The sequence below is a fragment of the Megascapheus bottae genome, chromosome 18 (genome assembly GCF_031878675.1).
Source record: "Megascapheus bottae isolate mThoBot1 chromosome 18, mThoBot2.hap1, whole genome shotgun sequence".
NCBI lineage: Eukaryota > Metazoa > Chordata > Mammalia > Rodentia > Geomyidae > Megascapheus > Megascapheus bottae.
In genome coordinates, this window is record NC_143526.1 from 26,379,945 (window position 1) to 26,482,132 (window position 102,188).

At 51.5% G+C, this 102,188-nt stretch overlaps 5 protein-coding genes and 1 long non-coding RNA gene across 10 annotated transcripts; 5 read left to right on the top strand and 1 right to left on the bottom strand.

The window, feature by feature from the left end:
• The first annotated feature begins 459 nt into the window (after window positions 1-459).
• On the top strand, window positions 460-18,098 carry Adissp (adipose secreted signaling protein). 2 transcript variants are annotated; one of them, XM_090352054.1, is made up of 6 exons: window positions 460-556; window positions 7,845-7,961; window positions 10,347-10,489; window positions 16,052-16,190; window positions 17,099-17,221; window positions 17,435-18,098. In XM_090352054.1, exons 2-6 carry the CDS (start codon window positions 7,943-7,945, stop codon window positions 17,533-17,535), a joined length of 525 nt encoding a protein of 174 aa, XP_090208180.1. In that variant the 5' UTR covers window positions 460-556; window positions 7,845-7,942; the 3' UTR covers window positions 17,536-18,098. The 2 variants fall into 2 exon arrangements, with proteins under 2 accessions (XP_090208180.1, XP_090208179.1); XM_090352053.1 differs by lacking the exons at window positions 460-556; window positions 7,845-7,961 and adding an exon at window positions 10,135-10,242.
• A 358-nt stretch (window positions 18,099-18,456) lies between these two features.
• Hspa12b (heat shock protein family A (Hsp70) member 12B) lies at window positions 18,457-37,182 on the bottom strand. Of its 2 annotated transcripts, XM_090352056.1 has the most exons (14): window positions 37,022-37,182; window positions 35,140-35,285; window positions 31,673-31,732; window positions 29,839-29,936; window positions 28,571-28,695; window positions 25,283-25,469; window positions 24,854-24,958; window positions 24,474-24,590; window positions 22,612-22,786; window positions 21,689-21,775; window positions 21,142-21,246; window positions 20,783-21,041; window positions 20,256-20,359; window positions 18,457-19,837 (listed from the first exon to the last, which is right to left on the bottom strand). In XM_090352056.1, exons 3-14 carry the CDS (start codon window positions 31,713-31,715, stop codon window positions 19,182-19,184), a joined length of 2,061 nt encoding a protein of 686 aa, XP_090208182.1. In that variant the 5' UTR covers window positions 31,716-31,732; window positions 35,140-35,285; window positions 37,022-37,182; the 3' UTR covers window positions 18,457-19,181. The 2 variants fall into 2 exon arrangements, with proteins under 2 accessions (XP_090208182.1, XP_090208181.1); XM_090352055.1 differs by lacking the exon at window positions 35,140-35,285 and having other exon boundaries at window positions 37,022-37,181.
• A 247-nt stretch (window positions 37,183-37,429) lies between these two features.
• Siglec1 (sialic acid binding Ig like lectin 1) lies at window positions 37,430-77,630 on the top strand. Its single transcript, XM_090352057.1, has 23 exons — window positions 37,430-37,568; window positions 54,996-55,104; window positions 60,885-60,959; window positions 61,287-61,646; window positions 61,866-62,162; window positions 62,649-62,915; window positions 63,241-63,495; window positions 64,575-64,874; window positions 65,437-65,694; window positions 66,528-66,863; window positions 67,441-67,695; window positions 67,934-68,236; window positions 69,775-70,035; window positions 70,124-70,435; window positions 71,746-71,994; window positions 72,265-72,534; window positions 72,618-72,869; window positions 73,053-73,355; window positions 73,906-74,169; window positions 74,930-75,232; window positions 75,411-75,513; window positions 75,992-76,064; window positions 77,215-77,630. The coding sequence occupies exons 3-23, from the start codon at window positions 60,911-60,913 to the stop codon at window positions 77,320-77,322; spliced, it is 5,178 nt and encodes a 1,725-aa protein (XP_090208183.1). The 5' UTR covers window positions 37,430-37,568; window positions 54,996-55,104; window positions 60,885-60,910; the 3' UTR covers window positions 77,323-77,630.
• A 2,940-nt stretch (window positions 77,631-80,570) lies between these two features.
• Adam33 (ADAM metallopeptidase domain 33) lies at window positions 80,571-91,616 on the top strand. Its single transcript, XM_090352697.1, has 20 exons — window positions 80,571-80,667; window positions 82,425-82,504; window positions 85,010-85,086; window positions 86,099-86,174; window positions 86,357-86,433; window positions 86,510-86,690; window positions 86,928-86,996; window positions 87,076-87,147; window positions 87,279-87,445; window positions 87,532-87,616; window positions 87,693-87,835; window positions 88,322-88,502; window positions 88,660-88,749; window positions 88,947-89,142; window positions 89,272-89,380; window positions 89,475-89,673; window positions 89,765-89,842; window positions 89,927-90,035; window positions 90,111-90,258; window positions 91,517-91,616. The coding sequence occupies exons 1-20, from the start codon at window positions 80,571-80,573 to the stop codon at window positions 91,614-91,616; spliced, it is 2,334 nt and encodes a 777-aa protein (XP_090208823.1).
• A 427-nt stretch (window positions 91,617-92,043) lies between these two features.
• On the top strand, window positions 92,044-95,367 carry LOC150050257 (uncharacterized). Of its 2 annotated transcripts, none has more exons than XR_016538719.1 (3): window positions 92,044-92,121; window positions 92,386-92,703; window positions 95,286-95,367. It is a non-coding gene; the product is annotated as an uncharacterized LOC150050257 (long non-coding RNA). The 2 variants fall into 2 exon arrangements; XR_016538720.1 differs by having other exon boundaries at window positions 92,389-92,703.
• A 1,031-nt stretch (window positions 95,368-96,398) lies between these two features.
• On the top strand, window positions 96,399-100,165 carry Gfra4 (GDNF family receptor alpha 4). 2 transcript variants are annotated; one of them, XM_090352796.1, is made up of 6 exons: window positions 96,399-96,444; window positions 98,102-98,513; window positions 98,653-98,760; window positions 98,850-98,995; window positions 99,826-99,917; window positions 100,085-100,165. In XM_090352796.1, exons 1-6 carry the CDS (start codon window positions 96,399-96,401, stop codon window positions 100,163-100,165), a joined length of 885 nt encoding a protein of 294 aa, XP_090208922.1. The 2 variants fall into 2 exon arrangements, with proteins under 2 accessions (XP_090208922.1, XP_090208923.1); XM_090352797.1 differs by having other exon boundaries at window positions 98,102-98,447; window positions 98,660-98,760; window positions 98,861-98,995.
• The last annotated feature ends 2,023 nt before the right edge of the window (window positions 100,166-102,188 follow it).

The window sequence follows — 102,188 nt, forward strand, 5'->3', positions numbered from 1 at the left end:
GGACTAACGTGAGCCCCCGCCTCAGGGCCAGGCCCAGGGGAGACCCCTGTCCAAGTCGAGACCCAAGCAGAAGGTGCAGACTCCATCATCAGGAGGCGGGATAGAGCGGGGCCTACACGAGCAGCAACTCCTTCCTGGGGTCTGCTCGGTGGGATTCCGGCTCCGGGGTACAGAGGGCCGCCTGGCAGACTTCATCGCGAGAACACGCGAGGCCCAGGGCAGCCATGGACTCTCCGGGCGCAGCCTCGGCGTTCCCCGCTCATGACGTAGTCAGCACTTCGCTCATTGGTCACTCTCTGGAGCCAGCTCATTGGTCTGAAGAGGCTCTCGCCCCACCCCCAGATCGACCAATGAGTAGAGGCGGGGGCGTGCCGGGAGGCGGGCGGCCGCGGCGCGGGGCTCCCTTCCTCGTGCTCGGCGTTAGCCCGGGGTGCCGCCGCCGCCGCCGCCGCCGCTGCCGCCTCCGCCGCCACCGCCGCCACCACCGCCGCCGCCGCCACCACCACCGCCGCAGTTTCCTTTCTTGCCTGGCTCGGCCTCGGGGTACGCCCGCAAGGTGAGGCTGCCCCTCCTTTCATCGCCTCCCAGCCCGGTCCTGCTCGCCGCGATTCCGCTCCCCGCCTTCCCGGTCCTAAGCAGTCGGTGTCTGGGACTCCACCTTGTGATGAAAGGGCTGGGGCAGGGGGCGACGCTGTCAGGGCCGGGCCTCGAGGATTCCCCGTCCCCGAGGGTGGCGCTGTGTCAGGTTTGGGGGGGGGAACACGGGTGACCGTTAGCTGTCCCGGAAGGGGTGACTTCCTTGGGGCGCTGGTGGCAGGGACACCAGTGCCCCCAGGGAGGGCGGGGGCGTAACGGGGGTGGGCGTCGCCTCCCCCTGGGTCCCGCGATTGCCACCTCTTCTCCGTGTGACCTTGGGGGAGTCGCCTCTCCGAGCCTGGGAGTGGGGGCTGCCTCGGCACCCCTCAGGGAGGAGGGCGGTGATGTCTGCGAGTGCGGGCCCGGGAGACTCCTGCGTCGTCAGCCAGGATGAGGTCGGGAGCTCGGGGGATTATCTCGGGAGCGGCGCAGCCACCTCTGGGAGGGTACGTCGGGGGCACGTCCAGCTGCATTTGTCCTGGGAGAAAACAAGAAAGAGGTGGGAACGAAGCTGCCACACCCACGGGGATGGCGGCAGGAAAGGTTACAGTTTCTGTACAGGGCCCCCCCCCCCACCTCTGGTGCCTCTGGGGATTTGGTCGACGACCCCCTCCCTCCCAGAGTCTCCGATCTGATTAAAAGATGTGGACTAGTATTTCTGTTGGCGAGGCCCTGTTGGGTTGCAAAGGGCGACACCGTTTGCATTTCCTCTTGCACCTTCGCAGAGGGAAGAGGAATAGAGCATTATGACTCTGCTGTAGGTTGCTGTGGAAAGTCAAGGGCAGCTGTCACCCCCAGAATCCAGACTGGCCTTTGCTTCTTGGGAACCCCCAAGTCACCAGCCCAGCCGAGCCCAGGACCAGGTCTGGGTAGGGGAGGCTAGAGAAGTTCAAGCATTCTAAGGCTGAGGGCAGGGACAAGTGGAAAAGAGGATGCTGGGAAGAAGAGGGCAGCACTTGTAAGACAGAAGGGATGATGGAACCCCTTCCCCACTCCCAACCTCTCCTCTCCTGCTTGTGAGAGAGAAGATACCTATACCCATCCTTGCACCCTTGGTCTGCTAGAGGGTAAGAAAAAATAAAGTTGGGTCAAGGCTGAGTTGATAGGACCTCTCGCCTTGCTATGTCTTGGTTGTGTGGTCTACTACTATGTCATGTTCTGCGAGGCCACCAGTGCATGTGACCCTATCCTGAGGCCTCAGTGGGTGATCTTTTGACAGAACTTAAGCTTTAATGGGGGGGGGGGAGGAGGGAGGCTGGATAGTGCAGTGTGGACTTGAGTTCTCAAGCCAGATCTAGGATGGCCAGAAGCCTTAGGAAGAGTTGAAGGTGCTTTTTCCGGCCTCACTGAGACAAAGCCCTCTGCCAGGCTGAGAGTGAGGATTGACAAATGATTGAGAAATGTGGCCCTAAGAGGATGGGGACTTGACCCTAACCTGACCCTGTGATACCTTGGGACTTGGGGACTGCCTCTGGGGCACAGAGGTGGATGTGCATTGTAGGGCAAGAGGGCAGCAGGTTTAAGAACTCCTTTTGCCATACATAGGCTGTAGCTGACCCTTTCTCAGATTGGAGCTTGGGCCCTAGCATGGGGAAGCGTGAGTAGCAACCAGAACTCTGGTGTATCAACCCTGGGTTTCCTGGGTTTAATCTAGCTGTTTGCCCACTTGCCACTTCCTGGGTAGGGCAGTCTCAAAGCAGTCTTCCTCTGCCAAAGAGGTAGCTCTCTATCCCTCAGAGGGGAGGTGCCCACATTTTCCTGAGAGCAACTGAGAGTCTTAGAGACCCCTAGATTATTTATTGTTCTAGCTTTTTAGCCCTCCCATCCCAAGACTGTCCAAGTACTCATCCCTGGGAGGTTGGCAGCTATCTCGGGGAGGCATGACTTGTTTCGCTAGGGTAGAGGGGCTAAGATTATATTCTCTACATCTCTTGAGCCCTCCCTGGAGACCTGGCTGTCCTGGGAGTGGAAGAAGGCTGTAAGGGGGAGGGAGGCCCCTTTAACCTTTTTTTTTTTTTTGAGAAGCTTAAGTCCCAGGGGTCCACCATGGTCACTCTTGGCTCCTTGAGGACTGACGTGAAGTGCCTGTCCTCCATCGCTTCTCTCTCAGTACATTGCTGTTGTTTTAGAAACCAAGCCCTGTGGGATTTGCTTTTGCAGAGTTCTGAAGTGGGAGCACAGTGGCACAGCTGCACCAAACTCTGGGATAGGGCCGGAAGTTTAGCCTAATGGTAGAGTGCTAGAGGGCATGCACGAAGCCCTGGCTTTGATTCCTCAGTACCATATACATAGAAAAAAAAGCCAGAAATGGTGCTGTGGCTCAAATGGTAGAGCTCTGGCCTTCAAAAAGCTCAGGGATAGTGCTCAGGCTCTGAGCTCAAGACCAGGACTTGCAAAAACAAACAAAAAAACCCACTTTCATAATAAGCCGTAGCTTATCCCTGTATGTCACAGAAGTGAAATGACTTGCCCATGCCTCTGGGGGCTTGTGTGGCTGTTGGGCCACAGTGAGGACTTGGCTGGCACAGGAGGCTGCCTGGAGGCAGAGCCAGGCCAGAGGTTACAAGGTGGACGAGCAGTACTCTATGGACATGGCTACAGCCAAGAAGCCCGTTGTCCTCATTTCCTGCTTCTAATGAGGAATTTGTGTACTAAGAATCTAGCTCCCGGGGGACACCGACTGGTAGATTCTCTATTGCAAAAGAGACTTGGTTTTCCCTGTCTCCTTTGGGCTCCTGCAGTCACTTGCCTCCCACTCCAGCCATGTTCTCACAGAGGATTTCAGGTACTTCCTGGGTGATTGCTCTGTCCAAGTTCTAGGCACAGTGGGAGTCATGGGTTCTGTCCTCATCTTCAGCAGCCTGACCATCTCAAGGTTGCCCTGAGCAGGGAACCAGATGACTGTGGCAAGATCAAAAGAGGGCACAGGAGGAGTGCCCTCCAGGGCAAGCATTAGCTAAGAGATTGGGGGAGAGGGCTCATTCCTAAAGGTCATACCACATCTGCCTAGAGGACCCAGCGAGGTTCATACTTGGGCATTACTTTTTTTTTTTTTTTGCCAGTCCTGTTGCTTGAACTCAGGGCCTGGGCACTGTCCCTAAGCTTCTTTTGCGCAAGGCATTCTACCACTTGAGTCACAGCACCACTTCAGACTTTTTCCTCCTGATGTGGTACTAAGGAATCAAACCCAGAGCTTCATGCATGCTAGGCAAGCACTCTACCACTAGGTCACATTCCCAAGCCCCATCTTGGCTATCTAAGGGTGGTCGTTCATTCATTCAACAGGAATAAACTGAATACAGCTGCTTTGTCAAGTGCTGTGTTGGGTTCTGGGGACACAAGGTTTGGCAAAACCACAGTCACTCCACTTTTAAGGTGAGGAAGACTGAATGAAGAGCCCAGAAGTGAGCATAGAGATTCTGTAAAGAATTCTGGGCCTAAGACTTGGGGCGGGTTGAGGGAGTGCTTCTTCCAAAGGAAATGCTGAGGCCAAACCCTTGCTTTTGTCAGGTGGCCTGGGCAAAGGCAGGCAGGGACCAGGCAGTGGGATTGGGAAAGATAGAAAGGAACTCTGCAGTAGTGACCGGAGTGTTTTGTGGAAAGGCCTCCCAGAAGCTTTTGCTCATCACCCAGGCCTCCAAGAAGAGTCCTAGGGGGATTGTTGCTGCCCCACATATGAAGAAATATGGCTGAGTCGGATCTTCAGGGGTGGATGAAGATATGGCTCTTCTATTCACCCATTTGCCTAAGCTGGGTGGCTGGAGTAGCTGGAGTAGTTAGGGCAGAGTCTTTTCCAAGGTCAGGCTCCCTGGTGGTAGACTGACCCCAAGAAGCTGTGGACAGAAGTGAGTAGGGTATAGTTTGCCTTTCTGTATCCCAAGGCCTCTGAAGATGGTGCTGGGTCAGGGCAGTTCTCTCGCGGACAACTCCTGCTTTCTAGAGGCAAACCAGGCCTCCCTGTGCATCTCTCTAGGCCCAGGAGCCTTCTTGGATGAAAATTGTGAGCTCACTCCTTGGGAGGCAGGGCTTGGACATGGGTGACTTGTCTGGTAGTGGGAGTAGAAGTAAGGTCATTGCTATTCCCAGGGCTTCAAAGCACCCAGGGGACCTTGAGGTCATGTCTTGGACAGGCCCAGCCCCTGACAATAAGGCTACTCTGTGGCTTCTCGTTATTATCAGAATTAGCCAAGGTCACTCATGAGCCTCTCATCTCTAAATACATTCAGTGTATTTCTCTAAAAACAAAACAAAAAAATCCAACAGATACATTTCTGTACAGTACATTTATACTTAACACAATCAGCTCATTTCTTACCGTCCAGGGCATTTGCTTTCCCTAATTATCCCTAAATGTCTCTTTGAATGGAAATTTAGAAACTCACTCCCCTGTTTCCTTCCTTTTTTCCTTTTCCCTTTTTTTTTTTTTACGAGTCCTTGGGCTTGAACTCTGGGTCTGAATACTGTCCTTGAGTTTTTGTACTCAAGGCCGTGCTCTACCACTTGAGCCACTGGCTTTTTGTGGTTAATTGGAGCTAACAGTCTCATGGACTTTTCTACCAGACTGGTTTCGAATTGTGATCCTCAGATGTTAGCCTATAGGCGTGAGCCACCACTGCCCCGTTCATTTCCTTCTTGTAGATGATGTTGTGAGGGGGGGAAACAAAACAAGTCAGTTGCCCTATGAAGTTTCTGCCTTTTTAGTCCTCAAACATATATTAGTGTAGAACATAGGTTTTTAGATTTTTTTTTTCTGTAAAGGGCGAGATGGTAAATATTTTAGACTTTGCAAGCCATATGGTCTTTGTCACACTAGTTAGAGTAGTTTTGTTTTAGTGCAAAAACTGTCATAGACAACATGTAAATGAACAAGAGTGGTAGTAGTCCAGTAAAACTTAGTTTGCAAAAGACACACAGTAGTAAGTGGCTCAACAGGCTGCAGTTTGCCAATTCTCTATCTAGAACAGTCTTCCCTTCTTCTTCTTTTTTTTTTTTTGCTTGAAGTTTGAAGAAAGAGGTCAGTCATCCTGTGACATACACTGCCTTCTGGGTTGTCTCATTGCTCACTCAGGCACTTAATTTGTTCCACTATCCTCTGTGTTTTCAGTAATGAGACTTTGGGGCTAGAGGCTCAATTAGATCCAGGTTAAGTGTCTTTGGCAAGAATCCCTTGTCAGTGATGCTAGGACTTTTGTCCGCCTCACTCCAAGAGGCATCAGTGTGTCAGACTGTCCTGTGGTGAGTGAGGAGAGATAGATCTGTGTGTCTATCTTGATGATGTTACATTTTCCTCACTACAAACTTGAATTGTGCCTCTGTAAGAACCCAGATCTACTGGGCATCAGTGGCTTACACCTGTACTCTTAACTACTAAAGAAGCTAAGACCTGAAGGGTTGGGATTTAAAGCTAGCCTGGGCAGAAATGCCTCCCAGACTTCATTTCCAATTAACCAGCAAAATGCTGGACTCAGTGGTATGGCTCAAGTAATAGAGAACCAAGAAAATTGAATGAGAGCATGAGGCTCTGCGATCAAGCTCCAGTACACACACACACACACACACACACACACACACACACACACACACACACACACACACACACACCCATGTCTCATTTGTTGGTGGCATCTGTGCATCTACTTCTGGTCCATCTCTCTCTCATGGTCCAGCATCCACTGGCTGTCATTGCCTTTGGCATTTGTTTCTCTCCCTCCCTCTTTCCCTTTCTTCCTCCCCTCCTTCCCTCGCTCCTTCCTTCCCTCCCTCTCTCCTTCCTTGTTTCCTTCCTTCCTTCCTTCCTCCCTCCCTCCCTCCCTTCCTTCCTTCCTCAGGGCCTAAACGCTATCCCTGAACTTTTTTTTTTTTTTTTTTTTGCCAGTCCTGGGCTTAAGCTCAGTGCCTGAGCACTGTCCTTGGATTTTTCTCAAAGCTAGAGCTCTACCACTTGAGCCTTCGCACCACTTCCAGCTTTTTCTAAGTATGTGGTACCAAGGAATCGAACCCGGGTCTTTGTGCATGCTAGGCAAGCACTCTACCACTCGGCCAAACTCCTGGCCCCTATCCCTGAACTTCTTTTGCTCAAGGGTAGTGCTCTACCACTTGAGCCACCGCATCATTTCCAGCTTTTTTTCTGAGTAGTTTATTGGAAATAAGAGTTCCACAGTCTTTTCTGCCAGGGCTGGCTTCAAACCTCCATCCCCAGATCCTAGCCTCCTGAGATGCTAGTATTACAAGCTTGAGACACCAGTGACTGGCTTGGCATTTGTTTCTTTTCTGGGTGCGGAATGACTTGGCATTTGGCCATTCCTTTGTTATTTATCAACAACAAATTGCCTGTGGAGAAGAGCTTTCTATCACTACCAGAACAGTTTGCATGCAAGAAAGACAGAGAGGCAGGCTGAAGTACTTTTCTTTAATCTTCCATTCTCAGAGCAAAGAGTGAAGACACTGCTACTGGCTTGGCTTTGTTTGTTTTGCTTTCTTCATTTTGTAATCTCTGTGAATGCTCTGGTTTTCTGTATTCCATCTGTTTTCATCAGTTGTGCTCATTACTCTTTTTGATGTTTGAATCAGCCCCGCTCAGCCCACTAGAGGCTTCCTGGGGTGCTTTATGTGTACTCCTGCCTTGAGACAGCTAATCTGAGAGGCCACCCTGGGATTCAGGCCAGGTCTGAATGACAGGTTCAGATTAGGGGCACCTCCCACCAGCCTCTGTTCTGTATATAGCCCTGGCGGAACCCTGGGGTCTGTTCATTTTATGCCATTTCCTGTTTTGTCCACCTTCAGACATAGTGTTGACTGACCTGTGCCCAGATGAACTGGGGTGTGACCTGAATAATATGGTCCTTGGGCCTGCCCTTTGTGGTCAACAGTGTTATAGATGGCCTCTGAAAAATAACCAGTAAAGCCCTCCTTTCCAGAAGGCCCTTCTTGCTGGCCTCAGGTAGTCTGGGCAATGAGTCCTGTGCTGGCACATTGACCTCTGGAACTTCAGCATATGTGGGTAGGGCTCTGGGTAGGTGAGATGTCAGGCAGGGGTGAGAGTTCTGAGTATGTGAGTGTGGAACAGGAGTTGGGCTTCTGCCTCATGCCAGAGGATTTGGGCCTAGGTGGGCTGCTGGGAGCAGCAGAGGTCTTTCCTAAAGGGAGCCTTCTGCTCTCACCAGCCATGGGCTCCTGTGTGGTCCTGACCTTTGTTCTTCCATCCTCAGGCTCCTACTGGTGTCTCTGGAGCATGGGAGGCTGCTAAGCTTGAGTGGCGGTGTCCAGCAGGAGCTGTGTGTCTTGGGTGGTGGCAGGGAGGACGTCCATGGCTGCAGCCAACAAGGGTGAGTGCTTTCCTGGCCCCCAAGAGCTTCCAGCTAGGTCCCCTTCAGCCTTAAGTGTGGGAGACTCAATGTCATCCAGAATATGCTAGTGTAGCCAGACACTAGTGGCTCACATTTGTAATCTTAGCTACTCAGGAGGCTGAAATATGAGGATTGTGGTTCCAAACCAGTGCAGGAAAAAAAGTCCCCATGAGACTTTTTTTTTTTTTCCAGTCTTGGGGCTTGAACTCAGGCCCTGGGCACTGACCTTGAACTTTCTCAAGGCTAGCACTCTACCACTTGAGCCACAACACCACTTCCAGCTTTTTCTGTGTATGTGATGTGGAGGAATTGAATGCTAAGCAAGCATCTACCACTCTCCTGTTCCCCTCCCCCGCTTACATGAAACTCTTATCTCCACTTAACCACTCAAAAACAAAGTGGAGCTGTGGCTTGAAGCAGTAGAATGCTAGCTTTGGGTAAAAGGAGCTCAGGGACAGTTCCCAGGCCCTGAGTTCAAGCTCTATGACCAACAACGAAGAAGACTATGCTAGTGTTTATTCCAGGTTCCAGGTGCTGTCAGGGACCCCTGCTGTCTCCTTGCCTTGCTCTTCTGAGGAGTATGCTTTCTGTGCTGATTTTTATTCCACTGTTATGGGATGGGGGACATTCAGGTTGTGATGAGCCCCAAGTCTGGGGAGATGGATAGGGCCACAGCAAGCTCTGAAAGGGATCTCATGTCTATTCAGAATCTAGAGGACTTCTGCTTAATATTCAGGAGCTCAGGCCAAGGGTGTCCCATCCAGAAGTCTGTAGTTGAGGCTCTTAGGAGGCCTAAGGGATAATAGGCAGGGGAGGAGAGGGGGACAGCAGAGGAGAGGGACACTAGCAAGGGAAGACCTTTTTTCTGACAAGGGCCATTTGATATTTATAACATTGTTTGCAGGCCATACAAAAATTTTAATACAGGCAGACATGAAGCTCTCCAAAAGTATATGTGTCTGGACTGTCATGTACCAGATGTATAGCCCACGGGCTGGATGTACCCATCCCTGGCTAACAGATCAAAAAGGGCCAGGATTGGGATAGGAGTTTGGCCTAGTGGTAGAGTGCTTGCCTAGCATGCACGAAGACCTGGGTTCGATTCCTCGGCACCACATACATAGAAAAAAGCTGGAAGTGGTGCTGAGGCTCAAGCGATAGAGTGCTAGCCTTGAGAAAGTCCAAGGACAGTGCTTAGGCCCTGAACCCAAGCCCAGGACTGGCAAAAAAAAAAGAAAAAAAGGGCTGGAATCATGCCCTAGCCTCTGGTGTGAGTGTCCATGCAGACGAGGCCCTCTGCCTGGCTCCTTATCACTCATCCTGTCTAAACTCCTGCCCCTACTGGCCAGCTCAGGGACATCCAAGGGATTTGACAGGGGCTAACAGGAGAGAAAATGGTATGTGGTGCTAGGAAGCTCTCTAGCTTTCTTCTCCTCCTCCTCCCCCCCTTCCTTTCCTTCCTCCCTCTTCCTCCTACTCCTCCTCTTTCTTTCTTTCTTTTTTTTTGTTGTTGTTGTTGGTGGTCATGGGTCTTGAATTCAGGGTCTGCGCTGTCCCTGAGTATGTGTGTTCAAGGCTAGCACTCTACCACTTTGAGCCACAGCTACACTTCTGGACTTCAGGTTTTTAGGTGCTTAACCAAAGAGTCTTACAGACTTTCTTTCCTGGGCTGGCTTCCAATTGCCATCCTCAGATCTCAGCCTCTTAAATAGCTAGGATTACAGGAGTGAGTCATCAATACCAGGTTTAGCTTCTTCTTTCTTACCTGCTAGTGAGCAGCTACAGCCTAGCATAATGTGGGTTTTTACTTCTTTCATTTTTCCCACTCTAAGCAAGTCCCCTAGAGTGCATTCCCATTCCTGCAGTTCCCTCCCATTTTTCCACCCATATTGGTTGGGGTCATCAGGCGGCCCCAGGAGGGGCCTGAGGCTTTGAGTGACCTGGAAGAGAATGTTGTCAGGCAGGGGGAGCTTGGCTCTGTGTAGGAAAGCACAGGGCAGGACATGCAGAGGCCCAGCCCTGTACTGGCTGGCAGAAGGGGAAGATCTAGAGGACTGTGTCTTCCTATCTCTGTTGCCAGCTTCCTCCCCTCCAAGTGAGGAATCTTATCATCCAGTCCTGAGTCCCCCACCCCCACCATTTCTATGCTAAAAGGAGAATTCTGTGGGAGAACTGGGCCTAAGGGCAGAATGAAGGTCTTCAAGTCTTATGTTTACTACTGTCCATCCCAGCCAGAAAGGAGTCTGCCAGTGGATGCTGGGTAATATCAAGGACAGATAGGGACAAGGAGGGATAACCAACGGTCATGGTTTCCTGGGAAAGAGAAAGCTAGTGATCCTTGGATTCCTCTCCCACTCTTCCTAGGCAACAAGCCCAGAGTCCGGAGTATCCGCTTTGCGGCAAGCCATGATGCAGAAGGCTCCCAGGGCCATGTCCACTTTGATGAGAAGCTACATGACTCAGTGGTCATGGTCACTCAGGAGAGTGAAAGCAGCTTTCTGGTCAAGGTAGGTACATCTCTCCTCCATCATAGCTCCCTTCATCCCCTCTCCTCTCTGCTTCTGCCTGGCTTCCTGGGCCCATTTCCTCCTCCCTGCAACGTATCTTTGCCTTGGTTTCTCCCTCTGTAAGATGGAAGGTAGAGGAATTGATGAGAGAAACACATTTATTTACCTATGTATTTTTGTTTATTTATTTTGGTGGTATCAAGGTTTGAAGTCAGGGCCTCTTTCTTTTCTTCATCTTTTTTTTTTTTTTGGGTGGTTCGTGGGGCTTGAACTCCGAGTCTGGGTGCTGTTCCTGAGCTCTTCAGCTCAAGGCTACTGCCCTACCCCTGGAGCCTCAGTCCCATTTCCGGTTTTCTAGTGATTAATTAGAGATAAGAGTCTCACCATATTTATTCCCCAGGCTGGCTTTGAGCCTGGATCCTCAGATCTCAGCCTCCTGAGTTGCTAGAATTACAGACGGTGAGTCACTGCTCCCAGCTCAGGGGCTCTTTCTCCCTAGGCAGGTGCTCTACCACTGAGCCTTGTTTTGAGTGGTTTATTTATGTTGGTGGTACTGGGGTTGAAACAAGGGGTCTTTTTTTTTTTTTTAACCCCAGTCCTGGGACTTGAACTCAGGACCTGGGTGCTATCCCTGAGCTTTTTCACTCAAGGCTAGCACTGTACCTCTTTGAGCCACTTCTAGTGTTCTAGTGGTTAATTGGAGAATCTTATGAACTTTCCTTCCTGGGCTGGCTATGAACTATAATCCTCAGATCTCAGCCTCCTGAGTAGCTTAGGATTACAGGTATGAGCCATAGGTGCCTGGCTGACAGTCTTAGTCTCCCTAGGCAAGTGTTCTACCACTTGAGCCATGGATCCTTCCCTTATGGTCTTTCTTTTCTTTTCTCTTTCTTTCTTTCTCTTTCTTTCTTTCTTTCTTTCTTTGTCTCTTTCTTTCTTTCCTTCCTTCCTTTCTTTCTTTCCTTCCTTCCTTTCTTTCTTTCCTTCCTTCCTTTCTTTCTTTCTTTCCTTCCTTCCTTCCTTTCTTTCCTTCCTTCCTTCCTTCCTTCCTTTCTTTCTTTCTTTCTTTCTTTCTTTCTTTCTTTCTTTCTTTCTTTCTTTCTTTCTTTTCTCTTTCCTTTCTTTCTTTTCTCTTTCCTTTCTTTCTTTCTTTCTTTCTTTCTTTCTTTCTTTCTTTCTTTCTTTCTTTCTTTCTTTCCTTCCTTCCTTCCTTCTCCGGGTAATGTGTAAAGGGGTTACAGTTACATTGGCCAGCTAGTAAGTGCATTACTTCTCACACATTGATACCTACCCCTTCTCATGTTTTTGTCCCCATTTCCTTCTGCCCACCCCCTCCCAATCATCTTGTTTTCCCCCCTTCCATTTCCTATTTCAAATAAACAAATAAACTTATATACAATATTCCAGGTAACAAAGTCAGATACAGTAACAATATAAGATTAACCAAAGGGCAATAAAAAAGAAGATAGAAATAATTTTTTTTTTAAGATGGGGTCTTGCATTTCTGCTTGGGCAAGCCTCTTACCTTTACCCTCTAGAATAATTGAGAGTATAGACATATGCCACAACCAGTGTTTTGTTTTTGTTGTTTATTTTTGTTTTGTTTATTCTTTGGCTATTTTGGGGCTATACTTAGGACCTTGTACTTGTTAGGCAGGTGTTCTGCTGAGCCATACCACCAGCCCTTTTAATTGTAGAGGTTATTTTTGAGATAGGGTCTTGCTTTTTACCTGGTCATCTGCCTTAGGCTGTGATTTGCCTATTTTAGGCTTCCCATTGCAGTTAGGATAACACTGAATGTGTCACCAGATCCCGTGGAAATGTAATCTTGTGAGCTTTCCTGCCCAGGCTGGCCTCCAGCGATGATCCTCACAATCTCAGCCTCCCAGGTAGCTAAGATTGCCAGTGAGAGCCATGGACACTCAACTACCCATTGAGACAGTTTTGCTGAATTTTTATATGAGCTAGCCTTGAACTTTGATTCTCATATCTGGTGCCTGAGCAGCTTGTGTACACCCTTGCCTGGCCCAGATAAGAGCGTATGGAATGTCAGATGAATTAAGGTGAGCAGAACTGTTGCTGTTATTGTCCTCATCCATACAATAGCTAGTGTGGCAGCTGTGGTGCTGTAGGCCCAGGTTTAGATCTAAGCCTGGGATGTGGCTCTGTGAGCTCAGCAGTTTGCCTTGTTTTGTCTTTCCTCTAATAAATAGTTCATACCTCAGTTGTTGTGGAATGGAAGGGTGTTTGTAATGTAAGTGTGAAACTATGATGATAAAGAGTGAGTTTTATTAACACTGATTTTTGTACTTTTTTTTTTTTTTTTGTGGGTCATGGGACTTGAACTCTAGGCCTGGGCATTGTCCCTGAGCTCTTTAGCTCAAGGCTACCACTCCACCCCTGAAGCCATAGCCCCATTTCCCGTTTTCTAGTGATTAATTAGAGATAAGAATCTTTCCATCTTTTATGCCCAGGCTGGCTTTGAACCAAGATCTTCGGACCTCAGCCTTTTGAGTAGCTAGGATTACAGGTGTGAGCCACCACACCCAGCTTACTTCATATTTCAAATGCCATGTTTAACAAACAAGTATTCAAGAAAGGAATCCCTATGTACAATCACTGGCACATAAATTTTAGAACATAATTAAAATAGTCACTCTTTTTTTTTTTCCTGAGGTAGAACCCAGGGCCTTTTGTATGCCACACCTGTGGTGTACCTCGGGGCTGTGTGCCAAGCCTCACACAGTTCCCTATTTCGTGAAGCACCCCCTTCTTATAGCCACACCTTACCCCTGACAGGGCTCTTCCAGTGAACACTGTGGTGCCCATAATCATACTTGGAAGAAGCAGAAAGAACTCAGGAGAGGCCAATAGCCAGACATCCAGGTCCAGCAGAAGTGTCCTGTGCAGGTGGGGCTCAGGTCTGACCTAGGGTAACTACTCTCAGGAGTTGCTGGTTGCCTTGCTCAGAGAGGGGCCTGGGTTTCTCTTCAACTCTAAAATTGTTATTCTTTCCCTTGTAGCTGACAGTTTTCTCCAGAGAAATAGATAACATGAACTATAATTTTAAGAAAAGCAGCACTGTCACTTCATTGCAAAATGTGTGTATACTAGAGAAAATTTGGAAGATAGGAAAAAAAAAAGTAGAGAGTCTAAGGATATAGGTCAGCAGTAGATTGTCTGCCTAGAATGTGCAAAGCCCTGGTTTGATTCTCAGCACTCTCCAAAAAAATTAAACTTGAAAAAAAATTAAAATTAGTCAGATCGGGCCGGTGGCTCACACCTGTAATCCTAACTACTCAGGAGGCTGAGATCTGAGGATCAAGATTCAAAGCCAGCCCAGGCACAAAAGTACCTGAGACTCTTTTTTTTTTAAAAATTTTAAATCGATATTTATTTATTTATTTATTTATTTTTTTGCCAGTCCTGGGCTTGAGCTCAGGGCCTGAGCACTGTCCTTGGACTTTCTCAAGGCTAGAGCTCTACCACTTGAGCCTCAGCACCACTTCCGACTTTTTTTTTCTGTGTATGTGGTACCGAGGAATCGAACCCGGGTCTTCATGCATGCTAGGCAAGCACTTTAACCACTAGGACAAACTCCCGGCCCCGTACCTGAGACTCTTATCTCCAATTAACCTCTAGAAAACAGAAAGTGGAGCTTGGCTCAAAGGTAGGGCAGTAGCCTTGATCTGAAGAGCTCAGGGACAGTGCCTGAACCAAGTCCAAGTCCCATGACCCACAAAATAAAATAAAATAAAATTTTCCAGTCATGCTGTCTAGAAATATTCAATCATGGTTATTATTTTGATGTGTGTCATTCCGGCCTTTTTTTTTTAAGCTTCATTTCTGAAAACAAACATCTGGTATCACCATGGACATGCTAATTTTTTTTGCTGGCATCTGTCTGTGAACTGTTTCTTGTCTCTGTCAGGAAATAATTTTTTCTTTTTTAACATTAATATATACTTTATTTCATCCAAATATCAGCATTTTTCCCATATATTTTTTATTGTAATTAATAGAAGGGATACATTATATTCACCAGATAGGAGATGCATTACTTCACCTTCTATTACAAACATTGACACCCTTTCTCATGTCTTGGTCCCCATTTCCCTCCCCCCACCCCCACCCCTCATTTTGTTTTCCCCCCTTCCCTATCCGATTTCAAATAACCAAATACACATATATACAATATATCAGATAACAAGGTGAAATACTGTAACAATATGAGATAACCAAGGGATAGCAGAAGAGATGAGAGCTAACATAGTACATTAAGGACAACAATCACTCATTATAAGAAATAATTTTCTATAAGATTTTATACCTGTTTGGTCTTCCAGACTGTGTCTTACATTGATTTGGCTGCTTCCTGTTCCTGGGTATTACGGTGGTTTGTTTCTAGGGCACTACTGAGTATTGTTTTGCACACCTCTAAGTATCTCCCCTGGAAGATTCTACAAATGGTGCAGCTGGGTCACAAGTTATAACAAACAGATAATAGCCAGAAAGCTTTCTTGAGCAGTGTACCCTCCAATGGCAGATTGTGATAGGGGTTGCATGGAGGGAAGTTTATCATGTGGTAGTAACATCAGCCTGGCCCCATCAAAAGACTCAATTCCTAACCTGTTTCCTGGGCTCCTGTAACTATATTTGCCCAGCCGGTCCTTCTAGATTGACACCCCCACCAGCCACCCTACTCAGGAGCCACTTCAGCCTGTGATCCTTCACACTCCTGGAGTTTCTAAGGATGGCATCTGTCCCAGAGGGACATTGGTTGCCAAGCACTGTGTGTGGACAACAAACAATTTGGTCAATGAGCAGAGACTGCTGGGCACACTTGAGAGCAGGTGGGCATCCGTGATCATTCGAGAGCCTTAGCTCTGTGATTGATGCCAAGTCTATGTGCCAGCTGTGGCCTAGTGAGCTCCTCCCTTCCTCCTTTTCTTTTTTGTTGGTAGTTTATGGAGGACTGAATTCAGCTTCTCACACATGCTAACTAAGCACACCACTACTGCGCCATATCACGAGACTCTGGTTATTATCTAATTCCATCCCACCCCTCATGCCATGTTGCCTAGTGTCTCCATATGAGTACCTGGAAGACCAGCAATCCTGACTTTATGCTACTGGCTCTGAGCAGGTGCTGGGAGTAATGAGAGTAGGTGGGTGGTAATCTATGTTGTGGAGCTTTGTCACTGCCCTTTGGGGCAGTGGTTGGTGTCTTGCTGTGTTCCAAAATGCAGGTCAAAGATGGCCAAGAGATCCAGGGAAGACTTCTCCCTGGTCACACAATGTGGTTTCCATGTTTGTTGTCTATGGGGACTATAGGCCCCTGACACACATGCTTCAGATTGTGCTGGCGGTCCTTGGGAGATTCTGTCAGAGTACCTGGAGCCATCAAGTTAGAGTTGTAGACAGATGGAGTAATGGAGGAGTAATGGGTTCCCTGGGAAGCAGATGCAGGGCCAGAAGCATCATAGGTAGACAGCCTGGATGGGCTCTGGAAGAAGCAGGAAGTGAAGGTGCCTCTCCCTTCCCTCCCTTCTCCTGCTGCAGGTGGGCTTCCTGAAGATCCTGCACAGGTATGAGATTACCTTCACTCTGCCCCCCGTGCGCAGGCTGAGCAAAGACATCCACGAGGCACCTGTCCCCAGCCTGCACCTCAGGCTCCTCAGTGTCATGCCCATTCCTGAAGGTATGTCACCTGAGCTGCCGAAGGCCTGCCCTCATCCAGTGATCCTGACTGTGTGTGAGGGGGATTGAGAATGTGGCAAGGGGTGGTTAGGCCATTCACTAAGTCAGGAACATGGTACCACTGTGAGCTTGCAGTATGGCAGCTATGCAGAGCTGCGTCTGCCCATTGGTTGATGGTTTCCTCAGTGGGGAGGCCACCAAGGGCCTGGCTGGCCCTCTCTCCACCCCTGGAGAGCAAGGTTGGAGCTGCAGGAACTCAAGGTGGCTGACCTTTAGTGCCCATCAGTTCCAGACCTAAGGTCTTGGGCTGTTTCTACCCAGCTGGCTTCAGGAATGATTCATCCCTACTCTAGCCTAAGAGGCTGGACTATCAATTTTGTGGGGTGCTGCCTGTGCCCCAGCTTCAGTTCCATGCTCTCCTCTTCAGGACTTTGCACTTCAGTGGACTGAGCAAAATCCCCCAAGCTTTTGCTTTGCTTCTTGCCACCTGACCCACTCAAAGCTTTTCCTGCCTGTCCCCATTGTTTTCTTTCTTTCTTTTTTTTTTTTTCTATCCGTCCAAGACTGGGAGTTGAACTCGCCATCTGTCACTTGCTTTCGTACATGGCTGGTGCTCTACCACCTGAGCAATGTCCCCCCCTTCAATTCTTTATCATCCCTCCCCCCTTTATGTGAAACAAACCTCTTTGAAGCCTGAGCTGGAGCCTGCCTCTCCCTTATACCCCTGCTAGGCTTCAACGCCATACCATGAAGATGGAAAGTTTCCCAAGTCCAGGTGCCACCTTGTGCAGTTGGGTCTCTGGAAGGGCCATCCTTGCCCCTTTCTGGCGGGTGGGGACCTGTGACTGCAGGAGACAATTTGGGGAAAGTGTGGGAGGTACCCATCTGCCCATGCTTGTGTCCCTGCAGGCTACAGTGTCAAGTGTGAGTACTCAGCACACAAGGAGGGCGTCCTGAAAGAGGAGATGCTATTGGCCTGTGAGGGAGGCGCCGGTACCTGCGTGCGTGTGGTGGTGCAGGCCCGGGTCATGGGTGAGTGAGGAGGCTGGGATCTGGTAAGAGGGATATGGCGTAAGATTGGACTAGAGGGTTCTTTGCTGGTTTAGAGCTCCAGCCTCTTTAGTGGGAGCCGCCCCACAACTCCCAGCTGATGGGGGGGCGCAGGGAAGGATCTCCTTGCAGTGGACCATGGGAGCCTGTCCAGGGTGTGGACAACACTTCAACCTGTGTCCTGATTATTTGCAGACCGGCACCATGGCACACCGATGCTGCTGGATGGTGTCAAGTGTGTGGGTGCCGAACTGGAGTATGACTCAGAGCACAGCGACTGGCATGGCTTCGACTGAGGCCAGCCTGCCTTGGGGCCCCTCAGCCTTAAATCCTGCCTCGTCTCCCGACATGCTGCGTGATGATGTGGCTTCCTCACCCCTCCCCAGGGTCAGCATGGGAATGGCATGTCCACCGCCTAGGCTGGACCTAGCGCCTCTCACCTCTGCCTTCATTCTGCCACCACCCTGCCTTTCCTATGTCCTCCTCTCCCACTTCCTCCTCTTCATGTGCCTCAGTCTCCTGCTGGAAGAAATGGGTTGAGCTCCCTAGGTGGCTATCCGAGGAGAGGACAGGAGGGCCTGGTGTGGATCTGCCCACTCTCTACCCCAAGCTTTAGGGGCTTCAGCCTGGGTCTGGGAGATGACAGAGTGGCTCTGTGATGTCGACCCCCCCATTGCTGCTGCTGCTGCTGCCGCTACTACTACTGTCTCACCTCAACCACCTTTCCCACCCTCCTTTCTGACTGCTGCCCACAAGATTAGGAGGGAGGCCCGGTTCCCAGTCCCTACCCCTCAGGTCTGTGTTACTTGGTTTTTAAATGACTGGTTGGAACAGAACCTTAAATAAAACTTCCAGTGGATACAGAGTTTTTTGTTCTCTGGGGTACCAAGACTGTCCAGCCCCTCATAGATAGGCCAAGGAAGCCCTTGGGGTAAACTCATTCTTTCAGGAGGCAGGGATGCTGGCATGGCGAGCCTCAGCGGGAAGTGTACAGGTGGTGGTATTTTTAGGCTTGAGCCCAGGTGCCCTGTGAGTTTGGATGGGGAATGGCCTCCAGCACTGGCCACAGCGAGGGTCCTAAGGCTCTGTGGCGTACTTGCAAGAGGAAGCAGCACCCCCTTCTGGCCAGTTCCTCCCCTATGTGCAGGTGAAACTCCTGTATCTTCATACAGGCCTTCCACACTACTCCCATTATTGGGGTCTCCGCTCACAGGGCACCAGCAGGCTTCCCCGGGAACTTAAGGCTTTATTGTCACTTCAGAGTGGACTCTCAGGCAGGTGGAGCTGTTGCATGTCTTCATTGGTGGGAAGTGACCCATCTCACACTTGGGGAAAGTGAAGCCCATGGTGAGCAGGGACTTTTCTCTAATGGCACACCAATGAGTGACAGGCTGGGCCCAGCCCCCATTGCTCCCTCTGTTCTTACTATTCTCTCCCCAACCACACACATATCCCCTCAAAACTCACATCCCCTCACCATAACAACATACAATATCTCCCATGAGTAACTACCGCCCTTCTACAACAGGTAGTGAGCACCACATCCGGGACGGTGTGATTATACTTGTGTCCTCTGTCCACTGCCATTTTCCTGTGGTATGGCATTGCTCTGCCCAGCCCCCTATGGCAGGAGCCCATCCATTAGTGAAGACCCGCCCCTCGGGCCCAGGCCCTGCACAGTCTCCTTCCCACACGAGACATCGAGGCCATCTCCTGGACTTGTGCATTCTGTCTTCAGGGTCACACGCCTCCAGGCAACCCCTTCAGTCTCAGGCAGGGGAGCAAGGCCCAATCCCGCGGCGAGTCCCCGCCCCCCATGACCTCACCTCTCCCGGCTGGAGGGCGGGGCCAGGGGCGCTGACCTCGGAAGCCGCGCGTAGCTACTCGGGGACGGGGGAGGGCCGGGCAGGGCCGAGGGGGCTGGCGCTGCGCCGGGGAGGCCTCAGTTGGAAAGAAAGTCGATGGCGGCCCGCACGGAGCGATTGGTGCTGACGTCGACGGCGGTGACCTTAATCTCGGTGTCGCCGAACTGCATGGCGGCGCGGATCTCGCGGCGGCCGGGGGGTGCGCCGGCGCCATCGGAGCCGCCGTCGGCGGGCTCGAGCTCCAGGCTGAGGGCGCCGCACTTGCGCACGCCGGGGTCGGTGATGAAGCGCGCGTCCTCGGCGGCGCAGCAGTACAGGTTGATGAGCACGCGCCGCTGGCCGGGCCGCGCGGGGCAGTAGCTGCGCCGCACCTCCTCGCCCAGCGCCACCGACTGCTCGGCGGTCACGAAGCGCTCGAAGACGTCGGTGCACCAGCGGCGGCCGTCCCGCACCAGCAGTTTGTCGGGCGGGTGGCGCCCGGCCACGAAGCGGTTGAGCACGCCCACGCCGTAGGTGAGCGGCGAGCGGCGCACCCGCACCACGCCCGGGGCCTGGCCGAAGAGCACGGCGCCCTTGAGGATGGTGAGGCCCACGTCGTGCGGAACCACCACGCGCAGGCCGTGGGCGCCCAGCGCCGCCTGCACGGCGTGCTGCAGCACCGCCGACTCCGCGAAGCCGCCCACCAGGAACAGCAGCTTCACGCCCTGCACCTCGGGCCGCGCCAGCAGAGCCTCTGCGGGGCAGTGGGGAGTGGGGAGGAAAGTCACTGAGGCCACCGCTTCCGCGGCGATGTCCCCTCCCCCGCCACTAAACACCTCTCGGTGCTGATGCCACCCTGTCTGCTCAGGAGGCTGAGATCTGAGAATCGTGGTTCAAAGCCAGCCCAGGCAGAAAACTCCATGAGACTCTTTCTCCAATTGACCCCAAGAAAAGGAAAGGAAGGAAGAGGGAGCAGAGAGGGTGGGAAAAGAAAGGAAAAACTGGAGGCCGTGGCTCAAAGAGGCCGTATGATTACCACTGCAATACATACTCCAGCCTGCACAGGTGACCGTGGGTCTCATCCGTACAGGGAGGTGTGGTAATTTCCGGGTACTAATGAGGCTTCTTCCCAAATCCAGAGTTAAATGAACAGACAGGGCCCAGACGCTCACCTATATGCTGGATGATCCCGTTGACCGTGGGCTGAAAGAGCTCGTTCATGGCCTCACACGACATCCGGAGCATCCCTTGAGAGGACCACTTTACGAAGTTCACACTGTAGGTGGCAAGAAGTGGGCACAGGCCCATGGGTCAGAGCCCAGCTGCTTCTGGCAGTCCTCATTCCCTAGCCCTGTCTCCAGGTGGGGTGCCCGGGCACTGACTGCGGATTGTGTGTGAATGGGTGGACACTGGTATCTTATCCTCAACCCCCGGATATGTATGACCTTGCTGTGTGCCGCAGTGGCTGGCGGGGCAGGGTGAAAACACACACTTGTACCTCCCCTTGCCAAGTTCGGGCAGCACGGCCCCTGCCCTAGATGCAGTACCTGCAGCTCTGAGTACTCCCATCTCTGTCTGGGGTGCTTATGTGGAACCCATCAGGAGGGCAGTCCCCCCATCCGCCGGCGCTCAAGACTCTCGCAGGGACAGTTCCTAGCGGCAGATCCTGCGTGAGCCCCCCTCCTCCCTCCCCGCCCACCTGCTCCTGCGCAGGGCCGTCTCCACGTTGTGTCCTCGTTGCTTGCGGTAGAAGTCAATGAAGGAGAAGGGCAGCGAGATGTTGAGTGCCCCCGCGCGGTGCGGGGCCGCCGTGCGTTTGCGGGCCTCGAAGGCGATGGTCAGATCCACCCAAGCCGCGGGCCGTTGCCTTTTGAAGGTGGCGATGAAGTCCTCGCCAAAGATGCGGCACAGTAGCTGCTCGAAGGCCAAGTCCACTCCCACCGCGCCGTAGGGGCCGCCTGCGGTGGGGCAGGGGACGGGCGGGTGTCAGCGCCCAGGCGGCCGCCAGGGGCCGCTGGCGGGGCCGGCACGCGCTGGGTGGGCAGCGAGGGCCCTCACCGGACGCCTTGTAGAGCTCCTTGAGAGTGCCGTGGGGCTGCTCCAGCTGGTGCACGGTCAGGTCCACGGTGCCACCTCCGCAGTCCGCCACCATGTAGCGGTCTCCTGCAGCCGAGGGCGGGAAAACACTGTCTCTTCACTCAGGGACTCCTCTAACCTCCACCCCTGCCCCAGGTCCCAGGCCCAGCCTGTGTGTGTGTGTGTGTGTGTGTGTGTGTGTGTGTGTGTGTGTGTGTGTGTGTGTGTGTGTGTGTGTGTGTGTGTGTTCAGGTGATTGGCCCAGCCTGTGTGTGTGTGTGTGTGTGTGTGTGTGTGTGTTCAGGTGATTGGCCCAGCCTCTGTGTGTGTGTGTGTGTGTGTGTGTGTGTTCAGGCTCAAGGTGTGGGAGAGGATTAGAAATGGTTCATCCACGGGTGTCTGTGGAGAATCTCCTGAAGGAGTGGGCTTGGGGGTGCGGTTATGCGCAGGGTGGGACGCGGGGCGGCTGTGTGGGGACTGCACGGGAGGCTGAGGAAGAAGGAACAGTCGTGGTGGCGGTGCTGCTCACCTGCTTGCAGCTCTGCCCACAGCTCTCCTACCCCCGACTCCACCAGGAATGTGCGGCTGTGCCGGGACCTCCGCAGCTGCTCACGGGCTGGGTTTAGAGGATGGCAGAGAAGTGAGATTAGAAGGAGCCACCACCTTCAACCCCATCTTCCTTGCCAAGCTCCCCTCCCAGCCACCCCAGCACCTGGAGCAGAGAGTGCACAAACTCCTATGTGCCTCTTTTATGAGAGGCAATGCTGAGTCCAAACCCCCAGCCCTGTATCCAATAGCTGGGGGAGGTTTTGTTGTTGTTGTTGTTTTGACCCAGGACCTTCCCTTAAACCAAGAGGAATCAGACCACAAACAGACCTTGGACTCTGAGGTGCTAGATTGGGGGACACTGGGTATCTGAGGGGAATGTGTGACTTGGGATCTCTCCTCCCTCTCCCTCTCCCTCTTCCTCTCCCCCTCCCCTCCCCCCTCTCTCTGGAAGATGATCAAGAATGAGCAGACTTTGGTGGTCTCAGTGCTTGGTCCCGGCCTCAGGAGCTTTGGAGCTGCTGAGGAATAGGGCTGGGGCTCTTAGAACACGACAGTGGATGCAGTGTCTCCAAAGGAGGACAGCGGCGAGGGCTGGCTTTCTACTTCATCAGTGCCCACAGGGAAAATTAAGCCTCTCCCATCTGCAAACTCAATGCAGGCTGAGTCCTATCTTTCTCAGACCTTGTTCCCTTGGGCAACATGACCTGTGGGCTCCGAGGGTGGTGCTCTGTCTCCCCCTCAGACTGAACTCCAGGATGTTTCTGTCCCTTCAGATTGGGTCTCTTGCAGGTTAACAGCTTTCTTTCTTTTATTCAAAGTATCTTTGATTTTCATGTGTCTTGGCCCTTCCGAAGGCACATGTCTCCAGGCCCAGTGCTAGGCAGTATCCCTGGAGGGGCTCACCCTGCCGGAAGCTGGAGTCTATGGATCGGCGCTCTCCCAGGCGCCCACTGCCAGGGTTCCGGCTGCTCAGGTCCATGAGCTGGTGCAGACGCAGCTTCCGGCAGTATACAGAGGCAGCCTCTGGCTCCAGGGCGATGAGTAGTTGTTCAGCATTCTCTCGAGACACCAGGCCAGCCTGGGGATGGGGTGTATGTATGGCGGGGGGGGGGGGGGAAGAGGTGGTGGACAGGATGGGGCAACATGATGGACTAACAGCTAAGAAAGTATCTGGGGTTCCCACCTCCTCCTTTTGTGTCATATCCCACCCATGCCAGGCTGCGAGGCCCCGTCATGCTGCATGTTTAGAGCTTCCTAACAGCTACTATGTGACCAGGCTGGGAAAGGTCATGGCCGTGGCAAAAGGGTTGCCCAGCAGGAAGGAAAGGGGTAGCTGCAGCCAGGTGCCCCTTCCCAGGCTGTAGGGCTGGTCAGCCAAGCACCTGTTGGGATGTTAGCCAGGGCTCTGGCACAGTGTGGAGGATGCAGTGGACAGAGGAGATTGCGGGGCCCCACCGCTCACCAGGCTGGAGTCAGACACTGGCCAGAGGCCACCCCACTCCCAGAAGAACTTTGTTCCCAGAGAATCTGCTATAGTAGGAAGGTAACAATGAAACTGCAGGCACTGAGGCCAGTGGGAGAGGGGGAGACACTTGGGTTCTATTGTTCCCTACACAAGAGCAAAGGATCCCTTTGGGAAGTTCTTTAGGGTTTATAGGGTTCTCTAGACTCTGAGCAGATGGGTTAGCCCTTCCTGAGCTGGCAGGAGGGAAGAAACAGGGTATGTAAGCAGGCAGGGGATGCTAGAGTGGGGATGTTTATTGAGGTTGAGGATAGCCTGGCTTCCATCCTGGTACCTGCAGATATACTCACTGTGCCCCCTGCCACTCCTCCCAGAGACAGACCAGATATCTGAATGACACCTGGCCACAGGTATGGATGTATTGGGGGCCTTGGTATCACTAAGGGGATCCACAGGCAACTTGAAGCTTTCATTTGGATGTTCTAAAATCCCAAGGGCAAGGCCAAGCCTGTGAAACTAACTCCTCTGGAGTAACTCTGTCTCCAGTGGGGCTGGTAGTGTCTGAGCCTCCGCCCCCAACCTTTCCCCAGTCCTTTGGGTATTTCAGTGACAGGAGGACCAGCACACACTGGCCACAATCACCTCCTTTCAGTTTCACAGTCCCTTTCCTCTGTTCAGGAACCTACAGTGACTGGGGCAGGGGTAGGAGTGTTCCTTAAAATCTGATGCCAGCTGAAGTGGGCATTCTTGATATCCTACCTGCTGCCAGGAGTGCTGGCTACTCATAGTACACAGCTGCTTTTGCACAACTCAAGGCCGAATAGGAATCACTTTGATTGATCAGGTGTCCCTCTCGGTCCCCCAGCAATCAATCAGTGACTGATGGGGACACTTGCTTCACTGTAGCCAATTCTTCCTCCAGAGCTCCTGTGGGCCCAGGCTCAGGGTGGACCCCAATAAAACCAATCCTCGCTCAGCATACTCATTTCCTGCTTCCTACCTCTCCCCCCCTCCCGCAGCTAACAGATGCCACACACATACACACCATGCCCCGCCCCCATCATAGGCTCTGCTTCTAGAAAACCTGACTTAAGACTTTGTCTCCACTGGGTTGGGCCTCTTGTCCATTTGCCTGTTTCTGAGGGCCTGTAGCTTTTCTTGGTGACAACAGCCTTCCCACATTCCTAAAAAGCCTGGCGGTCTTTGCTCAATGACTTGGTGGTCCCAAAGATGGCAGGAAACTGAGGTGTGGGCCCTCCAGAGCTTTCTCAGACAGTGTCCCCAGCCCCAGGCCCATCCTCACCAGGTAAGCGGCCTCCCGCATGAACTGCTTTGCTGGCTGTTTCCAGATGGCTGGCACCGTCAATACCCAGCGCACAGCGTCCTTCTCCGGCAGAGACGGGCACTGCTCTCTTAGCTCCTGGAGCAGGAGAGGCCAGTGAGGGGACAGTGGGCTAGGGGCATCTTCAGCCCTTTCTGGGAGTTGGAGGAGCTAATCAAACCCCAGGAAGGATTTTCTAGCTGAGTTGGAAGAGTGCCCCCTCCCCACTGGTTCTGGTACAGGTTCTACAGACAGGAAGACAGGAGATTGGGGAAGATGACTAGTGACCACCCGACCTATGGACAGGAGACAGGAAGGAACAGGAAGGTTTGGAGTCCCTGCCCTGTGGCAGAGCAGCACACCTGCAGGGCATGCTCCTTGAAGAAGCGGAGGGCATGGGCGAACACCTCCAGGGCCGGCATCTTCTTCCCATTTACCGCCTCTAGCTGGGTCTTCAGGGTGAGATCCTGGCAAGGATACTGGTCATTACGCAGGAAGGGGCTCAAAGCTTGGCGCCATTTCCTGGAGTTTCCCAACCTCTTTCACCCTAGCCCTACAGGTAGCTCGGCTCCTGGCTCTTCTCAGTCCTGCCCCTCTTGTAATCTATGCTCACCTGAGCCCTGCCCACCTAAGCCCCGCCCACACCACGGAAGCCATGCCCATCTCCAGGTTCCTTCCGCCCCTCTTTAGCTGGCCCACTTACCCATCCTGTGTCTCACCCTCCACTAACCCTGCCCCTTCCCGGCCCTGTCCTGCCTTCCTGGCAGAAGCCTGGCTCTATGGTGACTCACAGTGGCGCTATGGATCTTCATCTTGAACTTTTCAAAGTAGAGCCAGTCCCGTGCCTCCTCGGGGTCTAGGTCGTGGTAGTAATCCCGGGCAGTGTAGCCAAAACTGTGAAAGGTGCCCTCCGGGGTCAGCAGTAGACAAGTAGGAGTCTTCTGGTGGGCCACGCCAGGGTCCCCGCCCTCCCATTTCCTGCCAAGGCACAGGGAGGTCAGTGGTGTCTGTGGCTGCCTCTACCTTCCCTTAGTTGGGGATGCGGGGCCAGTGTGATCCTGGGGCAGGACACAACTCTGAGCCTCAGTCCTTCCATCTACAGAATGAGAATAATAATAGTGCCTCTCAGGGTTGTGATGAAGAGCAAATGACACCCAACTAAATCTCCACAAACACTCCTGTGGATCCTCCCCCACCCCAACTGATCCCTGGCCTTTCTCTTAACCCAACCAGGTACCTCATTTTACCTCTGTACTCTTACAAACGGCAGCCAACCCATCATCCACTGGCCTGGATCTGTCCTTGTCCTCTTCAAGGCTATCTTCCAAGGCCAGGCTCCTTCAAAGTCTGTCTGTCTGTCTGTCTGTCTCTCCCTCTTCTCTGGACCAACCTCCCTTTCCTTTCCTTCTTCCTTTCCCTTCCCTCTCTCCCTCTCTCCTCCCTTCCTTCTCCCTCCTTCGCTCCTTCCCTTCCTCCCTCCTTCCCCTTCCCCTCCCCCCCTTCCCCTCCTTCTTCCCCTTCTCCTTCCCTTCCTTTCTTTTCCATTAAAGGCTGACACTCTACCACTTCCAGCTTTTTGTTGGAGATAGAGTCTCTCAGATTTGTCTCCCTGGGCTGGATTTGAACCCAGATCTTCAGATCTCAGCTTCTTGAGTAGCTAGGATTACAAGTATGAGCAATGGGCACCTAGCTCATGATCACTTCTATCTGATCCAGATCAGCAGCTATATTCCAGAAGACTGTACCTCAGCAGGTCTCCCAACCTGAATGATATAAACTTCTCTCTGCAGGCATTAGGGTAAAGCTCCCATGATCTAGTCCTGGCTGTTAATTAGAAAGAGTGAAGGACAGACGCCTATGGATCAGATCTATAATCCTAGATACTCTGTAGGGTAAATCTGGAGGACTGTGGTTTGAGGCCAGCCTGAATAGAAAAGTTTACTAAACTCTATCTCCAAAATATCCAACAAAAGTGGGGATGAAGCATGGCTCAAGTGGTAAATGCTAGAAAGTGAGCTGAGTAAACATGAGGTCCTGAATTAGAGGTGGGGAGGGAACATGCAGACAGACAGGGATGTGCATGCTGTACACATACATACCTCCTACCTCTGGCTATGTAATATAATGACCTGAACCACTTGCAAACTCTACCAGCAGAAAGGCCATCACCAAATGTGGTCCCTCAACTTTACCGCTCCAAAACTATGAACCAAAGTACCCTCCTCCTCCTCCTCCTCCTCCTCCTCCTCCTCCTCCTTCTTCTTCTTCTTCTTCTTTCCGGTCCTGGGGCTTGAACTCAGGGCCTGGGCACTGTCCTTGGGCTTTCTCAAGGCTAGCACTCTACCACTTGAGCCACAGCACCACTTCTGGCTTTTTCTATGTATGTGGTACTGAGTAATCAAACCCAGGTCTTTGTGCATGATGCTAGGCATGCACTCTAACACTACTCAAAACTCCCAGCCCCTTATTTATTTATTTGTTTATTGTCAATCCTGGGACATGAACTCAAGGCCTCGGCAGTTTGTCCTTGGGCTTTCTCAAGGCTAGCGCCCTGTCACTTGAGCCACAGCACTACTTCCAGCCTTTTCTGTGTATGTGGGACCAAGGAATCAAACCCAGGGCTTCGTGCATGCTAGGCGAGCACTCTACCACTAGGCCACACTCCCAGGATTTAAACACATCTTTTATATCTAGAGATGTGTGACTTGTTCATCCCTGAACCTCTGTCATTTTATTTTTCATTTTGCCTGTGTGGGAACTAAGAATCAGCCTCTGGAAAGGTAACCTTCTGAGATCTGAGCACAAGTTTTCAAAGGACACTCATTGCAGCAATGTGTATGAATATGTGAAAAATGGGAGAGGAAAAATCCCAAAAAACTATCATTAGAAGGATGAGCAATGACACGGGGGTGTCCAGTGGAACAGGACACAGCTGTCTAAAGGAAGTAGAACTCTGTATGAACTGATAGGGAACATGGACGAACCAGTGCTATTAGTGTTGCAAACTTAAAAGGAGGTGGGTTGTATGACAGCCTTTCTCTCTGTCCCTGCCCCACCCCCACCTCAGGCTCTCAGGTACTGGAATTACAGGCGTGCACTGCACAGACTTCCTACCTCTTTATTTTATTTATTTATTTATTTATTTATTTATTTTTTGCCAGTCCTGGGCTTGAGCTCAGGGCCTGAGCACTGTCCTTGGACTTTCTCAAGGCTAGAGCTCTACCACTTGAGCCTCAGCACCACTTCCGGCTTTTTTTCTATGTATGTGGTACCGAGGAGTTGAACCCGGGTCTTCATGCATGCTGGGCAAGCACTTTAACCACTAGGCCAAACTCCCGGCCTACCTTTATTTTTTTTTAAATGTGTGTGTGCATGCGTGTTTGCATGTAACCCAGAAAAACATGTGTATTTTGTTGCAAATTCAAATTTTAAAATATTTAAATGTAAACAATTTCAAATTTGAAATAAAAACTAAATCCCTAGCTTGGGGTTGTAGCTCAATAGTAGAGCATTTACCTAACATACTACCAGGCCCAAAGTTTGATCCCCTAAACTGTAATAAATAAATAAAAACATAAATTGAAATAAAAAATAAAATCTGAGCAGGTGCCTGTGGCTCACACCTATAATCCTAGCTACTCAGGAGGCTGAGATCTGAGGATCACAGGTTTAAGGCCGCTCTGGCAAGAAAGTCTGTGAGACTCTTATCTCTAACCACCAGAAAACCAGAAGCTATTCTATGGCTTAAGTGGTAGGGCATTAGCCTTGAGCTGAAAAAGTTCAGGACAGTGCTCAGGCCCAGAGTTCAAGCCCTACCACAAACACACACACACACACACACACACACACACACACACACAAATCTTATTTTCTGCAGGGTGTAGGAGAGCTCCCACTGAGCACTGAAACCTGTCCCCCAACCTCTGTCCCAATGGTGAACCAGATGAGAAATGGAGGGGGTTCAGAGAAGACCCCCCCTCCCCATCTCAGTGAGTATATGGCTAGGGCCAAGCCATCTCAGAGTTTGAGGACAACCCTCCCCCCATTTCCCATCTTCTTCCAGCCCAGCAGAACTTTACCTCATCATATGGATGGCCTCAGGGTCACTGGCAAAGCTGAAGGCATAACCACTGGACGTGGTGCCGAAGTCAATTGCCACCACCACAGAGAAGGGGACCTGTTGGGGGGCTCGAGTCTCCGGCTTCTGCAAGTTCAAGACCTAGAGTTTAGCAAGCAGCCAGCAGGGACCAGCCAACTGCCAACAGGGAACATTTCCAGGTCCTGAGAAGTCCCTCCCTAGCTCACTTTCTCTGCTCCCTTCCTAGATTCCCCTCTGTTCCCAGCTCCAGGCTGAGTTCTGGATGTCAGCGGCTCTGAAAATCCAAGGTCCTAAGGTAGTGGGCCTTGCACATTTGCACTCAAGTATCTGTTTTGCTGCTTCCAATTCTCACCCACCTTGTGCCTGGTTTTTCTCGTCCTACCCCCATCTCACCCCATCTTCACAGCCTGCCACCACTAGGCCCAGCTGGGAGCAATTTCATTTCTCTGGGCAGCTTTATAGCACATGGACCTGTGTGTATTTCATCTTCTTTCTTTGGGTGGCTACAGTGACACAAACCAGACTCTTGTCTGGTTTTATAACAGAGAGAAAGCCTCTGCACATGCAGAGTGGACCCTGGTTTTTCTCAGTCTCTCTGAGAACAATGGAGTTCCCAAGCTGGATTGCCAGGGAAAGACTCTCTAGGGCATTTTGGGGTTACCCAGGAATATGGGGGGATGGGGGGCATGTACTGGAAACTTCAAGTGAGCAGTTTCCAAACTTTTTTTTTGTTGTTGTTGATTGGAGGGTTTGAACTCAGGGCCTGTGTGTTATCCTGAGTTCTTTTTCTCAAGGCAAGCACTCTACCACTTTGAGTCATAGTACCAGTTGGCGGCTAACTGGAGATAAGAGTCTCACAGTTTTTCTTGTCTTTCTTGCCCAGACTGGCTTTGAACCTTGATCCTTAGATCTCAGCCTCCTGATTAGCTAGGATAACAGGTGTGAGCTACCAATGCCTAGCCACATACATCTTCTGCCCAGATATGGCTTGGTTTAAGGTGGGGCTGTGGTTGGCAGGTGGGGTTAGTAGCCCTGGCCCCAGTGTTCTAAGGACCTAGAAAAACCACATACCTGCTCTCCACCAGCCCCAATGGATCCAACATGACATCCTACAGTCTAGTGCCACGGTCAGCATTTGACTCAAGTCTCCTTCTTTTTCGCTCCTACCCTGCTATTTCCTGCCATGGCTCAGCCAGGCACAACCCTCCTTCATGCTACCTAGGCCCTTCCACTGTTCTCTGGGCTTACCGGAGACTGGGAGGGTGTAAGGGGGGCAATGCCACAGCTCTCCTGGGTCCTTGGGGAGCCGGGTGGACTGGGCGCTGGGGACCGTTCTGGGCTGGAGCCTGTGGAGAAAAAAGGGCAAATTACCCTGGAACCATCAGCAGCTGGGTCTGGTAGCGGGAGCTGCTCTGTCAGCCCTTGCTGGTCAGAGCAAGGGTCCCCTCCCGTGGTAGGAGTTAGTTTGAGGCAAACTCTCCCTGGAAAGTGACCTACATATCGCCTTGGCTAAGTGTCACCCCCAGAATCCCTTAGATACAGAAGAGAAGACTTGTGCGTATGTGGGTGGGGGGGAGGAGGTAACTGAGCCCAGAGATGGGTCCTGAGGCGCCACAGCCAGGAAAGAAGGGAGCTTCAGACACATAATGGCTGGGAGACAGGGCAGCCAGCCCAGAGGTGGGGCTGTGCCGCTCAGCTAAAGTTCGGCCACATGGTTCTAATCAAGACTTGAGGCAACTCCCCTTTCCCCCTTTCCCTCCCCTCTCCTAGCCACAGACAGACCCAGCTGGCCGCCTGGGGACACAGGGGAGGGAGGACAGCACCTCCCCCAATCCAGCCTGCTCCTAAGGACATATGCAAAACTAGGAAGTCTGGTTACCTGTCTCCTCCCCACCTCTCCGCAAAGAACCACACACATATACAGACCCAAGCTAGCACTGGGGAGGACAAATGGCCTCACTGAGACCTTCTTGCAGGCCCAGGATTTGGCTTGCCCTGAGGGTGAGAGACAGCACAGAAGCCATCAGGTGGCAGCTCCAGGTCCAGCTTAAAGGATGAGGCAACTCACAGGATGGAGGTTGCTGGACTAGCTAGACACCCAAGGTGATCTTTGCTGAGGGTCATCAGAGTAAGGGGTGCGGGGTTCACTTGAGACCCAAGAAGGAGGACAGTAATTGGGCTGAACAGTGGCGAGGGACCAGGCATGAAGACCCCTGGATAAACTGGCACACCCGAAGAGGCTGCACACTGGGCTAGGGCAGAGGGCCCTGCTCTTCACCCGCAGTCTGGCCAAGGGGCTCTAAACAGGGCATGCTCACTGGCCCCGGGCAAATACATAAGGGGCTGGGGAGGAGGAGGTCCTGGGAAGAGACTGTAGTCTGGAGGGGCAGGGACGTGAGAGTCACATTCTGCGGGCCCTCTTTCCAGCACAACTCGGTCCTGCCACCAGCTCTAGCTTGAGAGGCCAAGTTGCTGTGGCTATAGCCTGGGAAGGGAGGCAGGAAGGAAGGGCCCAGCCCGCCAGGTCTTTGTGAATGGACTTCCTGAGGAGTGTTCTCCTGCCTGCCCTGCCTCCCACCCCCGCAGAGCCAGAGCTCACTCTGGGACTGGGCCAAGTGCACAGAGCCCAGGGCTTACATGCCCACCAGCATATGCTTCCCTCAGGGTCCTAGGCACACAACTGCACAAAATATAGGCACAGGCATACAATCATATGCACACAGAGCCTCCCTGAGTGTGCAGGCATACACACACTGAACATTCCTGGGAACAAATCTGCTCAAAGCACATGAAGTCCCCCATATGTGCATAGAGCGTTTCTGTGAACAGGTTTACCCTAGGTACAAATACATTCAGATTCATCTTTACATACACAGACCTATGAACAGAATCTTCCCTGATTCGAACAAACACATCACACACACACACACACACACACACACACACACACACACACCACACACACATTCACAGTGTAGCTTTCAGAAGCCCTTGCTGGAGAGGTCCGTGTGGGCAGCAGCCAGTGAATATTTGTGCCCGGTGAGGGAGGTGTGGCCAGGATAGAGGGGTGAGGGGGTCTTACCGATGTACAGCCCCTGCAGGCCCATCTCTGGGACAGCCAGCATCCTTGCAGGCTCTGGAGCTGTCAACAGGAACACACAAACAGAATGAGGCTGAATTTTTCCTCTGCTCTTTATGTTTATTGATGCTACTTGTTTACTTTCGCCTGGAGTCCTTTGAAGCTAACCCAGACATCATGATGTTTCATCTATCAACTCCTCAGTATATCTCTCTAGCAGACAAAGATATTAGGGAAACCCCACACCACAACCCCATCATCATATCTAATCAAACTTCCAGCAAGTCCTTCATTCCCTTTTGAAGCTTAGATTCACTGACCCAGCTAGCTCAAAAACTGACTTCGCTATGTAGGAAATTGAAATCTTCTTCAATGTTTTCTGTTACCCTGTTGGTGTCCCTATTGGGACACCACTGAGGGGGGGGGGAAGGAGAGGGAAGAAGGAAGGGAGGGAGGGAGGGAGGGAAGGAGGAGAGACTGTCCCTGCTTGAGGGAACAAAGTCACACCCAGATAATCATGCAAGTGATTTTGAGATCAGAACTAACACGTGGGGCTGTGGCAGCAGTGTGGGATAGAGAGGGCCTGGGCTGAGCTATTATGCAGGCAGAACCCTGTAGACCCCTTTTCACATTTGATTTTATATGAAGAACAAGAGCATTTGGGGGGCCAGTATTAGGGTTTGAACTCAGCTTCACATTTGCTAGATAAGTTCTCTACCACTTGAACCATGCTCTTAGAATGCAACTGCAAGTCTTGATGGATTTGAAATGGCAGAGCAGGGGTAGAGCATGACCACCAGGCTTGGGCCGCATGTGAGGACAGAGTGCTGGGAGGCAATATGGAAGTAGAAGTCCAGAGGGGCTGGTGCAGCTCTCTAGGCTCCAGGTTGGTGACAGCTGAATACCTTGAGACAGAAGTGAAGACATTTTGGAGCAAGTAGCTCAAATCAACACAGTCGATTAGATTGGTCATGGGGGAGTAGGAAGAGAATGTCATGGTGGCATTGTCTGGCTCCACTGGGGAATGGATGGAACTGAAGAACGCTGGAGAAGGGACAGACTACTAGTGGGAAGGAACATAGTTTGGGGTGCAGTTTAAAACTAAGAGAACAGGGGCCGGGAGTTTGGCCTAGTGGTAGAGTGCTTGCCTAGCATGCACAAAGACCCAGGTTCAATTCCTCGGTACCACATACATAGAAAAAAAGCCAGAAATGGTGCTGAGGCTCAAGTGGTAGAGCTCTAACCTTGAGAAAGTCCAGGGACAGCTGAGCACAAGCTCACGACTAGCAAAAAACAAACAAACAAACAAAAAACAAACCCCAAAAAAAGGAAAACAAAAAAACCTAAGAGAACATAGATGGGTGCTGGTGGCTCATACCGATCACCCTAGCTACTCAGAGGGCTGAGATCTGACACTCAAAGTTCAAAACTAGACTAAACACGAAAGTCTGTGACACTCCTATCTCTAATTAACTACCAAAAAGCCAGATGTGGAGCTGTGGCTCAAGTGGTAGAGCACCAGCCTTGAAGGGAAAAGCTAAAGGACAATACCCAGGCCCAGAGTCCAAGCCCTAGCATACACACACACACACACACACACACACACACACACACACACCCGGAGAACATATATATTGGTCAGTCAGATGATATGTGATCTGGAAGTCAGGAAGAAATCTGAGTTGGAGATGTGTATTTGAGAGTCATTGGCACAGCCAGGTTGGCAGTGTACACGTAGAGGTGAAGGAGATGAGAGAGGAGAAGCCACACTAGAAGACTAAATAGGGGAAGGTTATGCGGCTTCATAAAGAGCACTATGAGAGAACGAGGTAAAACTAGATGCATTTAATGGGTCTTTGGATGGGACTACAAACACCTGTCTTCGTGGCTCAGGCAGGCAAGCTTGGTGAGATGTGAGTGAGAGGTGAATGGAGAAACTTGTCTGAGGTGAGGAGAGTGGCTTGAGGGAGGCAGGACATTTATTTTGTTTTATATGATAGGAGGAGCTCAAGCTTGTGTGTATCAAGTTCTAGGCACTGGGCTCTCTGGGTAGACTTTGCCAAATCTTTGCTGGCTTTGTTTCTCAGACTGTAACCTCAGGCCTGGCAGCATAGGCATCACCCAGTATCACCCAGAAGCTGGTTAAAAATGTATAGCCTCAGGACCTGTCTCTGACCTGCTGAATCGCAGCTTCTATTTTATGGGCATCCCCAGGTAATTCAGATGCATGTTTTAAAGTTTGAACAGGGGCTGTGCAAGAGTCTCTGAGGCCTATCAGTCTACAGACAACTGCTACTACTGTCCTTATCTACAGGCCTCGTTGCTCCTCTAAACAAAAGTAGGGGCTGTCCAGGGCCCACTCCCTTTCTGTGGCCTGGTCAGGAAGTTTTGCTAATAGAACACAAGCAGACAGAGAGCTGGACACTGGCGCACCCACACACACACATGTACACACCCTTGCTCATACACAGTTTGAATAAACCCAAGCCCATCATGGACACACCCAGACTCCCACATATTTTTGTGTGTTGCAGGGTACTCCTGTTTGACCAGCACCGTGAAGGTTTCCAGACACAGGCAGGCTTGCTGCCTCCAAGTACTCAGTTGGCTAGCTAGGAATCCGAATCAGAGGCAGGATGGGGCCTGGCTGTGGGTGTCCATAAAGCAACAAGATGATGCCAAGCAAAGAGGAAGCCAACAGAAGGGGTCAGTGGGGCCTTTGGGAGGCAGGAACAGGAGTCCAGCTCAGGGTGACAGAGTGGAATGCTGGCATTAGATTCTGCAAACTCCTCAGAGCTGACACTGCATCCCTTTTCCCAGTTCTTCATTCATTGACATCCCAGTGGTAGTTTGAAATCAGCCACGGTTGGGAGAATTTACACCACTGAAATCAGCAAACTGTCCATATCAGGTTTCTTTTTCTCTCTTAAGAAAGTTGATTGTAAACTATTTTCCCTCTCAGAGAGCTGTGACTGGATCAAAGCCACAAGAGCAGGGCTAACAACTCTATTTGTACATTTCAATTCTTCAGCAACCCTATATTAGGCATTTCTTCATACCATGTTCTCTGTGTTGAATGAAAGAATGAATGGATTTTCCGGATCAAAGCTATCACACCTAGATTTTCCAGGAAAAGACTAAGCTGTCACTCTAAGCTGGATTCTGCATTCCAGCTATGTGCCTATAATCTCTCCAATTCTGCAGCTTGTCAAGTTATCTAAGTGTGTGCTACACAAAATATCCCTATATTGAGGTCTTAAGCTGAGGGCCTATTATGGCACCTGGCATGTGTATGCCATGTCACCTCTCTGTGCCTCAATGCTCCCCCCCCCTCCTTTGAAGGTCATGGGACTTGAACTCTGGGCCTGGGCGCTGTCCCTGAGCTCTTCAGCTCAAGGCGACCACTCTACCCCTGGAGCTTCAGCCCCACTTCCCATTTTCTAGTGGTTAATTGGAGATAAGAGTCTCACGTTCTTTAGTGCTGGGCTGGCTTTGAACCTTGATCTTCAGATCTCAGCCTCCTGAATAGGTAGGATCATAGGTGTGAGCTACTACACCTGGCATCAGTGTTCTTTTCTATAAAATGGCTGACACTGGAGACTTATGAGGATCAAGTCTGGAAGGTATTGATAAAGAAAGCAAGTTGGACATGTGTAAACAGGTTTTCCTTTCACTGTATAGACTCTGCATTTTCACTTGTCTTACTGAGCATTTCACCTTATTTATCCTGAATTCACTGGAAAAGAAGTAGGAACTGAATCAATTTATGTTAAAGTTAAAGTTTCCTTTGATTACCTGAGAAACAGAAGTAGAAGATGGAAACTACACAAGAAGTCACACCATCCTGTATGTCTTTATACCCTATTCATGCATACCCCCCAAAAACAATTAAGGAGACTGGGATCAAGGGGCTCAGGATAAGTTAGGCCCCGAAAGCTAGATGTGGGCAGAATCTACAGCTAGAGCATGTGAGAAGGCAGACCTCTACTTCAGGGATTCACTAATTTCAGCCTGGTAATGCCTGTGAATTTGAGAGTAACTGGGTGGGGCACTTTGATTTACACAGAAAATAACTCCACTTTCTGTCTGCAAGAGCATGCCAAATTCTGGCCCCAGCATGACCCTTACTTAACCTACCCAGAGACAGCCCACACATGGACAGATTCCTAATTATTGGCCTCATGTCGACCTCTAGTCTTCATATTCCCCTTGACCCCTGACCCTGACTTGTCCAGTAGGTGTGACCCACATCTAAGACTTCCCTGAGTGTGCCCTTCCTCATAATATCTAGGTCTTTCTGTCCAAGGGAGAGGATTCTCTGAGATCTCTTCCTGGGCTGGTATAGGATGGGCCCTGGCAGGTGTGGGCTACTGCTGAATTTCAGGACTCCACAGATGAAGGTGTGGTCTAAGAGCAGACTCTGAGCTTCTGGGTTCCCCTTCTCCCTGTCCATGCTTCTTGGATTGTCAATGAGCTACATGAGGCCACAGGCGTTACTTCCAAGCCACAGAAGGGGCCAACCAACCAGGGCCCAAGGGCCAGATCAGAAATGGCACCTCCAAGGCTGCCCCTCCCTATTTCTGGAGAGGAGCCCTTGGGGAAAAGGTGGAGTGGAGTGGGGGAGGGCTCCTCCCTCCCATACTGGGGCAGAGGTGACAGAACTAGCTTCCCACAGCCCCTCCTTGTTCTCAACTTTGCTTTCCATATATCCTGACCCATCCCCTTGGCTCCTCATCACGGGAGCAGCCTGTTCACAAACAACCTTTGTGTCACAGCATCCTGAAGCCCTCCATCTCTGCCTAGCAGTGCTCAGTCACCTTGCTCATTGACCTGGCTCCTGGGTCCATCAGTTCACTGGAATCTGGTTAAAAGTCCCCTCCTGTCCACCCCCCACTTTCCAAGCTGTGCCAAGCTTTTGGGGGAATCTAGGTCCCCGGTGGAGGCGCCCACACTTTTATCACCCATCCACCACTCTCCAGCATCCTCAGATGCCCGGACCCTGACAGGCACCTCCCAAAATACACATGCATTTGACCACCAGTGTCCACTTGGGCTAAGCGGTAGCCTAACCACGACTAGCTCCCCAGGCAGGCCCCAGCCCCCAGGGGCTCTCCTGCCAGCCCTCCACCCGTTCTGGGTACAGGAATCCCCCCTGCTCCCCGACCCCCCCCCCCATGCAAGCAGAGTCTCAAAGCCCATCCCTGACCTGCAACCCCCGCTGAGTGACAGTGGCCTGCCAACAGTTCTGCCTGGAGACAGGAGCGTTTTCGTGGGGTCTCAACAACACCCCCCCCCCGCCCAGCCCCTCTCTTGGGGTTTGGGGAGCCCGGCAGCCTGCACCCCAGCACTCACCTCCGCCCTTCCGACGGCTCCTCGGGCTCCAACAACACACCGGGGATCCCGACCCACGACGCCTGTGGCAGCGCTGGCTCGACGTGCGCTCTGGCCCGCGGCCTCCAGCAGCTCTGGCCCTGCGCCGCCCACCGCGCCCGCTCCCCTTCCCTCCCCTCCCCTCCCCTCCCCCTCCCTCCCCCCTCCCGCCGGATGGCCTCGCTCCGGGCCCAGATGTGCGAGGTCGGGGCGGGGCCTGCCTGCGCCGGCCTCCGACGAGGGGGCCCCCCGCGACCCGCGCCCCTCCCCGCGCGCCCCTAGCGCCTCGCTGCCGCCGCGGCGCCTCCGCCTCCCCGGGTCTGCGGGCCGCCCAGGGGGTGGGAGAGGCCGAGGGGGGGACGAGGGGAGAGAGGAGGAGGAGGAATTCCAGACCCTCGCCGGCCTCCCGCGGCGCCCCCACCCGCCCCCCAGAAGCCCACCTTGGGGTTCAGCGTTGGCCCAACCATCGGCTGCTTCCAGGGCCTGGCTGGGAACCTCAGGGACCTTCAGAGCTCACCCTGCCACAGCGGTAAGAAGCACGCAGCCTCCCAAATGGGACCAACAGCCTTCTTCTTGCTCCATGGGAGTAAAAGCTTTCTTGTTCCAACCCCGGTTCTCTTGGGGGCGTTCGGAGGTGCCCTCCAAATAAGGGGCTGGCGGGGTGAAGACGTGAGTCCACTGACAGCCTGCCTCGCCCCTCACCTAGGCCCTTGTGGCCCACTTTGTCCTCCCTCTGACTGCTCCCCCAGCCTCAGGCACTAGGCCTCATCACGTTTTCTGCCAACTTTTGCATCGGCCATGTTCCCTCCTTGGACTGTTTTCCCTCTTCCTCTCTGTCCTTGCTGTCCTTACTTTCAGGGTCACTCTCCCCTTTATTGCGCCAGCCCTGTTGCTTGAACTCAGGGCCTGGGGATTGTCCCTGAGGTTTTTTGTTTTTTTTTTTTTTTTGCTCAAGGCTACTGCTCTGCCACAGCTCTACTTCTGACTTTTTCTTTTTCTTTTTCTTTTCCAGTCCTGGGCTTGAACTCAGGGCCTGAGCACTGTCCTTGGATTTTTCTCAAGGCTAGAACTCTACCACTTGAGCCTCAGCACCATTTCTGGCTTTTTCTAAGTATGTGGCACCAAGGAATTGAACCCAGGTCTTCATGCATGCTAGACAAGCACTCTACCACTAGGCCAAACTCCCGGTCTCACTTCTGACTTTTTCTGTAGTTAATTGGAGATCGGAGTCTCATGGACTTTTTTTGCCCAGGCTGGCTTCAAACTTTGATCCTCAGATCTCAGCTTCCTGAGTATCTAGAATTACAGGTGTGTGCCACCAGTGCCTGGCCCAGGGGGCCTTCTTAATGAAATCAGGGAAGAGAGCTTTGCACCTATAATTCTGAACATTAATACCTGGCCAGGAAGTCAGCCAGGTGCTCACTCAGCCCTCTCCACTTTCCTCCTCTGACTGTGTATTTGTCTGTGTATTATTCATGAGTGTTAGTGTGTGTGTGTGTGTGTGTGTGTGTGTGTGTGTGTGTGTGTGTGTTTGTCTGTTCTTGTCTGCAAGTCTGTCAGGAGTCCTTGGTCAGGGGCTGACAAGCCTGAAGCTCATTTCAGACTGGACCCAGCCAGGGAGGACTACAGTGTGAATACATGGGCAGGGGGAAAGGGTCTGGCTTTATGCATATACCTGTCTCTTGTTTCACCTCTTTCCCTTCCACTTCTGTCCATCCATTTGTCTCTATCCCTGCCCCCAGACCTTGGCTCATCCCTGCAGGCCACAGCAACAGGCACCAAGCAAGAATGAAGACTTGAGGCGATCCCTGCTTTGAGGTGGGAGTCACAAGCTCCACCCTTGGGTAACTTCCAGTCTAACACTAAGAAAGACAGCAAATGATTTCAGTGAATTCTTGATATGTGATCGAGTTTCAATTTACTTGGACCCCATTGGCCTGGGCAGGAGTCTTGCAAAGCCCCCACCCTGCATTGCAGTATGCCCTAGTCTTTGTCTCTTGGTCCTCTAGCCCATCAACTGACCTCATGGGCTTCCTGCACCTCCCTGGGTGGGGGAAACATAAAGCAGGATTGACTTCTAAATGTGTCCTCTCCAAGAACAACCTCTTTCCAGGCCAGACCTCCCTTCTCCAGGCCTCTGCCCCAGCCTTCCCCTCTCAAGGGATGCCTTTGTTTCTAACTTGCTTTTATAATCCATCTTCATCATGCAACAGGAGAGACTGTTAAAAGTGCTGGCCTGAGCTGGTGCCAGTGTTTCATGCTTATAACTCCAATACTACTTCGGAGTCTGTCATCTGAAAATCATGGTTTAAAGTCACCTGGGGCAGGAATCCCATGAGATTCTTACCTTCAATTAACTACCAAAAAGTTAAAAGTAGAGCTGTGGTTCAAGTGGTTGACTGTCAACCTTGAGGCAAAAAGCTAGGGCAGCATCCTGAATTCCCACACAAAACTTAATCTGGCTCATTACTTCACTATTCCAATGTGCTTCATGGCTCCTAGGACTCACGGGAGAAAATACAAATGATCCAAAGCCCGAGATTGCCCTTGGCTCAACTCCCCTTCCCAGCCCCAACAGGCAGCAACCCCTCTCCTGCCCCTGGGCTCAGCCTCCCTCCTCCAGGCCTTCAGAAGAAGCTGGCCAGTAGCACCCTATTGTGGGTGTCTGCTCAGAGAGCCCCTATCTGGGGCACCCCCAGATGAAACTGCAAGGAGACTTGTTTGTGTCTTCTTGGACAGGTTCTCCCTTCCCAGGACCCATGACTTGGCAAAGCAGTGGAGGGTAAGATGAGTATTTAGGACATGCCATCCATGCCCCCCAACACAGCGAAGCCTATTGGTACTCAGGCCTTGTGCAGAGAACTTTGGATGACCCCCCTACCCCCCACCCCAGGACTCAAGCTTGGCTGCTTGCTCAGTACACCCTCCCATACAAACAGGAATATTTGGAAGGGTGGACAAGGGTAGACCCTGCCAAATGATTCTCCTGGTGTGCAAGTGTCTAGCTAGGGACCTTATTCTACTGCCTCAGTCACCCCCACATAGAAAGAAAAAACTCCTATGGAGGAGGAAGCTGGGGCCCACAGAGGATGGGGCTCTTCCCAATCCAGACCCCACGGGCTGCCTCCTGGCCTGTGCTCTGCCCCAGCCACAGGATGGAGGCTGGTGACGGCATGGTACTTCCAAACTCCTAGCTCAAGCACCATGTTTCCTAGATGGCACATAGCCTGCTGCATGGGCCCGGGAGTGGGCTGTGGGCAGCTTGTGAGACAGAGACCTCAAATGTTCCTCTACCAGATTCCTGAGGTGTGAGCTTCCTTCCAGGAATTACTCTGCCTGCCCCCACCCAGATAGATTTCCTCTCCGTAGCCCACAGCCTCAAGCCTCAGGCTGCATGGTTTTCCTCATTGGAAATGGGGGTCCTGGAAGAGCTAGCCCCTCTCCACTGCCTCAGGAGCATGATGGCTCAAGCTCGAGGCTAGCCATGGTGGATCCTATTGGCACTGCTCAATCTAAGCTAGTACCCCCTGCTTCATAAGAAGAAAAACAGGTTCTGGGCACTGGTGGTTCACACCTGTAATCCTAGCAACTCAGGAGGCTGAGACCTGAGGATCGTGGTTGGAAGCCAGCCCAGGCAAAATAGTCTGTGAGACTCTTATTTCTAATGAACCATCAGAACACCAGAAGTGGCTCAAAGTGATAGAGTGCTAGCTCTCAGCAGATGAGCTCAGGAATAATGCTTAGGCCCTGAGTTCAAGCCCCCCAACTTACAGGGAGAGAGAGAGAAAGAGAGAGAGAGAGAGAGAGAGAGAGAGAGAGAGAGAGAGAGAGAGAGAGAGAGAGAGAGAGAGAGAGAGAGAAAGAATGAAAAACAGGGAATGAGGGGAGAGCTGGGTTCTGTGACTCATATCTGTCATCCTAGCTACTCAGGATGTAGCTATCAGGTGAGTCCAGGCTAGCTTTTTTCTTTTGTCACTTGAATTCAGCTTTTTCACTCAAGGCTATGGCTCTACATCTTTGAGCCACAGTTCTACTTCCAGTTTTTGAGTGGTTAATTGGAGCTAAGAGTCTCCTGCCTGGGTGGGTTTTGAACCCTGATCTGCAGACTCAGCCTCCTGAGTTTCTAGGGTCACAGGCATGAGCCACTAGTGTCTGGCTACGTTCACTTTCTTTTTTTTTTTATTGTAATTAGTAAAAGGGTTACATGATATTTGCCAGATAGAAGGTGCATTAATTCACATACATTGATACCCTTTCACATGTCTTGGTACCCATTTCCCTCCCCCCCCACACACCCCTACATTCACTTTCTTAATGGCAGAAATCCTAGTGACTCAGAAGGCTGAGATCTGAGGACTAAGGTTTGGTGTTAACCCAGGCAGACAAAATCTATGGGGCTATTATCTCTAATTAACCAGCCCAAAGGTGGAAGGAGAGCTGTGACTCAAGTGGTAGAGCAACTAACCTTGAGCAAGACAAAACAAAAAACCTCAGTCAAGAGCACAAGGCTCTGAGTTCAAGCCCCAGTACTGGCATAGAAACAAATAAACATATCTCAAATGGCAAATACCTGTAATCCTAATACTTGGGAGACGGAGCCAGGAAGATCAAGATTTTAAGGCCATCTTGTGGCACGTAGTGAGACATCTCTCTCTCTCTTAAAAATAAAATAGAAAGGTAATGTATCCCTCAACCAACCTTCTTTGCTGTGACCATTAACTCTGGCTAATGAGGTATAGCAGAAGATGCTAGCTAGCCCTTTATTCCTCATCCTGCTGCCTGGAGTGTCCCCGGAATGGCTGGGCATGCCCTTGCAATCACAGGTTCATTGACTTGCAAGGAGGCTGAGCCCAGGGGCAGCATCTGCATGCCAGTCCCAAGCTGGAGATCTCCAGATTTTAAATCTAAGAGAAAGAAACTATTTCTGTTTGGGACTCTATATTTTCATCTGTGTTACAGCAGAACGTAATCCTATCTGACTCCATTCCACAGGGAAATGTTGAGTAGGCATTTAGTCTGTGGATCTGGAACTCTCAGTGGTTTGGGGCTGTGGGTAGAAATTTGGCAGTCTTTCTCAGGGAGGTGGAAATTGAAGGCAGGACGACAAATGATCTCACCAAGGCAGAGCGAGAAGGGAAGCGGTCTGCCCAGGGGGGCAGTTGCCACCTCTGCTCAATGCTTTGCCTTTTCTTGCCCACAAAAGAGGATTCTGGCTTTGCCTCAGTTTCACGCCCCCCCCCCCCAACATTGCCTTTCCAGACCACTTCTTAGTATTTATCAAGCAGAATGAGATGGAGAAGGACAGGGGAGGAAGAACTCAGGGCTTGAACTCAGGGCCTGGGTGTTGTTCCTGAGCTTTTTTTCTCTACCACTTGAGACACCGTCTTACTTATGGCTTTTTGGTGGTAAGTTGAAAATAAGAGTCTTAAGTACTTTCTTGCCTGCGCTGGCTTTGAAGCCAGATCCTCAGATCTCAGCCTCCTGACAGGTTAGGATTACAGGCCTGAGACACTGACACTCAGCTGTGGGAACTTGTATTTGAGTTTTTTCTCTTGTTTCCTCCCCCCACCCCCCAGACACTAATGCCTGGGTTCTGTCCCGGAGCCTCTCTCTACTCAAGGTTAGCACTCTGTCACTTGAACCACAGCGCTACTTCCCACTTTTTCTGTTTATGTGGTACTGAGGAATTAAACCCAGGGCTTCACGGGCATTCTACCACTAAGGCACATTCCCAGCCCCACTTTCAGCATTTTTTTTTTTTTAATTTTAGTGGAGATGAGTCTTACAGACTTTCCTGCCTGTGCTGGCTTTGAACTGTGATCCTCAGATCTCAGCCTCTTGAGTAGCTAGGATTATAGGTATAGACCACTGGCACCCAGCCTCTCTTGCTTTCTTAGTTGCTTGCCTGTGTGTGTGTGTGTGTGTGTGTGTGTGTGTGTGTGTGTGTTATCTTCTAGGTTGACCCAAGCTTCCAGTCCTCTTGCCTTTGCTTTTCTAAATGCTATGATTATAGTTCATCACAATGCCTGGTCTGAAAGAGTTTTTAAAGAAAAAAATTATAGCCGGGCACTAGTGTCTCTTGGCTGTAATCCTAGCTACTACTCAGGAGGCTGAGATCTGGGGATCACAGTTCAAAGCTAGCCTGGGCACAAAAGTCTGTGAGACTCTTTACCTCCAGTTATTTACCAGAAAACCAGAAGTGGCATTGTGGCTCAAAGTGATAGCACACTAGCCTTGAGCTGAAGAGTTCAGGGGCAGCGCCCAGACCCTGAGTTCAAGTCTCATGACTGACAAAAAAAGGAAAATAAAAAAAGAAAGAATTATACTGGGATCCAGTGGCTCACACCTGTAATCCTAGCTACTCAAAAAGTTGAGACCTGGGCCAAGAGTGTGGCCTAGTGGTAGAGTGCTTGCCTAGCATGCATGAAGACCGAGGTTCGATTCCTTGGTAACACATACATAGAAAAGGCCAGAAATGGTGCTGTGGCTTAAGTGGTAGAGCTCTAGCCTTGAGAAAGCCCAAGGACAGTGCTCAGGCCCTGAGTTCAAGCCCCAGGACTGGGGGAAAAACGTATTTAAAAAAGAAGTTGAGGGCGGGGAGTTTGGCCTAGTGGTTAAAGTGCTTGCCTAGCATGCATGAAGACCCGGGTTCGATTCCTTGGTACCACATACAGAGAAAAAAGCCAGAAGTGTTGCTGAGGCTCAAGTGGTAGAGTTCTAGCCTTGAGAAAGTCCAAGGACAGTGCTCAGGCCCTGAGCTCAAGCCCAGGACTGGCAAAAAAAAAAAAGAAAAAAAAAAGAAGTTGAGATCTGGAGGATCATGGCTTAAAGCTAGCTTGAGCAGAAAACGTCTGTGAGATTCCATTTCCAAAATAACAAGCAAAAAACTGGACTGGAGGTGTGACTTAAGTGGCAGAACTTCAGCATGAGCAGACAAGCAGAGTGAGAGCCTTGAGGCATTGAGTTTGAGCCCCATTTTTGGTACCAGAATAGGGGAAAGGGAGGGAAGAGGGGGTGAGGAGAGGGAGGGAGGGAGGAAGAAAATTGCAAGATGGAGTGTTCCTAAGTGGGTTGGAAAAAAAGAAGGAAAATATGAGTAACCTTTTAGTGGCCTTCAGGAAAATCCAGCAATTGAGGTGGCACATGCATGTAGCCCTGCCAAATGTGCTTGAAATCTTATTTGAAAAAATAACCAAAATGTGGGATGCTGATGGCTCAAGCCTGTAATTTTAGCTACCCAGGAGGCTAATAATAAGAGGAACAGTGCAAGGAGGGAAAGATGGGAGCTCAACACTCTCTCACCGAGAAGTTTGTAAACCTAAACTTTTCATTAGGAGGGAAAATTGCAATTGGCACTGGAAGAGGTATATTCCTTGAATGCTGTTATTGGGACTTGAACTCGGGGTCTCTCACTTAGCTTTATCCCTCAAGAGAATTGCCAATCCTGGGGCTTAAACTCAGTGCCTGAGTGTTGTATCTGAGCTTTTTTTGCTCAAGGCTGGTACTCTACCACTTGAGCCACAACTGTACTTCCAGGGTGTGTGGTTAATTGGGAATAAGAGGCTCATGGACTTTCAAGGTTCACAGTCAATGTGAACAGGATCAGTACTCGCTACAATTAATACACTAATAGTAATACATTAACCAACGTCTATAGTTTACAATGTTCTGTCTCCCAAACTGGCTGGGACTACAAATGTATGCCCCTGAGCCTGCCCAATGGTCACATTTGTGATGTAATTTCTACAGATTTGACAGGTTCATACTGTCATATATCCAGTATTACTGAGATCCTCCTACGTACAGCCTCCTGCAGACCACATATATGCAACACCACTCCAGATTATTTGTTGAGGTGGGAGTCTTGCTAACTTTTTAAGTGGCTGGTTGGCTGGTCTTGAACCATGATGCTCTCCTATACTCCCAAGTAGATGAGATTACAGGCATAAACCACCAAATCTGGCCTAACAACGACCATCTTTCCCATGCATGTCTGCTGTATGTATACATTTTGTGTGATGGTGTGATTCTCTGTTCCTATCTTTTGCTTTTTTTTGTGTGTGTGCCAATCCTGGAGCTTGAACTCAGGGTCTGGGCACTGTCCTTGAGCTTCTTTTTGCTCAAGGCTAGCATTCTGTCACTTGAGCCACACTGCCTGGTTTTTTCTACTTATATCATACTGAGGAATCCAGTCCAGGCCTTCATGCATACTAGGTAAGCACCCCAACACTAAGCCACATTCCTAGCCTGCTTTGCCCATTTTTAATGTAGTTGTTTGATTTCTTTCTGTTGAGTGTTAAGAGTTTTTTGTATATTTTCTCCTTCTCCTCCTCCTCTTCCTCCTCTTCCTCCTCCTCCTTCTCCTCCTCCTCCTCCTTCTTCATCTTCTTCTTTTGTGTATGTTTCTGGGTTTAAACTCTGGGCTTTGGTGTTGTCCTTGTGCTTTTGTTGCTCAAGGCTAGTGGTCTTCCACTTGAGCCACAGCTCCACTTCTGGCTTTGTTGGTAGCTAATTGGAGATAAGGGTCTCCACAGGCTTTTCTACCGCTGGCTTTGAACCTCCATCCTCAGACCTCAGTCTCCCGAGTAGCTAGGATTACAGGTGTGAGCTAATACCAGTGTTTTGCATATATATCCTCCAAGATGGCAGTTTCCTTTTCCTCCCATATTATTTCCTCCCTGATTTTTATTTATGTTTCTTCCTTTTATTCATTCTATACTATATTCTTTACATTTGTCTTTTTTCTTTGTAGTCATTCAACATCTCCTGGATCTATTTGCCTAATTCCAGGTATGAGCAGATACAAAAGGGTGTCTTGTAGCCTCCATTCCTGCAGGGGGAGAGGGGTTGTTGTTTGTGGAAATTGGCTATGGCTGGATGGGGTGGCGGCTTCAGGCTGCTAGAAGGGCATCTGGGAAGTGAAATTTTGTTTTCCAGCCTCCATAGTAAAGAAAGACAAAGTAGCAGGGGTGTGTGGGGGGGGATTGGGGCCTGACTGGCAAACTCTCCACATAGACCCAGGGGCTGGGCCCACAGGATGGGTGGGGGCTGATGATATGATGTGGAACATGTAGGCAAACATACTTCAACCAGTTCTAAATGGAATAAAATGAAAAGCCAAACTTCCCTCCCCCTGTTCTTCTCATAACGCTTTCCACTTTTAGACATCATCTTTCTAAATAATGTTCTTCTCCACAGATTTCATCGAAAATCTGTTTGTGGACTTAGTCACTCAAGAGGCTGTCCACAGATACCTCATCACAAAAGCATGGAATGTATTCATGTATTTTATTAAGAGAGGGGGAGTCTCTGTATGTTGCCCAGGTTGGCCTTGAATCCTTGAACTCAAGTGACTCTAGCCTCAGTGTCCCAAGTAATTGGGACTACAGGTGTGAGCTACTATGCCCCGCTGAGCAAGAGATTTAAGTCAGCTCCTCCAGGTCAACTTCATTGGTTTTATTGTTAAATTAATATCACAGTCTTATGTTGTTATTTATAGTTCTAAGAAATCTATATTTACATTTTAGTTCCTTACCCATCAAGATAGATGTTTTCAGCTCCCACAGCATTATCAGAAAAATGAATCTCTCTGTCCCTGCCACCTCGTTCTTCTTTCCACCTCCTTCTACTTTCTCTTGATTGCTCTTGACATTTCCATTGCCAAAGTTGACAGAGTTTGCATTTTGTGCTGGAATTATAATGAAAGCTTCTATGCTTTCTCTTCAGGTTGATTCTGACAATGAAAAATCAACCAATGCTACAATTATATAAACCCTACTTGCTAGAAAGCTGGGTAACAAGTTGGCTCCTCAGAGGAAGAGACAAGCACCCCTCATTCCTTTCAGGAGAGAACTGGCCTGTCCAAAATCAAGGCCAAATGGATTGTCTTGTCTTAGTCTCCACTGACTGTTCAAAACAATCCTGTGTTGCTTCATATTTGGTTCCTGGCATGGAGTGTGTTGTTTCTGGTTTTCTAATTGCCTTGCTTATATTTTTTCTGAGAGAAGAAACAGATGTCAACTCATTTTGTCACCAGAAAGCTCACTTGCTGTATTCACAGTACCTATCTCCCGTCTGGCTCACTGTGAGAGAACTGAGACATGTTGAGGTTTAGCCAGTATTCCTTCCTCCCTTTTCCTTTCTCCACCCGCCTGTGCTGGGGTTGTGCCCAGGGCCTGCACATGCCAGGTGTGCACTCTGCCACTGAGCCATACCTGCAGCCCTTCCCCCTTCTTTATTTCTTATTTATTTATTTGTCAGTCATGGGGCTTGAACTCTGGGTCTGGGTGCTGTCATTAAGCTCTTCAGCTCAAAGCTAGCACTCTACCACTTTGAGCCACAGTGCCACTTCCTGTTTTCTGGTGGTTAATTGGAGATAAGAGTCTCAGAGACTTTCACACCCCAGCTGGCTTTGAACCTCCATCATTAGATCTCAGCCTCCTGAGTAGCTAGAATTACAGGCATGACCACCAATGCCTGGCTATTTTTTTTATGTTTAACTGATATTACTAAGGTGATATGCAGAGGGGTTACCGTTTAATAACTCAGGTAATGAGTGCATTTCTTTTTAGACAATGTCACCCCTTCCTCCTACACTCTTTCCCAGTTTGATCTCCTTCTCCCCTTTTTTGATGAATGCATCTCTAAGTACAATTATGTGATTTTAAGCCTTATTTACAATATTTTCTTCGAGATACTTGTAAGCAGTATCATTGGCCTTGATGATAATCTAGGGGCTGGACAGACAACTGAGATAAAGAAAACTATAGTCTAGGGGATTTGATTGGTGGCACATATATGTAGTCCAGCCCTGGGGCTTGAACTCAGGGCCTGAGTATTATCCCTGAGCTTCTTTGGCTCAAGGCTGATGCTGTACCAAAGCTCCAGCTCCACTTCTGTCTGGTGTGTGTGTGTGTGTGTGTGTGTGTGTGTGTGTGTGTATGTGTGTGTGTGTGTGTGTGTGTGTGTGTGCTTTTTAGTTTAGTAGAGATAAGAGTTTCACAGACTTTCCTGCCTCGGCTGGCCTTGAACTTTGATCGTCAGAGCTTAGCCTCCTGAGCAGGATTAAAGGCATGTGCTGCTAGTGCCCCGCTTGGTCAGTGATATTAAGAAAGAAGCATTCATCCTTTAGCTTTAAGTAATGCTTGATCCAGGAACTCAATGACGTTATTAAGAATCCGGGATGACTATGTATCTTTCCTCTGCCCTCAGTGTTGTCCTCATTCCTTGGTTTCTCCGAGTCAGAGGCAGGCGCCTCGCCTGTGGTGGTTGGGAGAGAGATCAAGTTCACCAATCAACTCAAGAGCCCAGAAATTCAAATGAAGGCTTTTTCTAAAGAAACAAAAGAAGAATGACTGAATTTTGTTAACCCGAACCCCAGATATTCATACTCTTTCCTACTAACTTGCATTTAACGTTAGCAACTCTTTTAAATTTCCAGGAATCATTTCTTTTCATAGCTTGTCGTTTTCTGAATGTAATAGCCTTAGAGCGTTTCCTTTTTCTAAGTTGTCTTCTGTTCCTTGAGTGATATTTCCTCTGGGATCAGTTTGTTCACCTCTCAGTTTCAGCACATTTTACAGGATTGAGTTGTGCAGAGCCCAGCTCAGGAAACAGGCAGCCTGCGTCCGCATTCCAGTGCTCCGACCCCTGACTAGCTATGCAAACCTCACCCAGCTACTTTGCTTCCCTGTGACTCAAGCTTCCTGTGAGTGCAGATAACAAGAGACTGCAACCAGCCCAGAGGACTGCAGGGTAAAATACCTCAGCCACTGCCAGGCCCACTCTATAGCCCAGTGTGGAGGATAAAATCCAGGCCTCATATATGCTAAACAAACACTGCCCTACATATACTCCCAATTCTTCTGCCTTTTGTTTTGTTTGTTTCTTCCTTTGGTAGTACTGGGATTTGAATCAGGGCCTCACACTTGCTAAAGCAGGTGCTCAATAGCCTTTTTTTGCTTTGGTTGTTTTGAGACAGGATCTCTTTTTTTGGAGGGGGGAGCTGGGTGTGTGCCTGAACCTCCATTCTCTTATTTTAGGTGAGCGTCACCACACCCAGCTTCTCCCATTGAGATAATGTCTTGCAAACATGTTTACTCTGGCTTCTCTGGAACTATGATCCTTTTGGTCAAAAGCCTTTCATGTTTCAGGGGTGACATGAGCATGCTGCCGTGCCCAGCTATTGGCTAAGAAGGAGTCTCTTGAACTTTTTACTCAGGCTGACCTTGAATCTTGAACTTCCTAATCTCTGCCTCCTGAGTAGCTAGAACTACCAGCCTGGCTTTTCTTTCTTTAAATACTGGGTCTTGAACTAAGAGCTTTGTACTTGCTAGACAGGTGTTCTACTACTCAAGCCATACTTCTGGTCCTAAGTACAGCTTCAGCCCCCCCGGGCTTACTTATTGAAATGGGGATCTCATTAGCTTTTTTTTTTTTTTTCTTTGTCAATTATAGGGCTTGAACGTGGGTCCTGGGAGCTATTTCTGAGCTCTTTTTGCTCAAGGCTAGGGATCTACCACTTTGAGCTCCACTTCTGGTTTTCTGGTGGTTAATTGAGATACTAATCCTTCTAATTTCTGTCTCCTAACTAGTTGGGATTTGTAGGTATGAGCCACCACTCCTGAATCTATCCTCCCTCCTCTCCTCTCCTCTTAGAACCGGGCCTTGAACTCAGGTCCTTAGGCTTGCTAGGCAACTAAGACCTCAGCCTTTTATTGTGTCAGTTATTTTTCAGGTAATGTTTCAAAATATTGCCCAGGGCTTGCCTCAGTCTGGGATCCTCCTACTTATACCTCCCCTGTAGTTGGGCTAACACCCAGTTTTGGGTAGCAGTGGAGAAGATCTAGCTTTTTTACTAAGGCAATTCTCCAATATTAATCCTCCTGATCTCTGCCTTTCAAGTAGTTCATACATTTTTTTTATTTTTTAATATTTTTTATTGTAATTAATAAAAGGGTTACATATTTGCCAGATAGAAGGTGCATTAATTCACATACATTGATACCCTTTCACATGTCTTGGTACCCATTACCCTCCCCCCACCCCCCCCCATAGTTCATACATTTTTAACCTCTCTCTCTCTCTCTCTCTCTCTCTCTCTCTCTCTCTCTCTCTCTCTCTCTCATACTGGGGTTTGAACTCAGAGCCTCATGCTTGCTAGGAAGGTACTTTACTGCTAAACCACACATCCAGACCATGGCGGGGGGTGCACGCACACACACGCGCACACACATGCTGGTTATTTGTGAAATAGAATCTTGATTTCTGCTCAAGCATGCATCTAGACATCGCTTCACCTACTTTAGCCTTCCTGCAGCTGGGCTGGCAGGCACGTACTACCATGCCTGGTTCCTTGAGGACTTTTCTGCTAGGGCTGATTTAGAACCCAGATCCTCTCAATCTCAGTCTCCCAAGTGGCCAGAATGACACATGTGAGTCTCACCATCTGGTCAATTCTCTTTTTTGTTCATTTTTATCCACTGCCTTCATCTCCTTGGGTGTGTTGGCTGTCCATGGAGACTCCACTCTTGCCTCCCAGATCAGGAGCTGCTTTGTCCTAAGTGGGCTTTGGCTCTGGTTTCCTAGGACCCCACTGTCCCTCATGGTAAGTCACCTTCCTTGTCTTCTAAAAGTAAATAAAAAGTCCTAGCAAGCTGGCCATCAGTGGCTCACTCATCTTAGCTATCTAGGAGGCTGAAATGTGAGGGTCCAGGTCCAAAGCCAATCTGGACAGGAAAGTTGGTGAGACTTTTTTTTGTGCTAGTCCCAAGGCTTGAACTTGAGGTCTGGGTGCTGCCTTTGAGCTTTTATTTTGCTTAAGGCTAGCATTCTGCCACTTGAGCTACAGCTCCACTTCCAACCTTTTGTGGTAGTTAATTGGAGCTAAGAATCTCATGAGCTTTCCTGACTGAGCTGACTTCAAATTGTGATCCTCAGATCTCAGCCTTCTAAGTAGCAGCTAAGATTCTGGGCATGAGCCACCAGCATCCAGTTGGGCAAGACTCTTGTCTCCAACTAACCACCCCAAACCATGAGTAGTACAAAGAAGCCTAGGAACAGAGCCCAGGCTCTGAGTTCAAGACCTAATACCAGCATATACACAGACACATAGACCCAAATATCTCTCTCTCTCTCTCTCTCTCTCTCTCTCTCTCTCTCTCTCTCTCTCTCTCTCTCTCTCTCTCTCTCTCTCTCTCCTCCCTCTACACTTGGGCAGCCAATGCTTATCATCCTAAACCACTGCATTCCCTTCCCCTCTATTATGGATTTTCTTATCTTTTTCTGTGTGGTGGTCTCATCAGTGTTGGAAGATTCAGGGCCAGTATCTTGAACTGGAAGTGGGGATGGGGATTGCTTTGTCTGCTTTCTGTGTTGCTGGAGATGGAACCCAGGCCTCTTCAGCTTTCCTTCAGCCCCCTTTACTGGAAGAATTATGATAGACCCATCAGTTACAGAGTTCCTTCTGCATTCTGGGCCCTCAGAAGCTCCTAACTGTGGCGTCCCTCCACCCTTCTCTGTCCCCAGGTATGGTCTTGGACATTTATCTCCTTTGGATCATTGTGGGTGATCCAAGATGCAAAGACCTATCCTGAAAGCTGAAGCAGCAGAGGTTTCTGGTGCCCTCTAGCGGGTACAGAAGGCTCTGCAGAGATATTGGCAAGGAAGTGGGCAGGGTCCTGGGGACAGAGTCTGGAATCCAGGCAGGGTCAAGGAATGAAGAACTTAGGATTTTGGTTGCTTCATACAAGTGCAAAAGAGTCCTTTCCCCCATCCCTCAGTAATAAACTCCAATTATTTATCCAGGTCCTTACAATAATAAAGAGTTAGGACTTTGTGACTAAGTTCTGACTAGTAGAATATAGCAAAACGTAATGTGTAATTTAAGGAAATTAAAGTGGGGAACATAAGCTACATTTTCCCTTCTGCCATTCGTGTGTGTGTGTGTGTGTGTGTGTGTGTGTGTGTGTGTGTGTAATTTGTTGTTAGCCATGGAGCATGACCTCAGGGCCTTGGTGCTGTCCCTGAACTTTTCTGCTTCAGGTTAGCACTCTACTACTTTGAGCCACAGTTCCTTGAGTATGTTAGCTGTCTATGGAGACTCCACTCTTGCCTCCCAGATCAGGAGCTGCTTTGTCTTAAGTGGGCTGTGGCTCTGGTTTCCTAGGACCCCACTGTCCCTCATGGTAAGTCACCTTCCTTGTCTTCTTTTTTTTTTTTTTTGCCAGTCCTGGGCTTGAGCTCAGGGCCTGAGCACTGTCCTTGGACTTTCTCAAGGCTAGAGCTCTACCACTTGAGCCTCAGCACCACTTCTGGCTTTTTTCTATGTATGTGGTACCAAGGAATCAAACCCGGGTCTTCGTGCATGCTAGGCAAGCACTTTAACCATTAGGCCAAACTCCCAGCCCACCTTCCTTGTCTTCTAAAAGTAAATAAAAAGTCCTAGCAAGCTGGCCATCAGTGGCTCACTCATCTTAGCTGAAATGTGAGGGTCCAGGTCCAAAGCCAATCTGGACAGGAAAGTTCCAGTGGTTAATTGAAAGTAAGATTCTCACCGACTTTACTACCCATCCTGGCTTTGAACCATGCCAGGTTTGAGACAACTGCCCCTGGCTCCATTCTGTTTACTGAAATGCAGATATAATAGCTAGAGCTCCATTTTGGACTATGAGTGGAAGTAGTCTATTGAAGTTGGTTAAACAAAAAAAAATGTAAAAGTGGTCTAGTTTACCAAGGATCATAATATTACTGTATCAGTATTGGATGCCAGCCAGATGTGGTGGCATACATCTATAACCCAATGCTAAGGAGGTGGAGGCAGAATGGTCAAGAGTTCGAGGCAAGCTAGACACTAGTAGCTCATGCCTATACTCCTAGCTACTCAGGAGATGGAAATCTGAGGTTTCAGTTCAAAGCTAGCCCAGGCAGCAAGGCTCATGAGACTTCTGTTTTCGATTAACTAGCAAAACACTAAAAGTAGAGCTGTGGCTCAAATGATAGAGTACCATTCTTGAGTGGAAACAGCTAAGCAAGAATACAAGGTCCCTTGGGCCGGGAGTTTGGCCTAGTGGTAGAGTGCTTTGCCTAGCATGCACGAAGGCCTGGGTTCGATTCCTCGGTTCCACATACATAGAAAAAAAAAAGCTGGAACTGGTGCTGAGGTGCAAGTGGTAGAGTTCTGGCCTTGAGAAAGTCCAAGGACAGTGTTCAGGCCCTGAGCTCAAGCCCAGAACTGGCAAAAAAAAAAAAAAAAAAAAAAAAAAAAGAATACAAGGTCCCTAGTTCAAGCCCCAGTACTGGCACACATACAAAAGGAGTTTGAGGCCAGCTTGGGCTATAAGGTAAAGCCCTATTTTAGCCCCACCTGCTCTTGGAAAAAAAAGTGGGTGCCAATACTGATTTTAGAAAAAGGAGGCACATTTCTTTTTAGTGATACCACTGTCATTTAGGGTTGGATATTTGTAGCAAATTGGTTTTTTTCCATATATTTTTATTGTAATTAATAGAAGTGTTATATTATATTCACCAGATAGAGGGTGCATTACTTCACATACATTGATACCGTTTCTCATGTCTTTGTCCCCTCCCCCTACCCCTAAATGTTCTTTTTTTTTTTTTTTTCCCCAGTCCTGGAGCTTGAACTTAGGGCCTGGGCATTGTCCTTGGGCTTTTTCCTCAAGGCTAGTACTCTGCCACTTGAGCCACAGCACCATTTCTGGCTTTTTCTATATGTGGGACTGAGGAATTGAACCCTGGTATTTGTGCATGCTAGACAAGCACTCTACCACTAGGCCAAATTCACGGCCCTGCACATCGTTTTATTTATTTATTTATTTAGCGCCAGTCCTGGGACTTGAACTCAGGGCCTCATGCTCTTGCATAACTTTTTCTGCTCAAGGCCTGTAATCCTACTTACTCAAGAGGCTGAGATATAAAGATCAAGGTTCAAAGTCAGCCAAAAAGCAAAAGAAAAGTCAGCAGGAAGGTCTGTGAAACTCTTATCTCCCATTAACCAGCCAAAATCTGGCTAATGGAAGTGGAATTGTAGTTCAAGTGGTAGAGCTCCAGCCTTAAGAAAAAAGTGCTAAGAGACAATGTGAGGCCCTGAGTTCAACTCCCAGTACTAGCACAAAAACAAAACAAAAAAAGATTTTGTTCATGTCATGTCTCCTCTCATTATTGGCTAGCATATGTCATATGACCCTGACCAGTCAGGTAGAATTAGTACTAGCTACCTGGTGGCAGTTCATACCAGTTAGGTATTGGTAGCTTGTGCTTCTAATACTAGCTACTCAGGAAGCTAACATCTGGAGGATTGCCGATGGAGGTTAGCCCAGGCTTTAGCCTCCCAAGTGCTGGGATTACAGTCGTGAATCACAATGCCTGGCTGAGTCTTTGTCCTTTACTGCTTCAAGGGAGGGGCTGAGGATGGAGTATAGTAAGGAAGCAAGAAGAATCAACCTGAGGACTGTCCAGCTTATTGGGGCCTCTATGTCCCCCACAAAGGGACTGGTTCTTGGGAGCTTCTTAGTGTCCACTCAGCCGGGAGACATGGAATGGCCTGCAAAGGGCCTGGAGGAAACATGGTGTATTTTAGGCACCCTGTTTTCTCGTCATCTCTCTTGCAGAGCTGGCTACCTCAGTGTCCCCGGCCTCCCTACAGAGGCTAAGCTCCAAGAGAGGGGAGTGATCGAGGCTGGAAAGGGGGATACTTTCACCCCACTTTCCCATTTTCTTAGGAGGAAGCTCTGGTGAGGCCCACGTCCCACTTCTGCTTGCTGAAATCCCTATGCCTGGGGACTAAGTCCAGCCCCCTTCCCTCCCTGATTGGGATGTTCCTATCTTGGTATTGTGCAAGGCCCCCAGCTGCCTCTCTGATCACACTCTGCACAGGGGCAGTAGGGCCAAGGCTTTGGAAAAGAGGAAGCGGCTCCTGGACAGGATCCTCCTCTCTCAGGGCTGCAGAACCAAAACCAGGAGCCAGCTGCTTGAAGAGCTAAGACCTTCCTTCCGGTTCACCTCTGGCTGTTTGGCCCACCCGGCGACCACTTCCTTCTGTGGAACAGGTACTCCCATGACTGGCTAGGAGGGGTCGCCAGTGGGGGATGGGAGCACCGGGGTGAGGCTGGGGCTTGCTGGTGGGTGTCAAGCTGTGAGTGCCAGACCCCAAACCAACTCAAGCCTAAGCCACAGATCAGAGCTGTATGTGCAACCCAAACTGCTTTACCAACCTAGATCCTCCTCACCCAGCAACCCGGCCCCAGGCTCAGCCATCAAAATGCTATCCCAGCCCAGCCATTACAGCCTAGCCCCTCACCCACCTCTATCACACAAACCCCTATCAATCCAAACCCCTCATCCAATCCCAGCTGATCCTTCACCTGACTGTCATAGCGCCAGCCTCTCTAGAGAACGACAGGAATGGAGACCAACTTAGACAAGGTCGGGAAGGCTGAGTCTCAATAATGAAAAGAAAAGGGCTAGGGGCTTGACTTCATGGTAGAGCAAGTGGTGTATCCAGTATGCTTGAGACTCTCGGTTCAATAACAAAGCAAACAAAAATCAGACAACCCAAGCGCTGGTGGCCCAGGCCTGTCATCCTAGCTATTCAGGAGAATGAGATCTGAGAATCACTGTTCAAAGCCAGCTTGGAGAGATTTTTATCTGAGGATCAGGGTTCAAAGCCAACTGTGAGATTCTTATCTCCAAGTAAAAAAAAAAAAGCTGCATGTGGAACTGTGGCTCAAGTAGGAGAGTGCTAGCCTTGAATGAAAAAACTCAGTGCCCAGGCTCTGAGTTCAAGTCCTAGGACTGGCACATATAACCCTGCCCACCCCCCAAACAAACAAACAGACAAAACCAGACAAATGGATGTCTCATTTTGACCCTAACCCTGTCAACCTCATTCCAACCCACCCTATCCTAAGTATCACCTGTACCCAGGCCTGGCAGTCACCCAAGCCCAGCCACCCTTCATTCAAGGCAACCCTGATCCCAGCCTGAGTTCTATTCCAAATGCAACCTCCCATTCTCGGTGGGCCTGGGCCAGCCCTAATATTTCCCTACTCGAATAAATCCACTGGGCTTCATTCCTCATTCAGCTGTGAAGCAGGGCTCAAGTTGTGACTGTCCCAGCTGAGAGCATTTAGAGCCAGGTGAGGAGTGAAGTGTAAAGATTTCTACTGCTCTGGTAGAACCCGGGACCTTTCCTGATCAATCCCATAGCTTGCAAAATGAGCACAGAGGGGTGTTGGGGGTTTTCCTCTAGAAGATTGTGGGAGCTTCCCATCTGTACCCTGACTTCCTATCTTGGGCCAGAGCCCTCCAGCTGGCCCCATCACCCTTGTCCTTTGTTCTCCAGCCTGATAGGGAAGTTGGGGAGAAGCCCTGCTGTTGGGAAACAGAAACTGAATCCTGAACCCCCTGGGGAAGCTGATCTGCCTTCCCTTCCCCCGGGACTTGGCCTCTGGGATCAAAGGTCAGGGCTTTGGGGGGCCAACATGCTCTCCTGTATGTGCTGTGTATGATGTTCTCACACACCGCAAACCTCAGCACCCACTATGACCTGACCCGTCCTGACTCAGCACATGCCACCAATTCCAGGAGTGGGGATTTAAAGCTCTGTCTCCAGAATCCTTAGAACTTGGAGTCACAAGAATGAAAGAAATGTTCAGAACTCCTGGCTGGAAGGCCATGCTGTCCCAAAGAGTCATTGTCCAAGGGTAGGACTGTTTTAGGTTCTCAGTGGTATATGTCCTTCAGAATCCACAAGGCTCCCTGTTCCTAGGACTGGACTCAACCCTCTTCCACCAGGGGGCGCTGGATGCTAGGCCCACCCCAACCACTCTAAGCCCACAGGCCCCCTGCCCCTCTGCATCAGGCTTTCACACAGGGACAAGACATCCTTTCCTGAGGCCTTGCTCCTTCTTTTCTTTCTTTCTTTTAAAAAATTTCTTCTCAGTTCTGTAGGCTGAGCCTGTCCTTTGAGATGGAGCCAGGAGAGCCAATGTGCTGGGCTGCAGTGGTACCCTCCCTTGTAATGTTAGCACTGGGCTTGGCAGACGTGACATCTCTAGACAGAGGTTTTAGAAAGGTTCTCCCACACATGCTTCACTGGGGGTTCCAGTGTCCAAATCCTTTATGTCCTCTCATGAGGTTCAGCATTGCCCTGTCCATCTCCCAAATAAGATATTTCTAGAGGCAGAGAAGCTAGCCCTGAAACTGCCTGAGCCAGGCTTAAGCAGCCAACGGCCTGGCATGGAGGTTGGGGGTGCTGAAGCAGCCCTTGGGGAGGTCTGGGTCCCCTGGGGATGCAGGACTTCCTGTCCTGAATAGACACTTTGCTGGGACCCCTTCAAGGATGTTCCCTCTGCCTTCTGTCCTGAGACAGAGCATTCGGGCATCCTGAGGGCCACTCAGACCCTGTCCAGGGCCGAGTCTCAGCTTAGTCCTCCCAGGTGTGCCCGTTAGTAGCCAGCGCAATGACAGCACATCCAGGCACATCCCAGCCCCCGCAGCGGATGGGCTGCGGGGTGAAGGGATGTCATGAGTTTCCTGTTCCAGCTTCTAGCCTCTCCCAGCCCTCCTGCCACTGCGCCACGTCAGCAGCCCCAGGAGAGGATTGCAAAGTTGGCAACCTGTGTGTGTGTGTGTGTGTGTGTGTGTGTGTGTGTGTGTGTGTGTTAATATGAAATTTGCTGTTTTAATTGAACACTTCAGTGGCATTATTAAGTGCTTTCATAATATTGTAGAGCCATCACCAACTATCTATTTCAGGATAGTTTTTGTTTGTATGGTGCTTGGAACTAAAGCCAGGGCCTTGTACAGGCCAGGCCAGTACTGCATCACTCAAGCCATGCCCCAGTTTGTCCAGAGTATGTTCATCATCGACAATAGAGAATCTGTACCCATTCAGGATAAGCTTTCCCTTCCTCCTCCCCACCTCTCTGGTAATCTCTGTTCTGGGTCTGTCTCTAGGCATTTGTGTATTCCTGATATTTTTGAGTAAGTGAAACTACGCCATATTTGCTCTTTTATGTCTGGGTGATTTCGTATAGCATAATGTTTTCCATGCTTACCTGTGTTAGAACGAGCATCAGAATTTTATTATTATTTTTCCACATGTGAATTCTATTCTACATCATAGCCACAGACCACATTGTGTTTAGCCATTCTTCCATCGATGGACATTTAAGCTGCTTTCCATCTTTTGGGGGTCCCTGTCTTCAACACTTTCCCCACCCCGTGTGTGTGTGTGTGTGTGTGTGTGTGTGTGTGTGTGTGTGTGTGTGTGTGTGTGTGCATATGTGTATGAGTAAATTTGTGGGATCACATTCTGATTCTATATTGAGTTTTTGAACAAGTTCAAACTGATTTTCGCAGTAGTGGCTCTGTTTCACCCATGTATATTTTGGACCCATTTCTGGTATCCTGTTAACTGCAGAGTCACCCTGTGGCACAGGGCCTGCCTTCTTGAGGGCTGTAGACAGTAGGCACTTAATTCATGGCTCCAATTTCCTGAGCACTCCTCAGAGAAGGGGAGGGGAAAGGAGAGAAGGGGAGAGGAGAAGAGAGGCCCATCAAAGAAAGGAGTGCTACTCTCATCTACCCACCCAGCAAGGTGATATGGGTCTGGTGACTGAAGCCACATGTCTGAGGTCTCACTGCCCTTTGCACTAGTCCTTACCCTCCCATGACATCTACTGAACCTGCACGTACAATGGCGAGAATACGCCAAACCTCCTAAAATAGGCTTGTTTATCAATTTGGCTTAAAACTAGATAGCTAGCTAGATAGATAGATAGATAGACAGACAGATAGAGATATATATTATTTTCTTTCTTTCTTTTTTTTTTTTTTGGTACTGGGGATCACACCCAGGACGTTGCCCTTGCTAGGCAAGCGCTTTGCCACTGAGCTATATCCTAGCCCTATATTTTGTTTTAAAGAAAAGACACTGGAATTTTCAAAAGTTCTGTATGGGGAGGAAATTTTTTCAAGCCCTTCTTGAGACTTCATCTAACTCAAATTACTTTCAATTGGGATTTACTATTTAATTCATGGCACCTGCTGGCCATGAGCGGCAACTTGATATCTACACTGTGGGTTTCTTCCCTCTAGGCTGCTGGCTTGACTTTGAAATGATTTAAATGCCCCTTTCTCCCCCACCCCACCCCGACCTGCTTTTGAAATAAGCTTGTTCGAGATCTTTTGCGTGAGCCCGTTTTTCACCCATATGGACCAAAACGCTTTCTGCTCCTTCATGTTTGTGGGATGTGTGTTGTGCCACTTCCTTGCCCCTTCTCTAATCCCCTGAGGGACCATATCTCACCGTGGCCCACTGGGTACCTGGGCAAATCAGCACTGTGATAGGCCACATCTCTTGAGCCCTGGTCCTCTGAAGTGGCTGTTCATTGTGCCAAGGAGAAAGCAGACGGAGAGAGACTACAGGGACTCCTCTGGGAGAGTTTCGGCCATGCATGCTGCACTTTGAAGGGGAAACAAGGGCTTAGCCAGCCAAGTTTGCTGTGGAGACGGCTGGCAACGAGAGACCCCAAGAACAGACAGGACTGCCCCCGAGTGGTGGCTCAGTCAGGAATGGGGGCCTTTCATGTTCCTTTTTTGAGGGGATAATTTTAAATTGCTATTATAAAGGAATAGAGAAGTTACAGTTACATAAATCAGGTAAAGAGTGCATTTCCTTTTGGACAATGTCCCCCTTCCCGCGCGCGTGTGTGTGTGTGTGTGTGTGTGTGTGTGTGTGTGTGTGTGTGAGTCCTGGGGCTTGAACTCAGGGCCTGGGCACTGTTCCTGAGCCTTCTTATGCTCAAGGCTTGAGCCACAGCACCCCTTCTGGGTTTTTCTGAGTAGTGTATTGGAGATAAGAATCTCACAGATTTTCCTGACCCAGCTGGCTTTGAACCATGATCCTCAGATCTTAGCCTTCCGAGTAGCTAGGATTACAGGTGTGAGCCATTAGTGCCCAGCTTCTCCCAGGTTTTTCCTCCCATCCCCACTCACAAGAGGTACAGTTCATTTTCAATCTAGTGCTTAGTGCGTACCACTGCTACGTTTGTTCACTCTTTGTCCCTCTATTTCTGTGTCTCCTCTTACACTCCCTAAGACATATAGATGAAAAAACAGAACAAAAAGAAAAGGAAACAAAAACAGAAAAAGAGGAAAAAACCCTCTACTTTCCATTTCCTGGAGTTCATTTCAATAAAGGTTATGTTGTCTGATCCGATGCACACAGGCATTGTGACTTTCTGTTTCTCTCCTGGGCCTTTGACATTTCATAGGCAAAAGGGAGCCACCAAAGGGTTTTGATGTCAGAAGGAGAACTCTTTAAGTCAGCATTTTGTTCAGTTCACTTCAGTCCTGCTTTGGCTTCTAGCTGGTAAGACTGGAGGTAGGAAGATAATGTCAAATAAGATGTTATCCTGTTTACTGGGTGACCTGGACTAACCCACTGGGCCTCTCTGGGCACAGATATCATTGGTTTGGGTGGTACGGAGGGGGCCAGGGTGGAGGGCAGAAGAGACACAGCTGTTCCCAGCCCTTGGGGCTGTGCCCTGAGTGATGGGAAAGCAGAACTTGGGGTGGGGCCAAGGCACACTCTAGCCACCGCAGCAGTGAGGATATTTCTAGGCAGGGCCTGAGCCAGAACTCTAGCTGGTGGCTGCCTAGAACTGTGTGGGAGCTCTATCCTCTCACAGGGTCAGCCAGCATAGTGGTTGGGAGACCCAGGGCTGAGCTTTGAGAGGCGGTGTTGCTGAGAGAGGCTTTGCCCTGAGGTGTCCTGGGGAGTCTGCTGGGTGCTCAGGAGCCCTGTGTGCTACCTTCTTAGGCATCAGAACCAGCCAAGAGCCTGCTATGCGCTTCCTGATTTGCCTGTTCCTCCTGGCCACCATCTTCCCTCCAGGTGAGCTGGGGGCCGAGTGCGCCCCTCCCCAGCCTCAGAGGCCCTGTCCTGCAGGCTGGACTAGAGACCTAGATCAGCTTTGGCTGCTAAACTCAAGGGCGCAGGGAAGCGTTGGCAGGGACCTGAGTAGGGGGCTAAGATCTCCATGTCAACTTGCCAAACCTCTGAGCAATTCCCAGGCAAGGGCCCCCTCCTTTTCTTACAGGCACCATGAGCGGGCCCATGCTAGAGGCTCACTGGAGAGATGAGTTTGGGGGTTCACATGGGAGTACCTTTATCAGGGTTGTATCATCTTCTCAGCTCTCCCTCTTCCCACCCTCTACTCAGGCCAGACGTCCTGGGGTGTCTCCAGTCCCAGACAGCTGCCAGGAGTGAAAGGTTCCTGTCTGCTCATCCCCTGCATTTTCACCTTCCCATCCGATGTGGAGGTGCCCGAGGGGATCACAGCCATTTGGTACTTTGACTATACGGAAAAGCGGCAGGTGGTGAGCCACTCAGCGAACCCGGGGCTGGTGGAAGCCCGCTTCCGTGGCCGAGCCCGGCTGCTCGGGAACCCGAAGAACAAAGTATGCAACCTGTTGTTGACTGACCTGCAGCCAGAGGACTCCGGCACCTACAGCTTCCGCTTTGAGATCTCTGAGACCAACCGCTGGTTAGATACCAAAGGCACCTTAGTCACAGTGACCGGTGAGGAATGGGGACCCCACACCCCTGACACTAGCCCTGGCTCCTAGCTGCAGCTCCCGGCCTTGTGTCATCCCCGTTTCACCCTTCCCATCACCCAAGTGGGACTGGCGGTGAAACACAGAAAGACCCTGCGGATGACTCACGCCTCCAGCTGGGTTCTAGCACCAGAGATGCCAGGTGTAAAGTGCCATGCTGATTCATTCCTGTCTTTGTCCTCAGAGGAGCCCAGCATGCCGACCATTGCGTCCCCAGTGGAGCTGCATGAGGGCATGCACGTGATCTTCAACTGCTCCACACCCTACGTGTGCCCGCACGAGCACAACAGCCTGCTATGGCAGGGCCAGGACCCCAGTCGCTCTGCCACCTCCAACCACCAGGAGCTCGAGCCCACTGGTGTTAGCCAGGTGGAGACCCTCTACATGGCCTTGTCCTGGCAGGACCATGGCCGGAGCCTGAGCTGCAAACTCACTCTTGCCAATCGCATGAGTCAAAGCGAGGTTCACCTTCGTGTACAGTGTGAGTGGAAGGGGACACACCTCATTTCTGAGGGGCTGGCCTAGGATTTGAAGGGCCAAGCTAGACAGAAGAAAAGGGGAGATAGAGGGCCCCAGAAGAGAAGCTGCCACGTAGCTTTAGGGGTCAGGAGTTATACAGTGGCTAACTCTTCTGAGGGCCTAGTCTGTGGCTCTTCCCTTACTAACAGCCACCAGAGGCCACGAAAGCAAGCAGTGTGGTGCTTATGGTCTTACCTGTGCAACTCACCTCTGAGTAGACTAGACTGAATGGACGGGGTCATAAAGTAGAAAGTGAGAGAAGGCAGTGTAAGCTGGACACTAGGCCAAGCATCGCCGTGACAGAGCAGTGGAGGAGGAGGGTATCGTGGGAGAGAAGGATCCTGGGAATCGGTGCTTTCTCTGAGCGGCCTCCTTAGAGCAGAGTTTTGGAAAAGAAGCATGCCAGCCCTTCTTGGCACCTCACTTGGCATGCTTTGGTGCCTTGCAGATGCCCCCAAGGGTGTGGAGCTTCTTCTGAGCCCCTCGGGGCGGAACATCCTTCCAGGTGATCTGGTCACATTCACCTGCCAAGTCAACAGCAGCTACCCCGCTGTCAGTGTCGTGCAGTGGTTCAAGGACGGGGAGCTGCTTAAAGCTGATGGCCGTGTGCTGCAGCTGCCCCAGGCAGCCTGGAGTGATTCTGGGACCTACACCTGCCAAGCAGGGAACAGAGTGGGCTCTTTGATCTCATCCCCCGTCAGCCTCCACGTTTTCAGTGAGTCCAGGGTGAAGCTGGATCTAGACCAAGGGTGAGGTAGGGTCTGGATGTCTGGGGCTCAGGGAGCTGGGCCAGGGAAGTCAGAGGCTGCTGTAGTCCAGCGTCCCTGGGATGTGCAACCGATGACAGTTTATCCTGCAGAGGAGCTATCAGAAGGAACTGGTAACTGGGACAGAGACTCCAGGAGTTCTGGGGTCTTGGGGACTGTGTGTGGAGGGGGGTGCAGTGGGGTCTGCAGAGATTGGTTGACAGCCACCTGGGACTCTGAGGAGCTGGTGTCGGAGCTCAGCTGGGAGCCAGTGTACTCTGTGCTGCTTTTCAGTGGCTGAGGTCAAGGTCAGTCCTGAGGGTCCCATCCTGGAGAACCAGACGGTGACGCTGGCCTGCAACACGCCCAAAGAGGCTCCCAGTGAGCTTCACTACAACTGGTACAAGAACAATATCCTGCTGGATGGCGTCCACGGCCCCTTCCTGCAGCTGCCTAAGGTCACCGGCCCTGACACAGGCTTCTACTTCTGTGAGGTGCAGAACACCCAGGGCAGCGAGCGTTCCGGCCCTGTCAGTGTGGTAGTCCAGTGTAAGTGGCCAGTCTCCAGTGCCCCTGTCACCTAGCAGAGCCAGGGGACAAGATCCCATAGGAAGTCCAGGGTCCCTGGCATGCAAGCTTCAAGGCCACTCAGCCCAGATGAGGATTTTTGTAGCCACGTGGCCTGAATTCATATCCCAGGTCTGTACACCTGAGCAAGGCTTTGACATCCCTGGACTCATTTTCTTCCTACTTAAAAAAAATAGTTTGGCCTAGTGGTAGAATGCTTGCCTAGCATGCACACAGACCTGGGTTCAATTCCTCAGTATTACATACATAGAAAAAGCCGCAAGTGGTGCTGTGGCTCAAGTGGAAGAGCTCTAGCTTTGAGAAAAACAGTGCTCAGGCCCTGTGTTCAAGGCCCAGGACTGGCAAAAAAAATAGTTTATGCCCATAGATCATATTTGTGATCCCAGTTATTCAGGAGATTTGAGAATCACAGTTCAAAGCCAACACAGATAGGAAAGTCCATTAGATTCTCACCTCCAATTAACCAGTGAAAAGCCAGAAGTGGGGGCTGTGGCTCAAATGTTCGAGTGCCAATCTTGAGCAAAAGAGCTAAGGGTCAGCACCCAGTCCCTGAGTTCGTGCCTCAATAATGGCACAAAAAATAGTTTATTTGAAAATAGCTTTGAACTTGTGAAAAGTTGCAAGTATAGTACAAACAATTATGTGCTTTCTTATGATACAGGAGTTTGAGCTCAGGGTCTTGTGCTTGCTAGGTTTGCTGGCTCAGCTGTTGTTTTTACTATTTGAGCCAGGCCTCTCTCAGGAGGGGCAGTCAGTCTCATGGTCCCTCCAATTCTTGCTTATGGTGCTGTCTGCTGCCCAGTTCCTACCAGATCTCTAATCTTAAAATGGACCCTGACCCTGACCCTGGCTGGCTGATCACGAGGACTGGTGGGGCCAGCAGAGTGACTTGCCCAGTCTAGGGGCTACTGTGTTATTTGGCTAGCATTCAGGAGTTGCTGGGATTGTTCACTGTCCCAGGGCATTATGGGTCCTAGGCTCTAATGGGAGTGCAAGAAGGCTCTATTGGAGAGTCACAGGTCCCCTTCTGGTCCCCACAGACCCACCTGGCACCCCAGATATCACTGCCTTTCTGGAGACAAAGGCTGGGCTGATGGGGATCCTTCATTGCTCAGTGGTCAGTGAGCCTGTGGCCACACTAGTGCTGTCACTCGGAGACCACATCCTGGCCTCCAGCTCTGGGAAGAATGATTACAGCTCACGCTTCAGCGTCTCCTCGGCTCCCAACTCCCTGCACCTAGAGATCCGAGACCTGCAGCCAGCGGACAGTGGGCAGTACAAGTGCTCAGCCAACAACTCCCTTGGAAATGCCACCTCCTCCTTGGATTTCTTTGCCAATGGTAACATGGGCACAGGCTGCAGGGGGTGAGTGGAGGGAGGCCTAGATAGAGGCCTTCTCTACAGGAATCTAGAGGATTCAGCTAAGAGGCTGAAGTAGTTGCTAGGTCCCCATCCAAGCTCCTCAGAGGCTCCTAGCAAGCAAGGCAAAAATGGAAATACTCTTTTTTGTACACACTGACATTAAACTTACAAGGTCCTTTATAAACAATGTTTATTTCACATTTATTGAGCTTTTGGTGCAGGCTCCCTGCTAGGAGTTAGATGTGGGAAACCAAACAGAGAAGCAAAATCCAGAATCTCTGCTGTCAGAATAAACTTTACACCTAGCTAGTGAGTAGATCAAGCCAGGCTGGGGATACAAGGCCCAGCATCCTTCTGAACTGCATTATAGTACATCTGAGTTGGCATTCTGGGTCATGTCCCCTGATCTAGCACAATGCCCATGTCTTACCAGTTAGGCGTGGAGAAGAGAAGCCTAGAGGGGCTTCTTATAACAGGTAGCATGAGGAAAGGGAGCCTCACAGCCTCACCCCTGCCTCCTCCTTTTTCCCGGTCTCCCAGCGGCCCGCCTCCTCATCACCCCGGCATCCCAGGTGGTAGAAGGGCAAGCAGTGACTCTGACCTGCAAGAGTGGCCTGAACCCAACGCCCAGCACTCGCTTCTCCTGGTACCTGCATGGAAACTTGCTTTCGGAGGGCAGCAGCAGCAGTCTCCTGATCCCCGAGGCCTCCATCATCGACGCAGGCTCCTACCACTGCAGGGCCCAAGATGGCAGCAGGACCAGCGAACCCTCCCAGCCTGTGGTTCTCACTGTGCTCTGTGAGCAGCCATGGCCTGCTGTGGGGAGGGTCAGCCCCCTGGGACCACCAGCCCTCCCCCCACCTCCCAACCCTGTCCTGGCCTGGGCTCCGTGTCAGGAAGGTGGTCAGAGGCCCAGTCGCTGTACACTTCAAGTGGGAGATGACTCGAAGGTCTCTTCTATAGCCTCACAGCTTCCCTCCCGTCACAGCCCCGTTGTCCCTAGCTTCGACCTCCTTACGTTCCCATACCCAAAATGTCCTTTTGGCTGGTCCAGGGTGCAATACGATAGCAAGTGTGCCTATGCGCTTTGGCGGAGCCCTCCTGGGCTCCAACATGCTAGGGCAGAAAGAAGCCCCCAGCATGGGGACAGCCAGCCCTTTGGCAAGAGTGGGCGCTTCGATGTGGGGCCATATTGAAACCCAGATCTCCCCTGGAGGGTGAGCAGGCAGTATCCTGGGACCACAGTGAGGGCAGCTCCTTGAGTTTCGTGGTGTCTGAGTGAGATTATGTAGGTAGTTGTTGGCTGTTAATTAGATCATCGATTTCAGGAAAGCTCTGGAAAGAGGCCATTGTATACATCATGTAGCCTCGCAGGAACAGGGCTGCGCAGGCATAGGCAAGATTTAGGCAGGGTGGCCATACACCCCCTTCCACCCTTTGTCCCAGCTAGTAAACAACTTTTATTCTGGGAGGACTCAGTTTAACATCAGGATGCAGCTTAGTACAAGGAGCTACCCTCACGATCTTGCTCAGTGCCCAACCTGCACAGCTGTTTGTGGCTAATCTGGGGACGTGCCTCAGTGTGCCCTGGCAGAGCCCAGGATAAATATTCCTGCTCCTCCTCTTCACAGATGCCCCCTGCCAGCCCATTTTCACTGCTCAACTGGATCTGGATGCCTCTGGAATTGATGTTGGCCGGCCGGGCCTTCTCTTGTGCCACGTGAAGAGCGATCCCCCAGCCCAGCTACAGCTACTGCACAAGGGCCATGTCGTGGCCACTTCTCAGTCATTGAGCAGCAGCTGTGGCCCACATGGAGACTGCTCCCAGCGCGTGAAGGTCACCAAAGCCCCCAACTTGCTGCGCATGGAGATTCACAACCCAGTGCTGGAGGATGAGGGCGAGTACCTGTGCGAGGCCAGCAACGTTCTAGGCAAAACCTCCATCTCGGCCACATTTAATGCTCAAGGTAAGGGCTTGGAGGGGAGGAGGCAGGAGAGCAGAGGCGGGTGGATGGAGGCAGAGGTCAGAGCTCCAGACCAGGCTTGTTAACCCCCATCCACACACCACCCCTCCCCCACATACTCCAAGAGATGTTGACCAGGCCAAAACCATCTGTGTCAAAAGTAGGAGGAGGCGGAACTGGCCTGAATGACAGGAGATGGGTCCTGGGAGTCTTTTTACCCCTCACCCCCCACTGAGGCATCTCAAAGCTCCAATCAAGGGTGAGAGGAGTGGCTGAAGTGGTAGAGCACCAACTGTCCAATCATTCCAGATGGTTTTCCATCCTGAACAGGCATAGGTAGCAAGACTGAGGCACTGTGGGACAGCTTTCTCCCTTTTTGGTGACCCTCCACCTGCCCCTGATCCCCCAGTGCCCATCTTTTATAGGCTATGCTGTGAGCTTGTTCGTTTCCTGAAGGCACCCCAGGAGGGGTTCTTCCCAAGCTCTTGGCTGGAGGCTGGGGGCCCTGACCCCTGGGGAGGGCAGGGATGGTCAAAGCCAGGCCTGTGTCTGTGTGGTGAACGTGCTGCCTGCTCTCTAGCTACTCGTCTGCTCATCACACCGTCAGCCACACTCCAGGAGGGTGTAGAGGCCAACCTGACCTGCAGTGTGAACTGGGCAACCCCTCACAGCCTTGCCAACTTCTCCTGGTTCCGGAATGGGGTGCTGTGGGCCCAGGGACCTCTGGAGACCATGAGGCTGAGGCCTGTGGCCAGGACTGATGCTGCCAGCTATGTCTGTTGCCTCCTCGAGAATGATGCCCAGCTCTCTGCTGCTGTGGTCCTGAGTGTGCACTGTGGGTGCCGGGCAAGGGCAGGCTTGGGGGCTGGGAGGGTGGAGGGGCCTGGGGGCCAACAGGGCTGAGGCTGGGGGCAAGTGCCTGTCTTGGGCATGCCAGGGTAACTTCATGAAGTATAAATGGTGATGTGGGTGGGGAGACGGATGGGGTAGGGAAGACGGTACGGCAGCCTGAATGTAGTGAATTAGATTAGAATGGCCCAAGCCCCCCCCCCATCTCAACTCTGTTCCTGCAGACCCCCCAGACCCTCCCAAGCTCTCTGCCTTCCTGGATGTGGGCCAGGGCCACATGGCAGTGTTTATCTGCACTGTGGACAGCAGTCCTGTGGCTCACTTGTCCCTGTTCCATGAGGACCACCTCCTGGCCACCAGTCTGGGACCCCAGCACCCACCCCACAGCAGGCTCCAGACCAAGATCACAGCCAACTCCCTGGAGCTGGAGGTCCGAGAACTGGGCCTTGAGGACTCAGGAAACTACCGCTGCATGGCCACGAATGTTCTTGGATCAGCCAATGCCTCGCTTTTCTTCAAGGTCCAAGGTGAGTGTCAGTCCTCCAGTGATGGGGTACACCCCATGCATGTGGGGGGAAAGTCCCTGAGTAGGCTGTCAGCTGTAACTAGGATTAGGGGACAGTTTGTGTCTAGCCAGCAGAGGCCTCTTTTTGCCTCTACTGGATATTTTCACCCAAAATAGCCAAAGCAGCCATGAGGAAGCAGTGACAGCTGTGTAAAGGGACTTGCTTCATTGGAGCGCTTTCTAGCCCAACTAATTTGAGTGTGTGTGTGTGTGTGTGTGTGTGTGTGTGTGTGTGTGTGTGTTTATACCAGTTCTGCGACTTGAATTCAAGGCCTTTTGCTCTCACTTGGCTTTTTCATTTGAGGCTGGTACCTTACTACTTGAACCACAGCTCTACCCTGGCATTTTGCTGATCAATTGGAAATAAGAGTCTCACAGACTTTCCTTCCTGGGTTGGCTTTGAACCACAGCCCTCAGCCCCCAGACTCCTGAGTATTTAGGATTACAGGTGTGAACCACCAGTACCTAGCTTATAGATACATTCTTATATATAACGTAGTCATATTATTTTCTTATAGATTCAAATTTATTTTATATGAACACATATACATAGTACATACATATACATGCATATACACATACACATACATACATAAATATTCTCTATTAAAATTCTCCTTAAGAAAGCCAAGCATAGTGAACATGCCTGTAATCCCAGCACACTCCAGGCTGAGTTAAGGCTGGTCACTATGGTATATGCTTGTAATTTCAGCTACTCAAAGGTATAATTAAAAGGATCACAATCTTTCTATGTTTTTGGGCAATAGAATGAGTATTAGGCCAGCTTGGAATACAAGACTTCGTTTCATGAAGACAAATATGCGTACTTCTTTCATGATGAAAAACAGCAGTAATTTTTGAACGTTGACTTTGGGCCTTGATTCTATGTGTGCTTTCTCATTTGTTTTACTCATTTCCCAGGAAGAAATATTGAGGTCCAGAGACTTAGGAGCTTGCTTGTGAGCACTGGACTAGCCTGCTTCTGATGCCAGGCTGGCCTGGGCTCTGGGTCATTATCCAAACTCCTCCTCTCTCCCCTGCCCTGGGTGCAGGGCCAGGCTGGGAGGACTTGACAAAACTTAGGCTCCATAGCCACCCATCTTCCCTAAGCTATCAGCTGCTGTACTGAGTATAGTTCACAGCTGTCAGGACAGTGGCCTAAACCCTCCATTTCATGGAACCAATATTTGTCAAGAGCTCCACACACAGGGAGGGGCCTGGCACTGCCTGGGTTTACAAGAGACACAAGCTTGGTGCTTAAGAGGTTCACCTTCCTGCGAGGAAGTCTGACTGACACAACTAAATGGAAACTCCAGGTGGTGAGTGACCAGAGCCAGGACAGAGCTCTGTGAAAACAGGTTTCGCAGGTGATGCAGAGACATGCGTGGGGCTAAAGGATGCCTGGCAGTGCATAGAAGGGAAGCTCTGGCTTCTAGACATATGGACCTCTGCGGGCACACACAGCCTCAGGCATCATCTGTGCCTGCTTTCTCCCTACAGAAGCCTGGGTCCAGGTCTCACCATCACCCGAGCTCCGGGAAGGCCAGGATGTGGTGCTCCAATGCCAGGTGCCCATGAGTGTCCCTGACGGGACCTCATACCAGTGGTATCAGAATGGCCACCTCCTTCAGGAGTCGACTTCAGCCACGCTCCGAATTGCAGCCATATCTCCCAGGCAAACTGGGGCCTACCATTGTCAAGTTCAGGTCCCCGGTGCAGCCACCTCCAGCCTGGCCACTCCTGTCAGCCTCCACGTGTCCTGTAAGGGAATGTTTCTCAGTCACGTGTTGGGGAAGGGAGACATTCCCTGATTCTGGGCCAAGCCCTGATCACTCTCTTCCCTCTGCAGACTCTCCACGCCATGCCACGCTCACACCCCTGCTGGCTACCGGCCCGGGACGGCGGAGCATCCTTCTGTGCAGTGTGGTCAGTGATCCTCCCTCCCAGCTTCATCTGCGCCACGGTGACCGCCTGGTGGCCTCCACCCTCCAGGGTGTAGTGGAACTGGCAAACACCTCTTCCCGGCTGCAAGCAGTGGTGTCCCACAATGAGCTTCGCCTGGATATGGAGTTCACAGGGCTAGAGGATGAGGGTATCTACACCTGCGAAGCCACCAATGGCCTGGGCCAGGCCTCAGCTTCAGTTAACTTCGATGTCCAGGGTTAGTGTGTGTGTGTGTGTGTGTGTGTGTGTGTGGTGTCCTGGAGAGGAGAGCAGGTGAGAGAAGTCTAGAAGTCTGGGAGCATAAACACAATCTCTATTCCAACACTGCTCCAAGAGCCATGGTCTCTGACTTGCATTTTATAGATTTTCTCCTCTTCTTTCCTCTTCCTCCTCCTCCTCCTCCTCCTCCTCCTCTTCCTCCTCTTCCTCCTTCTTCTGTGAGTCATGGGGCTTGAACTTGAGCCAGGGGGCTACCTCAGAGCAGTCTTGCTCAAGGCTAGCACTCCACCACTTTGAGCCACAACACCACTTCTAGTTTTCTGTTGATTAATTGATAAGAGATAAGAGTCTCATGGACTGGCTTTGAACTGTGATCCTCAGATCTCAGCCTCCTCAGTAGCAAGGATTACAAGTATGAATCACCAGTGGCTAGCCTTTTTTCTTTCATTCCTTCCCTTCCTCCCTCCTTTCCTCTTTCTCTCCTTTCCTCTCCTCTCCTCCCCTCCCCTCTTCACTCCTCTCTTCTCTTCTCTCTCTAACCCATGCCCCTGCTTCTCTCATGTTGGTACCAGAGCTTGAACTTAGGGCCTTGAGCTTTCACTCTGATTTTTAATTCATAACTAGTGCTCTGTTCCTTGAGCCATATCTCTGATATGGCAATTTTTCTGGTTAATTGGAGATGTCTTACAGGCATTTTTTAAGGGGGAGGGCAGGGTTGGCTTTAAAACAAAAGTCTCACAATAGTTAGGATTACAGGCCTGAGCCACAAGCACCTGGTTGGAAGAGCATTTTTACTAACAGAGAATTTTCCAGGGGTGTCCAGGGGATAAAGCAAATCAGAAAGAGCACCTCAAGGAGAAGGCTAGAATCCTACAGAGTTCCACTTGGGACTGCCATTTCTCCATGACCTCTGAGCTATTTGTGTGTGAGTGTGTGCTGGTCCTGGGCTTGAACTCAGGACCTGGGCATACTCAAGGCTAGTGCTCTGCCTATTGGCCACAGATGCACTTTGGCTTTTGGGGGGGGGTGCGGGGGAAAGGTAGTTAAATGGAAATAAGGGTCTTATAGACTTTCCTGCCAAGTTTGGCTTCCAACCACAACCCTCAGCTCTCAGCTTCCTGCGTAGCTAGGATTATAAGCTTGAGCCATCAGTGCCCAGCTTTCTGAGCAGCTTCTCTAGCAGTCTCCTGAAGCTCACAGAGCTCAGGGACACCTCAGCAAGAGGGGTGAGTGCCCTGCCTTAAGACAGGAGATGATTTACATGGCCTCAGATTTTCACTGATGGCTCTGTCCCTCCTTTGTCCCTAGCCGTGAATGTGCAAGTGTGGCCCAATGCCAGTGTGCAGGAGGGGAAGGAGGTGGCCTTGATTTGCCATGTCTGGAGTAATGAGAAGGCCCAGCTCACCTACACATGGTACCAGGATGGGCAGGAGTGCCAAGGTGCTCAATCTGCCCAGCTCAACGTCACGGTCAAGAACACCACCTCTTATTACTGTGGTGCAAGTCTCCCTGGCCAGGCACCCCGCCTTTCCAGACCTGTCACCTTGAATGTCCTCTGTGAGTCTGGCTATGTGCAAGGGTGGGGATGGGAGGGATGAGTGCATGGGAAGAACCCCACAAGTGTCCAGTCCAGCACTCCATACCTGTCCAGCCGATGGAACACTGGACAAGGGGTATTGCTCTTAGAAGAGGAGCAACACCTCTGATTTGACTACGTGGGGTCCTTGGGTTGGGGAACCAGAACCCTTTTGGACCCCAGTGTCACCTGAAAACTAGCCTCCCCAAAGCTGCCATCTGAGCTTTTCTGGTGTCTTTGGGCCTCTACAGATGCACCCCGTAGCCTGCGCCTGACCTACCTCCTGGACCGCCGAGGAGGGCAGCTGGCCCTGATCCTGTGCACTGTGGACAGCCAGCCCCCTGCCCAGATGACCCTCACCCACGCCGGCCATCTCGTGGCCTCCTCCTCAGCAACCACTGTCCCCAACATCCTGCGCTTGGAACTTCGGGAGCCAAGACCCAGGGATGAAGGGCTCTACAGCTGTTCGGCCAGCAGCCTTCTGGGCCAGGCCAATACATCTCTGGAGCTGTGGCTAGAGGGTGACCTGGGACCAGTGCCACAGGGGAGGGGGTCAGTTGTGATGTCTGACTGGGCCCAGTTGACTCTGACCCCCTTGGTACAGGTGTACACGTGACGCTAGCACCATCAGCTACAGTGCCTGAGGGGAGCCCTGTCACAGTGACCTGTGAGGACCCCACTGCCCGTGCACCCACCCTCTATGCTTGGTACCACAATGGCCACTGGCTGCAGGAGGGGCCAGCCACCTCACTCCAGTTCCCTGTGGCCACACGGGCTCAGGCTGGCTCCTATTCTTGCCAGGTTCAGGATGCTCAGGGCACTCGCAGCTCTCGGCCTGTCGCCCTGCAAGTCCTCTGTGAGTGAGGGATCCTTGACTGGGGCTGTGGAGGCCCTGGCTGAGGGTGGGTGAGGGGCTGCAGTGGCTTAGGAATGGGTCCTTGGGTGGGGGGGAAGAAGGACTTACTAACATCAGCCAGATGGGTAACGAGTCCTACAGGATACCTAAGACTCATTTGTGTCCATTCTGCCCCATGCCCAGATGCCCCTCGGGATGTTGTTCTGTCCTCCTTCTGGGACTCGAGGGCCAGGCTCATGGCCATAGTTCAGTGCACCGTGGACAGTGAGCCACCTGCCGAGTTGACTCTGTCCCACGATGGCAAGGTGTTAGCTACCAGCCGTGAGCTACATGGCTCAACATCTGGGATGGGCCTTGTCCAGGTGGCCCGCAACGCCCTGCGTCTACAGGTCCAAGGTGTACTGGCAGGTGATGATGACACCTATGTGTGTACAGCCCAGAATTCACTGGGATCAGTCAGCACCACTCAGCAGTTACGGGCAGAAGGTGAGTGAGGGAAGAAGGGACCTAGAGTTTAGAATTGGGGTGCTGTGAGGGCAGAGTACCTGTCTTGGACAGGGCTCTGTCTAGCTTGAAAGGGTACAAGGCAGCTCTGCCTGACAGGTGTAATCTGATGGAAGGGGCCCCAGTGCCAGAGAGGGGGATGCGGCTTGACTCTTAGAATCTTCTTTGGAGGGAGAGGGAGGTGTCACCATAGCTAAGGTGCAAAAACCATGGAGGAGAGACATACCCAGCCACCACAGAGCCCCACCATTGCACAGACAGACCTGCCCTGAGAGAGCCAATCCAACTCTGGGTGGCCAATGTGAGGACCAGACGAGGCCTCATCCATCAGATTGCCTGTTTTGTCAGGAGAAGCACACTCTTTCCAGAGAGCCCTCCACGCACCAAAGAAATCCATGCTCTCTCCTCAGCCATCGAAGGGGACACACCATCCCATCTCGGAAAATCCAGACTGCAAGATAGATCGATACTCCACCACACTCAGGGGCAGGACTACCCACCCCTAACCACCTGCCTGTCCTCTTATCTGCAGGTGTGCACGTGGTGGCCGAGCCAGGCCTGCATGTGCCTGAGGGTACAGCTCTGAACCTGAGCTGCAGCTTCCTTGGTGGCCCCAGGTTCCTTGGCAATGCCACCTTCACATGGTTCTGGAATGAGCAGCCACTGCAGGCAGAGCCCATGGCCACACTCATTTTCCCCCGTGTGGCCCGTACCCAGGCTGGCATGTACCACTGCCGGGTTGAGCTCTCTGCCAAAATGGCTGCCACCTCTGTTCCAGTCATGCTGCGAGTGTTGTGTGAGTGTGCTCTCCCCCACCCCGCACCCCTACTTTGCATCTGATTCCCTATACTTCACCTGCCTACCTCAGCCCTTCCTTCTCTTCTGCCTTCATAGAGCAGGGGCATCACAGGTGTAGATTGCTGGGCTGGACTCCTGCTTGACCACCAGCTGTTTATATATGCTCTTATATTTCTGTGTCTTAGTCTCCCCACATCTAAGATGGGTGATATGTCAGCTCCCTCCTATAGGATGTATAGTTATATAGCATGCTGAGTGTCTGGCACATTCCAGGTTCTCATCAGCTTGAGTTTTCTATGCCAACCCTCCATTAGTATCTATACTGCATTAGTCACCAGCTGCTTCAGATCATCTCCAGACTCAGTTCTGTGGATCAGAAGTCTGGGATGGAACTCAGGTGGGCAGTTCTTCTACAAGTATCATCTCCATGGCTGCAGTGATCCAGTAGCTGCATTGGGGCTAGCTGGTGGGAGATGACTTCCACCTCTGTAGCTGTCTGTGGTTGGGCCAGGCTGGCCTGGGCTTCCCCCAAGGCGGAACAGAGAGCAAAACAGAAGTTGCAAGGCTTCTGCAGGCTTAGACCTGAAGTCCCACAAAGTTACTTCTTCGGCCTTCAGTTGGGCAAAGTGAGTCAGACTCAAGGAGGGAGAAAATAGGCTCTTTCTCTACAGCAGAAGTCCAGCAGTCACCTGGGCTGGGCGCCGGGAAGGAGGGTTTTGTGATCACCTTCTGCATTTGACACTCTCTTCTTCCCACAGACCCTCCCAGGATGCCTACCATGACGGCGTTTGTGGAGCCTGAGGGTGGCCTCCAGGGCATCCTGGATTGCCGGGTGGACAGCGAGCCCCCTGCCAGCCTGACCCTCCACCTGGGCGATCGACTCGTGGCCTCTAGCCAGCCCCAGAGTGCGCCTGCGGAGCCACACATCCTTGTGGTAGCCTCCCCCAATGCCCTTAGGGTGAACATTGAGGAGCTGAGGCCTGGTGACCAGGGGGACTATGTGTGCTCTGCCTCCAATGCCCTGGGAGCCACCTCTACCTCAGCCTACTTTGGCACCAGAGGTGAGAAGGAGCTTCATCTCCCCAGCCACGCTGCACAGAGGTCACGTGTCTGCCTTCCCTATGCTAGCACAAACTGATCGCATAGGGGAGGCAGAGGGGTTTGGGCGGTTCACCCTGGAGAAGCATTAGGGGGTTTGGAGTCTTGGTAGCCTCCCTGAGCGCCTTCTGCATGTTCCAGCTGCACGCCGGCTGCATCTGTTCCAGCAGCTGCTCTGGGTCCTAGGATTTCTGGTGATCTTCCTGGGCCTGCTGCTGGGCCTGGGAGCCTGCTACATCTGGAGGTGGGTCCAGAGGGGCTATTTCCTCTAACACCTAGCCCTCCTTTATTTATTTATTTGTTTGTTTGTTTTGCCAGTCCTGGGGCCTGAGTAATGTCCTTGGGCTTTCTAAAGACTAGAGCTCTACCACTTGAGCCACAGCAACCACTTCCAGCTTATTTTTAAGTATGTGGTACTGAGGAATCGAACCCAGGTCTGTGTGCATGCTAGGCAAGCACTTTACCACTATTACTCTACCACTCCTGGCCCTGCCTTTCCTTTAAAGAACCTTTCTCCCAGTAAATTCACAGCCCATTTCCTGTAAATTTCAGAAATACTTCCAGAACTGGCCCTACATCCAGCTTTTCTGTAGCTTTCTTCTCTCCATTACAGGGCTCCTCTCACCTGTGCAATGGGTGGCCTGGAGCCAGCACCTGGGGAGGGAAGGGAGGTAGTGGAGACGATGGGGAGTGGAGGCCTGAGTCCATTCTTGCCTATACAGAGGAAGGCGTTCTCACAAGAGTGCCATGAAGGAGAACTCGTTGGAGATGCCTTCTCAGAAAGAAACCATGCAGGTACCCAACACACACATGCTTTTGTCAGTACTACTGACACCCCTCTAAAATCTGTACTTCCTGGCTGCTGGCTGCTGGCTGAATGGAGCCTGGGATGAGGGGAGGTAGGAGGGAACTACCAGGAGCCAGGACCTCATGCCTATAATCCTAGCTACTTCAGGGGCCTGAGATCTCAAGTCCAGAAGACTCGTATCTCTAATTAACCACTAGAAAACCAGAAGTGGCACTGTGGCTTCAGTGGTAGAGTACCATCCTTGAGCTGAAGAGCTCAGGGACAGTACCCAGGCTGAGAGTTCAAGCCCTATGACTGACAAAAAAAAAAAAAGGAATAACTAAACGTAAGAGTAGCCACATGGTAACTGGTCTTCCTGATGACTCAAATGGACTTTCTAGTCCTAGCAGAATCAAATCACTACCATTTTCACCATTTTCAAGTCACATGTTCTGATTCACCTACATTAATCTATCTATCTATCTATCTATCTATCTATCTATCTATCTATCTATCTATCTGTAGTAGGGTTTGAACTGGGAGCTTCATTGCAGGCAGATGCTCTCCCATTGAGCCATGCCCCTTTTGTGATTTAGTTGTTCTTCAGGTAGGATCTTGCATTGTGTTGGCTGCCCGAGGACCCCAATCCCCTCCCCATGCCTTTCACCTAGCTGGAATCACAAATGTGATTCCATGCCCAGCTTATTTGTGTGAGATGGAGTCTCCCTAACTCTTTGTCTAGGTCTGGCCTCAAAGTATGATTGTCTAAATCTCTGCCTCCCAAGTAGCTAAGGTCACAGACGTGAGTCACTGACTGTGCCCAGCTTCACAGCCTTGTGTTTTGGGTTTCCTTCTACACGCCCGAGCCTGGCCATCACTGGACAGGGGTGAAAATCTGGTTCCTCTCTGCTGAGATTTCCCCTTCTGCCTGATGACTGACCTGGTGGGCCAGGGTCTGAGCCACAGTGTCAGCCACGTGCATTCCCATCAGTCCCTTGGAATCTCTACCTAGGGATACTGGGGGTGACGGAGGGTATCTACCCTTGCACCCAAAGTCGTCCAGTAACCAGGGTTTTCTTTGTGGGAAGCTCCTTGATCCTGATGCAGGTTCGTCCTATGATCTGTCCTGAGCTCACCGGTGGCCTTACCTGCCCTCAGGAGGAGGAAGTTGCGGATGCCTGTGACCATCCAGACACTGTGAAGAAGGCAGCATTGGGTCCTGCCAACCTCTGCAGAAACAGAATCGTGACATCCCATTTTCTATGACCCATCTCTGAGCCTCTTGTCTCAAAGAAAAATGGGGGATGAGAGGTGATGTGAACCCCAATCTACTCAGGAAGGTGTTGACGCATAGGGACCCTGAAGAGAACTGAGTTATCGTGTGGTCCACTCCAGTTTCCTCTGGAGCTGTTCTCTCCCTCCCATTCTCTTCCAAAGGAGGCTCTGTTCCTTCAGAGCTTTCTCCTCAGAGCCCAGCCTGGATTCCGTGTGTGAAGAGCCTCTGTGTTCTCATGGACTTGCCAAGACACCCTGTGCCAGATGGAATACATCTAATAAGACACCAAATACCGTAACTGTAACATGACAGGATTTTATTTTTCTCTCCCATGCTATTCTGGCTATGCTATGGTGATATAAGGTGTTGGGATTCTGGGTCTTTCATGCTTTTCTCCATTCCCAAGATGTTGCCTTCAAATGTGAGGTTTGCAATGGTTCCACCATGCCCAGGTTCCCTCTTGCACAAAGAAAGGAGAGGAAGTAGAAAGCACACTCATCCCCATTGCTCACAGAGCCTGGAAGGTGCCCACACCAATCAGTTACTTCCCGTTGGCCAGATTTTGCTCACATGATCACCCCAAGTTACAAGGGAGACTGGAAGATGTAGTTCATATTCAGAGTCCAGATTATATTTAGAAACATTTAACTCTGAAAGGCCTCCCTGCAGAGGGTATCTATACGCATGCTTACAAGCTTGGCTCTACCACTGGAGCCATGCCACCAGTCCAGTTGACTAATTAGAGATGAAGTTTCAAAGACCTTTCTGTCTGGGATGACTGAATTATCATCCTTCAGGTCTCAGCCTCCTGGGTCTCAGTGAGGAGTATAGACTTTGTTCCTGAGACTTTCAACACCTATGGGAATGCCATCCATAGCTCATGTTCTGCCTCAGTGTACCAGGCCATTTCTTCACACAGTAACAATGAGGAAATCAAGAGGATCTGGTGGTCTGAAGAGGGTGGGGTAGGCCAGGCAGTGAGGATGCATGAGCAGGTAGCCTCGTGCAGTATCTGGCCCCTGAAAGAAGAGGCCATGGTTTCCATTTCTCCCCACCCCATCACAGAGACTGACATCTCCATGAGAAGGATTCCATCAGCCACCCTTGGTTCTGTTCCAGGTGCATGCCTTTCCGTGAGCCAATGAGCTCCGGCCTTTTCCGGGAGGCCCGCACAGCAAGGGTTTCTAAGACCAATGAGGGCTGTCAGAAAGGACTAAAGTACTCCTGGGAAATCAAGGACTGAGGGAGCCATTTCTCATGTGGGCTAACATCATCCCTGGTAGCCTTGTAGAAGAGGGGGTAGGAGCAAGGCTCTAGGGTTTAGGCTGAGAAACATGGAGAGCAGTGGGCATTGGCACGCAAGCTGACAGGTGGGGAAAAGTAAGAGTTAGGTTTGAGTAGCTGAGGCCGCACTTCTCTTGTTTCTCCCTTCCTCCCTCCCTCCCTCGCTCCCTCCCTCTCTCCCTCCCTCCCTCCCTCACTCCCTCGCTCCCTTTGCTCTATGTCTCTCTGTCTCTGTCTCTGTCTCTGTCTCTGTGTGTGTGTGTGTGTGAATGTGCTGGTACTCGAGCTTGAACTCCAGACCTATGCACTGTCCCTTAGCTTTTTCACTCAGGGCTGGCACTCTATCACTTCTAGCTTTTTGCTGGTTCATCAGCAATAAAAGTTTTATGACTTTCCTGCAGAGGCTGGCTTTGAACTACAGTTCTCAGACTTCAGCTTTCTAGTAGCTGGGATTATAGGCATGAGCCCCAGCATCATTTTATTTTTTTCTTCTCCCATTCCTTTTTGTACCTGATCACCACACACTTCCTGAGAGCCTGCACCACCCCTCCAGTGAACTTCCATCTGTGCGCAACTCAGTGAGCTCTCTTACAACCTTCTGGGTTAGAGTAGACAATTCCTTCAAAAGAATGTATGTCCCCCTTGGATTGGAGGGTGCTGGGGAGGGCGAGTTTAATCTACTCTAGTGATCCAAAGTCCTCCAGACCTTAAAGTATACTTGTAATTGAAGTATAAGAAACACGGAAAAGTGCACACAGCAGAAGCAAGTGGAGCTCAGACAACTTCTCCACATCAAGAAACACTAGCACCTGCACCTGGGACCACCCCACCCCTCCGGGCTCAGCCCCTCAATTCTAGTTGCCAGCTTGACTTTGCACACCACAGATTTGAGTTGCCTGTGTTGGAACTTTGTACAAACGACATAACCACTTTGGGAAATAGATTGGCAAGATCTACTCAGGCTAAAATACTCTTCCCAGGGCCCCACCACTACCCCCTAGGTATTTACTCAAGAAAAACAGTCTCCATCATGACCAGAAACTGGAAACAGTGAAAGCACACAACCATGATGGGATGGCTGTGTCCTCGGGACAGAAGAGGACAGGAACAATGAGCTGCACTGCAGATGCCACCCTGATGAAGCGCTCATCCCCTTCTTCCCCTCCTGCTCATCCTCCCTTTCTCCAAGTGGCCAGAAGGGGCAGTCAGGGCTGCCTCTCCTGGAGGAGTCACTGGACTCCGTCATACATTTTAATGTTTTAATCACCTTTCTGTAGTTTTCTCCGCTTCATTTGACTACTTAAATCTGAGAAGCAGATTTGCATAAAAATGAAATGCCTCAGCTGGGAATGTGGCTTGGTGGTAGAGTACTTGCCCAAGGGGAGGGAGGTAGGGAGGGCAGGGGGGGGTGTAGAGAGAGGCGCTAATGATCCGGAGACCAAGACAGAAAAGACTCCCCACTCCTGGGAGTGGTGCTTTGTGCAATTCAGCTGCGTTCTTCACCGACAGCCTGGTCCCCAAGCCAGTGGTTTGTACGTGAGTTGGCGGTCACTGCAGCTGGATCCAGCTGCACCTGATGGCCCCCACCTGGTCGATCATCTAGCTCGAGGAACCGTTGGGGGTCTCTCCCAGGCAGGGGGAAATCCTTGGAGGATGAGGTCCGACGGGCAGCTCTGTCCACCGTCTCGCTAGGGTCCTCAAAGAACGTTTCCCGTGGTCACCGCTGCATCCTCCACCACGGTGACCTCCACGGAGACGCGAGCTGGAGTCCCGCCTCTGACCTGCGCGGCCCGCTGGCTCGTCCCGGCTCCTGCGGCGGCTGCGGGGTCCGGCGGGGTCACCCCGGGAGGCGGGAGGGGCGGGAGGGGCGGGAGGGGCGGCCGACACCCAGCCGGGGCGGGGCGAGCAGCCTGCATGCAGCCTGTGCAACTGAGACGCTCGGGCGCTCCCAGCTATGGGCCGGGGGTCCTGGGGACCGGGAGGGTCGCCAGCGCTGCTGCTGCTGCTGCTGCTGCTGCTGCTGCCCGCGCCGGGCGCCCGGGCGTTCCCAGGTGAGGCGGGTGCGGAGGTGCTCCACTCCTTTGGGAGCCAATTTTGGAGAGTTCAAAACCCTGGGGCCGCCAGGAAGGAGGACAGAGCTTGGGCAGGGCTGGGGCGGCGTCGGGCCCACTTGCCCACACCCTGGGCAAGGCAGAGAGGCAAAATCCTTCCTCCTGCTGCAGCTGTCAGGTACCCAGCGCTGTCCCCCGGGCAGGCCCCTGCGCCAGCCCTGCCTCACCCCCAGTCCTGCTCTGCCTTCAGGACTCGCGGTCCCCTCCTCCCCCGCCCTGGGCAGTGTGGATAGTGTTTATAGAGTTGCCTTGTTTGGTGTGACCCACGAGGACTTCTCCAAACAGAAGATGTGGGTTTGGCAGTGCCCGGGGAAGCCTGTGTCTGTCTCTTTCCATGAGTCAGGGCTCTTCACCTCTCCAAGAGGGCCAGAGAACTCTCCAGATCCTGCCCAGCAAGGGCCTCACAAGAAGGCAGTGGGGAGGGGACAGGAAGGACTGCGACCCTCATTTCTATGTGTTCCTGATCCATCCCAGCCAGGAAAGGGAGGGGGACAGCTGGCTTGCTTTGGGGGACGAGCTCTAGGCATTCCAGTGGGAGGACTCTTAAAGCTCCAGACTTGAGCCACAGGGAGAAGGGCTCCATAGCCTGCAACTCAGACTGGTTCCCTCTATCCACTCCCATACAACTTTCACTTTGCTCTGTGTGCCTTCTTCACAGCCCAATGGTCAGCAAGTGTGCAGAGGGCATGCACACCTGTTCACACGCTGTGCCTCAGGCCAGACAATAGTGCATCCCTCGGCTTCTATTCCGGAGTGGCAGCACCCCATGTCCCCCCGCCCCCACACCACCACAAGCTAGCTAATGGCAGTTGGATCATCAATGAAGGAGGATATGGGCTTTGAGTTAGGGGCCTCCAGGAGCTGCTGCCATTCCTGGTCCTTGATGCCTGAGGTCTGGGGAGGAGATGGCGGAGGAGCAAAGGGAAGGAGTTGGGATGCTGCTGAAGGAGGAACAGAGAGCTGGCGGGGTGGGAGGGAGGGGACAGCGTGTTATAAAAGTCCATGCTGAGTGACAGGGTAGGAGGGCCAGCTTGGGCTCTCTGGGGCCTGTTGGGGGTGGGGAGGCAGGAGCATTCCAGGGGAGCATTCCAGGCACCCTCTGAGTAATGCTTGGCTCCAAGCTTCCTCCTTAGAGCCCCTTTTGGCAATCCCCCTCCTTCCAGGACTGAGGCTCTGTCCCCAAGCTTCCTCTCATCTTGAAGATAAAAGGAGGTAGCTCTGGACCAGGGGCCCCAGGGATGCTGTCACCAGCACCAAGTCCCTAAGGAGAGGCTGAGCAAGGTGGACCTCTGGAGACCTCGGGTTGTTGTTTTTCTCAGATGGTGAGGGAGACACAGGCAGCCTCATGTCACAGATCTCTCACACTAATGGCATTTGCTGCCCAGCCTAAAAATACCCAGGCCTGCCTCCTTCTTCCTGTCCCCTTTGCACTGTGGGCCATAGTCTCTCTTCCTCAGGCCCTTTGACCCTAAACCTACCCCTCACCCTCAAAGGTCAGGCAGCTACTAATTCCCCAGTTGTTCCTTCCCAGGCCCCTGTATCTGTCTCTTGCCACCTCTCTGGTGGCTCTTTCATTCCAAGGATGCCCCATGGCTGCGTGGCCCATAGCCTGAGTCAGGGAAGATGAAGGTGCCTTTCTGGACCTCCTCTTCTCCTCGTTCCTTGGGCATCCCTCACTCTGCTCTGTCCTCATCCAGGAAATGGCCGTGGAGAGCCAGTCACCCCCTACTGGGTTCTGGATGGTCCACCCTGGCGCACAGCCACCCTGGAGGAGCCGGTTAGTATCTCCTTCCCCTGTTCTCAGCAGGGACCCCATGTTTTCCAATACCCCCTGCCCTTTGCCTAGTTGCAGCACTGCAGTTTTTTCTGGCACTCCCAGAACAAAATCACTACTCTTTTTGGCCTCACCCCACCAGGCAGGCGGGGCAGGAGACAGTGAGATGGGTGAGCCTGTACACATGGAAGTCATTTCCAGCTTCCTCCCCCATTTTGGATTACCCCAAGTCCCCACGCCCACAAGCAGAGATGAGTCTAGAGTTGGAGGCCTGAAGCTTTAAGACACCAAAATATCTTCCTTTGACTGACTTGTCTGGAACACATGGCCCTGTGGGCATTCTGCTGCCGCTCCTAGGCCTGGCCCTGGCCATTCAGGGGCCTCAGAGTTTGTGGTCTTTTGGCAATAGTCACTCTTATGGTGCCCTTAGTGCAAACCCACCCCATTTTGCACCTCTCTCTGGCCCCCTCCCAATTCAGCCAGTCACATTCTTCCAGAGTAACCACATCCCAGATGTTGGTGCCACCACAAAGTGTTGCAAACCAAGAAGCCAATAGCCTTTTTGTGCTCATTTTACCAAGGGGCAAACCGAAGCTCAGAGACATTGGAAAACTGATCATGTTCACACAGCTCTTTGGGTCTGGAAGCCTGAGACCGGCTAAGGTCTGAAAAACTTCACTACCCCTCACTCAAGCCTGGAGAACATTCAATTCTGAGTTTCCAGGCCAGAGTGGACAGTCCCCCTTCCCGAGCCAGAGAAGAGCCCAGAGTCAGATGAGTGTAACTGCAAAGATGGGGGAGTGTCCCCAGAGCTCCCTAGGGGGCATTTACTGCCCCTCACCAGTCTTTCTCCTCAACTCAACTGGTCAGACACACAGTGTTGGCCTTCACTTTGAGATTTTTTTTTGACATCTCCAGTAAAAGGGAGGGCTGGGCACATACTGGGGTCACTGCCTGAGCCTGAGCTGTCCCTGCCTTGCTTTGCTTACTTCTGGTCTCTGCTCCAGGAAGCCTGAGAAGGCAGGGGAGGGCAGGAGGCTGAGCTCAGGCAGGCAGATGTCCTGTCCTGTAGCCAGGGTGCACTGATATTGCAGGGTGGGGGTGGGACACACAGTGGAGGCAGAGTAGAGATACCAGGAGCTGAAAAGTGAAGGCAGCAGGGGCTAAAAAGGGACAGGGACCTTGAGCATGGCTTTCCATCTGGATCACTCACTGCCTTTGTCTAATACAAACCCTTTCTCCAATAAAACGGGTGGCTGGGGGCCGGGAGTTTGGCCTAGTGGTTAAAGTGCTTGCCTAGCATGCATGAAGACCCAGGTTCAATTCCTTGGTACCACATACATAGAAAAAAGCCGGAAGTGGTGCTGAGGCTCAAGTGGTAGAGCTCTAGCCTTGAGAAAGTCCAAGGACAGTGCTCAGGCCCTGAGCTCAAGCCCAGGACTGGCAAAATAAAATAAAATAAAATAAATAAAAAAAAATAAAACGGGTGGCATTCCAGCTATATGAGCTCATGTTAAGGCCTTGTGGGGTCTATGGCTAGGAAAATGAGGGCTGTCTGCTCCCCACCTGTTCCCCGTCCCCCCAGAACTTTGAGCCCTTTGGCCAGGGTCCCAGCACAGTGCATTTTGAGAGAAAAGGGGAGAGCCAGCCAGCAGGGTGGGAAAAACATTCCAAAGATACAGCAGACCCCCAGGAATCTCCTGGGTTGGCTCCAATTCTGGGCCCCCAGCCAGACTATGTGAACAAGGAGAAAGATGGGATATCCTGTGGGATGGAAGAGGCAAAGGGGGCAAGGAAGGGAGGAGAGGAGAAGCTGCCCCGCCCTCCTGACATCTGTCTGAGAAAACCAGTGCTTTCCCGGAGCCTGGGATGGGTTGCTGTTTACTTTACAAGCTCAGAAGTGGGTGGACTGCTGAAAGCCATAGAGAATTTCAAATGGGGCAGTTTGCCCAAATTACAGGTAGAGAATGAAGTCTGGGTTCCATGGGGAATGAGAGGCAGTAAGATACAGAAACAAGGGAATGAGGCTGCAGCTCATTGGAAGTACACTTGGATAACATGTCCAAAGCCCTGGGTTCAATCACCAGCACACACAGTATTTTACACACACACACAAAGATAGAGAAACAAGCTTCCATAAATACAGAGCCCACTTCCCAGGGGCTCCCCAATGTCCTCATGACCCTGGTGTCTCTTGTATTTCATGTTCCTCTGGGCAAAAAAGAAGGCAGGCCAAGAGCCCAGTAACTGTAGACACACAAGGCACCTTTCTGGAGTTCATCTCTAGGGAGGATGTGCTGTGCCTCTGACAGGCTGTTTATGCACCGCCAGCCAGTTGGCTGTTGTCATGACAACAAACATCCTAGGGTTGGGAATATGTTTTCTCTTACCCCACCTCCATCCATGCCTCCATGAACTTTCTCACTAGCCAGATGCACATCCCACCTGCTCACTGGCAGGCAGGTGGCCTGGAGGCCATTATCACAGTCTGTACTCTTTCTCGCCCAGATCTTCACATTAGATGTGGGGCTGTTGGTCTTGGAGGCAGAAGGTCAGGAGCTCCTGCTTGAACTGAAGAAGAATCAGTGAGTACCGGGCTGGGGAACCACTGCACTGAGAACAGACCATTTCTCAGGGATGGAGTGGGGTGGTGAGTCCGGCAGGAGAATTAGTGCAAACTCCAGCAGGGGACTAGATGGGGAGACTCAAAAGAAGTGCAGACAGGGACTGAGAAGTTGGCTTAGTGCTTGCCTAGCATGCATGAAGCCCTGGGTTCCATTCAGTATCACACAAATAGCAAAAGCTGGAAGTGGCACTGTGGCTCAAGTGGTAGAGTGCTAACCTTAAGCACCTGGGACAGTGCTCAGGCCGTGAGTTCAAACCCCAGGACTGGTTAAAAAAGTGAAGGTGTCATATTTACTCATGGCTGGCCCTCCTTGAGCTAAAGTGGGCTGTAGAGGCTGGGTAAACCCTTCTGTGGCCACATCTCTCTTCCCAACCTCAGGACTGGCTTGGCAGTTGTGTGAGTACCACCTAGTGGACATTCCTAGAATACATTCAGTTAGGCAGAGAGAAGAGGGAAGAAGGAGAAGAGGAAAGAGAAGACAGAAGCAGAGACTTAGGATTCCCACAGATAGGATGGCACTCCATGCAAGGGCAAATTCACAGTGGTCACAAAGGTCAAAGCATCCATCTAGTAGTGGCAATTTGTCTATCCTGTCTGGAATGTCTACATCTTCAGGTGAAATGCATAGACAGATGAATCTGAGGAGTCCTAGTAGGTCTGAAAGCCTTTGAGTTCTGAGGATTCTGGATATTCAGAGCCCAAGATCTGTGAGCAGGATGAAGCCTTGGACTGAGTGGGATGGGGTCAAGATGGAGCACAGGCTCTTGAGACCGTGCAGACTATATAGGTGGGCAGGAGTAGGCATGGGCAGGTGAGATATCGCCCCCCCCCAACAGGGAGTATCACTAAAGACCAGTAAGATTAGGCCTCTAGAGACGATGCCTCTAAACATGAGACAGGGAGGCTGGAAGGCCACCTGGAGGAGGAGGCAGGGCTAAATCAGTTGATTCTTCAAACACCTCTCCCAACAGGTTGCTGGCCCCAGGATACACAGAAACCCACTACAGACCAGATGCCCAGCCTGTGGTGATGGTTCCCAACCACACGGTGAGACACTTCCATGGGCTCTTGAGGACAGGGTGAGGGGAGTTGGGGATGCACCCTCTGGGTCGAATCACTGTGGTGCATCCGCTGTGCCCACCCTGTTCCCCAACTCCAATCCCTAAGAGGTTGGAGTCCATCCTTCTGTCCCTTCGATGTCAGCCTTGGCTGGCCTGCTTCCTTTCCAGGATCATTGCCACTATGCTGGGACCGTGAAGGGCTTCGGAGACTCATGGGTAGTTCTTACTGGCTGCTCTGGAATGAGGTGAGGAGTCTGGGCGAGGGGATGGGGCTTAAGGTAAGAGCCCTCTCCCACCCGCTGTGTGTTGCTCACACCATAGGGGCCTGATCGTGCTCAGGAGCAATACTAGCTATTATCTGCATCCCCGGCCACCTGGGCACTCCAAGGACTCCTCAACCCATATGATCTTCCGGACAGAGAGGCTGTTCGCCTGGAAAGGGGCCTGCGGCTTCCAGGACAATCAGGACATGGCCAGACTTCCTCGAGCTCCCCACAATAGGGTCAGGGGCACAAATAATAGCGGAGGTGGGAACGCACAGTGTCATATCCATAGTATGCACGATCAGAAGAGACAGAAGCGCAGGCCCTACAGCAGGGCCTTGTCCTGCTCCTTTAACTCAGAAACGGAGAAATAAGTTCTAGCAACAGATTTCAAACTGTTGTCTCTGAGAATGGGGGTTCGTGGTAAAACTCCAGTCTAGCAGCCTGCTTCTCGAGTTTCCATTTGTACCTTGCAGGTGAGGAGAGAGGCCGGCCGTGGGAGCCCCAAGTACCTGGAGCTGTACCTGGTGGCTGACCACACTCTGGTGAGGGAAGGCTGAAGGACTCGAGGGGGCTGGGTGCAGCCTGTCCAGTCCTTCATGCCTGGAACTCCTGCCTTTCCAGTTCTTGATCCAGCACCAGAACTTGAACCACACCAAACAGCGTCTCCTGGAAGTCGCCAATTATGTGGATCAGGTTGGGGAAGGGGCAGGGCCGGCAGGTGCTATGGAGTATGGAGACAGATGGAGGGTGGCAAACGGTGGGCGCACAGGCCTACAGTGGGACGCCGGGGTCCTGACTGCAGCCCGGCTCCCCTCTGCCCTCAGATTCTCAGGACATTGGACATTCGGGTGGTGCTGAGCGGCCTGGAAGTGTGGACAGAGCGAGACTACAGCCAGATCACCCCTGACGCCAACGCCACGCTCTGGGCCTTCCTGCAGTGGCGCCGGCGGCTGTGGGCGTGGAGGCCGCACGATTCGGCCCAGCTGCTCACGTGGGTGCCTCTCCCCCCCCCCACTGGTGGGAGGGAAGGACGGCCCGGAGCCCTGGCCCCACCCGATCACGAGCGTTCGCCCTCAGGGGTCGCACTTTCCGAGGCACCACCGTGGGCCTGGCGCCCGTCGAGGGCATGTGTCGAGCTGAGAGCTCCGGAGGCGTAAGCATGGTTCGTCTCCTCCAGGACCTGGAGGGACGGGGCGGGGCCGGGCTCGAGCCCGGCGGTGACTCCCCCACCCTCCCAGGACCACGCGGAGCTTCCGATCGGCGCTGCTGCCACCGTGGCCCACGAGATCGGCCACAGCCTTGGCCTCAGCCACGACCCCGACGGCTGCTGCGTGGAGGCCTCAGCGGAACAGGGCGGTTGCGTCATGGCGGCGGCCACGGGGTGCGCACAGGGCAAAAAGAGCTTGGCTTCTCCACTGGATTTCCTTGCTTAATCCTGTTTTGCTGTTCTGTAAAAACGAGGATACGTATGTACCTGTCCTCACGGTCGTTTATGTGACCTTCGTGGAAAAGAGGTGGATAAAATGGATTCTCAAGCGTGTAAAGGTGGAGGCCAGATTGTAACGCCAGCCCCAAATCTCAGCCAGGGCTGACACTGAAGGGGCAGAAGGATGGTGGTGTCCAACCTCTTAGGGATTGGGAGTAGGGTGGGAACGGTGGCTGCACAACCGTGATGCACCCCAGACGGTACGTGAGAGCCCAGGTGTACGAGCGCCGGTCTGTCCAGCTTTGCATTAGGTAGGAACGAGGTCCGTAGCCAGTCCTTGCAAACAGCACAAGATCCCACCTTTAAAAAAGAAAAAAAAAACTTTAAAAAAGGAAAGAAGAGGCGGTGGTCCCCGCAGGCCGACGCCCACCCCTCCCGCAGGCACCCTTTCCCGCGGGTGTTCAGCGCCTGCAGCCGCCGCCAGCTACGCGCCTTCCTCCGCAAGGGGGGCGGCGCATGCCTCGCTAACGCCCCGGGCCCCGGGATCCCCGCTGCGCCTCCGGCTCGGTGCGGGAACGGCTTCGTGGAGGCGGGTGAAGAGTGCGATTGCGGCCCGGACCAGGTCAGATGGGCTCGCCTGGCCCCTGGGGACCGAGAATGGACAGCCCGCCCCCCCCCCCCCCTCCGCAGCCATTCCTCTCGTCCCCGCGCTCGCTCCCTCTCCGGAGGTCTGGGGCGTTGCGTCCTCACCTGTTGCTCTCTCACCTTTCCGTTGGCAGAGGTGCCCGGACTCCTGCTGCTTCGCCCACAACTGCTCGCTGCGCGCGGGGGCGCGGTGCGCCCACGGCCGCTGCTGCGCGCGCTGCCTGGTAAGGACTGCGGGGCGACCCGGAGCCAGCCGGCCAGCCGGCCGTCTCGGCTAGTGGGCGCCCTCTGGTTGCCCTACTGGGTGCTGTCTCATCTCCAAACGTGGGTCCTCCTGGCGCCCCCGCCCTCTTGCAGCCCCCCAAGCCCTGATCTTTCACTGTGCTTTATCTGCCCTCCTCTCACCGGCTCACCCACGCAGCTGAAGCCGCCGGGCACGCTGTGCCGCCGGGCTGTGGGTGACTGTGACCTCCCTGAATTCTGCACGGGCGCCTCCCCTCACTGTCCCCCGGACTTGTACCTACTAGACGGTTCGCCCTGCGCTGGGGGTCGCGGCTACTGCCGGGATGGGGCGTGCCCCACTTTGGAGCAGCAGTGTCAGCGGCTCTGGGGCTCTGGTGAGATGGCGCTGGGCTTTACGAAGAGGGAGGGCCTGGGGCGGGGTGGGGACCGAGTAGGGGATGGGGGAGCTGGGGTCATCGAGTGCGGCTCAGGTCTCAGTGGCCTGGGCCCTGCTCCTCCCTCAGCCTCACGCCCAGCACCACAGGCCTGTTTCCAAATGGTAAACTCCGCGGGAGACACGCGTGGGAACTGTGGCACGGACACTGCGGGTGGTTTCCTGCCGTGTGCACCAAGGTGAGCGCTGGAGTTGGAGGGGAACCGAAGCTGTAGAATAGTTGGAAGAAAGGGGTACAGACTTCAGGCTGCCCACCCTCTACTTCCTCCTCAGTGATGCCCAGTGTGGGAAACTGCAGTGCCAGGGTGGGGAGCAGAGCCCACTAGTACCACACATGGTGCCTCTGGACTCCACGGTTCGGCTGGAGGGCATCGAGGTGGCTTGCCAGGGAGCCCTGGCACTCTCTGATGCTCAGCTGCACTTCCTTGACTTAGGCCTGGTAGAGCCGGGCACCCAATGTGGACCTAGCAAGGTGAGCCCTGCCACCCACCCCCTCCAGGTCCCTTGAGTCCTTCCAGGCCAAAGTGTCCCTTCTCACTGCCCTTTGGACACACTACCCACAGATGTGCCAGGACAGGCGCTGCCAGAATGCTTCTTCCCAGGAGCTGGAGCGCTGTCTGAGTGCCTGCCACAACCATGGAGTGAGTAGAGAAAGGTGGACGTGACCTTGGCGGGGGGACGTCCTTGATCCCACCGTGACTCTTCTTTCCTTCTCTTTTCTGCAGGTTTGCAATAGCAACCATAACTGCCACTGTGCTCAGGGCTGGGCGCCTCCCTATTGTGACAAGCCAGGATCTGGTGGCAGCGTGGACAGTGGGCCTATGCAGCCTGAAAGTGCGCTGATGGGGGCCAGGGGGCCAGGACATGGGGTGGTGATGGGTTAGGGACTGGAAGCTCTCTTCTGCACAGAGCGCGATGCCTTCCTGCTGGCCACGCTCCTCAGCTCCCTGCTGCCTTTGATCCCTGGTATTGGTCTGGCCTGGTGCTGCTTCAGGCTCCCAGGACTTCGGTTCCAACCCTGTCTCTGGGGCTGTAGGAGGAAGCCCATGTGCAGCGGGTAAGCTAATGCCCTGCCTCTGAGGGTGCGGGTCCCTCTTCCTGAGTCCACTCCTGTGATTCTCAGAGCTCCACTGGGTTTCAGAGAGCTGCGTGTTGTCCTCAGCGTTGTCCCTAGGTGCAGAGAGACCTGAGGGAGGGGAAGGGAGGGACGAGGATGACCTCCTAGGCAAGCCTAGACAGTAGACCCTGCCCCCCCCCCAGCACTCAGAGCTTAGCCTTTCACTCCCCACCCCGGCACTCCTCTAGTCCACTTCAGCTTCTCCACAGGGTTTTGGTGGGGAATCCCCCTCCCATCCCAACCAGCTCCCCAGGCAGTGGAGGCCTCTGCAGCCTCAGGTGTTTGGGGCCCTAGTTCACTTCCTATGTGCTAGTCACTGTCACCTCTTTCCAGATCCTCTGGAACTGAGTTTGCATGTCTGTGCATCTTATCACTTATCAGCTACGGTGCTGGCTGCTCTTATGCCAAAGGATTGCTCCAATCCAATTCTCCCTGACCTGAGGGGAGTGTCACATAATGCTAAGTGTCTTTCCCCTAGGAATACCCCTTCACTGACCCTGGGCAAAGGTGACCGACTGGACCTGAGAGCACTCCTAGTCAGCTGAGCTAGAAATGTGAACAGAGGGTATCCAGGGAGGGGTAGAGAACTGGCCAGGCCCCAGGTGCCAGCGGAGAGGGCCTTGGCACAACTGAGAAGTGATAAGGGGCTGAGGGCAGAAGAGAAACATGGGAGGAACATGGGATGTTAGCATGGGAAGGGGTGCTACGGAGTGGTGGCAACTGAATCCCATCTTTAGTACAGGGTTTTTGGGCAGTGGAGATATCAGTGGAAGTGGGGAGGTCGTGGGAGATGGGGCATCGGGTTGGAGGGAGGGTGGCTTGGAGTTGAGCAGCAGGTGCCTACCAGTAAGGAACATGGAAGGGGGCACATCCGGGCAACTCCAGTCCTAGGTGGGATCTGAGCAAGGCTTTTCCAGGAGAGTTTGGGCCTTCAGGGATGGTACCAAAGCTTAGGAGAAACGCCAAGGCTGGAGAGGGGAGGTGCAGGGAGTCCTGGAGGACACAGGTCTCAAGGGAAGCCTGGACTCCAAAGACGCCTCCAAGAGGGACAGGAGGTATGAGACAAAGCAGAAGGGTGGAAATTCAGCCAATACCCAACACAGAACTTGACAGGGCACCATGCTATGAAGAAGCGGACCCCTGGTGCCCTGCTCAGAGTCACTGTTCGAAGCTCCTCATTGTTTATCCCACTGCTTAGGTCCAACCAAGGCCCATGGAGGGAGTGCCACCCAGGTGGAGTTCATACCATGGAGCTGGGCCCCACAGCAGCTAGAGGGCTCCAGCCCCGGGGTGAGTGAAGGACCAGGGGACATGAAGAGGGAAATGAAGATAGGGTGTGTGTCTGTGTGTGTACACATACATGCATATGCTAGCACTGGGGCGTGCACTGAAGGCCTGAGCGCTGTCCTTTAGCTGTTTTTTTTTTTTTTTTTGCTGGTGTTCTAACACTAGAACCACAGCACCACATCCAGCATTTTTGGTGGTGATTTTCTGCCTGAAGTGGCTTTGAACTTCCATCCCCAGATCTCAGCCTTCTGAATAGCTAGCATTATAGATGTGAGCCACTGGCACCCAACAAAGATGGTATCTTTCCCCCTGCCTCCTTTCCACTGCACCCCTCTTCTCCATTGTGTACTTGGCTCTCTTGAGTCTCCTGTGCTGTGCCCAAGCCCCAGGGCTCCCACCAACTGTGTTCACAGCACTTCTCCTCCTCCATTGCCTCCAGACCCCAGGAACATTGCCAGAGCCCAACAGCCACCCAGAGAAGCCTGTGCCATATAGCTCTGCCTTCCTGTCCCTCAGGTAGGTGGAGCCCCTGAGCTCTCCCCCTCTCATTGCTCAGCCATCTCCTACTCAAGTTCCTAGGTCTAGGTTAGTAAATAAGGAAAGGAGAAAGGAGAGCTTAGAGAAAGTGTGGTCATGGAGACAGATGCTGGAAGCCCGTGGGGCAGGGGAGGGAGGACTGTGGCTCTTCATGGGTGACTCCTCAGCCTCCTGACTTGTAGCCTGGGACATCGATGCCTTCAGGGAGTGACCCCTCCACCACTACCACCACCTCATTTTCAGCAGATCAAGCCCAGATGCCAAAATTCTGTCTGTGGGGGAGAAGCATTTAGTAAAGACAAGTGACCACTGAGAGCTACTCCAGCTACTTGGACTTCAAGGACAGCACCAGCAAGTCAGCTGACCTGTACCTTCCAGCATCTTGGAAGGATTCAACCCCCAGTAGAGCTCTATGACTCCTATCCAGGACCCTAGAGTCATCAGAAGCTTACCGGTGTGGTCCTTGGCTCTGAGGGCTGGGGCATTCTGGGTACACATTCAAGCCTGAGCATCCACAAAGGAGCAAAGGTCCCACAGCTCCCAAACTCCCCATCAGCGAAGGTGGGATCATGCTGTGTACCTGGAGAGGCATGTGTCCTGATAGCCCGGTTGTTTCTCCTCTATATGTCTCTTCCAGATGTAGCTCTGTGAAGGGTAGATTCCTGGTAGGATTCAGGTTGTGTCTCTGCCCTGCAAGTAGGGAAATGAGCAAAATCTTTGGGACTGTCTTTGCCCAGTCTCTTCTGGTTCTTCCCTGTACCCTTGGACATGACACCAGCCCCCACCCCTTTTCTAGCTCTCACCTGAGGTTGTGGGGTGTGGGTCTGCTGTAGCCCCCTTTGCTTGGGCATTATTCAGCCTCCCTCACCTCTGTGCGAGGAGATAGTAGGTGACATTTTAGAAATGACCACAGAGAAGTTGGAAGAGAGACAGGCAGCTTGGGACGGGGGGGGGGGGGGAGCTGTGTATCTCTATGAGTCTTTTGTTGTTGTTGTTATAAATGAAAACCATCGGGTTATCCGGAAGGTTGCAACTGACGAGGAGAGCCTCGAAAGCAGTCCAGACTTCACACAGCTGTCTGGTGAAGCAGATGCTGCCCTCCGCTTTCTTCTCCTGTCCCTGTGGACACTTCCATCCTCCCATGACTTCTTGCAAGTGTTACTGATGTGTAGGCAGTTGCCGCTACGCAACAAACTACCCCATATCTGAGGTGCTTACCACAATAAGCCGAAAATCATATTCTAGTAAGTTGAAGGAATTGGGGAAAGTTTTGCAGTCTACCATTCCTTCCACTGATAGCCAGAGAAGCTACAGCCCCAACTCATCTAAAACATCCCAAATAATCTCCAGATAGAGGCTTTTCAGTTATTGGGGGCTTTTTTGGTTGAAGGTCATAGGGCTTGAACTTCAGACTGTCCCTGAGCTCTTTTACTCAAGGCTAGTGCTCTATTACTCTGAACCACAATGCCACTTGTGGTTTTCTAGTAATTAATTGGAGATGAGTCTCACAGACTTTGCTGATTGGGTTGGCTTCAAACTGCAACCCTTAAATCTCAACTTCCTGAGTAGCTAGGATGACAAGTGTGAGTTGCCAGTGCCTGGTAAGTTTTTTTTTTTTTTTGAGCTTGACACATTGCTCTTAAATTGCATCTATAATGGAAAAAAATCAAGCCAGGTACGGTGGCTCACGTCTGTCATCCTAGCTTCTCAGGAGGCTGAGATCTGAGGATCACGGTTCAAAGCCAGCCTGGGCAGTGAAGTCTGTGAGACTCTTATCTCCAATTAGCACTAGAAAATCAGAAGTGGTGCTGTGGCTGCAGGGGTAAGGCAGTAGCCTTGAGCTGAAGATCTTAAGGACAACTCCCCGGCTCAGAGTTCAAGCCCTACGACCGACCAAAAATAAATAAATAAATAAAGATGAGTCGAGACGATTAAAATTAAGAAAAGAAGCAATAAGAGAAAGAACATGTTTCATTTTGCTCTTTCTTGCAGCTACATCTTTTATTTGATTCTTAGGTTTCTTCCAAAATAGTTACTATAATTCTTGCCTCAATGAAGTTTAAAATGACAATGATATTGAGAAGCTTAAAATAATCATGAATTATAAAACTGTACTTTATATTCACTATTCTCACATTATAGTATACATATTATGTATATCATATATTATACATAATATGCAAATACTATAATTATACATAATACCCCACCATCACCTGAAAAATGATAGTAAAGAACATATGTTTTTACCTCTGGTAAAACTGGTGGATGCTGGGTGTTTGTGGCTCACACCTGTAATCTACTTAGGAGACTGAGATCAGGAAGAGTATGTGGTTAGAAGCTAATAGGCAGAGAAGTTTGTGAGACTCATATCCCCAATTAACCTGCAAAAAGTGAGGCTGGAGATTTGGCTAAAGGGTAAAGCACCAGCCTAGTGAGCAAGAAAGCTGAGCAAGTTCAAGCCCTGAACTCAAATTCAAGTAGCAGCAATAAAAAGATCACTATAAAACTATATAGTAGCCAGGCGCTGGTAGCTAACACCTGTAATCCTAGCTACTCAGGAGGCTGAGATCTGAGGATCATGGTTCAAAGCTAGCCCAGGCATGAAAGTCTGTGAGACTCTTATCGCCAATGAACCATCAGAAAACTGGAAGTGGTGCTGTAGCTCAAAGTGGTAGAGAGCTAGTCTTGAGCTGAATCACTCAGGGACAATGCCCAGGTTCAGAGTTCAAGCCCCACAACCGACCCAAAACAAAACAAAACAAACAAAAATCCCAAACTATGTAGTAAGGCAGAGTATGAGGAGGGGAGGTCTGTATTACTTCACTACTTGCTTTCAATCTGCAAGCCAATACCTTGCTAACACCTCTTTGGTGTCCCTGTTTCCTGGGATTTGTATGTCTGTTTGTGCTGGTACTGGGATTTAAGCTCAGGTCCTGGCACTCTTTCTACAGTTTTCACTCTTGGTTCACTATAGCTGAAGTTTATTTGTTACCACAGATGTCAAAAACTAATCAAACAATAAGCAAATCAAGTAGTAGAGCACCAGCAGTGATCTAAAAAGCTGAGAATGCAGCCTTGGTTCCCCTATTGTGTCTCATGCATGCTTTAAAACATGTCTCATGTTTCTTCTCTGATCACAGAAAGCCTCAGATACATATAAGAGAAAATAACTAGCCAGAATTCTCCAAAAGCATGAAGAAAAAGGATAAAAAGACTGGGAAGAAACAAAGAGATATGACAACAAAATGCAATATGGGATTCTGGATCTTGGAGTAAAAGGATCGCAGTGGATAAATCAAGGACAATAAAAAATGCCCCTCTGGGGTCGGGAGTTTGGCCTAGTGGTAAAGTGCTTGCCTACCATGCATGAAGACCTAGGTTCGATTCCTAGGTACCACATACATAGAAAAAAGCCAGAAGTGGTGCTGAGGCTCAAGTGGTAGTGTTCTAGCCTTGAGAAAGTTCAAGGACAGTGTTCAGGCCCTGAGCCCAAGCCCAGAACTGGCAAAAAAAAAAAAATGGCCTCTGTAACAATATTGTACCAATGTCGATTAAAACACTTCTGCTGTGATAGCTATGATGCTAACAACTGGGAACATTGAAAAGCTTAAGGGAAACACTTTTTGTAGCTTTTATAATATAAAATTAGTTTATTAAATATTAACAATAAGAGCATAAAGGAAACAGAGCAATGTTGGCTCATAACTGTATTCCTTGCTGCTCAGAAGGCTGAGATCTGAGGATCACTGTTCAAGGTTAGCCTGGGCAGGAAACTCTGAGACGCATTTTCAATAAACTAATCAAAGAAGCTGGAAGTGGCGCTGTGGTTCAAGTGTTAGAACACTCTCTTTGAACAAAAGAAGCTCAGGGACAGTGCCCAGGCCCAGAGTTCAAGCCCCAGGGTCAGAAATTAAAACAACAACAACAAAATAAAGTATCAGGGAAAAGCTAAAGAGAAACAAGGTCTCCCCAGGTTGTTGTGTAGCTGTTGCTGGATGCCTGTATGTGGAGGGTAAGTGAGTTGGGTTGGTTCATTTAGGCACAGGCAAGTGTTTTCATGGCTCCTTAAGGGTACAGCCTGGGCGGGGACAAAGTAGAGAGCCCAGGTGTCATGCCTGCAGCCAAGGCTCCTCCCAGTGGGAACCTGTGAGCCATCGCAGCCTGGGTGTCCGCTGAGGAGCTTCTCAGGAGTCACTCTGCCAAAGGCATCAGTGGCTCTTCCTCCTGCTATCCTCTCTTCCACTGAAGGGAGCATGGGCTGCTGTCTGGGATCTGTGCTGCTGCTGCTGCCACTGCTGGGTAAGCATCTGTTTCCCACTTTCCCCCCACCTTTTTCTGTCTTGTTCCTCCCAAAAGGTAGGAGAGCAAAAGAGTGATCCAGGGAAAAGCTGTAATGTAGGAAGGACCACTGCAGGAGGCCTGTATTCCGTGACCGTGGACATCTGCCAGTCTACCCCCACAGCATTCACCTTTTCAGGCCCATCAGAGACCAGTGGAGCCATCTCCCTCCCAGTTCTCACCTTGGTGACTCTTCCCAGGAACTTTTCCTCTCCTGACCTCTCTCCCAACGTTTCCTATCCTTTACCCTTCCCCCAGCTCCAAAGCCCCCCTTCTAGTCTTCTGGGCTCATTGCTATGTCTAATTCACTGGGGGACATTTTAGTGTCTGGCTGTTCCACTTTCAGTATTACCTTTTCTCTACCTGGAGCAGCACAGGGAAGGGGCCTTTTATGGGGTATGGGGTGTTGAATGGGGTATGGTGAAAGTTTAGGCAGAGGAGATCTTGGAGCTGGGATGCACTACCTTGAGAGTGGAGAGGAGGTACAGGTGCTCCTGGCAAGAGAACTAGGTAACCACAGAGCAGGTGGGTCCAAGTCCTCAGGTGATGCTGGGTGCTGTTAAGTGGGACTGAGACCTAGCAGTGCTTGCAGCAAGGCTGGGAGAGAAGAGCCTCCAGGACAGAAGGGAAAGGAAGGGAGGGGAGAGAAGGGATGACTATGACTTGCTCATCTCCGGTCTCTACTCATACACTCCACTGATTCCACACCCAAGCATGGGGTTACCCTTCCTACAGAGCTCAGGGTACTGAAGCCAACAGCAAATATCACTATGATCCAGGACCAAGAACGAAAGAAAAAAAAGAAGAAAGGAAGAAAAAAAAGAGGGCGGGGAGCATAGCCTCGTGGTAGAGTGCTCGCCTAGCATGCATGAAGCCCTGGGTTCAATTCCTCAGTACCCCATATATAGAAAAAGGTGGAAGTGGCGTTGTAGCTCAAGTGGCAGAGCAATAGCCTCGAGCAAAAAGTGTCCAAGGACAGTGCCCAGGCCCTGAGTTCAAGCCCCAGAACTGGCAAGAAAGAAAGAAAAGGAAGGAAGGAAGGAAGGAAGGAAGGAAGGAAGGAAGGAAGGAAGGAAGGAAGGAAGGAAGGAAGGAAAGCAGAAAAGCCCTGTTCTCAGGCCAGTGGCAGTAGATCCCCCTCCCCAGACCCACACTCAACAAGGTGGAGGAAGGGGCCAGGAGGTACTTATTCTCAGACTGGGGTGCTTTCTATAGTCTCAGCAGGAGGCTGGAGAGGGGAGGGAGGGGTAGATTAGATTGGTTTTGGTGACCCAGGTCCTAGGACATCTTGATTTCCGGATAGCCTGCTTGGCTGAATTTAGACATAGCATGTGTAGGAGCAGCTTGCCGTGGGTCTAGCATGTGTAATTCCATCTGGCTAGACATTGTCACCTGTCACCAGCCACCCTGGTGTGGAGTGATATACCCTCCCAGTCAGTGTCAGATCAGGACGGACAGAAAAGTAGTAACGTATAAGCCCGCGTAGGACAAGGAATAGGCCGCACTCAGCCCCTACTTGAGTTTTGGACCACCTCCAACTTCCCAGAGTAGGGACGGAGTGGATCGCGCCAGGGGGACACACTGAGATCTAACTGCACACTGCCTGGCGCTCCACCAGGGTCCGCGCGCTCCGCGGGACAGAACCACTGCTTGGATGCGGCCGAGGCGTGCACAGCAGACGCGCAGTGCCAGCGGCTGCGCACCGAGTATGTCACCCAATGCTTGGCTCGGTCCGCATCCGGTCACTGTCACCTTGCCCGCTGCCACCGCGCCCTGCGCCGCTTCTTCTCCCGCGGGCCGCCCGCGCTCACCCACGCGCTGCTCTTCTGCCAGTGCACCGGTACGGAGTGCGCCGAGCGCCGGCGTCAGACCTTCGTGCCAGCCTGCGCCTTCGTCGGGTCCAACCCGACGCCGCCCTCCTGCCTGGAGATCTTGGAGGCCTGCGAACTCAGCCCAGTCTGCAGGTGCGCGGGGGCGGGGGGTGTGACGCAGAGCCTGGGGCGGGGCTCAGGGGCCCGAGAGCCGGGTGCTAGGGGTGGGGCACGAGGGTGGAGCTTTGGGGGCTTAGTGGGAGGGGCGCTCGGGGCGTGGCTCCAGGGGCGGGGCCCTGGGTGGGGCGGGGAGGGTGGCTCGCAGGGCGGGGCGGGGTAACTCTGCTCTCGTGTCCCTGGTACAGACCTCGCCTCCTGGCCTTCCAAGCCTCCTGCGCCCCAGCCCCAGATGTCTGCCCGCGAGGTCAGGGCCCCCGCTGTCTGCGCGCCTACGCAGGCCTGGTGGGTATGCATGGCTGGGATCTGGGTGCGGAAGAAGGGGTTCTCCAGGAGTTGCTTCTGCCAGCTTGGGCTGATGACCCCGCCACTGGGGTCCCTTCCTGTAGGCACCGCCGTCACCCCAAACTACGTGGACAACGTGAGCGCACACGTGGCGCCCTGGTGCAACTGTGGAGTCAGTGGGAACAGGCGCGAAGAGTGCGAAAGTTTCCGGGGGCTCTTTACAAGGAATCGTTGCTTGGGTGAGGTACCCCAGTAGGAGATGCGCGGGAGCCAGGGTTGCCCTAACTCCCCACTGCCAAGCCCTCTAAGCAGGCAGGGAGCCTGTTTTGGAGGGGAAGAAATCGAGGCTCTTTGCAGTCTGGGGGAATCTGGGCCAGACCAGGTCATAGACCCTAAGGAGAATCTTACAGGTATCAAGGCAAGCATCCCCTCCTTCGGTACTGGTTTTGAACTAAGGTGCTCTAGCACTTGAGTCATGCCTCCAGCCCCACTTTTTCTAATTAATCAGATACATGGTCTCCGAACTTTTCTGCCCTAGCTGGCCTCAAACCGTGGGATCCTCAGGGCCTCTCAGGTTCCTGGAGTAGCTAAGCCTCTTAAAACAGTAGCTAGGAGTGGTCAGAAAGGGTGATAACGTTAGGACAATAGGGTGGGAGAGTCAAGCTGTTTTCCACACTTGTGAGCGCATTTCCTCGCCATCTCCCTCCAAGTCCTCCCCCACAGGTGACCCTGGTCTTGCCTTTTGAGGTTGGAATAACTTGTGCTCTGGGATCCCAACTTGTTGAAGTTGGGATCTGGCACTTACTAGCTGAGCATACACTGTAAGCCTTTTCTGTGTTCCACTGTAAAATGGAGTGATACTTTTCACCCTGGCCTTTGAGGATGGAGAACTGTTCAGCTTTCTAGCTACTCTTACCCTAGTTGTCCTTGTCATTGCTCCCACACATACCTCCCATCCCAGAAGTTCTTCTTTGCAGGTAAGGAGGGGTGTCTCTCAGTTTGTCCCCAAGGTACTGGGGGTCCTGGGCTAGAATTTCCGAGCCAAGCTCTCTGGACCATCCCTCCATAGATGGTGCCATGCAAGCCTTTAGCATCAGGTGGCCCTCAATCCTGCAGGAACAGCTGAATTTCCACGAGGATACTGGGCACAGCCTTCTACAGGTAAGATGTAGGGACGGGGTTGAGCGAGCTGGCGGTTCCTGCACTGTGGCCTTCCACACTCCATGCCAGGCAGGCAGAAATACAGGCATGAGTGTTCTGGGAAGGGGTGTAGGCTGAGAGCAGCATACATTGCTGTTCTGAATCTTCTCTCTGCTCCCACCCCTCAGACTTCCTCTGTCAACCAGTCCCTGGAGAGGAACTCCCTGCTGGCCCTTCTCTCTGTCCTGGTTCTCAAGGCCCTGCTTTGACTAGAACCCCAGACCTAGGACAACACATCCAACTATCCCACTCTGCATAGACGGCTGGATCACATCTCTGGCCTACTGCTCACTGCACAGGGACTGGCTTGCCCTTGCTGCCACTCTTGTGTGTGGACACTGATACATCTGTGCCCTGGAGTGTAAGTTGGAGGCTGAGGGCCTGCTGGCAAAGCCTCTGGTTCCCCTGTTTGTAGGCACCTTGGTTGGATTCATCATAGAACTCGACATCTAGAGATCAGAACCCTCCCAACTGAAAACATACCGAGTATATCCAGACAGACCCACAGGCAAGGCTCCCTCTGGCACTGAAGCCTTGCAGGGTGCCCCCCGCCCCAGTTAGGCATTATACCAACAATCCCATCCACCCGTGCCCCTGGACGGTGTGCTTGCCATCCATGACACCCCCCTTGATGAGCACCAGCTGGAGTGAGTGTGGTTCCCATCCCTGCCATGCCCGCAGCACTACACTGGCTGCAGTCTTCTTCCCAGAGGTTTACGTCAGCACTAGCTAGCATTAGCACGCTATAGCAAATAAACCCACATGCATTGGCACTGACTTTGCTTTCCTGTTGTCACTGCCCTGAGAGCCTGAAGACTTGGTCTCTGGTGGCCTATGTGGCTTTGCGTGGCCTTAGCAGCTTTCCAGGTTGTGTCTCCTAGCTGTGGATTTGAATTAGCTCTCAAGTCTTAGTGGCAGGGATATTCTTTGCTTTTGTGTCTTCTTTCTTTCTCTGTTAGTTCTCAGATAAAGAAACTACATTTTCCAGCCTCCTTTGCAGCCAGAGGTAGCCAACAGACATACAGTAACTAGGTAGTGTCTATGACCCAGTGAATGGACAGTATATAAGTATATGTATATGTATATGTATGTTTATTATTGCTGGTCCTGGGACTTGAACTTGGCCTGGGCACTCTACTGAGCTCCTTTTGCTCAAGCTCTCTACCACTTGAGCCACAATAGTACTTCTGGGTTTCTTTTCCCCCCTGTGACTAATTGGGGATAAGATTTTCACAGACTTTCTTGCCTGGGCTGGCTTTGAACTGCAGTCTTCAGACCTCAGCCTCCTAATAGCTAGGATTATAAGCATGAGTCACCAGTATCTGGCTCATGGGCAATACTTAATTGCTGTTCTGGGGTTAAGAGTGTAGCTATGATAGAAGGCTTGCTTAGTATGTATGAGACCCTAGGTTCCATCTTCTTCCAGCTCCACCAATTATGTCAAGAAAGAAAATGTAGTCTGCGAAGGGGCTTGGGGAAGCAGCCTTTGTCTGGAACGCTTGGAGCCTTTTGTCATCCTGACCAACAGGGCTACCCCTTCATAGGCCCATTTGAGATGAGGCAGGAGCTATGAAGTAGGCTGAGGTGGAGACTGTTGGTGCTCTGTTCAGAGATGCCCCGGCTAGCACTGCTGAGTTGCAGCTGCAGTTTGTTGCTACTAAACCAACCCAGCTGCCCTCTTCCTAGAGAGTCATTGCCCAGACACACTTCTTAGCTTGCTCTCTACTCCTGGGGTCACGGTGGTCAGGAGCACAAGGCAGGGACACAAGAGCTTGGCCTATTTGCTTCAAGGAATGACAATTACATTTTCCCTTCAAGCTCCAAAGGAGTAGAACAAGCCCAAGGGGGCACTCTGGCTGAGACCATCTCATAGCTCAGTCCTTGCTCCAGCCAGCCTCCCTCTCTCTGAAGAGCTTGCTCTTCAGTAAATCATGGTGTAAGAATCCTGATCTAAGACATGAGGGTTAGGCACATACCGCACCAAAATTTAGACCCTGGACTGTCCTTGACCATTGCAACTCAAACCCATAGGCACTAATTGCTCACACTGTCAGCCAGTTCCCAACTTCAAACTCTCTCTCCCTCCCTCCCTCACTCCCTCCCCCCCCTTTCTCTATCCCGGGCCTTGAACTCAGGGCCTGAGTACTACCCTTGTGCTTTCTCAAGGCTAGAGCTATACCACTTGAGCCATAGCACCACTTCCAGCTTTTTTTTTCTATATATATGGTACCA

Bases quoted from the DNA above. Each gene is read 5' to 3' on its own strand.
- Adissp (XM_090352053.1), top strand. From the start codon at position 10,191: ATGTTTACTACTGTCCATCCCAGCCAGAAAGGAGTCTGCCAGTGGATG. The intron at 10,490-16,051 runs GTAGGTACATCT...CTCCTGCTGCAG, and splicing joins AAAGCAGCTTTCTGGTCAAG to GTGGGCTTCCTGAAGATCCT. The intron at 17,222-17,434 runs GTGAGTGAGGAG...GATTATTTGCAG, and splicing joins GGTGCAGGCCCGGGTCATGG to ACCGGCACCATGGCACACCG.
- Hspa12b (XM_090352056.1), bottom strand. From the start codon at position 31,715: ATGCTGGCTGTCCCAGAGATGGGCCTGCAGGGGCTGTACATCG. The intron at 29,937-31,672 runs GTAAGACCCCCT...TTTTCTCCACAG, and splicing joins CCTGCAGGGGCTGTACATCG to GCTCCAGCCCAGAACGGTCC. The intron at 25,470-28,570 runs GTAAAGTTCTGC...GTGCCTTGGCAG, and splicing joins GAGGCCATCCATATGATGAG to GAAATGGGAGGGCGGGGACC.
- Siglec1 (XM_090352057.1), top strand. From the start codon at position 60,911: ATGCGCTTCCTGATTTGCCTGTTCCTCCTGGCCACCATCTTCCCTCCA. The intron at 72,870-73,052 runs GTGAGTGAGGGA...CCCCATGCCCAG, and splicing joins TGTCGCCCTGCAAGTCCTCT to ATGCCCCTCGGGATGTTGTT. The intron at 75,514-75,991 runs GTGGGTCCAGAG...TTGCCTATACAG, and splicing joins GGAGCCTGCTACATCTGGAG to AGGAAGGCGTTCTCACAAGA.
- Adam33 (XM_090352697.1), top strand. From the start codon at position 80,571: ATGGGCCGGGGGTCCTGGGGACCGGGAGGGTCGCCAGCGCTGCTGCTG. The intron at 87,836-88,321 runs GTGCGCACAGGG...CCCCTCCCGCAG, and splicing joins GTCATGGCGGCGGCCACGGG to GCACCCTTTCCCGCGGGTGT. The intron at 88,503-88,659 runs GTCAGATGGGCT...TTCCGTTGGCAG, and splicing joins GCGATTGCGGCCCGGACCAG to AGGTGCCCGGACTCCTGCTG.
- Gfra4 (XM_090352796.1), top strand. From the start codon at position 96,399: ATGGGCTGCTGTCTGGGATCTGTGCTGCTGCTGCTGCCACTGCTGG. The intron at 98,996-99,825 runs GTGAGGTACCCC...ATCCCTCCATAG, and splicing joins TACAAGGAATCGTTGCTTGG to ATGGTGCCATGCAAGCCTTT. The intron at 99,918-100,084 runs GTAAGATGTAGG...CCCACCCCTCAG, and splicing joins CTGGGCACAGCCTTCTACAG to ACTTCCTCTGTCAACCAGTC.